The sequence below is a fragment of the Mesocricetus auratus genome, unplaced genomic scaffold, assembly GCF_017639785.1.
Source record: "Mesocricetus auratus isolate SY011 unplaced genomic scaffold, BCM_Maur_2.0 Super-Scaffold_6730, whole genome shotgun sequence".
Taxonomy (NCBI): Eukaryota; Metazoa; Chordata; class Mammalia; order Rodentia; family Cricetidae; genus Mesocricetus; species Mesocricetus auratus.
The window spans coordinates 52,878,704-53,022,882 of NW_024429184.1; the positions used below are offsets into that span (position 1 = coordinate 52,878,704).

At 41.1% G+C, this 144,179-nt stretch overlaps 2 protein-coding genes and 1 long non-coding RNA gene across 3 annotated transcripts; 1 reads left to right on the forward strand and 2 right to left on the reverse strand.

Annotated features, from left to right (window-relative positions):
• Positions 1-25,001: 25,001 nt before the first annotated feature.
• Positions 25,002-54,511, reverse strand: LOC121138745. The gene is made up of 3 exons (XR_005875605.1): positions 54,269-54,511; positions 46,721-46,901; positions 25,002-27,145 (listed from the first exon to the last, which is right to left on the reverse strand). It is a non-coding gene; the product is annotated as an uncharacterized LOC121138745 (long non-coding RNA).
• A 9-nt stretch (positions 54,512-54,520) lies between these two features.
• On the forward strand, positions 54,521-75,529 carry Snx16 (sorting nexin 16). The gene is made up of 9 exons (XM_005066796.4): positions 54,521-54,655; positions 55,547-55,663; positions 56,232-56,704; positions 59,360-59,446; positions 60,361-60,509; positions 66,599-66,668; positions 72,615-72,751; positions 73,216-73,335; positions 74,397-75,529. Exons 3-9 carry the CDS (start codon positions 56,330-56,332, stop codon positions 74,491-74,493), a joined length of 1,035 nt encoding a protein of 344 aa, XP_005066853.1. The 5' UTR covers positions 54,521-54,655; positions 55,547-55,663; positions 56,232-56,329; the 3' UTR covers positions 74,494-75,529.
• Positions 75,530-99,326: 23,797 nt separating this feature from the next.
• Positions 99,327-126,695, reverse strand: Chmp4c (charged multivesicular body protein 4C). The gene is made up of 5 exons (XM_005066795.4): positions 126,377-126,695; positions 106,425-106,602; positions 104,356-104,470; positions 101,758-101,911; positions 99,327-101,569 (listed from the first exon to the last, which is right to left on the reverse strand). Exons 1-5 carry the CDS (start codon positions 126,564-126,566, stop codon positions 101,508-101,510), a joined length of 699 nt encoding a protein of 232 aa, XP_005066852.1. The 5' UTR covers positions 126,567-126,695; the 3' UTR covers positions 99,327-101,507.
• Between the last annotated feature and the right edge of the window lie 17,484 nt (positions 126,696-144,179).

Below are 144,179 nucleotides of genomic sequence, written 5' to 3' on the forward strand. Positions count from 1 at the left end.
GTTGTGATGTAAGAGACACTTGTGTGTGATCATGCAATTTAAGTAGTTTAGAAAATTATAGGTCTTGGGACAAAAGCCAAAAAGTAAGCCTTTTATGATATTAAATTTTAAATTATAGGGATAGGGAGATGGTTTAGTTGATAAAGAATGGGAATCAGATATTGATAATTTACAAAATTTTGACAATGAAATCTCAGAATTTTTGCCCAAACTCTGATGTGCCAACATAAATTGCCTGTACTTATTAATGTTCACAATCAATAGGAACAGAGACAAATGAAAAAATAAAGTGTAATTAGAGTGCTATAGCAGATTTACAGTGTAGTATTTTAAGAGTAAATATTAGAATGATGAATTCTTCCTGGGAAAGTTCTGGAAGCTCTTTTAGAGAATATAATTTTGAGTCAGACTTGAGAGGAAGTAAAAAAAAATATAGAGGAAGTAAAAAAAGAGATAAGTCGAAGTCTGATGGGAAATAACCATAATCTATATGAGAAATTAAGCAGTTAGTGTGGTGCTCATACCCGGACCCAGTGAGCCTAGGACACAGGACATGAGTAAAGAGAGTTTATCAGTATGAGTCCTAAAGAGGTTAGGTTCACATTATAAAGGTCTTTTTGAATCATGATAGTGTTAACTCATTTTACAGATAGGTAATGGAAAGCAGTTTCTGAGAAAGGGTATAATATAACTTGATTTATAAATCATAAAATGGTTCAACTGAAATGATGAAGAGAAAGAATGAAGAAAAGCCTTGAGGCTGAGATGTCTGAAATAGGTCAAATCAGATGACAAGAGCAGCATCATAAGGGATGCGATGAAGGTCAGAGATCCTAGACATCTCTGTGGAGAGAGCCTTCTTTTAGATCAAATAACTGACTATGGGCCTTGAAGGAAAGGAATAAATAAGACTTGGTAAGCTCAGTGACTGCATGGATTCTGACAATTTTAATAAAGCAGTGTAAATGTACTAAAAGCAATTGGGAGGCCATAGCATTTCTAAGACAACAGCAATCATTTGAAATTTAAAAACTTCAAAAATTCATTTCATTTTATTCTATTGGCTAAATCAATAAGATGTGTTCTCTGAGGACTAAACATGTAGAGTCTACATCAATGCCTGCTCAACATTCAATTACTGGCAATTTCATGAATATATATATATATAATTTTTTATTTTAGCCATTCTTTTTTAAGTAAAAAAAAATTACTTTTAAATGTAAATTAGAGCCGGGCACTGGTGGCGCACGCCTTTAATTCCAGCACTTCGGAGGCAGAGACAGGTGGATTTCGGAGTTCGAGGTGAGCCTGGTCTACAAAACCTAATTCCAGGACAGCCTCCAAAGCCACAGAGAAACCTTGTCTCGAAACACCAAAAAAAAAAATTTAAATTAGAAACAAGGTTGCTTCACACATCAATCCCAGCTCCCTCTCCCTCCCCTACTCCCATGCCCTGCCACCAGCACCCCCACCCCCTCCTCCAATTCCCACTCCTTTCCCCAGGGAGGGTGAGACCCTCCATGGGGGTATCCATAGTCTGTCATTTCATCCAGGGCAGGGCCTAGGCCCTCCCTCAAGAGTCTAGGATGAGAGTGCATCTCTCATTGTGTGATGGGCACCCAAAGTCCATTTGTATGTCAGGGATAAATACTGATCAACTACCCAAGGCCTCAAAGATTTCCTAGGCCTCCTTACTGACACCCACATTCAGGAGGTCTTGATCAGTCCCATGCTAGATTCCCAGCCATCAGTCTGGGGTTCAAGCGCTCCCCTTTGTTCAGGTCAGCTGTTTCTATGAGTTGAACAAGCCTAGTCTTGATCCCTATGCTCAGTCTTTCCTCTCCGTAGCTGGGTTCCTTGAGTTCAGCTCAGTGTTTATCTGTGGCTGTCTGCCTCTGCTTCCATCAGTCATTGGTTGAAGGTTCTGTTTCCCAGACTCTCTGGCAGTAGGATTATAGGCTGGCACTCCCCTGATCCATATCTAAAGTCCATATATGAGTGAGTACATACCATGTTTCTCTTTTTGTGACTGGGTTACCCCAATCAGGATGGTTTCTTCCAGTGCCATCCATTTTCCTGAAAATTTCAAGATTCCATTGGTTTTTTCCTGCTTAATAGTAGTCATTTGTGTAAATGTACCACATTTTCTCTATCCACTCTTCAATTGAGGGGCATCTAGGTGGCTATCAAGTTCTAGCTATTACAAACAATGCTGCTATGAATACAGTAGAACAGATGTCCTTGTTGCATGAAAAAGCATCTTTTGGGTATATGCCTAAGAGTGGAATTGATGGATCTTGTGGTAGGTTGATTCCCATTTTCCTGAGGTTGATTCCCATTTTCCTGAGGAATCTCCATACTGATGTCTCCAGACATTGTTTTGTTGAATAGTTGCTTTGGCTATCCTGGGTCTTTTGTTTTTCCATATAAAGATGATTATTGTTCTTTCAAGGTCTGTGAAGAATTGTGCAGGGATTTTAATGGGGATTGCATTGAATCTGTAGATTGCTTTTGGCAGGATTGCCATTTTTACTACATTGATCCTACCTATCCAAGAGCATGGGAGATCTTTCCATTTTCTGGTGTCTTCTTTCATTTCTCTTTTTAAAGACACAAAGTTCTTGCAATACAGATCTTTCACTTGATTGGTTAACGTTACCCCAAGGTATTTTATTTTGGTTGGGGCAATTTTAAAGGGCGATGTTTCTCTAATTTCTTTCTCAGCCCTTTTATCGTCTGCATATAGTAGGCCTACTGATTTTCGAGTTGATCTTGCATTCTGCCATTTTGCTGAAGGTATTTATCAACTGTAGGAGTTCCCTGATAGAGTTTTTTGGCTCACTTATGTAAACTATCATATCATCTGCAAATAGTGAAAGTTTGATCTCTTCCTTTCCTATTTGTATCCCCCTTGATATTCTTTTGTTGTCTTATTGCTCTAGCTAGAACTTCAAGTACAATATTGAAGAGGTATGGAGAGAGTGGACAGCCTTGTCTTATTCCTGATTTTAGAGGAATACTATTGAGTTTCTGTCCATTTAATTTGATGTTGGCTGTTGGTTTGCTGTATGTCTTTTATTATGTTTAGGTATGTTCCTGATATCCCGGATTTCTCCAAGACCTTTACCATGAAGGGGTGCTGGATTTTGTCAAAGGGTTTTTCAGCATCTAGTGAGATGATCATGTGATTTTTGTTTCTCAGCTTGTTTATATGGTGTATTACATTGATGGATTTTCATATGTTGAAACATCCCTGCAGTCCTTGGATGAAACCTACTTGATCATGGTTGATGATTGTTTTGATGTGTTCTTGGATCTGATTTGCCAATATTTTATTGAGTATTTTTGCATCAATGTTCATGAGTGATATTCATCTGGAGTTCTGTTTCTTAGTTGTGCCTTTGTGTGGCTTGGGTATCAAAGTTATTGAAACCTCATAAAAACAGTTTGGCAAAAACCCTGATGCTTCTATTGTGTGGAATACTTTGCGAAGAATTGGTACAAACTGTTCTTGAATTTCTGTTAGAATTCTGCACTGAGACTATCTGGACCTGGGCATTTTTTGGTTGTGAGACTTTTGATGACTGCTTCTATTTCCATAGGGGTTATAGATCTATTTAAATTGCTTAGCCGTTCTTGATTTAATTTTAGCTAGTGATATCTATCCAGAAAATTGTCTATTTCCTTTAAATTTTGATTTTTGTGGAGTACAGGTTTTCAAAGTATGACTTGATGATTCTGTGGATTCCTCAGTGTCTGTCATTATGTCCCCCTTTTCTTTTCTGATTTTGTTAATTTGTATGTACACCCACTGCCTTTTGGTAAGTTTAGATAAATGTATATCTGTCTTGTTGATTTTCTTGAAGAACCAACTCTTTGTTACTTTTATTCTTTGTATTGTTTTCTTTGTTTCTACTTTATTGATATCTGCTCTCAATTTGATTATTTCCTGGCGTCTACTCCTCTTGGGTGAGTTTGCTTCTTTGTGTTCTAGAGCTTTCAGCTGTGCGGTTAATTCTCTAGTGTAACTATTGTCCACTTTCTAAATGTGGACACTTAGTGCTATGAACTTCCCTCTTAGCACTGCTTTCAGAGTGTCCCATAGGTTTGGGTATATTGTGTCTTCATTCTCATTAAATTCTAGGAAGTCTTTAGTTTCTTTTTTTTTTTATTTCTTCTTTGACCCAGGAATGGCACAACTGTGCATTATTCAATTTCCATGAGTTTGTAGGGTTTCTGCAATTTGTGTTGTTGTTGAATTCTAATTTTAACACATGGTGGTCTGATAAGGTGCATGGAGTTATTCCAAATTTGTACCTGTTGAGGTTTGATAAATTGCCAATTATGTGGTCGATTTTTAAGAAGGTTCCATGTGGTACTGAGAAGAAGGTATATTCTTGTGATTGGATGGAATGTTCTATAGATGTCTGTCAATCACAATAACTTCTATTATTTCCTTTGCTTCTTTGTTTAGTTTCTGTCTGGTAGTCCTGTCTACTGGTGAGAGTGGGGTGTTGAAGTCCCCCCCCCCACTATCTATTGTCAATGTTTTTCTGGTTGTAGTTAACTTCCTTGGGTTGGAGTTTTCCTTCCAGAACTTTCTGTAGGGCTGAGTTAGTGGATATATATTGTTTGAATCTGGTTTGTCATGGAATATCTTGTTTTCTCCATCTATAGTGATTGAAAGCTTTGCTGGGTATAGTAGACTGGGCTGACATCCATGGTCTCTTAGTGTTTGTAGACTATCTATCCAGGACCTCCTGGTTTTCAGAGTTTCCAGGGAGAAGTCATGTATAATTCTAATATTACTTGGTAATATTACTTGACCATTTTCCTTAGCTGCTTTTAATATTATTTCTTTATTCTGTATGTTTGGAGTCTTGATTAGTATGTATCGAGGGGATTTTTTTTTTGTGGTTCACTCTATTTGGTGTTCTGTAAGCTCCTTGTACCTTCATTGGCATGTCTTTCTTTAGGTTGGGAAAGTTTTCTTCTGTGATTTTGTTGAATATGTTTTCTGCCCTTTGAGGTGGTTTTCTTCACTTTCTTCTATACCTATTATTCTTAGGTTTGGTCTTTTCATGGTGTCCCAAAATTCCTGGATATTTTGTGTTAGGGATTTATTGTATTTAAGATTTTCTTTGGTCGATGAATCTATTTCTCCTAGTGTATCTTCAACACCTGAGATTCTCTCTTCTATCTCTAGTATTCTGTTGGTTATGCTTGCATCGGTAGTACCTGACCGTTTGCCCAGCTTTTCTATTTCCAGCCTTCCTTCAGACTATATTTTTTTATTGACTCTATGTCAGTTTTCAACCCTTGCACTGTTTGAATTGTTTCTTGCAATTTTTGCTGTATCTTTTTGTCCATTTGTTGTATTTTTTGGATTTTTTTGGTTTGTTTTTTCTTCCATTTCTTTAAGGGATTTTCCCATATCCTCTTTCAGGACCTCTGTCATTTTCATGAAGTTGTTTTTAAGGTCATTCTCTTCTGCTTCATTTGCATTGGTATGTTCCAGTCTTGCTGGTCTAGAATCTGGTGCTGCCATATTTGTTTTTCTGTTGCTGAGTGTGTTTTTGTATTGTCTCCTTCCCATCCCTTCTTCTAGTGTGTGCCTTTTCCTGGCCTGATTAGAGGACGAGAGTTCCCTTTTGGTGGATGCAAGCAAGTCTAATACTCTGGTAGTTCTCCTTTTCCTGGTCCTAGTACTCATCTTGTGGGTGGAGATGGAGACTAGGGTGCTGGGGTATATAGGCTCCTGCTGGGTGGGGAGGCTCAGTCTCAGTCCTCAGAAACTGGAATGCAGGCCCGGATACAGGCCCCAGTTTGCCAGGTCCTGTGAGTGGAGAAAAGGACCAGGTATCTGGGGTGGGTAGGCTCATGCCGGGAAGGGAGACTCAGTGGCAGTCTCCAGGCACTGGAACACTGGTCCAGAAACAGGCCCCGAATTGCCTGTTCCCATGGGTGGAGAAGTCCAAGAAGGTGGCATGCTTAGGCTCCTGCTGGGAGGGGAGGTTCAGTGATGGTCAGAAGATATATATTTTTATGTAGCTGTATTTAAAGTAAACTAAAGGTCACATTTTACTGTTATTAAGTTAACTGGATTTAAGCCCATCTAGAAATTAAGGTGCAACTCTTGGTGTGTGTGTAAGGTATTTCAGAGGAGACCAAATGAGAAGGGAACATCCTAACATCCTAGTATAATCTCATGAGATTTAGGTTCAGAAATAACAAAAGCAGAGAGAGCTTACCAGGCTCAGGCCTTCCCTTCTTTCTGAATGAACAGAGCTGCTCCATCAAGATCTCCTTGACATGATGCTGAACCGTTGGAAGCTGTGTGACAAATTAACCCCCTCTTAAGTTGTTCTGCAAAGATTTGTCACAGTGGTGACAAGCTATCTCATACAAATAACCCAACTTCTTCTAATGAAATCATAGCATGTAAGAATTCCATCCCAATTTTGATGTTAACCTCGGAGGAACTTTTATTACTTCACACACTCACTTATGTTCCCCTTACTTGGTCCTAGGAGAGAGGGATGGACTCTAACAACCTGGTAAGTCTAGAGTAACTGCTAGCTGGAGCTCCGAGAGAAGGAGGTAAAGATGAAGTTGGACCTGAACGATGTGTCCGGGAAGACACAAACGAAAGGGAGACAAAACCTTCAGAGTGAACCCAAGCATCTGAGAACTGGGTAAGAAGATTGTCCTTCTACAAAGTCATTCCAAAGAGGTTTTGCGAGGTCATTGAAAAACCATAGCCAAAGTCATTGATGCATAGTTATTACCCAAACATGAAAAATTGTGAAGATGGACACAGAGCATACTGCAGAAGACATAAGGACAATGCGTTTATGGAGGCACAAACTATACATGTGCTATCCAGTTTCTTTCGGGAACCAAAGATTTGCTTTGGACTGTTTGAGGTTAGGATGTAAGATGTAGCTTATTAAAAACATAGAAACACATGATTATTTTGTTTTGATGTTTTAGTTTAGTTTTTGGCTTTTGTTTTCACTGAGAGATATGTTTTTTATCTACTTTTTTTTAATATTTTTTATTTTCCATTTTAAATTTAGATAAGAAACAAGGTTGCTTCACAAGTCAGTACGAGGTCCCTCTACCTTTCCCTCCCCTCCTCCCGTGCCCTCCCCCCCATCCCCCCCCTGTTATCCCCTCATTCCCCCAGGGAGGGTGAGGCCCTCCATGGGGGTGTCCATAGTCTGTCATTTCATATAGGGCAGGGCCTAGACCCTTCCCCAAGAGTTCAGGGTGAGAGTGCACCTCACATTGTTCTATGGGAGTCCAGAGACCGTGTGTATACTTGGGATGGGTACTGATCTGCTGTCCAAGGCTCAATAGATTACCTAGGCCTCCTCACTGACACCCAGATTCAGGGGGTCTTGATCAGTCCCATGCTGGATTCCCAGGCTGATGCCTGGGATTCAAGAGTTAACCTTTGTCTGGTCAGCTGTTTCTGGGGGTTCAACCAGCCCAGTCTTAATCCCTTTGATCATCAGTCCTCCCTCTCTGATACTGGCTTTCTTGAGTTCAGCTCAGTACTTAACCAGCCAGTAAATGAAGTTTCTGTTTCCCAGACTCTCTGGCAATAGGATTGTAGGCTGGCACTCCCCAGATCTATGTCTAAAATCCATATATGAGAGAGTACATGCCATGTTTCTCTTTTTGTGACTGGGTTACCTCACTCAGGATGGTTTCTTCTAGTGTCATCCATTTGCCTGCGAATCTCATGATTCCATTATTTTTTTCTGCTGAATAGTACTCCATTGTGTAGATGTACCACATTTTCTCTATCCATTCTTCGGGGGAGGGACATCTAGGTTGCTTCCAAGTTCTGGCTATTACAAATAAAGCTGCTATGAACATAGTGGAACAGACATCTTTGTTATATGAATGGGCATCTTTTGGATATATGCCTAAGAGTGCAGTTGCTGGGTCTTGTGGTAGGTTTATTCCCATTTTTCTGAGGAATCTCCATACTGCTTTCCAAAGTGGCTGAACCAGTTGGCACTCCCACCAGCAATGGAGGAGTGTCCCCCTTTCACCACATCCTCTCCAGCATAAATTGTCATTGGTGTTTTTGATTTTAGCCATTCTGACAGGAGTGAGATGGTATCTCAGAGTTGCTTTGATTTGCATTTCCCGGATGGCTAAGGATGTTGAGCACTTTCTCAAGTGCCTCTCAGCCATTTTAGACTCCTCTATTGAAAACTCTCTATTAGTTCTGCAGCCTACTTCTTAATTGGGTCCTTTGCTGTTTTGGAGACTCCATTGTGTAGTACTCCATTGTGTAAATGTACCACATTTTCTCTATCCACTCTTCAGTTGAGGGATATCTAGGTTGCTTCCAGGTTCTAGCTATTACAAATAATGCTTCTATGAACATAGTGGAACAAACATCCTTGTTGTATGAACGGGCATCTTTTGGATATATGCCCAAGAGTGGAATTGCTGAGTCTTGTGGTAGACTGATTCCCATTTTCCTGAGGAATCTCCATACTGATTTGCAAAGTGACTGTACAAGTCGGCACTCCCACCAACAGTGTAGGAGTGTTCCCCTTTCTCCCCATCCTCTCCAGCATAAACTGTCATTGGTGTTTTTTATTTTAGCCATTCTGACAGGAGTGAGATGGTATCTCAGAGTTGTTTTGATTTGCATTTCCCAGATGGCTAGGGATGTTGAGCACTTTCTTAAGTGTCTCTCAGCCATTTTAGTCTCTTCTACTGAGAATTCGCATTCAGTTCTGTACCTCATTTTTTTATTGGATCCTTTGGTGTTTTGGAGACTTGCTTCTTGAGTTCTTTGTCAATTTCGGAGATCAGCCCTCTGTCAGATGTGGGGTTAGTTAATATCTTTTCCCAATCTGTGGGTTGCTTTTTTTGTCTTGCTGATTGTGTCCTTTGCCTTACAGAAGCTTCTCAGTTTCAGGAGGTCCCATTTATTAATTTTTAATCTTAGTGTCTGTGCTATTGGAGTTATGTTCAGGAAGTAGTCTCCTGTACCAATTCTTTCAAAGGTGGCTCCTATCTTCTCTTCTAACAGGTTAAGTGTGTCTGGATTTATGTTGAGGTCTTTGATCTATTTGGATTTCATTTTTGTGCATGTGATAGACATGGATCTAGCTGCAGACTTCTACATGTAAATATCCAGTTATGCCAGCACCATTTGTTGAAGATGCTGTCTTTTTTCCATTGTATAATTTTAGTTTCTTTGTCAAAGATCAAGTGTTCATATGTGTATGGGCTAATGTCAGGGCGTTCAATTCAATTCTATTGGTCTATCTGTCTATTTTTGTGCCAATACCAAGCTGTTTTCAGAACTATAACTCAATAATAAAGCTTGAAGTCAGGAATGGTGATGCCTCCAGATGTTGCCTTGTTGAACAGCGTTGTTTGGCTATCCTGGGTCTTTTGTTTTTCCATATAAAGTTGATTGTTGTTCTTTCAAGGTCTGTGAAGAATTGTGCTGGGATTTTAATGGGGATTGAGTTAAATCTGTATATTGCTTTCGGTAAGATTGCCATTCTTACTATGTTGATCGTACCTATCCAAGAGCATGAGAGATCTTTCCATCTTCTGGTGTCTTCTTTAATTTCTTTCTTTAAAGACTTAAAGTTCTTCATGACACCCACATTCCTAAGAGGTGGGGTAGATGGCTTTGGCCATTGAATGCAATGGGTTATAGATATTTGTCATGTTTAGGGTGTCAGTTACAAATTGTTAATGGTCATAATCACAGAAAAACACTTAAACAAAGGAGATTGGATTCTGGTATCTCTGAAAGGGAAAAGGTGGATATAGTATAAAAATGATGAGATAAAAAGGTGGATTGTTGAGTCTACTTTGAACAGCCACTAGTCTCAAATATTTTATATTGGTATGGATTTTAGTTTACTGATACAAATTTAAGGTTATTATTTTTATATTGTATGTATGTTTCAATTCTTGCTAAAGGTATTATACTTCTACAGCTCATTTTAAATGGTTATGTACAGTTTTAGTCTTTGAAAGCTAGTTAGGATAATAAATAAATGTTAATAGTCATCTATAACTATAAAAAAAGACTTAAAGTTCTTGTGATACAAGTCTTTCACTTGTTTGGTTAGCGTTACAAGATATTTTATGTTGTTTGTGGCTATTGTAAAGGGTGATGTTTCTCTGATTTCTTTCTCAGCCTTTTTATAATCCACATATAGTAAGGCTAATGATTTTCTTGAGTTGATCTTGTATCCTGCCACTTTCCTGAAAGTATTTGTCAGCTGCAGGAGTTCCCTGGTACAGTTTTTTTGGGGGGTCACGTATGTAAACTATAATATCATCTGCAAATAGGGAAATTTTGACCTCTTCCTTTCCAATTTGTATCCCCTTGATCTCCTTTTGTTGTCTTATTGCTCTAGCTTGTAATATTCAAGTACAATATTAAAGAGGTATGGAGAGAGAAGACAGCCCCTTGTCTTGTTCCTGATCTTAGAGGAATCACGTTGAGTTTCTGTTCGTTTAGTTTGATGTTGACTGTTGGTATGCTGTTTATTGCTTTTATTATGTTGAGGTAAGTTCCTGTTATCCCAAATCTCTCCAAGACCTTTATCATGAAGGGGTGTTGGATTTTTGTCAACATCCATTGTGAGATGATCATGTGATTTTTGTTTCTCAGCTTGTTTATATGGTGTATTACATTGATGGATTTTCGTATGTTGAACCAACCCTGCATCCCTGGAATGAAGCTTACTTGATCATGGTGGATGAGTTTTCTGATGTGTTCTTGGATCCTATTTGCCAGTATTTTATTGAGTATTTTTGCATCAATGTTCATGAGGGATATTGGTCTGAAGTTCTCTGTCTTAGTTGTGTCTTTTTGTGGCTTGTGTATCAAGGTTATTGAAGCCTCATAGAAAGTGGTTGGCAAAGACCCTGATGCTTCTATTGTGTGGAATATTTTGAGAAAAAAATGGTATAAGCTGCTATTCTTGTAGATTCCTGGGACTATCCCATGCATTAGGTTTCTACCTGACCCCAAATGCCCCCTTTCCAGTCATTTCTTTCACTAGTCTCATTCTCCACACTCCCAACCCAATTCCTCAATTTCCCATCCCCACCCACCTCCAGTCCACTAAGGATGTCTCTTCTATTCCCCCTTCCCAGGGACATCCAGAACTCCCCCAGTCATTGGGCCCTCCTTGTTATCTAACCTCTCTGCATCTGTGAATTGTAGAATAGCTATCCTTTATTTTACAGTTAATACCCACCTATCAGTGAGTATATACCATTGGTTTTTCTGGGCCTTGGTTACCAAGCTCAGGATAATTTTTTCTGGTTCCATCCATTTGCCTTCAAATTTCCTGGAGTCCTTGTTTTTAACAGCTGAGTAATACTTCATTTTGTAAATGTACCATATTTTCTTTATCCATTTTTCCATTGTGGGGCACCTAGGTAATTTCTAGGTTCTGGCTATAACAAAGTGCTATGAACATAGTGATATGACTGAGCATCCTTTATAATTTTGTCTTCTTTGTCAAAAATCGGGTGTCCATAGGTAATGTCTGTCTTTAATTTTGGGTATGTTTCTTATATGCAGTAGAATGATGTATCCTGTTTTTGTATACATGCAGTTAACCTGCGGGGTTTTTTGGGGGGCAGGGTAGGAGACAGGGTTTCTATATATAGCCTTGGCTGTCCTGGAACTCACTCTAAAGATCAGACTGGCTTTCAGGCTGGCCTTGAACTCACCTGCTCTGCCTCATAAGTGTTAGGAGTAAAGCACCACCACCACCCAGCTGCTGTGTCTTTTTATTGGAAAATTGACTGCATTAATATTGAGGGATATTAATATCAGTGATTATTAATTCATATCTTTTTATGGTGGTGTGGTGGTATTGGTAATGATGGTGGTGATGGTGGTGGTGGTGGTGTGTGTGTGTGTATGTGTTTTCCTTCTTTGGGTTTTACTGGTGTCTGAAAATCTACTGCCTGTGTTTTTGTGGGAGTAACTAACTTCCTTGGGTTGGAGTTTTCCTTCTGGTACCTTCTGTAAATCTGGATTTGTGGGTAGATACTGACTAAATTTGACATTGTCATGAATTATCTTGTTTTCTCCATCTATGGTGATTGAAATTTTTTTCTGGGTATTGTAATCTGGCCTAGCATCCATGTTCTCTCAGAATCTGCAAGAGGCCCATCCAGGCTCTTCTGGCTTTTAGAGTTTCCATTGAGAAGCTGGTGTAATTCTGATAGGTCTGCCTTTCTATGTTACTTCACCTTTTCCCTTCACAGCTTTTAATATACTTTCTTTATTCTGTATTCTGTATTCTTGATTATTATGTGGCATGGGATTGCTTTTTGTTTGTTTGTTTTCCATTCCAGTATATTTGGTGTTTTTTCAGCTTCTTCTTTATGTGTGGAAACTTCTTCTATGACGTTGTTGAGTATATTATATAGGCATTTGAGCAGGGATTCTTCTCGTTGTATTCCTATTATTCTTAAGTTTGTTCTTTTCATAGTGCCCAGATTTTCTAGATGTTTTGTGTTATGAATTTTTTAGATTTAATGTTTCCCTTGACTGATGAATCTATTTCCTCTAACCTGTCTTCAACACCTGAGATTCTCTCTTCCATCCCTTGTATTCTGTTAGTGATACTTGTGTCTGTACTTCTTGTTCACTTACCAAAGTTTTTCATTTCCAGATTTCCCTCAGTTTGTGTTTTCTTTATTGCTTCTTTTTCCATTTTCCAGTCTTGAACAGTTGTATTCATTTTCTTCACCTGTTCGTTTTTTCTTTGTTTTCTTGACATTCTCTAAGAGATTTATTGATTTCCTCTGAATTTTTGGTTGTCTTTTCACTATTTTTTGAAGAGATTTTTCATTTCCTCTACAAGGACCTCTATCATCTTCATAAAGTTATTTTAAGGTCATTTTCTTGTGCTTCAGATGCTTTGGAATGTCCTAGTCTTACTGACATTGGATAGCTGGATTCTGGTGGTGACATAATGCCCTTTGTTATTGATTGTATTCTTACACTGGCATTTAGACATCTGAATTTGGAATGATTCTAGGTCTAGGTGTTGGTCCTGTGTTTGTCTTTGTTGCATGGGTGTTTGGTGTCTTGGTTTTTGTTTCCTCTCTGGTCTTCTGGCATAAGTGGACAAGGGTTCTGGTGACTGGTGAGTCTTCAGGTCCAGTAGGGTATCTTCATTGGGGTTTGGGGTACCTTGGGTCCCTTGATCATGTCTGGCTTCCTATAAAACCTGAGTCTTCTTCTAGAACCACCCTGATCTCCAGTAGAGCTGATGGGGCTTTAATTATACATGGGCCTATAACGTGTTCTTCCCACTGATAGGGACTATGACTGGGACTATGGAGTCTGCTGGAGTTCTGAGGAAGGGTTGGCTACAGGGAGGATGATGAGATGGAAAGGGTTGAGCAGCTGTATGGGTCTTGGAGGAGTAGAATCTAGGGGTTGGGCAGCAGTCCAGCTGGCCTCTGGGTCACTCACCTATGAGTCAACTATAAAGGCTATGGCAGAGCAGTGGTATTCCTCTGGAGTTGGGGCCAGGGTCCAACAGTGGTTCTGGCACTGAGCTGGGAGGGGATTGGGACATATCACAGGAGGGTAACTCAGTGGTTGTGGCTGGTGTGGACTTTACCTCAGTGGTGGAAGTTCACTGGGGTTGGGGCAGGGTCTAGCAGCAGCAGAACCAGGAGCCAGCTGGGTTGGCACTGGCCTGGGGAAGGGATGAGGGAGCAGGATCTAGGGAGGGGTGCAAATCCACTAGCAGGTAGGTCACTCACCCTTTCTGACTGTTGTGGTCTGTGCCTCAGTGGGAGTGGTGGCCCAGCGACAGCAGGGTCAGGGGCAAGCTGGGATAGAGTCATTATTATTTTTATAAGAGGAAATATGGGGGCATATCTGATAATGTACATAGCATGAGGGACCTTTCAGCAGAGACTAGAAGTACTCGTTAGGACACTCTTTAGGAAGAGAAGGTCTACAAGTCCAGAGGGCTAAGTAACAGTCACTGTCAGAGTTCCTGATCATGCCTAGCCAATGAGGGGCAACCATGCAATGTTAACAGATCAGCCTGCAGCCTGGTGGTAGGAGATATATAAGGCTCTCTCCATTGCTGAATAAATGAGTCTGATGTTTACCTTTTGCCTGATTCCTAGTGTCTGTACCTTTGACACCTTGTCACCCCCCCCACCTCCAGGGAGCGTTAGGACCCAGATAGAGACATACATATGTCCTGGACATATATAATACATAGTTTCAGTTTTTTACTTTATCCATGAGTAGAAATTTGCATCCTGCTCTCCAGAAATTTGCAATGGTGTTATTTTTGTTTTGTTCCTCTGATCTACTTTGAAAGGCTTTAAGCCTCAAACTACATGGTATTTTTTTTTATTGGTTGTGACCACAGATTACAGTGACTTTCACTGTGGACAGTATCATGTGCATACACTGGGACTACACTGTGCCAGCCGTAAGAAATGTGAGGTGAGGTTAATATGAGGTTGTGGTCTAAAGCTTACTGGGGCAGGCTGGGGTACAAGACTTTCTGAACTTGAGTTCGCCCAAGCACAGTTCCCTAAGCAGATGTGGCCGAGATAAAGGTCCATGGGTAGTTAGCAATGCTTTAGCACAGAGACCTTCAGGCATGAAGAGACAGAACATGTGCTGTTACTGTGTTAGGGATGTGGCAGCCACTTCTGTGTATACAACACTGCTCTTTCAAGACTACGGTTTTACATGACTAGAATCAGGCATTAACAAAGGAGAAAAGCAATAGCAAGAGGCTTTGAACAAGGGATGTCAAAGGGCCTTCTTTTTCATTTAAATTAGAAACAATCATATTTTACATATCAATTCCAGTTCCCTTGGCCTTCTTAAATGATGTCTGCTTTCTGAAGCTCCCACCAAGCACTAACAGCTTCTAAACTTGCCAGCAGTGTTTCAAATGCCACAATACAGAAGAGAAGCCAGCTCATAGGTAACTTCTCCCTCACATACCTGTTGTGAAAATCATCCTTTTACTGTGTGCACCCACTGAGTTGATGAGTTCAGAACAACTGGCATAAACCTACTAGCATTTTAAAAGCTAAGCCAAGACTACACGCTCAGTCTGAGCACCCTGTTTTAGACACCACTGAGTTTGCACTGTGTTTGAGCAACAGTGGATTAGACTTGATCATGGTTCTGGCTTCTGGATTGCTTGCCTTCTAGAACTGTTCCAGAGAAAGACTGATTTCAAAATGAGTTAGACCAAGAGCTACAGTGAGCTGCTGTGCCATGTTTGTCATTTGGATGCTTTAAAATTTAGCTCACAAATCATTTGGCATTAGGTGAGGCCCTGAAGAATCTACATCCAGGAAGAGATCAGCCATGCTGTGACTTCCAATCCAAATTCTACCAACTACTAGGAACCCCTCTAGCTGCCCCTGAGAAGAATATTAAGTTTTTTAAAAATGGAGTTTCTTTAGCATTTTTCACCACAAGAGCAAGAGAATTTGACCGTGGACTTTGCTTCCTTCCCACTTCTCATTAAACCTGAGTATTGTGAACTAGTTCCTTCCTTCTTCTTCCTCCGGATCACCTCTCCACCTGTCTGCTGACCCAGGTACTGCATGATGCCTTCCTCCTGGTCCCATTAACACAATAAAAATAGAAGGGAATGTCAGCCAAGCTATCTTTTCTTTGAACGCATCAATGACATTTCTCTATTGAGAGTATCCCTGTCCTTTGGGAACATGGGGCCTGGTAGGTCAGTCATGCCCCAGCAGATAACCACACACCCATACATGTATGGGTAGTACTAGTTGAATTAATGAACTAATGAAAAACTTCCCAGCCAAGTGAAGGTCATGATTGCAAAAGGGCCATAGGAATGATAAAAAGTCACAAATGGATCCTCGAAAGACATGCAGAATATTTGAACAAATTATTTGTGATACTTTTGAGGTATGGTTTTAGTGTTATTATACTGTTTTTATAAAATGTAGACTATTGTCTCAAAAATATTTAGGTGTTATGTTACAACATATTACTTTTGTCCTCAGTGAGTACCAATATGAAAACTGGCTCAAGCTTCCTAAAATGTATAAAAAATACTTAATGTATATGCTGGAGTTTTACATGTTTGCTTGTCTACTGTACAAAAGTGATGAAGTACTATGCACAATGATACATCAAAAGTTATGCATAAACATGTTCACAGCACATATACCATGATAATCTCTATGCTTTAGCAAAAATAGAGTTCCATTCCACAGCTGTTACAAGAACAAGACGACTGGGTTACACAAGTGTAGAGTATGTATCAGTAAAGAGTTAATTGGGTTCACTGACTTTGGAAGATCTGACTGACCATCCTCTTGGATGTCTAGACTTTGGGGATACATACAGTTAGCACTGTATCTTGGGTCCAGAAGTCCTCAATTTTAATGTGATCAGTAAATACTGATGTACCTATTTGGGACAGCATTTTTAATAAACAAAACTTGTTTGCAAAAGTCCTTATTTACCATGCCATTTCCATGGAGAAAGCTGCTGAGAATTCCTGAGAGTTGCCTGGAAACCAATGAGAAATATGCAGAGGTTGTAAAGAAGTATTTTTCCCCCTAATTGACTGGTGTGCTTTGGTGGGCAGAAAGCCACCATCCGCACCTACCATTAGAGTATGAGAAGATGTTAGTAACAACGATGGATTTACCTCAGCAGCACCTATTCTAACTCCACCTTGAGAACAAAACATACTTTCAGAAAGGAAGATGTATATTGAGACAGGGTCTCACTATGGAGCCCTCGCAGGCCTTAAACTCACAGAGATCTTCCTGTCTTTGCTTGAATGCTGGGATTAAGGGCATGAGACACCACATGTGGCCAATAACATTTTTATAAGAGAACATGAATTAGGGAAGGAGGAGGAGTGGGGTACACAAAGGAAGTTATAAAGAGGTAATAATGAGGGTAGATATGGTAATGTGCATTGTATGAACTTTGAAAGAATAACTTTTTTGTTTTTCTGTGTAGCCCTAGCTGTCCCGGAACTCACTCTGTAGACCAGGCTGGCCTCAAGCTCAGAGACCTACCTGCCTTGTGCTCCTGGGTGCTGGGATTAAAGGTGTGCACCACAACAGCCAAGCCAAAAAAAATTAGTTTCCAAAGCACCCCTCGGTGTTTTTTTATTTGATTCTGAAATGTGTCCCACAGGCTCATGCTTTGAACTAAATGCTTGCTCTCCAGCTGGGGACACTAATGGGGAGGCTGCAGGATCCTAAGGATGTGGGGTGCAACTAGCAGGAATAAGTCATTAAGGTGAGTCTGTTTCCTGGTTCCCTCCCTTGACCTCTTCATTATGTCCATTATGGTATAGGAAGCCCCTGTCACAGCTCCCTGCCACAATGAACTCATTCCTTCCCCCACTAAGATAGACTGAAACCCTTTGAAATGATAGTCTTTCTCCCTTACTTCTGCTATTTTGGTCAAGGCAATATAAAAACTATCAACACTGCCCATGTAACTACAAGAATTAGACTTTTGTTGCCTCTCCATCCCAAGTCTCTTCAGGCCCCATGTCATGACAGCCTCTCTGTTGATAACCCCAAAATATTGTGTTTCCTTGTTGATTTCCCTAACCCCTATCCACACAGGCGTAAATAGTCCATTTCACCGTGACATCTGTTTCCTGCTAGATTAAGAGGACACCATGAAAGCATGAAAGGGGAATTTGATGACAGGAAAAGATTATACCATATGACTAGTCATTTGACTCTTGAAGAGGCTACTTTTAAGATATGGCTGCACTGACTTAGAGAAGTAAAGTAACATTTAAGCGAGTTTCAGCCGTGGATACAAAATGGCCTGGAGAAGTTGGTTTGCAGTGCTTTGACCTGTGTAGAACAATCTGAATGCCAAATCTGTGTGGCTCACAAGTGGAAGCAATGGGTAATGACTAGTATTTGCAGAACACCGTCAAAGAAGTAGAGGAATGGTCATCTTGTGGGTCCTTTCCCTGAAGTAAAGGCAACATCAATGTTTAAATAAAGATTTAGGAGTTTAAGGTCAATAGACTAACAGAGAAAAAAATCTGAGAAATTTTGTTTGTAAAGGTATATTTTGTTTCCACTGGTGCAGAGAGAACCCCACTTGAACAGTGTGTCTTCAGCCTCCTTCTATTTTGTCTTTCCTAATTTCCTAAAGCAGATGACTCTGGAAAGAAAAACTGCAAAGCCATGTTGTCTGTCCTCTCCATTCCATAACACCCTAAGTATAATAAGTGGGAAGTCCTCTCAGCTCGTGTTCTAGGCTGTGTGTTATGGGAGAGGGAGCTAAGGCATTCTAGACAGCTACAACATGGTAAAAAAAATTGTCTATTCTATAATTCCGTAGTAAGAAGCACCTTTGTCTCCAGATTTAAGCCACACTTTAAAACAGTAGGTCTATGTATTTAGATTTCCACCTGTTTCATTCCTTAAGGAAAGATGGAAACATGTACCTGCTTTCTTTAATGGTCCATGACAAATACTAACATAGGAGTCTTTCAAATCAAAATGCCTATTTCTCTAATATATTTTCTTGATATATAATATTTTCAATAAAGATTAAGTTATATCAATTCATTATTTCCTTCCCAAAACAGAAACTGTGATACTCAAAAAACACAAATAATTGAAATGATATAGCAACAAGTAAAATGATAAAAAATATATCTTATATTGTTTGGAACATTTCAAAAATATTTAGCAAAGGGTTTTAGACATTTACAAAAACTACTAGTTACAAAAAGTGATAGAATTTTTCATTATGGTCCTCCTTCCCAACTCTTCCATCACTACTATTTCCTCTCCTTTGTGTAAAAGGTCAAAGGCTGACAATATCTGCTTGTAGGATAACCATAAGTGTGTGGACAATGGTGTCTAGTAAAATAACTGCTGACACCATGTCATCATGAATGATAGAAAGGAACACTGGGACTCATAATAGAGTAAGGCCCTCCAGAGTTTGTGTCATATTTGATTTCTGACAAGGCATACTACAAAATTGTTCATTGGTAAAGATTTATCATTCCACAGAAACTGCTGGAGTTAAAGGGGGAAAGTTCAGAGAAAGCTGTCTATATTAAAGTGAAGAGTAGCCAGGCGGTTCACAGAAGCTATACAGGGAGGTATGCTCAGAGAAAGAAAATGTTAGTAAGCACAGCATCATCCATGGTACTTTGTGGTGATTAAATCTTGTGGTTTTATTCATGCAACAAACCTTTCTTTCCATCAGATATGATCTTGAGGCCAAAGCCAAGGCCTCAAGATCAAGTTCCTGCAGAAGAGAAGAGGTTGCATTATATATAAACAGCATGAGGGAAAGGGATATTAAGTAGACCAGTGAGCAGCGTGGCTCAGTCAATAAAATCCAGATTTGTGAAAAATGAACTTCTATATTAAAATGAGAAAACAGTACTTGAAGAGGGATGGTTACTTTATTGACCAAGTATTCTGGGTGATATCTGCTCTGGTCAGGGTTACTACTACTGTGATGAAACACCATGACCAAAAGCAACTTGGAGGTGGGCAGTGATGGTGCACACCTTTAATACAAGCACTTGCGAAGCAGAAATCAGGTGGATCTCCTAGTTAAAGGTCAGTGTGCTCTACTGAGTGAGCTCCAAGATAGCCAGGACTGCATAGAGAAACCTGTCTGGAAAAACAAAACAAACAAACAATACAATACAACTTGGAAGGAAAGGGTTTATTTGGCTTACATCTTCACATCACTGTTTTTCATCAAAGAAAGTCAGGAAAGGAACTCAAGCAGGGCAGAAACCTGATGCAGAGGCAATGGAGGGATGCTGCTTACTGGCTTGATCCCCATGGTATACTCAGCCTGCTTTCTTATAGAACACAGGACAACACATGCAAGAGTGTCTGTAGTACAAATAATATAAACACAGAGACAGACATTGGGATTCAAGCTGAAGATCAGGAAAGCAAAGCAGCCAGCCACTAGAGAGCTCTCACCTCTACCAATGATGAGACCAAAGGGGAGATTCACCAAATCTCAGATTGCATCTCCAGATTGCACTGCTCCTCACCAAATCTCAGATCACTGCCTGAGACTGCACTGAGCTCTGTATCCTCTCTAGTGCTGGGATTAAAGGTGTGAGGTCTGTTTCTCCTTTAGACTGATTCACTGTCATGTAACCCAGGGTGGCCTTGAATTTAGATATCCATCTGCCTCTGTCTTACTTCTGTCAGAATAACTAAGATAAATAATGCAAGTGACAACTCATGCTGGTGAGGATATGGGGCAAGGGGAACATTCCTCCATTGCTGGTGGGAGTGCAGACTTGTACAGCCACTATGGAAATCATAATGATGGTTCCTCAGAAAATTGGAAATCAATCTACCTCAAGACTCAGTTATCCCCCTCTTGGGCATATACCCAAAGAGCATTCCATCCTATGATAAGGATACATGTGCAACTATGTTCATTGCAGGTTTATTCATAATAGTCAGGAACTGGAAACAACCTAGATGTCCCTCAATGGAAGATTGGATGAAGAAAACATGATAGATTAGCATAATAGAATATTAATCAGCAATTTTAAAATGGCATCATGAAATTTGCAGGCAAATGGATTAAACTAGAAAAAAATCATCCTGAGTGAGGTAACCCAGACCCAGGAAGAAAAATATAGTATGCATTCACTTATAAATGAATATTAGATGTAAAGTAAATGATAATCAAGCTACAATCCACAGACCTAGAGAGGTTAGGTAAAGAAAAGGGGCCTGGGGGTGGGCAGCATAGGGGAAGCATGGATCTCCCTGGGAAGGAGAAATGGAGTAGATTCTGGGGATGGACTGGGAGGTGGATGAGGACAGGGTTGGAGTACGGTATCAGTCCATTGTCTGAGTTTAGTTCCTGCTATGATAAAACCCTACAACAATTCATGGAAAAAATGGCTTACAGGGCGTAGTCAATCACTGAAGGAAGCCAAGAAATCAACTCTAAGAAGGAAAATGGAGGCAGGAACTGAAGCAGAGGCTGTGGAAGAACAATGGTCACTGACTTGCTTCCCACTGGCTTGCTCCTATCTTATACATCCCAGCCCCATCTACCTGCTCATGGGCATTGCTACTCACCATGGGCTGAACCCACACACACATTAACTAACAACCAAGAGAATGTCCTACACATACCAGACCATTGAAGGCAATTCCTTGACTGAGAATCCTTCTTCCCAGGTGACTGTAATCCTATCAAGCTGACAAAACCTAACCAGAACTCCTACCAAGGACATAGAGACATACCACTTCCTCGTAAAAACAGAAGCATTTCTCCAGGCAGGAACCATTTCCTATTGCCAATCATCCTGAGAAAGGTTAGCCAGGAAGATGCTGTGGAGCTTAAGTGCAGAGGACTCATGTGCCTCTCTGAGGGAAGAACATTCTGGGTTGTAGCTATCTGGGAATTGTGAGGTTCTCAAATAGAGTTTGGACAATCTCTAGTTAAAGACAGGTAGAAAGCAAGATAAAGAGTAAACCAGTAAGTGCACAAATGTCAACATAGTTTGGGAATACAGTTTTTAGAAATCCTCTGATATAATCCCATCTTTTTCCGTGGTGTCTGGTCTTAGATGCTCTGATGATAATTTTAAAGGGCCTGGTGTGTGCCTTTAGGAAGGAACAGTATATTTCTCTTCCTAGAACCCAGAGAAAGAGTGTGAGTACGCAAGTGGGTAGGGGAGAAATAGTCAGGAGAGTTGTACAATACACCACCTGGTAGAGCTGCTCCTTCCTAAGGACCAGTGATCTGAAAGGCAACCCCAGAATCAAATAAAGGGCAAAGAGAAGAAACTCAGAGGTTTGTGTCTACAGAACGAGCACTCACAGGCCAGCTAGAAATGACTGACATTTTCCCAGTGATCCTCATTTCCTGACAAAGAAACGAAAAAGCACCCTGACTAATAATTTTGACTCAGATAGTGTTTGCTTGACTTACTGATAGATTTGGACAACTTCACAATCCATTATGCACAGGTAATCACCTGTTTTTGCCCAAGTCAGTCCCAGTTTATGCCTGTTGTCCCTGTATAATGACCAACAATGCTTGCGCTCTTTACTAAGTGCTCAATCTTTAATTATGAAAGATGTAGTCACCTTTTACAACTATTGTTTCCATTGAAAAGACACTGGAAAAGAAACACACGGGTTTAGAAGGGAAGATATCAGTGATGCATGAAGGAAGGGCTTTATGAAAAAAAACATTGCTAGTGAGATGGTTCGTTGGGTAAAGGTGTTTGCTGACAAGCCTTATAAGTCCTGAGTTCAGTTCCTGGAACCTATATGAGAGAGACCCAACTCAAGCAACTTGTTCTCTGACCTCCACACATGGGAATAGCATGCACACACACACACACACACACACACACACACACACACACGATGTAATTTTTAAAATTCCAAAGAGAAAAAATGTTAATGATTTTTTGGAAAAGAGAACTGTTCGTTAAAATAAATGCAACAAAAAATACCTGCTGTGTGGTATACAGTCTGTGCTGTGCAGTGTGTGCTGTGAGGGGTGAGTTTCATGAGGTGTAGCATGTGGATTGTGGTTTACAGTGTGTGGTGTGCGGTGTGTAGTGAATTGTGTGTGGAGTGTGAGGAGTGATGTGTAGGATGTGGTATTCAGAGCAGGGTGTGCAGTGTGTGTGTGTTGTGCAGTGCACAGTGTGTGCAGTGTCCAGTGAGTGAACACAGTGTGTGGTGTGCCCTGTGCAGTATGTGCTGTGCAGTGTGCAGTGTGATATATGCAGTTGCTGTGTGAGATGTGCATTGTGCATTTTGTGGTGTGTGGTGTATAGTGTGTAATGTGAGATAAAAGGTGTGTCACACACAGTGTTAAGTATGCAATGTGCAGTATATGGTGTGTGAAGTGTGCGGTGAGTGTTTCAGGGTGCATGGAGTGTGGTATGAGTATAGTATGTGGTGTGCTGTGTACAGTGCATACAGTGGGCAGAGTGTAGTGTGTGTAGTTAGCTATGTATTGTGAGGTGTGTGCAGTGTGTACTGTTTGTGTGTGTACACATTTATACTTTATTTGTGAGTACATATGTAAATGTATGTGATCACATATGTATATTTATGTATGCATACATGTGTATATATATTTTCATTGTATGTTTATGTGTGTATGTGTATATATTTATGTTTGTGTGTGTACATGTGTACATTTATGTGTGCCATGTGTTTGTTTCTGTGTGTATGTGTGTTTCTGTGTATGCCTATATGTATTTATGTTTGTGCACATGTGTATATTTATGGTTTTTGGGTTTTTTTTTTTTTGGTTTTTCGAGACAGGGTTTCTCTGTGGCTTTGGAGGCTGTCCTGGAACTCACTTTGTAGACCAGGCTGGCCTCGAACTCACAGAGATCCACCTGCCTCTGCCTCCCGAGTGCTGGGATTAAAGGCGTGCGCCACCAACGCCCAGCATATTTATGTTTTTATGTGTATATATATGTTTATGTGTGCATTAGTGTGCGTGTTTATGTGTGTATATGTATGTATTTTGTTTGTATGTATATATGTGTATAGTTATGATTGTGTGTACATGTGTATATTCATGTATATGTAGATGTGTGTACATCTATATAAGTCATGACTGTGCATATATATATATGTGTGTGTGTGTGTGTATTTAGGTTTGTGTGTACATATGTATGTTTATGGGTGGATCCATGTGTATACAAGTGTATATTTATGTGTATGTACATGTGTATGTTTATTTGTGTGTGTGTACATTAAATGATTATGTATATGCTTATGTGTGTTTACCTGTGTATATTTATCTATTTATATCATATGCATATATTTCCATGTATACAGGAGTATGTTTACGTTTGTGCATTTATACATATATATGTGTGTACATGGATATATTTATGCTTCTACATGTGTATATTTATGTATGTATATCTGTGCATTTTTATGTGTATGCACACACATGCATATTTATGTTTGTGTGTACATATATATTTATGTGTATACATGTGTATATCTAAGTTTATGTGTACAAGAATATGTGTATGTAGGTATATGTATATTTATGTATGTCCATGTGCATATTTATATCTGTGTTTATATTTATGCATGTGAATGCTTATGTTGTGTAATTATGTATCTTTATTTATACTAATGTATTTTTATGTGTGGCATATGTGCATATTTGTGTTTTGTGTGTAAATTTATATATTAATATTTATGCGTGTGCATGTGCATTTTTGTGTGATTACATGTATATTGTATTCTGTGTGCAGTGAATATAGTGTGCATGGTTTTTTGCAGTGGGCAGTGAGCAGTGTGTGTAGTATATAATGTGGGATTTGCAGTGAACACAAGGAGATACATGTGTGTGCACACCACACACTCTACAAGAACACTGCACATTGCACAACACACACTGAACACTACACACTCCACACAGAAATCAACACACACTCCACACTCACAGTAAACCCTATACCACATACAGCACAAACTTCAGACCACTGACATCACATTGGACATCACACCACACACCATGTATCACACAAACCTAACTATACACACCAACATTAACATATACATGTACACACAGAAACATAAGTATGCACATATATATAAATATGCACATGGACACACACATAAACATACACATTTACATACCCATAAACATACACATGTACATGCACAAACGTGCATATACACATGTACATGCAACACAAATATATACATGTGCACATATATACACATACACTTGTAAACAAACAAACATTAACTACACATGTACACACACATGCAGATATGTACATACAAACATAAACGTACACATGTATGCACAAATAAATTTATACATGTACTCACATAAATATATACACTTAAACACAAATTTTTACATGTACATACAAACATATAATCACACACCTGTACACACACATAAATGTACACACATATACTTAATTTTTGATCACTTGTCATACACAACTCTCTACAATTTTACATGGAGTAATACTTTTACTTCCTCAAATATTTTGAAGAAGACTATTACTACTAGTTGTTTTTCAGTAGCAACAATTGGTCAGATTGGGTAAATTAATTAACTTACCCAAGGAACACATCAAGGGGTGAGAGAGCAAAAGTAAAACAGGCAGTCTGGCCCTCGTCCCATGCCCTTGGCTGTCAGCGAATAATGAACAAGCTTATTTGGATAATGTGTTGGGTAAGAGAGGAGCTAGAGATAAAATGGACAAGATGGATTAAAGGGTCTCTGTTGTCCTGGCACAACATTTGTCCTTCACTCTTTAGTATGGAGCTGATGAAAGATTTTGAGGAATTGGCTAGAGCGAGGCTTTTCTTCATGAGAATACAGAAGGAATCTGAGTTAGACTGATGAGGTTGATTTACTAGCACTGGTTTATTACCTCGAGTTTATTTTATAGCCCCTGCATGAGCGCATGCACGTAAATGACAGCTCTAGAAATTGTAACGAAGAGCTTTGGGGAAAAGATGAGCAGCAAGGATGCAGAGCAGGGAGCAGGCAAGAAGCTGGGTAGCTAGGTACCCTGCTGCTCACAAAGACTTTTTATTTAGAGAGAAAGCAAAGCCCTGCATCAGGTGTGAAAAGACTGCTAAGACGAAAGGAGGGGACTGGAGGGAGCACGAGATGAGATCAGCATTACTGGAAAGGACTGGAAAGGCAAGTCCGCTATGTACTAGAAGATTGAACCCCGGTGGTAGACCAAAGCTTTGACCAAAACAGCACCCGTCAAAGGCTGCTTGATTTTGAGGACTTAATCCTAAATTTCAATCTACTGAGGTTTTGTTTTTCTGGGAAAGAAGCATAGTTGATAACATACATATACAGAAAGCAATAGCATGTTGGGGTTTGACTGCAGGGGGTACTAAGGAAGTGTAGTCCCCAGCTGGAGGAGCTATCTTGGGAGTGTGTGGTAACCTACCTGGAGGAATGTGTCACCCAGGGCATGTCCTTAGAGAATACATCATGTCCTGGCCTCTTTTGTCTTTCCCCTTTGCTTCTCGGTTGCCAAGAGAGGAGAACAGCATCCCTCCCCTGTGACATCCCTTCACATCCTGAATGTCCACCTGCCTGAAAGCAATGGATGCAGGTGGCCATGGACAGAAACCCTTGGAAACACGAGCCAAAGAAAACCCTTCCTTCTTTAAGTTGTTCTCGCGGGTATTTGGTCATAGCAATAAAAAGTTTAGTAAAAAGAAGTACTGTGCGTAGATTGGTGAGAAATGGGTGAGTAGATGGGCAAAACAGATTAATGAGTTGATGTAACTGGGTATATGAATACATAGACAGAAGGTGTTACTGCATGTTTAGTGAATTTTCCCGCTCTAAACTGTGGACGTTGCCACTGTGATAAGATTCCAAGAGCTAAAAGCTACATTTGCAGTGTGATTTACATGGTCCATGTAGCAGTAAATGGGAAAAGGAAAATGACTGAAGGCCTTGGTAATTGTTTCTAACATATGAGTTTGGACAATTGATAGTGGTTCTTGAGGTTTAAACTGTGTGGTATTTTACATTATTAAGAAGTCTGGTGAGAACTGGAGTTTGGGACACAGCATTTTCCCTAAATGGTGAAAGCAAATACTCAGACATGCTGCTGGGAATCATACTAATCTGAGTAGCCAGCACTGCTACCTGAGGTCATGGTGATGTCCTAGTTACAAGCCACCTCTGTGGGCCATGTCCGTGTCCGTGGTCCTACTGCTGCCAGCATCAGTGTTGATGCCAATGGTCCGAATTACCACCAAAGGTTATGCAGATGCCCATGGTCTGTGCTGCTGCCTGAAGGCATGTCAGTATCCTTGGGCTCTGCTGCTGCTACTGCTGAGTGGGGGGCATATTGATGTCTACAGCCACATCAATGTCCATAGGTTATGCTGTTGCCAGAGGCCATATTGATGTGGGTAGTCTATGCTGCCACCTGAGGCCATGTTGCTGTCTTGTCATCCAGGCAGTCTCTGAGGGCCTTGTCTGGGTCTGCGATCCTTCTGCAGCAGGAATTCGTACGAGTGGTCTGTGCTGTCCAGGAACCATGTGGAGGCTGGTGATCCGTGTTCCCACTGACTGAAAAGAGCAAATGAGACTATGTTTGTCATAATATGGTTGACTGCAGACACACAGGTAAGGAGAGAAAGGGGAGGTCCCCGAAACAACCGCTATCCTTATTCCCAATGCCCCCCCAAAAAGATAACAGCCTACAAAGGAAGCCACCAAAGAAAATCCTTAAAAAGTATGACAACAGAATGGGAAAAGACATTCACTAACCCCACATCTGACAATGGGCTGATCTCCAAAATTTACAAAGAACTCAAGAAGCAAATCTCCAAAACACCAAGGGATCCAATTAAAAAGTTGGGGGTCTGAACTAAATAGAGAATTCTCAATAGAGGAGTCTAAAATGGCTGGGAGACACTTGAGAAAGAGTTCAACATCATTAGCCATTAGGGAAATGCAAATCAAAGCAACTCTGAGATACCATCTCACTCCTGTCAGAATGGCTAAAATCACACTTTGGAAATCAGTATGGAGATTCCTCTGGAAAATAGGAATCAGTCTACCACAAGACCCAGCAATTCCAATTTCAGCAAGTATAGAGACAACACAAAGTATGCTTTGTTTTTCTTTTACTTCTTTTGGTGCAGAGATCACAAGACGAGGCCGGACATGAAGGGACTGGGAAGGGATTGGGATCAGGGTGCATGATGTCAAACTCCCAGAGAATCAATAAAAATGTTATGTGTAGGTGGTGGAAAAAGAAAGAAAGAAGAAAGCAGGCTGAGCAAGCCATGGGGAGCAAGCCAATAAGCGGCACTCCCTCAGGGCCTCTGCATCAGCTCCTGCCTCCAGGTTCCTGCCCTGCTTGAGTTCCTGTCCTGAATTCCTTTGATGATGAACGGTGTCATGGAAGTGTAAGTCAAATAAACCCTTTCTCCCCAAAACTGCTTTGGTTATGGTGTTTCATAGCAGAAATAATAACCCTAACTAAGAAATGTGGTGTAAAATTGGCATTATAGTTCTTTTAAAAAAATCTTCACTAAATTTTTAAAATTTTTATTAAAATTCCCATGAAAATAAATAAAAATATAGGCATTTATTTATTGTATGCTATGAAAATAACCTCACATCTCTTTTCTAGATAATCTATATTTTGCTATAGCATGAATGGAAATCTCAATAAGGAATTTTTTCGACTGCTTGTACAGTATTTTGAGACAAAAGTTAATTTTGCAGATGTGCTCTAAAAATATTTTGGTTTTTAAATTATTTGTTGCTGCATAAAGACAATGAAAGAGTTTTTAAACTGGTATTTTTAGACTATATAATGAGATCATTATTTCCAGAGAATAATTCCCCTTTCCAATTGCATGAAAGCGCTACCATAATAATTTGATTTAGATTGGGGGGAGAAAAAAACCAATCATGTTCTCTTTTCAATTAAAAGACATATTTTATTTCCCAACACCTTCGTTCTTTTCATTGTTTTCTCAAACTCATTACAAACTGAACAATATCAGTCAGCACAAGCAACTTTTATAAAAAGAAAAAAGCAATCAAAAGTTACCCTATCTTTGTGATGTGGCAATGTTTTCTAAGTCTGGAGAAATGTTTCTATGAGTAGATACATATTCAGCTCTCCTAAATATTTTCCTAATACAGTACATCAGCTGTGAAAAAAACCTGGAGCACATCTTCGTGAATCACATGATACAGCACTTCCAAAATACTTTTGTGAGACCCAAATATGCCAATAAATGCAATGGTTGGTGTTATATGGCAGGTGTCTTAGTCAGTATTCTATTGCTGTGAAGAGACACCATGACCACAGCTAGTCCTATAAAGGAAAACATTTAATCAGGTCTGGCTTACAATTCAGAGGTTTAGTCCATTATTGTCATGTCAGCAAACATGGCAGCATGCAGGCAGACATGGTGCTGCAGCAGCTGAGATTTCTACATCTTGATCCTCATTTAGCAGAAGGAAACTGCGTCCACACCGGGCATAGCTCAAGCTTAGGAGATACACTTCCTCCCCCAAGGCCACAACTACTTCAACAAGGCTTCAAACAGTGCAAAGCATTCAAACACATAACTCTATAAGAGCCATTCCTATTCAAGCCACCACAGCTGAATAGAGAAAACAGAGTGAAAATAAAATAACTACATGCCAACAAATAGCTTGTAAATGCTGCAAAATCAAAGCACATTCTTCCAGGTATAATTTTCAATTGAAAGTATAATTTCAGAAGAAAATTGAAATTTTTTCTTTTGAAATTTAGTAGTGAAGCAGAATTTTGTAGCAAGGTTTAGATTCTAAAGTAATTTGTTTCAATACAGATTTAATGAAAAAAAGCAAAAGCTAATTCAGCAATAATTTTCAATTCTAACTGTATATATACAGTTACTTCTTTTATTCTTCAACTTTCCAACAATCTAGAAAAGTCACTATTGTCTGTGTTCTATAGATAAAGGCTCAGAGGTAGAAAAGGTCACGTATTTACCCAAGATCACATCACTGGTCATGGGAAGCCCAATAATGTTAAACCAGATGCCCATGAACAAGCTTTCTTGCCCTGAAATGGAAATTCTTTACCTTCTGTACTAAAGTTGCCTATCCTCAATCACAATAGTGTCAACTTTGGCAAGTATGTAGGAAAAATTAAAAGGAATATAGCCTTAAATGTTTTAGAGAGCATGTTATCAAAACCTATCATAGCTAAAACTGATCACATCCTTTTTCCTAGCAATTTACTTTTAGGAATCCATGCTATAAAAATATTGTTTCATTTTGTTGTTGTTGTTGTTTTTTTAGGTTACCATACAAGGTAATTGTAGCCTGAGTTCTAATAGGTCTTAATAAAAACCCAGAGTCAGACATCAGAGTAAATACTAAAAGGTGAGAGACATAAAGGAACCAGCCATAACCTCTACTGAATCCTCAGACCGAAGGGTGATCCTGTCTCTGCAAAACCTCAAACTGAATGCAATGAGCTCCTGTCCCCTCCCACCTTATATTCTGCCCTGCCATAACATTCCTGTCTCCACCTTCCTTCCTGGTTCTGGGTTTAAAGGTGTGAGTCACTACTGCCTGGCCTCTGTGCCTAACTAGTGTGACTGCTGGGTTTAAAGGTGTGAGTCACTACTGCCTGGCATCTAAAGCTAACTAGTGTGGCTAGCTTCACACTCTGATCTTACATCACAAACAAAATATCACCACAGGTAATGGGTTTCATCATTATATCTTCATACATGTATCATTACACTTATTCTTCCTTTTCCCCTCTGCCACAGTCCTTTCTTCAACCCCCTCTTAACTCCAGCTCCTTTTCTTTCCTCCTACAATCAGCCCTATTTCTGCTCTCTCATTACCCAATTTTCATTTCCCTATTTTCTACTCTCTTGAGAGAGAGAGAGAGAGAGAGAAAGAGAAAGAGAGAAATTACATACTTTTAAATCAAGATTCTGTATATGAGAGAAATGCATGGTCTTTCTGAGTCTGGCTTACTGAACATAATTTCCAGCTACACCCATTTTCCTGAAAATGTCATAATTTCATTTTTCTTTGTGCCTGCATAAAATCTCATTGTATAAGTACCCCTTGTTCTCTATCCATGACAGACATCTACACTAGTTTCTGTTCCTGTTGTGACTAGCACAGCAATAAACAGAGATGTACAAATACCTCCATGACCTTTGCATGTAGCAAGATTGCTATGAATGAGTCATTTCAGTCACTTAGGTTCAGCTTTTTGAGGGACCTCCATACTTGTTTCTGTTATAGCTGGACTATTTTCATCCCTGTCAGCACTGAATAAGGGTTTCTCTTCTACTACATCCTTGTCAGCATTCATTGTCATTTGTTTTCTTCTTTTATTGCTTTTAGAATTTCATGCATGCATATAGTGTGTGTTGTTCAAATGCCCCCATTCCCTCCTATTCAGTTTCTCTCCTGTCTCTGCCACCACAACACTATCCTCTTTCAATTGTATGTGTCCTTTTTTAAAAACTACTTAGTATGTACATGGGTAGCCTTTCAGTGTTCCTGAAGAAAACTGACTCTCCCTCTTCCGATAGTCATCAATTCACAATAGCTCTCAGCTAGGGATGGGACTCTGTGACTTCCTCCCCATTGGATCCTGGGGGGCATTTTATCTGGCTTGACCTCGTGTAAATCTTATGCATTAAGTCTCAGCCATTGTGAGTTTATATGTGCAACTGCCATGTTGTGCTTGAACTGGAAAAATAATGATACTTGGACTTCTTCCTTTCCAATTTGTATCTGCTCGATCTTTTGTTATCTTATTGTTCTAGCTAGAACTTCTAGTTCTACATTGAATAGATATGAAAAAAGGAGTGGCTGGTCGTTGGTGGCACATGCCTTTAATCCCAGCACTCTGGAGGCAGAGGCAGGCGGATCTCTGTGAGTTCGAGGCCAGCCTGGTCTACAAAGCGAGTTCAAGGACAGTCTCCAAAACAATACAGAGAAACCCTGTCTTGAAAAACCAAAAAAAAGAATAATGAATAGGTATGTTTGAATAGTAAAAACCCAAGGTAAAAATTAATCAAGTGATTTGTAAATCCTGAACTCAGAGAGTCTTCAATAATAAATTCTGAACTCAGTTATGTGTTTAATTGCTCTTACTTATTTTTCAATAATTCTTTTGAAATCTTACTGGTTCTAACACATTGCTGCTTGCAGTGTGATCAAGAAATTAGAACATGAAATTAGAGCAGTCTGTATCTGCTTGCTGGCCAGGGCTAGACATATACATGCTGAGTCATCTAGTAATCACAGACCCTTTCTTCAAGACTTCCAGCCAAGGCTACCAATACTAAGAAGTAGATACAGGTCCCTGCCCAAATTACCCATACAATCTATAAGCACCACAAATGACAACTGTAAAGAAGACTCAGTAACACCAAAATGAGGACAGTGTAGGGAGACTTGTTCTAAGGATTAACTGAGACAGTACAAGGTGTCGGGTACAATTCAAAAGCATACTTCGAATTCTAAATAAACAGGTGGCATTTCTATGTTAGTCCATCACAGAGACTGTCCGCTTTGCTACATCCAGCATCGTTTTGCCGCCTCCCCTTTGCATCTCAATGCAATAGATACAGCGTCATATGTTTGTGATCCCAGCACATACACGAGTGAATTAGAAAGACAAAGACTACAAAGCTGCCTGGGCTACTGCATAAGAACCTGTCTAAGGCAAGAAATAAAGACCAACCCATTTTGAAACTGCATCCCTTGAAGAGTAAGAGAATTAAAGCTTACAGAGTCAAATACACTCTTTAAATACGCCTTAACCCTGAATGTAGGATGAACAGGGATGATGAGATGGCAACAAAGGAACAAAAAGGGCAATTTTCTAATGAGCCTGCTTTCTGTTTCCTATGGTCATTTAAGCACACACACACACACACACACACACACACACACACGTTGCCATTTGAAAGGTTCTTGGATATGATCACAAATCATGCTGACTGGTATTTGGAATAGGCTCTGGAACCTTTCCTCTCTGTGATGCCTCTATTCCTCCCTCTTTCCATCCTCTCTATATACACATATTTCCCCATCTACTCACTCTATCCCTCCATCCCTCTACACCCCCATCCTTTTCTTCTTTCACATTGACTTTGTCCACACAAGGTGCTATAAATACTAATCATCCATTGGCACATTCTATATGGACAATGGCCTTGAAGGCAGAGGAACACATTTATGTGGATTTTTAAAAAATATTAAGTAAGTAAATATCTAACCAGTGCCTTGTGTAAGCAGAAATACACACTTTGCTCCACTTTAGTCATTAACTTTGCAACAGGTCAAATATTTTTGTTTTTATTATTAGTTTTTCATGATCTCTCACTATGTTACTCAAGTTAGCCCAGAAAACTTATGTTCAGGGATTCCTCTTGCCTCTGTGTGTTGAGTAGCTAGAACTTCAGCTGTGTCCCACCATTCCTGGCTAACAACATCCTTTTTAAAAAGATTTATTTCTTTGTGTGTGAATGTTTTGCTTGCATGTATGTGTACACCATGTGCATGCTCCTTCCCTCACCAGCAGAGGACATCTTATCCCCCTGAAACTGGAGCTACAGAGCCTTGTGAGCTATCATGTGAGTTCTGGGAACCAAACCCAGGTCCTCTTCAAGAACGGTAAGCACTCCTAACTGATGAGTCAACCCTCCAGCTCAACACCATCCTTCAATTGATAAATGAAACTATTTCAACTGATCTCTTAGCTTCTACTGTTTCAATTCTTTTGTTTCTAAATCTATTCTCCAGATAGAGACAAAAGGAAATTTGTTTTCAGTAAATTTGAAAAATCAAAAGTGAGACTTCTGCATCCAGGAAGAAGAGGTAAATGTGTCTTTTTCCTATTTCTTCTGTTAAATAAATGAAATTCCCTGGGTACCATGAACAAATACAGGAATAATCGGTGGTGGAAATGAGAACACTGAGATACAAGAAATAAGTCAGAAGTAATTGTCCCTACTTTTCTGTATGCCTTACATATTTTGCTTACTTAAATAAGCAAGGGCCTGAGGCTATCCATCCCAAACTTCAACTGAACTTAGGAGTTTAACAAATAGTTAAGTGGCCAATCAAAGGCAGCAGCAGATCATATACAATGAACAAATAAGGCCGAGCGGACCAACTGTGACCAGTCTGACCAATCTGTGACGTGCTACTTTGCTTCTGTTTGGCCTGTGAGACCTGTTGCACACACTTCTGGGAAGTGCTCTATGTACTTCTCTTTGGCTCTGAGTGTGGTCTGATTCTCTCTCTCTCTCTCTCTCTCTCTCTCTCTCTCTCTCTCTCTCTCTCTCTCTCTTAGTTTAAATCAGTTTAGCTGCTCTTAATTTTTCTAAAAGCCCTCATTTAGCAATCCAAGATTTGGAATTGATGGACCAGACAACCCAGGAATGCTACCAACCATGAGTGAAAATTGAGGAGCCCGGATGAGGAAATCAGAAGCACAAAGGAAAGGACAGACACAGCGCCCTCAGTGAGCGCTTCCGGCTAACTTCAGATGCCAGTCAGAAGGAAGCCAGAGTCATCCAAACACGTGGCCACTTCTACCTCAGCCCCAGTGCGTGCTCAGTAAGTTGCAAATTCACCATTATATTCAAATAATGAGACTTTTTGAAAGACATGGCAATTATAGATTGAAAGACTATGAAAATTGCAGATTGAAACAACAATAACAATACCATAATACTTTGTATATACACAAATATAATCATACAGTGCAGATATCATACTATGTGTTTTACAACATTAATATATTTTACTTTATTGCCCAATTGCTTTCCTTTAAGATATCTTATATTTTTTATTTTTAAAAGAACATGCTAAAATTTGCCACTAGGTGGCTCTTCTTATATATAGTCTATCAAGTGAACAGCTCAAACAAATTTTTGCTATAGAGAATATAGATTCCTTTAAAGTTCTTTTAAAATAAATACACTATTATTTATTTGGAATAAATGAATAGATACTTCCACTACTTATGAAGTCAGTTTAAGAAACTGTAAAGTGTGTGTATAAGAGAGAAGGAGGCTGTTATAATTCACCTCTTGGAAGATGGTCTTGCTCCCATGAAAGCAGGGTTATTATAAAAGGGGAAGGGATCAACAGAGGAAATGGGAGAGAGGACTGGGAGGGGAAGATAAATAAGAACAAAGTGTGGAGATACCATCAGAAAGTCAATTACTTTATGCAATAATTTAAGAAGACTGGTCAAGGAGGGAGAGGGAGCTGGGATTGACATGCAAAGCAAGCTTGCTTCTAATTTAAATTTAAAAAAAAAAAAACAAGGAAAAAAAGAAGACTGATCAAAAGGAAAGAAATCTCCCAAGTAACTAACGCAGAATACAGGACTAAAGCAACTCCTCAGCAGAAGCCATCTAGAACAGGGTCTCTCACCTCTTACTTAAAAAACAGGATTTCATCTCCAGTTTCACAATAGCATACCCTCCATTCAATGTCTGGAGCAGGATGGCATTTGAAATTATTCATTCAAGAAACAGCTTTTCGAGACTGCACCCCTTTCCCCTGGTTCCAGACTCGGGTTAACAGCCAAGGCAGTCTTAAGAGAGGCAAGGCTGGGCCTAGGAACCCCAGGGAAGACATCACTCACTGCCAACAAAACCCCATTAAGCCTGCTCAACAATCTCAGATTGCACCCCACCTCCATAACCTTTTCTTCAATTTCAGAAGACTTCTACTTTACCAGAGGACAAGACAAAGTTGTCCACTCTCTCCATACCTATTCAATATAGCACTTGAAGTTCTAGCTAATGTGATAAGAGAACTAAAGGAAATCAAGGGGATACAAAATGGAAAGGAAGGAGAAGAATGCAAATGTCTACCTATCACCTTGCACAAAACTCAATTTCAAGTGGATCAAAGGCCTCAACATAAATCCAGACACACTGAACCTGATAGAAGAAGAGGGAAATAATCTTGAACACATTGGCATGGGAGACAATTTCCTGAACAGAACACCAACAGCACAGGTATGAAGACTGACAATTACTAAATGGGACCTCATGAAATTGAAAAGTGTTTTTAAGACAAAGGACATCATCTCTAGGACAAAACAGCATCCTACAGAATAGGAAAAGATACTCACCAAACCCACATCTGACAGAAGGTGATTTCCAAAACGTATAAAGATTCCAAGAAAATAGATATCAACAAATCAAATAATCCAATTAAAAAGTTGGGTATAGATTTAAGCAGAATTCTCAAAAGAAGAATTTCAAATAACAGAGAAATATTTTTTAAAATATTCAACATCCTTAGCCATCAGGGAAATGAAATTCAAAACGACTCTGAGATTCCATCTTACACCTGTCAGAATGTATAAGATCAAAACACAAGCAACAGTTCCTGCTGGAGAGGATGTGGAATAAAGGGAACAGTCCTCCATTGCTGGTGGGAGTACATACTTGTACAGTCACTGTGGAAGTCAGTGTGTCAGTTTCTCAGAAAACTAGGAATCAATCTACCTCAAGAACCAGCAGTACCACTATTTGGCATATACCCAAAAGATGCACAATCCTACCACAAGAACACTTGCTCAACTATGTTCATAGCAGCTTTATTTGTAATAGCCGGAACCTATAGACAACCTAGATACCCCTCAACTGAAGAATGGATACAGAAAATGTGGTACATTTGCAAAATGGAATATTACTCAGCTGTTAAAACAAGGACATCAGTAAATTTGAAGGCAAATGGATGGCACTAGAAAAAACATCCTGAGTGAGGTAACTAAGACACAGAGGACAAACATGGTATGTATTCACTCATAAGTGGATATTAGCTGTAAAATAATGTTACAATCCACAGACCCAGGCAGACTAGGAAACAGAGATTTCATGAGTGTACTGAGGAAGGGTGGGGAATGGAAACATGAGTAATCAGGTTGGGGGTGTGAGGATGGAGGGGGGGAGAATACTGAAGGAAACTACTGGAAGTTGGGGGCATTTTGAGGTCAGGTAAAAACCTATCTCAAGGGAACCTCCCAGGAATCTACAAGGATGACCCCCGCTAAGGCTCCTAGTAATAGTGAATAGGTAGCCTAAACTGGCCATCTCCTGTGACCAGATTACTGCCTAGCTCAAATGTCATCAGAGATGTTTCATCCAGCAACTGATGGAAACACATACAGACAAGACCCACAGGCAAACATTAGGTGTAGTTCCGGGGATCCTGCAGAAGAGTGGAAGAGAGGATTGTAGGAGCCAGAGGCGTCAAAGACATCACAAGAAAACTCACAGAATCCACTATCCTGGACTCACAAGACCTCACAGATACTGAACCAACAACTAAGGAGCCTGCATGGGACTGACCCAGGCACTCAGCATTATATGTATAGTGTGGTCTTTGTGCGGGACTCCCAACAGTGGCAACAGGAGCTATTTCTGACTCTTTTAATGGGTCACCTTTAATGGGGAACTGTTTGGTCTTACGGATACTTGATATGTCATGTTTTGTTGACATCCATGGGAGGTCTGACCTTTTCTGAATGGAAATGGAGGATGGTGGAGCAGGGGAGAGGTGGTGAGAGGAATGGTAGGAAACATGGGAGGGGGAAATGTGGCTGGGATGTAAATTTAATTAATTATTTTTTTTAAAAAAGAAGGAAACAGCTTTGCTAGCATTTGAGAGAAACCGAGAAAACACAACAGCCATTTATTCCAGCAGGGTTTCATACCACAGTAGACAGTAGAGCATAGACGATAATCATTTATACCTAGCATCCACTGGGTGTGGTGGCACACACCTTTAATCCTGGCACTCAGGATGCAGAGGCAGACTGTGAGTTCAAGGACAACCAGGGCTGTGTGGAGAGATACCATATTAAAAGTAGTAATGAAGGCTAGCTATGGTTATTTCTGTAATCTGCATGAATTTGCCTAGATTTCCTCAAATGTGAAGTGAATATAATAATATAAGGTAACTGTGAAGAAAAAAGTAGTCAATATAAGTAAAGATCATAGAGAAGCTTGCTGTTTAAGTATTTTATAACTGTTGTTGTTATTATTATTAATTCCTTGGTGCAGAATTTAATCTCATTGATGAATTCTTTAACATTTGTCTCATCAAGAGGCTAATTCTCAAGATGGAAATGGTGTTCAAGACCAGCCTGCTCTATATAGTGAGTTCTAGGCCCACCAGGGCTACAGAGTAAGACCTTGTCTCAAAAAATATGTAAATAAGTAAGAATAAAAACTAAAGTCTAATTCTCTTTTCTTCAGATGTGCTCTGGTCTTAGTGAGGCATGCCTGATGAATAGCACCGAGTGCCATCAAGGGTAGATAGAAAAAAAGACAAAATTTCAAAGCCATCCTCCCTGTCTCTTACACATAGAACCCATTATTGCTTTTATGAGGACACAAGGAAAAGTCATGTGGTTGCTCTGCCGAGAAGACTCAGCTAAGGCCCATGAGCATCAATTTTTACACATGTATATGAAGTCCCCAGTCTCCAAGTCACCCCAGTCGTGCTACAGAAAACAGAACAGAGTTGAGCCAGCAAGGCAAGCTATAAGAACAAAATGGTTTTTATTGTCAGCTTTATCTGTGGTTAGTCACACAAAAATGAATTACCAGAATAAACACCACAACCCCAGAAAAAAAAAGAACTACTTAAAGAGCTGTCTGGCCTACTACAAAGTGGAGTATTATCTACTGAGGAAAGAGTGACCTTTGAATCTGGAGATCAAGGCGCTAATCCTCCGTGTTTGCTTTCAAGCATACCTATTTTCATTCTACATTCGGAATTTCTGGGTATTGTTTTCAAAGACACGCCGCTGAAACCCAAATCTGAAGATGCTGATGTCCCTAATATAAAATGACACAGTAAAACTAGGGCTGGGCTCAGTGGCAGTGCTATACCCCAGGTTAAATATCTAGCATCATACAAAACATAATAATAAAGAACATGTTAACTGCATATATTGTATGCAGTCATTGTGTGAACTTCAAATTGACTCTGGATTACGTATGCCTAATAAACAATTGCAGCACTAAAATGCTTAGGAAATAAAAAACAAGGGAGAAAGCCAGCTCAGAATGCCTTCAAGGATTTTTTAGTTTTTAGTATATTTATCTAATGTTGGTTGCATGGATTCAAATACATGTAGACACTGAGGAGCGGCTGTAATATCTGCTGTCTAATGATGGCAGCCTCTCCTCGCAAGCCTCCTCTCCGCCTCCAGTCTCACCTCCTTTTGGTTAGATTTGGACACAGCCTATCACAATGCTAGTCTCACTCTGTTGCCTTCCCTTGTTTTCCTTTTCTTGGTGGTGTTCTGGGGTTTCTGCTTCTTCAGGGTCTCATGACACTGTGATTACACTCGCCCCCAGAGGACTTAATAATAATAATCAAACACTGGACACTGAGCTACAACTCCAGCCTCCTCTCCCTGTCTTTTTACCTCCCATACGTAGTTCCTTTCTAAGCTCATCTAAGTCCATTTCTAAGCCCTTGCCCCTTGCTTTCAGACCCTTCATCACCTAGTCTTTCTTTGCTTTGTATTCCATCGTGAGCCTCCATCTCCAGTAGATAAGCCATAGGGTTGGCTCTGTCAACCTTTTCTATTTTATTTTACATTTTCTTCTAAAAATTCAAGTAACTGCCCAGACCCCAAAATCCAGTATCTGTGGGTAGCCAAGCCTCGCAGTTCATTAGTTTATCTCTGAATGTTTGAATGGATAGAGTAGGTCTGAAATGCAGGATTTTTGAGGATAGCACTGGAGTGGTACAGCGTTCCTGTGGAAGCTTCCTGAGCATCTCCATCTAATTCTCCTTTTCCCAAAAGTCCTAAGCAGACAATGAAAGATCTGGGTTTTGCTCTCTGCCCATGGAGGCAGTCTCCCTCCATGCAAAGTCCTTGGATAGCAGGCTCCCGATCAGACCTGAAGGTCAAGTTCATCTAATCGAGAGTGGTCTAGAAGAGACAGACAAGCAGCAGATTCAGGTCCAGACTTGCACATGTTAGCAAAAGGAAGGGACACAGAGAATTTCCTAGGAAAGATGGTATCCACTCAATGTCTGTTGCTGAGAAGGAAAAAAAAAAAGGGGGGGGGAGGGAGGGAGCGAAGGAGAGGGGGAGAGCGAAAGACAGAGAGAAAAATTCCACTTAAGACTAGATTATGCAAAACTCCTACTCAACTGAAAGAATCTTTGACTTTAACCACAGCCTGGATTGGCACCGCTCCTCTGTGTGAGTTGCCTGTAGTTTATCAGTCATGGTTGGTGCCTGCTTAGTCTGTCTCCTCCCAACCCTACCATGGCTAGCATAAAGGTAGCAATTAAGTCTATTTAGGTCACCTATATTTCAGTTACAGTACAACAGCCATTTGTGTTTAGTAAGTACTGTTGATGGTGATAAAATGAACAAGATAACATACACAAAGTGACGAGCACTGAACCTGACATGATCATCAATTCTGTGTAAACTGTTTCTTTCTTCTTTCTGCTGATCATGTGCTTTATGGAAATATCCTAATATCCAGAATGCTTTCGCATTTATTAATTTAATATCCATCTCTACCTAACTGCTGACTGAAGCCACCAAGCACAAAGTATTCATTGTTATGTAGCCAGAGCCCTCTGCACACATGCAAAATGTTCAAGAAGTGTAGGCTGATGGAATGAATGGGGGGACAAGCAATGAAACAATTCCAATACAGTATAATAAAGGCCAAAACCACACAAAGGACAGACAGAAGCATGAAGAAGAAATGCCAGATAAGCTACAAAACATCATTTAAGAGAGAGAGATTTAAAATGTGAGCATTAGGTTGACAAGATGGCTCAATGTGCAAAGCCCTTGCAATCCAAATCTGGAAGCTGGGTTGTTCAAAACTCACATAAAGGTGGAAGTAGATAATCAATTTCACAAAATTGTTCAACGACCTCCACACGAACATGTGTATGTATGTACGTACACACACACACACACACACACACACACACACACACCACTAATAATTAGAATTTCCAAACCTTAAAAATACAAATAAATAAAACATGAGCACCATGAATGGATTTTTTTAAAGGAAAGGGAAATTGCAAGGACCAGATAAAGAGTGATACTCCATGTATAGTAAATGATTCCTCTGGGTCCTGGAGTAAGGAGAGAGTGAAAAAAAATAGGCATAATAAGGCTAGAAAGGGAAGCAGGTCCACATAGTCAAGTTGATGGGTGTAACGTCTTTCCATCTCACCTTGTAATATAAATAATAATGACTTTTGATGAGATGAATTATAACTGAGTAGATGCTCACTCTAGTAACAAAAGTACAATGGGACATGTAGTGTCAAGAAATGAGTGTGTCACCGGGCGTTGGTGGTGCACGCCTTTAATCCCAGCACTTGGGAGGCAGAGGCAGGCGGACCTCTGTGAGTTCGAGGCCAGCCTGGTCTACAAGAGCTAGTTCCAGGACAGCCTCCAAAGCCACAGAGAAACCCTGTCTCGAAAAACAAAACAAAAAAAAAAAAAAAAAAAAAGAAATGAGTGTGTCTGGACATGGTGACACACACCTTTAATTCCAGCACTAAGGAGGCAGAGGCAGGAGGATCTTCATGATCAAAGAAGAAGAAGAAGGAGAAGAGGAGGAGGAGGAGGAGAGTGTGCAGCTAAGGACAGCACTTACATTGAAATAGGAGAGAAGACATCATACAAGACATTTAGCAAACAACTGACGGAGATTGCCTCTGAGGAGAAGCAAGGAATAAAAGATAGAAAGTTGATGTAACCCCAATTTTTGATTTTGGGTGACCTGGTAGGTAGCAACATTATAGCTGACAAAAGAAGGAAGGGAGGGAGGGAGGGAGGGAGGGAGGGAGGGAGGGAGGGAGGGAGGGAGCGAGGCAGCGAGGGAGGAAGGAAGGGAGGGGGGAGGGAGGGACGGAGGGAGGGAGGGAGGAAGGAAGGAAGGAAGGAAGGAAGGAAGGAAGGAAGGAAGGAAGGAAGGAAGGAAGGAAGGAGAAAAGAAGGAGATGTACACCTATGGAGAGAGGAAAGTGACAGTGAAGAATTGGTGGCTTTAAAACATGGATGGTCCTGCAAGGTAAACCTTCAGCCAGCCTTTGGACATAAGCTTGGCCATGCCTTTTCCTTCTTCTCCATAGAGCACAACTTTCTCTGAGAAAGGGAAGGCAGGAGTGCTTCATCACTAAGAGCATGATGCTGTCAGCACGTCTACCAGTAGATGCAGGAGGGACACGCCTGTCCTCAGTGGGCTATAGACTCTGCCTCCCTTGGCTTCCTTCATACAAATGAGCACATTTTCAATGAAAATGCAAGAGAGTTTTTATTGAGGATGAATCTTCAAAGTCATCCCAAGCTCTAGACATTGAATATCTTTACCTGTTTCTAGAGTACTGTCCAGTCTTCTAGCCCTTATCTAGGATCCAAATGGTTCCCCCATGATTAATCACCCGAATGAAGTCACTTTCTGTCCTTGTATAGGACATTAATGACTGTGTCTCATCATCTGTGGTCTGTGCCCACTCCTAACGCCTTTCATATTTTAGTTCAGACATTCATCTACATACCCATGAATGATGTGGTTTGAAAGAAAATGGCATGTCTTTCTTTAGGTTGGGAAATGGCTGAGATACACTTGAGAAAGTGCTCAACATCCTTAGCCATTAGGGAAATGCAAATCAAAACAACCTTGAGATATCATCTTACTCCTGTCAGAATGTCTAAAATCAAAAACACCAATGACAGCTTATGCTGGAGAGGATGTGGAGAAAGGGGAACACTCGTCCATTGCTGGTGGGAGTGCAAACTTGTACAGGCACTTTGGAAATCAGTATGGAGATTCCTCAGGAAAATGGGAATCAATCTACCACACAACCCAGCAATTCCACTCTTAGGCATATACCCAAAAGATGCCCATTCATACAAGGATGTCTGTTCCACTATGTTCATAGTAGCATTATTTGTAATAGCTAGATCCTGGAAGCAACTTAGATGAGCCACAACAGAAGAGTGGATAGAGAAAATGTGGTACATTTACACAATGGAGTACTACTCAGTGGAAAAACACAACGGAATCTTGAAATTTGCAGGCAAATGGATGGCACTAGAAGAAACCATCCTGAGTAAGGTAACCTAGTCACAAAAAGACAAACATGGTATGTGCTCACTCATATATGGATTTTAGACATGGATCAGGGGAGTGTCAGCCTACAATCCCAGGTCCAGTGAGTCTGGGAAACAGGGAGGTTCCCAAGAGATATGCATTATACCCCAGAGAAGTGGAAAGAGGAAAGAGCTCCTGAGCAGATTGGGAACATGGTGGGAGAAGAGAGGGAACCAGGAAAAAGATAGGGGGATAAGAGGAGGGTAGAAGAAGACATGGGGGAGCAGGAAGGCTGAGTCGGGGTAAGAATAGAGGAGACCAGGATGAGAGATACCATAATAGTTGGAGTCATTATAGCTTTGAGGAGAGAGCTGACACTAGTGAGATTCCCAGAGATCTACAAGGATAACACCAACTGGAAAACTAAGTAATAACGGAGAGACTACATTAATAGCTCCTAACTGACGATAAGGTTTGTGACTACCTTATGTGACATCCTAGAACCTTCATCCTGTGACTGATGGAAGCAGAGACAGATACTCACAACTAACACTGAACTGACCCCCTGGAACCCAGTAACAGAGTTGGAGGAGTGATGAGCAAGGCGGTCAAGACCATGCTGGTGAAACCCACAAAAACAGCTGACTGGACAAGGGGGAGCTCTTGAACCCCAGACTGATGACTAAGAGGCCAACAGGGGACTGATCCAGACTCCATGATTGTAATGTCAGTGAGGAGGCCTCAGAAATCTCTGGGGCCTTGGGTAGTAGAATAGTGTTCACTACGGTGTACAAATGAACTTTGGGAGCCCATGCCACATGGAGGGATGCTCTCTCAGCCTGGACACATGGGGAAGGGCCTAGATCCTGCCCTGGATGAAATGACAGACTCTGGAGATCCCCCCAAGGAGGCCCTTACCCTCCCTGGGGAATGATGTGGGTACTGGGCTGGGGATGGGGAGTGAGGGGCTAGTGGAAGGAGAAGGGGGGAGCCGGGATAGACATTTGAAGCATGCATGTTTCTAATTTAAATAAAAAACATTAAAAAAAAAAGAAAATGGCCTCCTAAGGGAGCAGCACTATTGGGAGGTGTGGTCTTGTTGGAATTGGTATAGTCTTGTTAGAGGAAGTGTCACTGTGCAATTAGGGCGGTCCTCTAAATTAGCACCCACCAAATAAGGATTTTAGGAGACACTGGAGGCCAGAGAGATGGCCAACAGGTAAAGATCTTGCTGCCAGCCTGATGATCTGAGTTTCATTTCCCAGAGCCTCATGGTGGAAAGAAAAAAGTCAACTCCCACAAGTTGTACTTTGACCTCCACATGCTCCTCAGAGAACACCAGCACTTGAGCACACATGTACATTAAATAAATGTATCCACCGGGCAGTGGTGGTGCACATCTTTAATCCCAGCACTCAGGAGGCAGAGGCAGGAAGATCTCTGTGAGTTTGAGGCCTGGGCTAAAATGTGAGTTCCAGAACAGTCAGGACTGTTACACAGAGAAACTGTCTCAAAAAAAAAAAAAGTAAGAATGAATAAATAAATATTTTTAAAATACATGTTAAAAATGATTTCAAGGAACACTGGCTTGAACTGCTTACACACCATACCCAAAAGACATACATATGGTGGGTAGTGTGAACTGTCAACATGACAAAATCCAGAGCACAGAATCACCTTTGGGCATGACAATGGGAATGCTATCTTGACTGATTAACTAAGCAAGACTTGCCCAGTGTGGGTGGCTCCTTGTCTCTGGCTGGGACCCTGGACTGTACGCAGGAAAAGGAAACTGAGAAGAGGAATTTGTCCCTCTCTGCTCCATGAATGTGTGATGGGGGATGTCTTGTGTGCTGGGAATATATGTTTCTCTTATTGGTTGATGAATAAAACACTGGCTGGCCAGTAGCCAGGCAGAAAGAATAGAAGTGTAGGTGGGGCTACCAGATGAGACTTTTGGGGAGAGAAGGCAGAGAGGTCACCAGAGAGACACCATGAAGCTACCAGACAGATAGAACAGGCATTCTCAGGTAAATTCAGGTCATGTAGAGATACACAGATTAATAGTAATGGGTAAATAACTAAGAGAGAGCTAGACAACAAGTATCCTAAGCCATCGGTCAAACAGCTCATAATTAATATACGCCTCTGTGTGTTTATTTGAGGCTGAATGGCTGTGGGACCAGGTGGGACAGGAGAAATGTGATCAGATACGTCAGGCCCCTGCTGCTCTGGCATCCCCACCATGAGGGACTGGACTCTGGAACTGTGGGCTAGAGTAAACATTTCCTTCTTTAAGTTACTTTTGAGGGACAAAAAATTAAAACTAATAAAAGTTTAAAAACCTGGGCCCTAAATCTATACGGAGAAAGGGAACTTCTAATGGAAAAGCAAACTCTTTAAATCAGGAGTGCCACGGCTGGTGCACTCCCTGCTCTCCGAGACGGGGAGGCAACTGTCCACCACTCCTGCTAACATTCCTTGCTAATTGCTGGCCATAAAGATCCCCTGCCAGCTGTAAAGATCCCCAGGCCCAGGGGATCCCTGACAGAACCCTGTGACCCCGGTAACCCTGCAAGCCCATGCCCTGTCTTATCTTACTCAAATGTATATTGCTTAAAATATATAGTTACTGCTTTACTCTATACTTTGTATGACCTTAAGTAACCATGGAAACTGAAATTTGTGGCCTTCAACCTCATGGTCTGCCCCTTTAAAAACTTCTCCTTTTGGCTAGTGGGCAGCTCATTTCCTCCACCATGGAAAGAGATCTGGCTGGCCAACTGAACAATAAATGGAACCTTTTGCTTTTGCATCAGAGTGTGGACTCCTTGGGTTAGTCTCTGGGGTTCCGCAAACCTGGTACAACAACTTTTTAAAAATATGATTTGTATTTACAGTGTGTGTGTGTGTGTGTGTGTGTGTGTGTGTGTGTGTGTGATGTGAGTACTACAGTGTGCGTTTAGAAGATCTTTACTTCTACCGAATCCATCCTAGGGATGGAATCCAGGTTGACAGACTTGTCAGCAAGTGCTTTCTTTAAGCCATCGAGGCATCTTCCTGACCCTAGTTGCACATCTTTATGCCTGGATCTATGCCTGTAACCATTCATATAGCCAGAGTTATACCTTTATCTATATGTATCTCAATATATATGTCTTTATACCAATCTAGCTATCTCTGTCTGCATATGAAGTATGCACATGCAGATGCATAGATAATACTTTTATGAGGTTTACTGCAATGATAGAGTCATTAATACGTTGGTGTTCAATAAAAAATTTGTTGAATGACTTTAAAGAAAGTTCTGGGAAAGGCTGGGTGTTATGTTTGTATTTATTGTTGTAAAACTAGTATCAACAGAAAATCCAGCATTGAATTTGCTTTCACTAGGAAATGCATTAACTCAGGTAATTTCAAGCAGCAAAGTAGACATGAGGCTCAATGGTATCCTCCAAAGGCTTTGTCCTGCTTCCCTCTGACATCCTGGTCCTGGCTTCACTTCAAAGTGGCTCTCAAAGGCAGGCAAAGGAATTTGTGTTTCCTTGTTTATGTGCCCTGGGTGGGGGAGTCTCTTTTCTTGTCTTCTCCTGGCCTGTTTTTTCACATCACAAGGAGGCAAGCTCTGTCTGATATTGTTATACAGATACTAACTAGTTCATATAAATTCTAGAAAGCTTGGGACAATGTATCCAGGGACAACCCTTAAGGCAAACCTCAAGACTCCTGATCACTAGTCCCTGTATCTCAGATACCTAAGAAGCCAGCATCCCCAGTGGCTCACCTAATCAAAGGTGCTCATGCGGCCTGAGAAGGCATGGACCTTTGGGATGTTCAGCCGTGGGCTCAGACCTCTTGTGAGTCATAGGGCAGCAATGCTTTAGACATAAAGAGACACAGAGAGCGGGCATCCAGTTCGGCCCACTACATGGCTGTTAGAAGCCCTTTTTCCCATGTGCCTCCCACGTGGCATGCAGCTGCCCGGGAAACAAAACTGAAAGGGTTGACTCACCGCTCTGCAATGCTTTAGGACTCCAGCTGAAGAGAAACAAGCTGCTTCAGTGTAATTATCAGCTGCCCTCCCTCATCAGGGGGGTCGTACGACAGCACCGCTGGTGGAGCTCCAGCTTGTGGCCGCATAGGGTTGAAGTCAAGAGACACTGCACATCTAATTTCTGTTAGGGCAAAGGCCACTGTAGAGCTGTCAAGGCAAACACAGAGACAGCGTCTCATCCTACAACGGTGGCAGGGAGCAATAACCAGAACAGGCTCCCCGGAGCATTGAATTACACCCCCCAGTGATGCCGAAAATACTCTAGGAAAAGAAAATTTGTAAGCGGTGAGGATTCCTTAACAAGCAAGTGAAGATTTAGAAGAGTCTCAGGGGGCATGCAGACCACATTTGTGATTAGAGAAATACCTTCCCTGGAATGGAAACGACACTTAGGAGGAAAATGAAAATGGAGGCTTTACTAATTAACTTGTTTCCTTTCTTCTCTCAGGGAACATGTGAGGCTGCTTTCCTGAAGATGTGACCTCCAGATTTTTGTAAGATTGTTTTCTTATCTCAGCAATTTGGGGCGTTTTTTTTTTTCTTCAGGAAAGTTGGCACTACAACAGAGAACCATTTCACTTCCTCTGCCTCTGCCACTTTTTACCATATTACTCTGCTTTTTTATCTTCAAAGAATATAAGTCTAGCTAAATTCTTAAAACTTACATCACATGTCTACTGACTACCCCTGAACACATATTCACAAGAATGTGATTTCCATGAGCACAAGGCCTTCACGTATCTTCTTAGTGGATTCCTCAAGGCTTAGAGCAATAAGTGTTGCATATAGCAGGAGCTCAACCAATACATTTAGATGAATATTAAGATGTGGCTCCTCACAGAGACTGAACCATTTTATATGCTCAGACGAAAGGTCAGACATGGTGACAAATGCCTATAATCCCAGGACATGGGTGATTAAGACAGGAGGATATGGACTATGAGGCCAGCCTGGGCTACATAGAGACCTCATCACACACACACACACACACACACACACACACACACACACACACACACACACGGGGGTAGGGGGAAAGGAGGGAAGGATAGAGGTCTGCAAAATGCCATATACAGTAACAATGGTGTCTAAGAAATTATTGTGAGAATTATGGAAATTAATCCAATATGTTCACTACCTTTATTGAGGCAAGCAGTTCCTAATACATACAAATTATCACATTGTATACTTTAAACTTGTACAGCTTGTCAGTCTTATCTCAATAAAGCAAAATGACAGAGAGGTAACTAGAAGTCAACAAAGGAAGAACAGAGAAAACACAAAAACAATGAATATACATGAAATTTCTTTGTAGAGAGGCCCAATATCCATACACTCAACATACATCTAAGTACATTATTATTTCCACTGTTCGCATATTTTGAAAGTAACTCCTCGAAGCTCTGGAAATAGCAGTAGGAGCTGCTTTCCTTCCATCGGTACCAAGCCCTTCGAAAGCTTGATGGTTCCAACTCTCACAACAACCCTGTGGAGAACTAGTGCAGAACCACAGGTACATGAGGAAGTGCAGAAGACCCTAATAAAAGACTCCCTGGAAGGTGTCAAACTCCTCTAGGAGATAAACAACAATGACAGTGCTGACAGACACAGGAGTCAGGCTGCCCTTCCATGTCTTAGCTTTTTACCAGAAAGGATTTTTTATTCCCCCCTTTTGGAAAATTGTTTTACAAACTGGGATGTTGAAAATGCTGACACTGTGAGGAACTTAGAGATTTCAATTTAGTCATATGCCGCGAGCATTTCTCAAACCAACTTAAGACAAAGCTGTAAAAGTGCAATGCAATCTGATTCATTGGTCTGCTTAAGTTCAGAAGTTTGGCTTCCTGGTTTTAAATTAACTTTCACTCTCCTAAGTTTTTCCAGAGACCTTAGTGCTGCTAAGTAGACTATGGTCTAGTAACATAAACTCCAAGTGTCAGATCTGAAGGAGACCTTATAAGTCCCCTGGCCATTCTAGTGGCTTACAATTAATTACCCTCGGCAAGAATAGTGCTCATTCTCTTTCATCACAGTTGCTCTGATTTTGTTCTTTTTTTTTTTTTTTTTTGGTTTTTCGAGACTGGGTTTCTCTGTGGCTTTGGAGGCTGTCCTGGAACTCGATCGGTAGACCAGGCTGGTCTTGAACTCACAGTGATCTGCCTGCCTTTGCCTCCCGAGTGCTGGGATTAAAGGCATGCACCACCAATGCCCGGCCCTGATTTTGTTCTTAAGCTTCCATATGTTTCTTCGAAACAAAATTCCACTGAAAAGGTGTGGGTGTTAGAATCCCTAACCAGAAGAAAAGACAAGAAAAGTATGAAAATTTCATTCACTTTTTTACATTCATTTATTTATTCAACTTAGCCCTACAGAACTTAGTGGGAGGTTCTGCCAACCAATAGAGGAAAAAAACCATCTTTCTTGCCCTCAAGGAGTTTACAGTCTGGTCCAAGAGGCTAACACAGAAATGATCCCATTTGCTGGAGGTGAGGGCAAAGCCACACAGGGGTTTGTCAAGAGGAATGTGGGCACTGGGGTAAAGTGACTGGCTTAAGGCTCAGCCCCTTAACTGGGGTGCAGGACACAGGAAAGTCAGAGGCAAAAGCATCAGAAAAATCATATAAAGAGAAAGACTTGAGCACTCAGAGTGTCAAATAATGGGTATAGCTGGCCTTTGAGGTGCATTCCCTATGGCAGGTTTCCAGCAAGTACCTGATTAATTGATTAGCTGACTGATTGTTCTGGGGATAATATAAACTTCAGGATGGAGCTCATAGGACTCTGATAAGTATTTAGATTTTGCTTTGCAAATTAGAACTAGATACATTATCAAAGCTAAAGGAAAAAAAACTAGAAGTACAAATATCTAAAATGATCTCGTGAAAATGTAAATGTGGAAAAAGGACCAGGTATTTAAAAGATGTAATTATGGGGAGTATGCTTTATTTGGTGTTAAGACTCTGTGGACAGATAGGTATCTAATACATAGTCCAGGCCCCGAGGCTGAACCAGTATACACCTATGATATAATATGATGTCAGCCTCCATTCATGAACCAAGAACAATAGGGTAATAGAGGGTGGCTTTCCGAATTCCATCTAGGATTAACAGGAAGGAATGATAAGGTCACATCTGAGATAGTCTAAAGGGCAACCAGAAGCTCATGTCTATGTCCAGTGACACCCTACAAACACCTTTCAGTTCCATCAGACTGTCCCTAGCCCCTAACCATCCCTCAACACCCCACACTTGATGCTGTGTCCTCTCTCAAGCCTTTCACTATATGTAAAAAGACTACCCTCTCTCCTCTAACAATTCCTGCTAACCCCTAAAGGCTCAGTGCAGAGACAGTCCTCATACATAAAGTATATGGAAATCTCCCAAGGGTCAGGTACTATTTGAAAATGTAGCAGAAGCTAACCATTGGAAAGTCAAAGACACCTAAAAAGGATAGAGTGTAGCTGCATGGTGAGAAGAAAAAATTATGAATTGGCTATCTGAGCTCAAGAAAATGGCCAGGATCCTTCTCAGGAAAACAAAGGCTTTTCCTCATTCGTGTTCTCAGATCTAAGAATATGAATCTGATTTTGAGGGAAAATCTGTGTCACTTTGATATGTTCCCTGTAGGATTTCCACACAGCATGAAAAGTAAGAAGCTGGAGAGGTCACAGACTCGTGGGGATAGAGTCCTGTGTCGCGTCACCACACTGCTGCTCTGCTGACCTCCCAGAGCTCCAGAAAGAGATCACCTGTGGTTCTTTCTCTAGACTCACAATGTCACGACAGTGACATAGAGAGCAAGTACAGTACCGATCCTAAATAGCAAGATTATGCGAATGCCACCTAGGGAGAACAAGCACAAATCAGAGAATTCATTTTTTTAGAACTTAGTGGGGATTATTTCGTGGTTTTTCTTTTTTAGTTATAAATTACTGAGGAATTGTTTTCCTACATTATAAGCATCAGCTTGTTGTACAGAGGCATCGAAGGGATGGACTAATAGTGTTCCATTATGATGTATGTCACTTTATTTTGAAATTATGCATTTAAATTATTATCTGTATATGTTTTGTGTGGTGTGCATGTTTGCATATGTGTTCACACATGTGTGGGCACGTGAAGATGCTTATACACATGTAAGCAAATCAGACATGTGTGGGGACAACAGACCTTAGCCGGAGACCCACTTCCCCATCAGCCTGGGGGCAGGAAGATGTAAGACAATGTTTACTAAAAACATGTTTACTGAAAACAGTCCTGTGTTCATAAGAAATGTTTACCGGAGCAATAAATTCCTGAAAGGGGCTCGCCCACGGGAACGCCCACGGGAATGCCCTGACCTTGAACTTTCCAAAGACTAACTGCCTCTTTCTGACCCACCCACCACAGTCTCTGGTGTCAGGGCAGAACCAGCCAGGGGTAAGAGAGGGAGTGGAAGCTTTTCTTGATGGAAGCCTTTCTTGGGAAGTTTTCTTGAGCCTTCTTGGGGCCTGCTTAAAGTTTTCTTTACATCTCCGGCTGGTCTCTGTGTCATCAATCCCAACACCCTCCGCACATTCTTGGATACAGGCTGCACAGCGGGCGCGGCAGACATGTATCATCCTTCATCCTTGATTGATCTTTCCTTTTACTGCGACAAGATCTGACATCGAACCTGAAACTAATTCAGCTAGCATAGGTAGCCTAGATCCAGAGATTCCCCCATGTCCACCTCCTAAGAACTGGGATGAAACACACGCACAAACGCACGCACACACTACTGGTTGTCTTATGTGGGTACCGGGGATCCGATCTCTGGTCCTCGCACCTTTCCAGCAAGGACTTTATCCACTGAGCCTTCTCTTCAGCCCAATTTAAATGTTTATAGGACTTTTATTAGCATCTACTATGCATTTTCAGTTTGCCTGTGTTACTTGCACTTTGGGTTATACACTTAAAGAGTAACTTTTACCAGATTTAGGCAAATAGCTAGTATGTTGTAAAAAACCCATGGGTTATTTCACAGAGCTCAAGGAAAAGTCAAGAAGGGGAAGGAACTGACCAATTTTAGAGGAATTAGCAGTGAGACTTTCAGGGACTTCTCACTGCAGATAGTCCTTTCATCTCAGTTTCTGTGACATCAACCTTTGGGTTTTCCTCAACCCCGCCTCCATTTTAGCTGTTTGGAATAAGTTCCTGTTGGATACAAGTTAGATCAAATATTCTGCTTGAAAACAAAAGATAATAAAGATGTGTATTAACAGGGATATAAATTTAGCCACCAGAGAAATCAAATGCACAGAAAATGGAGCAATTTCTTAGAGGGGGGAAATCTGGTTAACTAATAAGCCACTTCAAAAGATACCTTCCCTTTTCAAATACCTCTTTTCTGCTGCAGTTTTTGCCTCTTCTTCCTTCACACACCACTATCACCTCAGGCTGATAAGAGCTAAACATCTTGTTTAATAATATACTGGGTGTGTGTGAAATATATATATATATATATACATATATATATAATAACAAAAAGTCAAAACAATAACCTTATTCTGTAAGCTCTGAGAACAATTGAGTTCAATTGTGGACTGTATAGAAGAAAAATCCCAGGTGTAAACTACGTTCTGTAAGTAGGAACTGGCCAGTATATATAGCCTATGACAATGTAGCCTTTATCTTGACTACACACAGAATGTTCCTCTTTAGTTACTAAAGCCATTTAGTTACTAAAGCTAATTCTTGGAAGTAAAATCTAGATATTTACCAGTACCATAAAATGTGTGATAGGGAGTGAGTGAGTGTGTGTGTGTGTGTGTGTGTGTGTGTGTGTGTGTGTGTGTTCTGTTATTCTCCATTCAATAATCTGTTTTAAAAATTACTCTTGGACAAGTCCAACAACCTTTTCAAGATCTTCAACTTTCTTCACATTATGGTCCCTCTACACTCTTATTTCTCGAAAGAAGATTGATTCCCCTGGCCCCTGTAACCCTGTACATATTGACTGAAATACTCTGTGGCTCATTTTTTTTCTTTGCTTTTTTCTTCCCCTTATTCAATGATATTACTCAATGACAAAACCTCCAATTTCATCCTGAAAACTACCTTCCTGTTTTCAAAGAATTCTACTTCACTCATACCTAAAGGATAGTATTTCTCCAATAAGAACTACAATTATGTCGGAAATCATACAATCATTTTGGAATTACCACTATCAGTTTATCCCTTCATGGTGCTATATTTCAACCCTGGGACAAATGGCTGAAGTGCCTGTTGTGATGGCTGTTGCTGGCTGTCAACTTGACTAAATATGGAATGAACCACAGTCCAGGAATGGAGGGCACACCTGTGATCTGGAATTGAGACAGAAAGACAACATGCCTTTGATCCGGATCTTGAAGCTGGATGACTTGGGCCTTGAATACAGACCTGGAGGCTGGAGGTGCACCTTTAATCTGGACCACACCTTCTGTTGGAAGCTTCCGTAAGGACAAGGGAAGAAGGAGGGATTTGTGATTTGTGCTTTGTTTGCTTCCCTCACCTCCATCAGCATATCCATGCCTTCTTCAGGGTTCCAGCAGACCAGCTGAGACACCCAGCCTCATGGGACTGAGCAGCTACTAATGGACTTTCCATTGGTAACTAGCCATTGTTAGACTTCAGCATGTACATCATTCCAATAAATTCCCAGAGAGAGAGAGAGAACCCTAACGAATACACCTGTTTAACACATCAAAGCAGACCTGGCTGCCAGGTTCTCCCAGCATCCTTCAGTCCCTACCTGTTACAGGTCCTCCTGGCTGACATACCTGGCCCCCTATCCTGAACTCACCAGCCAAGGGGGTTGAGCTTCTCTTCCCTATGTAATCCAGACATTTTGGTTGCCTGCTCCTTCTTATACTTTTGGCTTCCTGGCTGCTATACCTGGATCTCTTCTCTCCCCTCTCCCTTCCCCTCCCTCGCCTGCCCCAGAGCACAGCTCAGTCTAGTCATGACCAGCGTGGCCTCCCTGGACGACCATGTGTCTGCCTCTACCTGTGCTCTCCCACATATACACAATAAACCTACACCATACCTAGGGGCATCCATGTTTCCTTTTCCTTTTTATTTCTCTTTTTTCATTCACTTGATATTGCCCCGAAGCCCTAGAAACCATGAAATGATCTTTAAATCAGATTGCACAATTCTATTGATAAATGGTCCTGTAAACTTTGATATATAACCACCAAATAGTAGTGTTACTGAAACATCACAGGTTTTAAAATAAGCAGACCTAAGCAGCCCAATATTGTTATCATTTAGGATAAATTACTAAGAAATTCAGGAAGTTTTTGTCAGAAAAAAAGTCCTGAATTACATGGGACGAATACACAATGAATTCTTGTTCTACTTGCCTATTTTTCAAATCAGTTTGCATTCATCAAAAAGCTGCTAATTATGGAAAATAACTAATAACCTTTTAGAGCGCCCCTCCCCAAGCCAGTGAGAACTACAAATCCCAAGATGCAAAGCTCGAGCCTGAACCAAGGATACCCACAGTGCCTCCTGGGAATTGAAGTCTTTGTGTCGCCTAGTTGGCAAACTGGATCTCGCAGCTCCATTTCTCAGAAAGTCACTTTTAATAATAATAAAGTCTGTGAAAAACCATCGATTCCCCGCGAGGAAATTAGATTTGTTCTGGCTACTGCAGAGACAGACATAGACCAACAACTGTCGTGCGAGCCTCCGGGGGCGGCGCCGTGGTGTGGCGTCACTTCCGGGAGCGGCTCCCCTCCCTCCGATTCGCGGGAACCGGGCTGGGTGGCGGAGCTGAGGCACAGAGCGGCTGCTTTCGGGCGGAAGGTCACGTGCGGCGTCCCGGTGCCGGGAAAGGAGACGACCCGCCGCAGTCGAAGAGGCGCAGCCTTCCTGCAAGCCGAGGTAGGACGAGGGGACACCTGCCGCCTCGACGGCTGGCGGGAGGGTGCGGGGAGGGTGCGGGGACGCTGCAGGGCCCCCCGCCGCGCCCCTTGCGTCCCTGACCTTCGGTCGCCCGGGAGGACTGGAGGCGACCGAGCCGGGCCCGAGGGTCGCAGCCCGCGCCGACCGCACCGCCCTGCCGGCACCCCTGGGCCTGCGTCCCACCACCCACCTCACCTGGACAAGTGAGCCAGGTAGCGTTGGAGCATCCTCATGGAGGACAAACGTCGGGCGCCCCCAGAGAACGCGACACGCCCTCCGCACGCTCGCAGCCCCGCGGGTGGAATCCCCCGGTGCACGCTTAGGCCGCCTGTGGCAGCCCGGGGCCTCAGGTGGCAGGTGTCACAGCTGGCGCCGAGAACTCGAGAAGTCATGCTCAGTTATTCTTTTATTGAGGGGGGGGAGCATCCAGAAGAATGCAAGAGGTGAATCAGCAGCTCAGGTTTCTCGAATATCCATTCGTCTGTAAGGAAGGTTCGCTGGCCACATGAGGTTAAAAATCCCGTTTCAGCGTCTTGCCAAGGGCAAATGAAGTTGGGCTGGTAGATCCCCTGTTGTTGAGTCTAGACCTGTCATTTCTAGTGGTTGGTACTTAAAATTTTAGAGTTTATTACTTAACGATGTAATCACAAACCATGACTTCTTTATAATACAAAATTATTCTAACACAAAATACAGCCATCTTTTGGACTCTAGGTTAATCGAGAATCATCTAGAAACTAAAACAAAATTTTAATCACTTAATTTTGTTGACTGTAAATCTTGATCAGTTCCTGATCACAATTCATTAACTTGATTAAATTTTCTTTTGAAATATATCTGATGCTAAGTTTTATAAAATGTTACTTTCAGAACGGTTGTTGCTGGCTTGGTGGTACAGGTGTGTATCCCTGCGACTCTGGAGGCCACAGCAAGATCAAAAGTTCAAGCCTATCTGGGCTACTTAGCAAGGTCACAGGCAGCACGTTGGTAAGTTATTGAGGCTTCATCCAAAACTTAAAAACATTTTTTAAGGAGAGAGAGAGAGGTAGAATACCTGCCTAGTATTTGCAAATCTTCCAAAATAAAAGAACACTTAATACATACAACCTAAGTTTCTGATTGACTGATTAGCATATTTAAGTACTTGGTGTATAAAAAGGGCAGTGTGGATGGCTTTTCCTTTCTTTTGCCAGACTGTTCCTATAGTACTATCAGGATGACAAAACTTCCCTTATTTTTCCTCCGTTGAGGGGAACATGTTTGTGTGTATGTTAGGTTAAGTCCATTTGAAATGAATGTTGCAAAAATAAAGGAATTAAAGTAGGCAAAAAAAAAAAAAGGCTGCCATGTATTATGAGTGTTAAGAAAAGAGATGAGTAAGTTTGCTCTCTTTACCTTGCAAATGAGTTCATGGAGATAATTCAGATTAAAGGAAGGTGTTAGTATGTCTTCACAAAATAATTGAGTGTCACAAATTAAAAAGAACATTTTGTTTTCTTTTGGATTATGTTCTAGGGAGAAGACTAACCAGTCAATATCTCCTTTTCATTTTTAGATAGTGAATTCCTAAGAAGAAAATATGAGCTGCGTATTGGTTGTTCTTTAAGTGTTTGGAGTCAAAGGTATACAGATTTGTTGCCAAGGCCGAAGAAGATGGCAACCCCTTACGTCCCAGTTCCTATGCCAATAGGAAACTCTGCTTCCAGTTTTACAACCAACAGAAATCAAAGGAGTTCTTCCTTTGGTAGTGTCTCCACTAGCTCAAACTCGTCCAAAGGCCAGTTAGAAGACTCGAATGTGGGTAATTTTAAGCAGACGAATGTTCAGGATCGGATGGACAGTACATCGTCGGTCTGTGGCAGTCCTCTCATTAGGACTAAATTCACTGGTGCAGATTCATCCATTGAATATTCTGCTAGACCAAGGGACACTGAAGATCAGCATCCTGACGCAGTGAATTGGGAAGAGAGGCCTTCTACGCCTACAATTCTGGGTTATGAAGTTATGGAAGAGCGAGCCAAATTTACTGTAAGTATTGGCTTCTGCTGCACACCAGTGAGAAGTCGAAGATTGGTCACCCCTGTGCCTAAGTTCTTGCTTATTAAGGCAAGTCTATACTTCAAATTCATGACCATAAAATTCTGTGTCTTTTACCCAGTGAGTTCTGCCATGCTATTACAAACTCTTATCTTACCACCAGACATACCTCTGTAACTAGCACACAGATAAAGAAAAAGAGCATTGTTAGTACACTTAGAATACCCCATGCTCCCTAACAGTCAGTACGTACTTATCTGGTATTTTTCTGGTAGCCTCAAATAATTTTGCCCCTCTTTGTAGTAGACATAAATGTGGTGGTTGAGCATATACTCTTTGGGATCCGGTTTTGTTTCAGCATTGTGCTTATAAGGGCCACCCTTCATCTTGCATACATTTAGGTAGCTCATTTTTATTGCTGGTAATACTTGTTTTTTGTTTTTTTGTTTTTTTGTTTTTTTTTAGGTTCTTTCAGACACAACTGCAGCGATTGTTTAGTACTGATCACTTGGGAATCACATGTCCACATTTCCATTTGCAATCTACTTAGGAGTAAAGTTGCTAGTTCAGAAGCCCAGCTTTGAAAGATACTGCTGAGCTATACCTGTAAGGGTCATTGCACTCAGTGTGGGATTTTTCACTCATTCCACACCTTCCTAGTGTGTCACCTTTTTCCTTCTTTCTTATGTATTCTAATTTATATTAAATGTGAGTTTTCATAATGACTAATTGTATTAAAACGTTCAAAACCTAGCTGGAAAGTGGTGGCTTTAATCCCAGCACTTGGGAGAAAGAGGCAGGTGGATCTCTTAAGCTGGAGGACAGCCAGGGCTGCACTGAGAAACCCTGTCTCAAACAGCAAATAAAAAAATCCAAACCTTTTTGACTATTTGGATAGTCTCTTACACATTCACTTATATATAACCATTTTGTAGTTTTCTGCATTCTAGACACAAGTCCTTTTTCAAGATGTGTGTTCTAATTGTTCTTACCTTTCCTTTGTGCAGGTGCTAGACATAGCTTTAACATCCCAGTTTATTGTTCTTGTCTTACTAATGCTCTTTTCTCTTTTTCCATCGTTTCTTCTTTTAAGATGGTGTCTCACTGTGTAACATAGGCTGTTCTCAGACATGCCATTCTGCTGCCTCTGCTTCTCAAATGCTAGGATTAGGGCATGTCTACTACACCTGGCTCTGCCTGGCACTTTTTTATAATCTTTGCCTCCTCTAATGTTGTAAGAAGACCATCCAGGAGTGATTCTTATGTCTATGTTATGCAAAAGGCCAAGCCATTTATATTTTTCTGTGGAATCTCTTACTCGGGCTTTTATGTAAAAGCTGTCTTCATTTCCAGATTTACCTTTATGAAAGGTAAAATTTTCTGTCTTTTACCAGTTCTACAACAGTGCTTAAACTCAGCACCCAAACTCTGTTGTTTCTCAGGATGGCCTTTGCTATCATCTGCCCTGTGCACTGGATTTGTTAGATACAGATCAGCTAGAAAGAACATTCATCTTCACATATCTGATGAACCCATTGACTTCAGTCTTTAATTCTTCCTAATAATGTTTTGTAGTTGCTGGTGCAGGTCTTATGGTCAGATTTGTCTGGTATGGCTGTTTGATACTTAGATGAGATCTATATTTGTTTTCTATTTTTAAAACTAATTTTTTAAAAATCTGTCCAGCTTTAATATTTCTTAGGGTTTTTTTTGTCTGTTTGTTTGTTTGTTTGTTTCCTTTTTGGTATTTTGAGACAGGGTTTCTCTGTATAGTCCTGGCTGTCCCTGGAACTCACTGTGTAGACCAGGCTGACCTTGCAACCGTACAAATCTGCCTCTGTCTCTCAGGTGTTGAAATTATAGGCCTGAGTCGCCACACCCAGCCAAGTTTATATACTATAATACTGTGTGTTTATACATGTTGACCTGTATGTGTTTATTATTAACTCTGCTAAAGTTACATTAGATCAAAGGGTTTGTTTTTGGGTTTTCTTGCAGTAAAGTTTTTATGTTTATTCTGATGGTTCATGCTGTTAGCTTAAGCCTGAAAGAGAGAACTGTTGATGTTATTTTTGAAGAAACAGTCTAGTATAGGGTGAGGTTATCATACACTGGGATAAGGTGTGAATCTGCGTGAAACCATTCATTTCACCAGTTATAACCTAATGACTGTCTATATTGACCTGCACATCTTATGAAAGAATGTATACTCACTAAGATTCTGCTAGGGTGTGAGTGTTTTTGTCCACGTTGATTCATATGTTGAAGCCTAACCTCCATGATGATGCTACTAAGAGCCAAACTGTGCAAAGGCTCGGTAAGTAAAAGTGCTTGCCACCAAATCTGATGGCCTTAGTTCATTCCTGGGACCTACAAGGTAGAAAAGAAGAAAAAAAGTCCTGGATGTTGCTCTCTGATGTCTACACATGTGCTGTGGCGTTTTGTCTTGGTCATACTTTTAAAAATTGTCTCCATCTCCATATATTTGGTTATCTGAATGACTTCATATTTGTTGCATAAAAATTGCTTGGTGTACCAAGTAAAGTTTTCTAGAAATGTTTGACCTCTTTCTTTGTTTTCCCTCTTTTTCTCCCGTTCCTCTCTAAATATCACTTTCACTGTATCTCTCCCTTACTCCCTTTCTAGGTATATAAAATACTAGTAAAGAAAACCCCAGAAGAAAGCTGGGTAGTTTTCAGAAGATACACTGACTTCTCTAGGCTTAATGACAAAGTAAGTAGTCAATAAATCCCAAGCTGCCTCTCAGTTGTGAGTTATGAATCTGTTCCCTTAGTCTTTGTGGGTTTGTAAGAAAATCATAGACTTCATTTCTTTAGTGTTGTCTGCACAGTTAGCTGCATGTTCATGAAAAAAATTGTTATAATATAAATATGAAATGCATAATATTTCTTATATGATTATATAACTTCAAAAGTTTGAGGAAAATCTAATTAATATCACTTTAAAGGAAAGTAAACAAAAATATGTAATATTAGTATTAGTTTTATTGCTGTCTACACCATTAAAAACTTCTTAATAGTGGCTTGGGACAAGGTTTGCATGCTTTTTAGGACCAGTCAGTCTGTTGGCCAGGCTGAACTCTTTTGTCTCTGGGGAAGAATCAGCTTCAAAGCTCATTCAGGTTTTGATCAGTTTAGTTTTTTGACATTGTAGGAACAAGGCATTTGTTTGATTTCTGCCTGTCAGCTGGAGAACATTCCTAGGATGTAGATACATCCTTGTGTGTGATTCCTCCATCTTCAAAGCTCCAGCCAACTTTATATGGGTTGATCAGTGGCTGGTCCAAAGTTAGATAGATAATGCACCAGAGAAAAGATGCAAATAGCCAGTTATATAGTATGTATGAAATCAGAAATGCAAATTTCAGCAGCAGTGAATCCCACTCCTTACACCAGGATGACTAACAAGAGAAAGTGGAAAATACCATGTGCAGGCACTGGTGTGGAGCAATTAGAATGCCTGTATGCTCAGCTCTGGGAAGCATCAAGAAGCAAATGCAGAAAAAGGCTTAGCTGCTTCAACTAGCTTAAGCTTGTTTGGTGAATAATTTCACAAAGTCAGTGGTATAGAACAGTACTCAATTCATGTAACTGAGTTCAACGTTTTCTCTCTCCTCTTTTTTTCAGTTGAAAGAGATGTTTCCAGGCTTTCGATTAGCACTTCCTCCAAAACGCTGGTTTAAAGATAATTACAATGCTGATTTTCTAGAAGATAGACAATTAGGATTACAAGCATTTCTTCAAAACTTAGTAGCTCACAAGGACATTGCTAACTGGTATGTAACAATTTAAACAAGAGTTTCTGAAGTCATTTTAAAAACCAGTTTAAACTAAAGAATAAATTTAGGACCAACTTCATATCAGAACATAATGGAGAGTGGGAATATAATTACTTCTCTCAAATAAATCTCAGCAAGGAATTTCTTTGCTTTCTTTCAGTTGAGGATTTTATTTAGCATTTCATTTGTATTAAAGCTTTAAACATGAAGGGGGAATTTCAGTGTACAGTGTCCTCACACTACCCAGCTATGAACTTGATTTTAGTATCCAGCATATTAGCAATCATTTAGACAAAATAGCTAACATTCAACGTATGCTAATATTTTTATGTCTCTCCAAAGTAATATAAAAATTAGGAAGTTAGAATAATTCATTAGTAAAATTTCTAGAAATATTGAACAATGTATGAAAAGGATCAAGAATTTTTTTTTGCTTCTGAATATAAGAAAATCCTTTAATGAATTAGCTTGTTTGAAGGATTTACATTATTAGAAAAATTAGAACTGTTTTGAAAACCTACAGAGAGCACTTAAAGTGAATAGTAACATATGGTACATGTCTTAACTGTTTGCAGTTTTTCACATAATGATGGAAAGTAACCAAGAACCCATCTGTCTCTCTTAACCATTTTTTCCATTCCATCTTTGCCTGTCACCTTCAACCCTGCATGAGACCTGCATACTCTACATAAGCATCTACTCTTTAGTGTGTGCTGCCTCGGCTTGAAGAATAGTCTTCAGATAGTTTTCCCCCAATTTCCAGGATCATTGTTACCCAGACCTGCAAGTCATCTTTCATACATCCTTCACTAGTTTAATCTCTTCCCTTAAGTTTTAGGATCCACTCAAACTTCTCTGCTTTTTCTCTGTTGCTGCCATCTCCATCCTAGTGCAACAGGTCTTTGCATTAATTACTGTAGTCTTTCCTGCTTGTCTTCCTCTCCTCACTCTGCCTTCTGTAGTTCACTAAAGCCTCTGATATTTTTGTGATGCAATTTGATGAGATCATTCTGGTCCCAGGCGACTTGAATGTCTTTCCAGCCCTGGATTTGTTATTTCTCCATTCATCCATTCTCTGTACATCTGCCATATCCATCTTGTATCTAACATTATCATGCTTCTTGGTCTCAAGTATATTGCTCCCTAGAAAGGCAATATTTCAAATTACTACTCCACTGTAACTTGGTTATACATCCCCAAAATTTCAACACAGACTTTATTAAGTAACTGGCTTTCTTGACTAGCTCCTTGCCTCTCCACCATGAAAAACAAGGTGTCTCCTTCCTCGTAGTATATGTAGGAACCCTTTACTGGTTTGAAAGTTGTCTTCTTAAAACTGGCATAGTAGCTTCCTGCTTTATGATTGCGTTGTCTCTCTACCTTTCGAGGCTGTTTCTTCTATAAACATAAATGCCTACTTCTCAGTCTGTCTGAGGCTGAATTACTTTCAGCATTCTGCTGTCAGTGGTGCTGTTCCTGTTGTACTCCATGTACTGGATTTCCATGATCTCTTCTGCTTCAAGTCACATAGTAGAGGAAAGAAGAATTCACTGTTCAAGGACTTCATTGTATTTAAAAGTGAAGGAAAGAAGAGTCTTTCACTTTTTTAATGCTGAAAAGAGAACAGAGTCAATACTCCTAAGGGAGAAAAGAAGGGACAAAATTTCTACATTTCTTTGTGAAACTGCACTTACAGATCACTACAAAGAAATGGATGGTGGTATATCATGGGCTCCAGCACACAGGGCTGAGGCAGGAGGATCTCAGCTTCCAGACCAGCCTGGCCTCCACATGAGACCCTGTTTGTTTGTCTGTTTTGGGGGTACTGGAGTGTTGGCTCAGGGGTTAACAGCACTGACTGCTTTTCCAAAGGACTCGGTTTCAAATTCCAGCACCCTCATGGCAGCTAACAACTCCAGCTCCAAGAGGATCTGACACCCTTTTCTCTTCATCAAGAGCACTGTGTGCATATAGGGCAGACAGACACAGACAAACTCCCATACTCAGCAAAATATCAAAAAGTTAAAATTAAGTATATCTTCATAAATAAATAATTGTTCATGTGTTAAGTTAGTCTTTATTTTCCCTTCTGATAGACTATGTGCACTTTCTGATAACCAGTGTCTTACCACACAGCTGTTGTCATTGTGCAGCTGGCAGCCCTGTTAGAATTGCTCCAACTGTGACAAGGTGAAAGTGGAGGAAAGATGAAGGGAAGTTGATAAATCTTAGTTTAAAGTAGTGACAATATTGTTTTCAGGTCTATTTATAAAACACAAAGGAAAAACAGATTGAAAAGAAGCACTATTTCCATGAGAACAATATTTACTAGAAATTTGACCCATTCAACAAATTTTTATTTATAGCTTATTACGTGAAGACATGGCTGTACAAAGATGAAGTAGGTGTTGGTCCTGTATTATGAGAAAATGTGCCCTCAGAAGCAATAATGGCAAGAAATATATCTTTTAACCAAGAAAATGTCAGAACTTATGACTGGATGACATTTGAGCTGGTCTCTAAAGAATTAGTGATATTTGAGCTGTGTTTGAGGGAGTGAAGAAGGATTTACCAGATGGAAGAGAATTTTCTAATCAACCTGCAGATGGAAGAGAATTTTCTAATCAACCTGCAGAAGTAAAGCCTACAGGTCATATGCTGGAAACAGCATGGTATTTGGTTTATCAAAGTGACGTCCAGTTGTTTGCACAGTCTCATAGCTAAAACAGCTGTTTTATGCTGTCTCCTACACTGACATTTCACCATTACACACCATAACAGTATTTTACTGTTGTTTTCACAAGTATTTCACATCTTATTTCCAATATTTTCTCCTTTTAAATTCATTAATCTGCTTATCATAAGAAGTCCTGTCAAAAGGAGCTTTCAGACACTAACCCTGGGCCTTGTGGAGAAGAGGGGAGGTAGGTAATGAGAAGCTTTTGTGGGTAATAATAGATAAGCTGCATCAGGAACACAACAGTCAGGTTGAGGTGGGATGGCTGATCAGGGTAATAGGCAGCGTGAGTAGAGGTTGGTCAGCATCAGACACAACTCTAGACACAAGGACGCAGGTTGCTAGGGTATCATGCAAGAAAACCAGTGTTCATGCCAGCTCTGAGAAGGAAGCTCTGCTCCCTCTTGCTGGAGGAGCTGTGAATAGGCAATATTCTGACTCAGAAAGAACCAAAAGGATTAGTAGGGGCTCTAATGGGCTAAAGGTACCCAGGGGAAGGTGACCATCCTTGACAAGTCTCACAGCCACACCCACTGCTCTCATACACTGTGGTTGCCTCTCCAGCCTGGATTCCTCAGTCTTCATCCTTAAGGCTAGGTTTCATGTCTTTGTGTCTGTCTTTTTATCTGGAATCCCTCTTAATAGTTTTATGTAGTGGCTTCTGTATCAAATTTGGTATTGCTATTTTTAGTATACTTTTATTGATTTTTAAGAGGCAAGGCCCCGCTATGTAGGCAAGACTGGCCTGTAATTTATAATCCTCCTGCCACAGTCTCCCAAACACAGGATGTGCCGCTGCCCTGGACTCTTTATCGTTATTTATTTGACCTTTCAATGAGTTTAAGCCTCAGTTTGTTTTGTGGTTGTTGTTGTTGTTTTTTTTTTCTCTTAAAATGCAAAGTGAAATATAAAGCCCATTTAGCTACTAAACTGCTAGTCTTTTCAAAAACTAGTCAAGTCTAAAGAAATGTATTATCTATGGAAAGAAAGTGACAAGGTGAAAGTTTAATAATGGGTTAGTTTATTAGGAACAAAGTTTAAAAGGCCATTTGGATTCAAGCTACAGTACAGATTTTTCCTGGAAGTAAAGACAGTGCTGACATGTACAGACAGTAAATTTATTTCTCTTGAGAGGGAATGAATAGCAGATTTAAACTGATTTTCCCACACATACTAACAGTATGCCATGGGACAGGGGTAACATCTTTTCCCCCTTGCTTTTCAATTCCTGATTTTTAGATTTGCTGCCCAAGAACAGTGTCTTTCCTATGCTCACTTATATCTAACTGTAGGTACTTCATAGAAAGAGTGGGTGGGTAGAGTTAGAATTCCCACACCAGAAGACTGGTAGCCCTGTTCTACTTTGTGCCGTTGAAGCAGCTGCAGTATTCTAAGGGCCAAAATTGTATAGTAATACATGCAGATTGAGTGTGTTCAGAGAGGAGTCTTACAAAGAAGGATTTGACTTAACCAAGACATAAGACAAAATAATTTTCACATAGACAGGAACACAGATGTATACTCTGAAGACAGATAGAAGATATCTCTACCACTTGTACTATGTGGCACTGTAAAGGTCATTTTCTCTGTCTAGACTTCGATATCCTTTCTGAGATAGAGAAATAAGTATGTTGCCTTTCAGAGCTGCTGTGAGTATGAAAGTGCTGTGATGCAGTGTGAAAGTGTCACACGCTGGTGTTGCTTCTAGGAGGTGACGCAATAGAGGAAGTGGAGTAAGGTCCTTAATGCTTGGTGTTGTCAAGTAAAAGACTTGGGATTACCCCATGGTCAAGAGCCTAGTGAAGACTGATAAACCATGGGGAGACAAATTACCACTTAGTAAAGGAAATAACTGATTCACGGGGTAGTTTCTGGAAGAAAAAAAAAGTAGAACACCACCTATTGATGCCTGAAGCTTAAAGAGGACAAAAGCATAGCAGATGGTTCTATATCACACTGAAAATCTTCCATGATCATGGACGTTTGTCTTTTCTCAGCCTCCCTGAACATATGTCCTTTTCCCTATATTATAAAGCTTTTAACAGTCTAGAATTTGCTTGCTTGCCATCTGCTTCTTTGCTCTTTCTTTGGACTCCGTGTTCTTTTCTTAATAATATTTTTTATATTCTTATTTTTCTTTTTGAGGAGTTCTCATTTAATATACAGCTTACCTCTTCATGATTACACAGCCTTGTTGTTATAGACCTCTTGGGACCAATATGACACCAAAACCCCATTGTTTTCAATGTAGGGCAGTATCTCCTTTATGTAGTATGCCAATTAGTCATATTCCTGTCGTTTAGAAATAAAAAAAAAAAAGGAAGTTGCACATACCTCTCAGTCCCAGAATTGCTGTTAGAAAGAGGAGAGCATTTCATTGTGAGGAAGTTGATGATCCACCTCCTTAATCCATTGCTGATAGAAATGATATCCTTGGGAATAATACTTCATTATGTAAAACATTTAGTAATTAAGACATGTTCAGAATTTTTTCTCTTAACATCTGGGGAAAATATGTATATAAATCAGTAAGCACTGGGCATTGGTGTTGTACACCTTTAATCCCAGCACTCAGGAGGCAGAGGCAGGTGGATCTTTGTGAGTTCGAGGCCAGCCTGGTCTACAGAGCAAGTTCCAGGACAGCCTCCAAAACAATACAGAGAAACCTTGTCTCGAAAAAACAAAGAAAATAAAATCAGTAAGCATAGCAAGGTCATTCTTTAAGGTATTTCAGAGTAAAGGCTTTTCAGACTTTGGAAATACTCCACGGAGAAAAGTATAAGTAAGAATTGCTTTCCGCCAGGTGTCGGTGGCGCACACCTTTAACCCCAGCACTCAGGAGGCAGAGACAGGCGGATCTTTGTGAGTTCGAGGCCAGCCTGGTCTACAGAGTGAGTTCCAGGACAGCCTCCAAAACAATACAGAGAAACCCTGTCTCAAAAAAAAAAAAAAAAAAAAAGAATTGCTTTCCTTTATAGCAAGGTGACAACTGTTCACCTGTTGGTACTGATGCTTGTCTGAAAGTCAGAGTGAGGGTCACTACACAGGTTGCTCCCCTCTGTCATTATTCTGAATTGTGTTTATTGTGTCTTATGGTTTGTGTATAGCAGTAAACTTGTGATTTTTATTTACATTTGTAAGATACTATTAATAGCATAATACCTTTGCATCTTTTGTAGTTTGATATTTGCATGTGGCTACTTACGTGAAGGCACATACATAAATTGCTTTTTTTTATAGTCTACAAATTGCTTGCCTTACGCACTGTATAGCTTCAATGTGCCTTTTGCTTTCTGCTGTCTTTCATAAACTTATTTGTACACCAGCTAATTTTTTTACCTTTGAAAAGCCTTGCAGTGAGAGAATTTCTTTGTCTGGATGATCCACCAGGTCCATTTGATAGCCTAGAAGAAAGCAGGGTAAGTGCTGTATTATATGTCACATGAAAGAGGAATAAATAATACAGTACAATGACTATATTGTTTCTTGGACGGATTAGCAAACAGCAAAATATTATCAGTTCAAACTACAGTGGTTTTCATACAGACAGCTTTTAATGTTTGAATCAAAGGTTTCTTTCATTGAAATACATGGTCTAAGTTTAGTGAAAAGATAAAAATTCACACATGGCATGTAATGAATAAAAAATCTAAAATCTTTCCTGTTTTATTTTTCCTGCTTCAAAAAAATCAGTAAAATCCTACAGGAATTTACTTCATTTGGTAGTATGATTTTTTTTTTTAATGATCATTCCTTTTCTGAGGTACCCAGTGAGGATCCTACTCTACTGTTGGATTCAAATTGATCTTTAGAGGTAGACAGGACTGTCTTGTTAGCAATTCAGCTCATGTTTCATGGTACTCAAATTACAATAATTGACACATTAAAGTGTTCCATTTCTCAAAGCAATAGGCTAGATTCACAAAACAGATTTAGTAATAAGAGATTAGCTGGAATTTTATGCAAGTTTGCCCCCAAATGTTTAATGGCATTTAAATGAAGCAGATTTAATTGGTGGGTTTGTAGTTTTGTACAGCTAAACTGTAGCTCTTTTTTGTGTTGGAGTAAATGCTATTGCTTTTTAAAAAACAGTTTTATTGAAGTAAAACCCTCAAAAGCTTTATTCATTTGTTATTTTGTCATTTCACTGTTAAATATATAGCTTAGTAGTTTTTAGTATTTATCCAGCTGTGGTAGCACCACCATAAACCAAATTTAGAGTATTCACATTACCAAAAACATTTTAGTCTGCACTCTAGCCCAAGACAATCTGTATTCTGCTGCCATTCCCTATAGGTTTGCCTTTTCTGTTTGTTTTGTATTTATGTATGTTCATGCATTTATACCTATAATCCACATACAGTATGCATAATCTTTCATGTATATGATATGCATGATAGAATTACACATTTTAATCTTTTCTACCTTCCTTCAGTTAGCATGTGTACAGGACATTCCATTTTATAGCTTCTCTCATCAGTTTTTATGCTTCTGTCATTGTTTAATGCATGCACCGACTTGCCTTTCCTCCATCACCAGCTGAATAATACTTACAGTGTTTGCAATTTTGTATCATCCTGAGTCACACATGGACAACTTCTTCCAAACCCTACTACAGTACATGTGTGCTTTCCTTTTTCCAAAGTTGTTTATTGAGAAAGCAATTGTTTCCTTGTAAAGCATCCTAATGTCTAATTTTAAAGAAACCTTTCTAAACTAATGAACTATTTTACTTGAGTTATCCAATGGTAGTTTGGGAGAATTTCTGTTTCTCCACTCCCTTATAAACATTTAACATTATATACATCCTTTTCCCCCCAGATTGTTTTTCCTCCAGCCCCTTGAATGGGTCATTTCTGCCTTCTCTGTCAATCTAAATGAAAAGTCAGCCTTTAATTTTATTGTCATTCCCATTGTCTTTGACTTTTAGTAATCTGATTGGGATGCATCCCTCAACACTGCCTCTTTTTATCACACACTTCACGGAGCTTCCTGGGCCTGGAGGCTGCTGCTTTACCTCAGGTGTGGAGGTTTCCTTAGAAGACCATTATCTCCTCAAGTAGTTTTCAGCTACCTACTCCCTTCTCCCTGTATCTCCTTGTAATTTTACTCAATTATTTTTTCTTTGTTTGCAAGATTGGATTATTTCTATTGGTTTGTCTTTGAATTCAGGGATTCCCAGTTCTGTCTTGTTATATCTGCTATTGAGTATCTCTTACTTTTTTTTTTTAATTTTAGGCCTTGTATTTTTTAATTCCAGAATTTTCATTTATTCTATTTTATCATTCTTTCTCATATTTATATTCACTATTTCTTGAGAAATAAATACACTTTTTGGTTTTAATACATTTTTTCTCAATATATGTTTTTATTTAAATTAGAAACATGCATGCTTCACATGTCAATCCCAGATCCCTCTCCCACCCCTCCTCCCTTGTCCCTCCACCAGCCCCCCACCCAGTCCCCACATCATTCCCCAGGGAGGGTGAGGTCCTCCTTGGGGGGGATCTCCAGAGTCTGTCATCTCATCCAGGACAGGACCTAGGCCCTTCCCCATGTGTCCAGGCTTAGAGAGCACCCCTCCATGTGGCATGGGCCCCCAAAGTTCATTTGTACATCATGGTAAACACTGATCTACTACCCAAGGCCCCAGAGATTTCTGAGGCAGTTTTAGTACATTTAATATACAAGCTGCTTCAAAAATCACTTATTCTGTGTACCATTATTTGAGTTCATTTAGAGATAGCTTCTAATAGCTGTTGTTTTCCCCGATTGTGCGTGGGTGTTTTTGTTTGTTTGTTTAATTTTTGTCTGTTTGTTTTGTTGAGTACTAGACACTTCAGGAGATAAATTTAGCAACCTTGATCTGGTTTCTGCTCTATAGACTGTTGGCATTGGTCTCCTCATTTGATAACTGTGATATTTTGTCTCTGCAGCATATGTAGTCACTGGATTTAGGCTTGTTTGGTTATTTTGGCCTAGAATGTATTTGGAAAGTTAAAGTTCCATTTTAGGTGGATATATTGTACTACAAAACAGTTGACATTGCTGCTTTTCCAGTTCATAAAGCTCATGATTTCTATTCCTTTCAGATAGAGTGTTCTGCCTTCCTGCACGAAGTTCTTAAAAGTTTTTTTAATTTTTACATAAAAAACTTTTAAATACTTTTAATTCAAAATATGCATTGGCTGAGTCAGAAAAGAGTGGAGTTGGTTTAAAATGAAATTTCTGAAACTCCACACTTGTATTAGGGACTGGGTAATTCTTTGGCAAGGGGAGCTCACCAGTTCATTGCAAAATTGGTTGGAAAAACAAGTTAAATAAGTCAACAAAGCTATATTAAGCCTATACATTCAATAAGGCAATGGGAACCCTAAATTTTTTTCTGTAAAATGAATGTAATTTCTTAAAACTGTATTTGAAAATAAGTATTTGTTTAGGTAAGAAACTTGAAAAAGTTCCCCCTGGCTCTTCTATTTCAAAACAAAAGACACTACATCAGCTTGTAGACTTCCTTCAGCAGCCTCTTAGTTAAGAAAATGTGGAAAATGACAACAAGAAACTTCTTTCCCTTTTAAGCAAAAATTATTCAAAAGATGAGACTCAATTAAGCCTTGTTTCTTCTGTTTTTTTCAACCCGTACCCTATTATTTATTTATTTGGTTGGTTGGTTGGGTTTTTTTTTTTTTTGGTTTTGTTTGTTTTGTTTCGTTTCTGTGGGTTTTTGTTATATAGGGTTTCTCTGTGTAACAGCGCTGGCAGTCCTAGAACTCACTTTGTAGACCAGGCTGCCCTGAACTCACAGAGATCGTCCTGCCCAAGTGCTGGGATTAAAGGCATGAGCTACCACACCCAGTTTACCTGCACCCTATTAAAAAGAGACATTTCTATGCCTTCAAGTGCCTGTATTAAAGAAGAAATTAAGATTGGCAGAGCTATACTCTGTGGAAATGACATCATTGGAAAAATTGAGGTTGGGGTATAGTAACAATAAATAGATTATGATTGGAAGTGAGCCGTGAGAAGTGGGCGCAGTGGCATATACCAGTCATCCCTGCACTAGGGGGTGCCTCAGTGGCGGGTCTGACGCATGAAGACCCACTCTCAGTAATCAAGAAATGTATTGTGTATTCCCAATGTTAAAGGAAACATTATGACTACAGATAGTTAAAACCTAAACCCTTAGACTTTCTACCCCTCACTCGGGTATTCTGCAGCTTAGGAACTTTATTTTTCTTGTTTCCAAGTTGAGAAATTCAGAAAGGCAAGTGAAGAGGGCCCCTGAGTTATGGGACATGTTTTCCAGAAGCCGCTGCTAGTCACAGAAGATTGCATACATCATGTTCATCATCATTAATGTTACAAGTCATTCAGAGCAGTTTTGGTTTGGTTGTTTTCTAAGAACAGAGGTCTCTTAAATAGGTAAATAGTTCCATCAGCATATTTGTCTAATGATTATTCTGAATGTATAGTCTCTAGGGACATCTTTCCTAAGATAATGCTCTCTCATGGAGACAGTTTTTCATCCTGGAAGATACTCAAGGGTTTATAGGAAGCTTATTTGTAGACGTGGAATTACCTGATACTGAGTGTTTTACTCTTAGCTTCCCAACATTTGTTCAGTCAGTTGACACATCAGCAGTGTTTTTCCATTACTTCCTGTCATCACTCATCTGTAGTATTATTTGCCTTTTGATTCTAGGCTGGCTTTCTTGGTTACCAGAAGGTTTTCTAATTAATGGTTACGTGGGGCTCTTATACTTCATCATATTTCCTGTGATTTTTATTTTACTCCAGGTCACAAATGTAATCTTTAAGTTATGTTCTGATAGTAAAACTTGCTTTTCACAGCAGGCTTTAATTGACATAGCTTTTCTGTATATGTGACCACTCATCCCAATACCACTTATTAAAGTGCTCACCTTCCTTGACTAGTTAAAAGATTTTCCTGTCTCATGAATCATTCTTGCCTGTTTGCAGCCAGTTAGTTCAGCTTCAGTTATCTCCTCCTGCCAGCTCTCTACAGTTAATTACAGTAGCTTCAGGAGCTTAGAGTCCAGAGCAAAGGTCTCCCCCATGTTTGTTTGTTGGTTTTCAATGTGAATTTTATAATCAACTCGTGAATTCCTTGAAAATCCTGTTTCACTTGTCAATATCCTTCAATAAAGGTTTCATTTCTTTTTCTCCTTTAACTTCCAAGACATCATTAGCTTCCAATCACTCTGTTATTAATTGCTGTTTTATAATATACATTTTCATGATTGACTTGTTGGATTTCATGTGCTTATTTCACATCCCTACTGTATCTTTGGAGAGCCTTTTGAATTGTCTGTACAGCTAATTGTATCCTTATAATACTAATGTTCACAGTTTCTCCCTACTGGCCCTTAATATTGTACATGGCATTTTCCTGTATTATTGTGCTTGGTAATATATCCTGGGAGAGAAATCAAGACCATCACAGTGGGCATACTTTACCCTTCTTCCTAACCTTAAAGAAACTCTGTGTCATGAAGAGACATTTTCTGTAAGCTGTTAGTAGTTGTGGTTTGCTCACTTGTTACTGTCTTTTTGTAGGTTAGGAAGTTATTCTTATTCCTGGTATGCTAAGCTGTAGAATGAAGTATGTATCTGTGTCCTATTGATGGTTTTATTTGCGTATGTAAGGATAACTTTGTCAGGGGTCTTTTCTTTAATCAACAGGAATTATATTTATAGAATTTCAAATGATAGAATTATTTGAGAGAAATTTTCCTTTTAATTGCTGAATTTAGATGATAATGATTTTGTAACAAATTTCCTTTCTATCTCTTGTTGAGTCTAGTGTCAGGATTATTCCAATTTTCTAAGCTCAGGAATTGTTTCTTTTTCTGTTCTCCAGAGCTACTTGAATACTGTTAATGGCTTTTGTTACTTCCATCTTCTTAGAACTTGCCTGTAAGACGAATTTGACTGATAATCCCTTTAGTTTATCAGAGTATAATAACTGACTATTGTTTTTAATAAATGACCTTAGTTTATTCAAATTATCTATTCTGGGGAAAGGCAGTTTTGTATTTTTTATAGAAATGGACAGCTTTTATAATTTTAAAAATAAAATCATGTAATACTATTCTTTATTTTCAGACATAATATTCTATCACTTTATCTATAATTATATATCCACCTTCAGTGTTTGCTACTGTAGTTATTCTCAAGAAAGAGAATTTACAAGTACCCCTGTGCATGGGAACTGAGTGCCAAAATAGCAGTAATGTAAAAAGATAAGCATGAATAACATTGTTTTGGTTTTTACACATATTTCTCTGATGAGAAAGATGCTGCTTGTGCATAATTTTGTCTTTGCCTGCATGTTCTTTGTAAAGGCATTCTGTGAGACTCTAGAAGAGACTAACTACCATTTACAGAGAGAGCTGCTGGAAAAGCAAAAGGAGATAGAATCCCTGAAGAAACTAATCGGGGAAAAGCAGCTTCGCATAGACGCATTAGAGAACAGAATGAGGTGGGTAATGACTCTTCTACCTGTAGTCTGCCAAATCTGACTCCTCACATTCTAGGCTCAGTGTCCTTTAGATTTAAATGTGGCGTAGGAGACTCGTGACTCTCAAAGTCCTGGGCTCTTGACCTACTTCCTTGTAAACTGATTTGGATATGGGAGGCTGAACATTTAAGGATGAGAAACCTCAGGAAGATAAAGCTCTAGCTGATGAAAAGGTTAAGTGTTTTCATGTTACCAGCATAACCAGAGTTTGCCTCCCTATTTGTATATACTGAATGCATGCATGTGGGAGAGATTGGCAATTACTTGCAGCTGGTGATGTCACTGTCGGTCCTCATTTAGCAGTTTAATAACCACTTGTCTGACAGACTTAGCAGCTGGAGACTAAGAACACTGCATGTTCTCATGACAGTGAGGGCACACCTCTTATTCAGAAGAAATAACCTTGTGTTGTACCGTTCTTTTAGAACATTGTCCTTAGAACCTGAAGCGACACTCTATCTGTCAGGAGCAGAAGGTGGACAGATCCTAAGGGTGGAGTCCTCTGTACTTCAAGTCAATCGGGATGTCTTGGATGAAGACTCTAGGTATATAATTGTCTTAGTTAGGGTTGCTGTGGCTGTGGTGAAACACCATCACCAAAAAGCAAGTTGGGGAGGAAAGGGTTTATTCTGCTTGCACTTCAGCATTGCTGCTCATCACTGAAGGAAGTCAGCTCAGGAACTCAAACAGGGCAGGGAGCTGGAGGCAGGAGCTGGTGCAGAGGCTGTGGAGGGGGCCTGCTTACTGGCTTACTCCTCTGACTTGCTCATCCTGCTTCCTTACAGAATCAGGACCACCAGCCCAGAGGTGACACTACCCACAGTGTATGATCACTAATTAAGAAAATGTCCTACGGGCTTGCTTACAGCTTGATCTTATGGAGGCATTTTCTTAATTGAGGTGCCTCCTCTCAGATGACTTTAGTTTGTGCAAGTTGACATAAAACTATGCAGCACAATAATGTTCAGTTTACTACAGTGTGCTCATTTAAATCCAAAGAGTATTCTTTATGAGCTTTGTATTACTGTATCGTGAATCAGCTCATCAAGAAAAAAAAAGAAAGAAAGTACCATAGTTTCTCCTAAGAAGTGAATTTTCTGGCCAGCCAGCTTTTCCTAATTGTCAAACTCCAGGCCAGTGTGAGACTTTGTCTTGTGAGACTTTGTCTTGAGAAATTAGGTGGAGGCCAGTGTGGTGGCTCACTGAGTAAAGGTATTTGCTGTCAAGCAAGGAACTGGCATCCACTTCCTTGGTCCCACCTCAGCAGAAGGAGAAAACATATTGCCTTAAGTTTTTCTCTGACTTCACACACATGCTGGGACACACACACACACACACAATTAATTAACTAATTAACTAATTAATTAATTAATGTAGCTCTTAAAGTGGATAGCATCTAGTGAATGACACCAAAAGTTCATCTGTGATCACCATAAACATGCATATACATAGGCATGCACACACAAACACAAATAATTTCTGTTTGAATATGTAACTACTTCACATTAAATGTATAAGTAGCCTTTCTGTGAGAAAATAACAAGAAACTGAGAGCATGAATCTGCCCCTTTGTCTACTTTACTAACACGATCCTCTTTCTTTACAGAGCTAATAGTACGCCACACTTCAACTCTAGAGAAGCTAGAAGTGTCATAGCAGACATAGAAGTTGCACAGTTGGCATATAATGTTGAAGATGACTAACACACTGGTGACAGTTCCTTCCATTTCAGCATTTCAGCAGATTTGCAGCGGAGTGGCAAATACCACTTAAAAGACTGACACAGAAGAGATCAACAGTGCACGTGTATAAAGTTTACATAAAGTGTTTCTTAAGTTATTCGAATAAGAACTATATTCACTGCTACTTTTAACTGTCTTTTATCCAGCATTTTATTTACTATACTGGAAAAAAAAAAACTAGTTAGAATTGTTATCAGGGCCCATATTCTTAAATACTTTACATAAATTATTACAGTGTCTTGCCTGTATATTGCTCCAAACTACTCTGTGTGTGTGTGTGTGTGTGTGTGTGTGTGTGTGTGTGTGTGTGTGTGTGTGTGTGTGTGTGTGTGTGTGTGTGTAATCACCAGTTATATTGGGTGAAAACTAATTGCATGCTAGAATTTGGGTAATGTTTCTATCTCAAACATAATATAGGTTTAAATCAGTGAACACCATAGGGAAGATAAAGATGAATCCAGTTTAAAATGTTGCCATGTCTATCATCTCTAAATAAAAATTGCTTATTTGAAAGGTTAGTACTACTTAAAAGAAAATGACTTTGTACAGCCAAAGATAATGTGTTGTGAAGAGCTGTAATTAGATAGGCAAAATGATAAAATAGCCTTGATTTAAATGATGATTAATGTCAAGATACTTATTGTAAATGTCCTGATTTATTAATATCTTATACTTGGATATTTTCTGCATAATCTTCAACTCAATTCTCTACCCATAGATTCAGTGGGGTTTGCCTCATTCAGAACACTACCTCTTTTGCTAATCAAGGCATATTCTTTTCAAAATATATTACAGTTTTGAGGCAAGTGAGTTACAGAAAAAGAAAACAAAATAAACATATATACTGCAAAGTTCCCAAGTAGCTTGGCTTCTGGTGTTCCATTTGTATTTCTGTGTATGTGAAGATGTTATGCTGTATTATGGCTGATTTTGTTTATAATGTATTTAACCAACGGATGCACTTTATGATAATTAAACTCTTTTGTGCCAAGTTCAACTGGTGAGTTTCTTTAGTAAGTGGAGTTAACTGAAAGAATGATATAGTACCTTAATTGTTATTACAGAAGTATTCTAGGATCTGTGAGCCAGCCTTGTGAAATGTTGGCATTGAACTGTATAAGTGTTCTAAAATCTGAGAGAACCTCCTGGAAAAACAGAATATTTTCATTTATAATCTAAAATTGAGATGCAGTTGTTTAAAATTCTGCTAACACAAGTGATTACATGCACTGATTCTTGTTAACCTTTGATATTATGAGGAAAATACTTTTTATCAGAATACTAAAATTAAGTCTTTGTCAGAATACTTAGACATGCTCTGACTCAGGAAATTTTCCACCAAGAGTATTTAAAATGTGCTTGCTTACCCTTAAAGATAGAAAAGAAAATAATAAATTAGTCTTCTTATTCGTGTTAAGTTACTGTAGGCTTTGCAAAAAGAACAGTCTCCTTACTCAACACCATTTGACCACAATGATCTTTGCAAATACATTATGTTAAAGTACTACATGCCTGCTTTAAGGGAACTACATAACTTCTCAGATTATAGTTAAAGTCCTAAATAGCTGACTGCTTTTTGGGTAATACATTATTTATGTTTAGAGGCTGCACTTTTTTACTTTTATAGTACATTTTCCTCCTGAGTATTATCCCATTTAATAAATGAATTTTCCATTACAAGAGTAACTGCTGCTCAGATGTTGGCTTCCATTGCTTCCCTTCTCTTTCTCTATTCTCCGTGTCCCCTGCAGCTTTCAGAAGTTGTGTCTCACATGAATGGAATGAGCTTCTGATTCTTTTTAAGTTTATACTTGATATCCCTGGTATTCTGGAAAGTCTTTGTGAATAGGTGCCATGCCCTTTGAAGTAACTAGTATTCACTTAAAAATTGGAATGTAGCTGAAACAAAAAGTACTTGAGAATAATCTTACAACTTCAACTTAAGAACTATGCCACTGATTGCAAAAAGCTACATTGCTCTCCCTTAAAAACATAGTGGAGAGGGTGCCTGAACTGGCCTTCCCCCATAATCAGATTGGTGATTGCCCTAGTTGTCATCATAGAACCTTCATCCAGTACCTGATGGAAGCAGATGCAGAGATCCACAGCCAAACACTTGGCCGAGCTCCCAGGAGTCAGTTGAAGGGAGGGTGGAGGGATTGTATGAGCAAGGGGAGGTCAAGGTAGTGATGGGGAAACCTGCAGAGACAACTGACCTGAGCCTGTGGGAGCTCACGGACTCTGCACAGACAGCCAGGGAGCTAGCATGGGACTTACCTAGGCCCTCTGCATCTGGGTGACAATCGCGTAGCTTGGTCTTTTGTGGGCCCCCTAGCAGTGGACCACGATCTGTTCCTGTGTGTGAGCTGACACCTTGGAACCTAACCCCTTTGGTAGGATGCCTTGTTCAGCCTTGATGCAGTGGGGAGGAACTTACTCCTGCCTCAACTTGATGTGCCATGCTTTGTTGATTCCCATGGGAGGCCTTACACCATCTAAGTGGAGATGGGGGAGGAGTGGATGGGGGAAATGGAGTAGGGGAGAGATGGGGGGGAGGAACAGGAGGCTAGAAAAGAGGGGAAACTAATGATAAAAAGGCAAAGCAAGAATAAAAATAAAAACTTTTTTAAAGACAAAAAGAAACATACTTTGAAGTTAGGTCAGTGAGTTTGGGTTGCACATTTTAAACGCTGGTAATTAGAAGGCTATTAAAGGGCCCTTGGCCAGTGACAATATAAAGTCAGGACTGTGGGTTGACCACAATATCAAATGAGACTTATTACCTGCCACTAGTTTTTGTCATTTACAAATCTGTATCATCTCTACACAAAGCAAAAAGCAAAACAGGGTATGCACGAGAAGTGAAATGGGATGCTTTGTAACAGACCCTAGTGCAGATAAGTTGAGTCTTAGCACGATGTTTGTAGTTATTGTAACCAAAGAGGTAGTACCTCAGACACACCTGAAGTCCTTTGAAAACGGGCAGTGAAAGTCCCTCCATAATCTTCTTAGCTGCTGTTCCCATCCAACTGCTTTAGACAGCAGCCACTGTCCATGAGATAAGTCAAAATGAAGCGCATTTATTTGCACCCCCTAAAGCGTGGCAGAGGTAGGAATTGGGAAAACTTAATTGCTGTGTTTCTCCGCTCCCAAGAGGTAGATCATCAAGCCTATGCCCTGATTGTGGCTGATGAGACAAGAGGGAAGCAACTAGTTGACTTTGGGAATGTGCTCCCGTAAGAAGCACACTGGCTCTCGGATGTCACAGCCAGCCATCCTCTAGGGCTGAATATGGGAATCGGGTCAAGTGGGCACCAAGTGAAGGTGGGTAAAGGATTACCAGGTATTTATTTCTTAGGGGAGCACTCACACAATGATGGTAAATAAACTCCATGTTCTTCCCGCTCCTGAAGATGCAATCTCTGCCCTTCAGGATGCTCTGACCATGAGCCAGCTTCTCCTCTTCCTTATAAAGAGTCACATTCGAACACCTGAAGTTGTGCCCTAAGGTGCGGCCACCACCCCAAGTCCACTGGTGGAACAAGATGCCACTACATTGAATAAGAATGGCCCCCATGGGCTCATACATTTGAATGCTTAGTCACTAGGGAGTGGCACTATTTGAGGATTAGGAGGTGTGGCCTTGTTGGAAGAAGTGTGTCACTGGCGGTAGGGTTTGAGATTTCAAAGGATCATGCCAAGTCCAGTCTCTCTCCCTCTCTCTCTATATATATAATATGTATGTGTGTATACACACACACACACACACAGATCAGGATGTAACTCTCAACTAATCCATGCCTGTCTACATGCTGCCATGATCCCTGCCATGAACTGAACTAAACCTCTGAAACTGTAAGGAACTCCCCAGTTTAATTTGCCTTGGTCTTGGTGTCTCTTTACTATACAGCAGTGACTAAGACAGAAGTTGGTACCAGAGATTGGGATATTAATGTGATGGTCCTAATCACGCTTTTTGTTGAAGGAATATGGATGATTTGGGGACTAAATCATATGGATGATTTTGGACTAGAAAAGCAGATTGGCACTTAAATAGGTTATCCTAGTCGGAGTGTAGAGAACAGTGCTAAGGGGGATTTCATCTGAGAACACTAATAAGTGACCTAGAGACTGATCATTCTTGTAGTAGTAGAGATCTCAAAGCAATCTAGTACTGACTCTGTTCTGTGGTTATTAGTAATAACTCTTAAGTAGATCTATAATGAAAAGGAACAAGATGACAAAGAGAAATAAAAATGTATGGTTTAAGGGGTAAAGCAGCACCAGAAAGTAGAATGGAGCTAAGTCTAGTGCTCAAGAAGATAAACTAAAACATTTAAAGAAAAGCTTGATGCTAAATGGAATAAAGGTTGTGGTGGCCTCAGAGCAAGACCCCCACCCAGCTAAGCTTCCAGCTTGTGAAAAGGAATTAAAGAAAAACTTAAGCTGTGGGAGAACCATCAACAACAGAAAGATGATGTAAATGTAAATGAAAGAGGGGGTCATGTTCCAGTCCCAGCAAGCAGCACAACTTGGCAGCTTAGCTTCAGCCATGTGGTTTGGGCTTTACAGTAAAGAGCATGAGAGGAGCAGAGAAATCTTCCTCTAAGGCTGCTGAAGCCAGGTATGTGTCAGGAATATGTCTGCATGCGTGGTCCAGAGAGGCCATTGCACGAATCTTAAGGGTAAAGCCAAACTGTGTTGAAGACCCCAAGATGTTGGAGATGCTAGAGTTGTAGGATACTTGCCAACGAAAGCTGCAGACTGGACATGGAACCAGGCCAAGAGAAAGAAGTGGGGTGCAGTCAGCAAAGCTGAAAGGCATTGGACGCCTCCTTCGTTGATGATGAAGAGTGCTTTGACATCAGGCATGGAGATGCAGAATTTGGAGTTTGCCCTGCTGGTTTTCTCACTTGTTTGGTCCGGTAGTTCCTCACTATGCCGCCTTTCCTCCCTTTGGAATGGTAATGTATGTTCTGTGTCATTGCATGTTGGAAGTGTTTGTAATGCCTATTCTGTGCTATTGTACATTGAAAGTGTGTGGTTTGCTTTGTTATTTTGATTTTACAGGGGTTACAGGTAGGAGATTGTCTTGAATCTCAGAAGAGACTTTGAACTTTGAACTCTTAAACAGTGTTGAGACTGTTATAGACTTCGAAGTTCTGAAGTTGAATTGAGTGCAATTTGCATTATTTTATGACTACAAGTCTAGGAAGGCCAGGGACTAGAATGTAGTGGCTTGAATAAGAATTGCTTCCAGCCAGGCCTTAGTGGCACACGCCTTTAATCCCAGCACTTGGGAGGCAGAGGCAGGCGGATCTCTGTGAGTTCGAGGCCAGCCTGGTCTAGTGAGTTCCAGGACAGCCTCCAAAACAATACAGAGAAATCCTGTCTTGAAAAATCAAAAAAAAAAAAAAAAAAAAAAAAAGAATTGCTTCCATAGGCTCCTATATCTGAGTGCTTCTTCACCAGGAAAGGGAGCCCTTTGATAGCACTAGAAGGATTAGAGATTGTGGCCTTGTTGGGGGAAGTGTGTCAGTGGGGTGGGCTTTGAGGTTTTAAAAGCTTCTGCCAGGCCTAATCTTTTTCTCTCCTCTCTGCTTTTGGATCACATGTACTGTTAGCTACTTTCCAACACCATGCTTGCCATTGTGTTCCCTGCCGTGATGATAATAGACTGACCCTTTGAACCCTAAGCAAGTTCTCAATTAAATGCTCTCCTTTTATAAGAGTTGCCTTGGTCATGGTGTCTCTTCACAGCAATAGAAACCCTAAGCAAGACACTCTTTTTTCCAGATGAGATATGTATGAAATTTTTTACAGGTTGCTATAGTAAAAGCCACAAACTGGGTGACTTAAATTTATTTTCTCATCGGTATGGAGGCAAGATGTTCAAGATTTAGGAACTGACAAGGTAGGATTCATGTATGTCCAAGTGAATACTTGCTTTGCTGAAGCATTGAGCATGCATCCTGATGCCTTTGTTTGTTTATTTATTTATTTATTATGCGTACAGTGTTCTGCCTGCCTGTATGACTGCAGGCCAGAAGAAGGCACCAGATCTCATTGCAGATAGTTGTAAACCACCATTGCTGGGAAGTGAACTCAGGACCTCTAGAAGAGCAGCCAGTGCTCTTAACCTCCGAGCCATCTCTCCAGCCCTTTTTTATTGTTTCTTGACAAGTTCATATGTGATACAGTATTATATTTATCTCCCTTTACCCTCCTTTATCCTCCCGTTGATAGTCCCCTTCTTCCCAGCTTGTCAGGTAGTATCCAGTCTAACATCTACTCCATGTCTTTTTTCTGTCTCTTGATCAAGTTTCTTGTGGTCATGGTCTTTATCGCCGAGGTAGAAACCCAAAGGACACCTACCAAACTGCTCACTTGCTGCCTCCCTGCTCTCTAGCCTGTCAGACCCCAATGCCTCTCAACCTTGCTACATCCCTGGACCATACTAAATGTGCCTCCTTCTTGAATCTAATCTAATGGTCCTCTTAAAGTACCCTCAAGCATCCTCACAGTCTCCCAAATTCCAAGTTTACTGTCTGCTTTTTCACTGTCTACTTGCCTTCCCTCCTCCGAGGCTGCTATGGGAAGCAGAATTTCTTCTGTTTCCCTCTGTTCTTTGTCCCTGTACCTTGTACTTAGAGAAAGATCTATCACATACTCAGTTGTTGTGGAATGACTGACGTCAGAAAACCCAAAACTGGATTATTGGAGGGATTAAAAGTCAAAAGCAAGAGATATTTGAAAAGAAGATTTCAGTCTTGAGGGCTGATACTCTGTGGTCTCACGCTGTGTTGACTTTGAGGGTGGTAGCAGCTCAGACTCACAATCCTGGTTTACTGGACCATGTTAGATGTCATTACTTGGGGGGTCCAGGTAAAGCTCTCTAGTAGACAGATATAGTTGTCCCAAATAAAGGGGAAAGGCCTGATTTGATAAAACTGAGGTCAGAGTAATTGAGAGACACTCAGAGATACTCGACCTCCCGTCTGTGTCTCTTGCCCACTGGTCTAGAAAGTATTAGAGACCCATGTGTTAGCAGAACTGAAATAAAGATCAGAAAGACAAGACTCCACATATGCCATGGTGACAAGTATCCTGGAAATATGCCTACAGGGCCCAGGTGTCTCATCCAGTTAATTTGTTTTTCTCTCCTCAAGTAATTGGTTATCACAGAAGATCATGTTTTCCTTCCAGAGAAATACAATAATAGCACAGTGCCACACAGTTTCGTCTTTGCTTATTTTAATAACACTTAGTATGTAAAACAACGTGTAAGAAAAAGACATTTAAATACATTACGTTTGATCTCATAAGTAGTCAGAAGTGCCCAACAGCCATGGCCACAGGCAGGGTAGGGTGGTGGTCAGGGGTTCTGTGAAGGAATTTCCACTTCAGTGTGTGGGCATGAACCCTGCATGGCTGGTGGAGCTAATTTGACAACATCCAACTACCAAAGATGTTTATAACAGCCATTCCACTAGAAAGCTAAAAGCATATGCTGATGTGTGAGGTTTGTCTCAGGATGAACAGAACACTGCTCACAAATACTTCAGCACATGGTTTCTGTATGGACAGGCCTGTCAGGGTACTGCTGACCCACAAGCCTCCTGCACTGACCCTTTTGGAGAAGTGACCCTGCCAAAGAGGAGGAACAGTGCTCATGGTATAGAAAGAAGCAGGTTTCAAGCAGCCGGATCTCACCGGTGGAGGTTGAAAACCGATGTCTCTCTGCATCACTGCACAGGAAATACAAATAGTGAAATGATGGCTGCAGTTTTGTCCATGAATTATGAAGGAATCTTTTTCTTCTTTTCACATGCCTATCATTTTTCATTTTCCTAAAGTAAGCATATATTAATTGGTAACTTAAGAAGACTTATATGTATGGATGTGGTTTGCCTGCACGTATGTCTATGTATGTGTGCATGCCCGGTGCCTCTAGAGGTCAGATCCTCTGGAACTGGAGTTACTGACAGTTGTAAGCCATCATGTGTGTGCTGAGAACTGAACCTGTGTGTGTGTGTGTGTGTGTGTGTGTGTGTGTATGCGTATATGTATATATACATGTATGTGTATATATATGTGTATATATATATGTCCCTATCTTCTCTTTCATTTTTAGAAAATTCAACTTGTCTCCTATAAAAGTGTCTTGCCATCCAGATTACATTATTAACTAGTCTAAATGAATGATGAGTAAGCCCCCCCTCCACGCCTCAGCTACAACATGGCAGCTTCTTTTGCATAGGTAGAATGTAATGTCCATTCTCCTGTACTAAACAGCACCCTCACTGGCCACTCAGAAATGTCTCTATGAACATAAAACACAATAGAACTTCATTAAACCAGGCCTAGTGACCAGACCTAATGTTACTCATTAGCCATGTTACTCCAATCATTTACCCTGCATTTTAATTCCAGGGTTTAAAAAGGACTATCCAGTTTACAAGTAGTTTCTGTTCTAACTGGTTTCCAAACTACACATTCAATAAGTGGTAGTTACCAAATTAAAATGATTTTTAAATCTATAAAATATTGAATGTTTGTGCATTGTTTGAAATGGAATAAAAACAACATTGAACCAGTAATTTACAAGAATAATACAGACATATTTTTATTTGGAAACTTGAAGGAAATAGTTTAGTTGTAGCTAAAACGTAAGTGAATGCTTGGCAAGACTCCGATGAATTTCAGAGTGACTCAGCCCACACATATAGCATTGATATGGGCTGCTATGACTGAACAGCTGACCGACTGAACTAAGTGCACCAAAAAAAACACGGCAAAAGACTGATTCCTGAGGTCACAAGTCAGTGAGGACAGAGCTGTCTGAATCTTTAGTGGCTCTGCATCCCGGTCCTCTCAGCGTTGGCAGCCTGCGGCGTCTGCTGTGCAGCCTGTGTCCAAGAACGTGTGGAGGGTGTCGGGGATTGACAACACAGAGACTTGTTCAACGATATAAAGAAAACTTTAAGCAGGCCCCAAAAAGGCTCAAGAAAATTTCCCAAGAAAGGCCTCCCTCCAGAAAAGCTTCTTCTCTCTCCTCTCCCCTCGCTGGTTCTGCTCTGACACCAAAAACTGATCTGGGTGTGTCAGAAGAGGCGGTTAGTCTTTGGACAAAGTCGAGGTCAGGGCAGTTCCCGTGGGCAAGCCCTTTCCTGGAACTTATTGCCCCGGGCATTGTATTGTTTTTAGTAAACATGTTTTTAGTAAACATTGTCTTACAGCTGCCTACTCCCAGGCTGATGGGGAAGTGGGTCTCTGCTCAAGGTCTGGTGTCCCCACAGCAGCCCTTGCCGTGCATGTTGGGTAATGGTATTCCAAAGTCACGGGAACAAAGAAACCCTGGCTCCTGCCTTCCTGTGCCATTAGACCAGGCAAGACTATCGCAGCCCTGAAGGGCCTGTCTGCTGCACATTTGGACACTGTTCAGTTATGTAGTCTATTCATCACTAGCTCTGATACTCGTTTGTTGTTTTTGAGGAAGAAATATTGATTAGGATCTTGGAAGGTTGTTTTTATAACATGTGAACAACTTTAGGGACAAAGCAAGACCTTTGTTGTCTACACTGAAAAATGGAAATCGAGTAAGACACTGAGAGCTGTCTTTCATTTTTCAGCTGGGTGACAACTACTCACCTGAGGGATAACCTTATCTACACGGACATATAAACCATGTAGCCTGGGTTATCCTAGAACTCTGTGTAGACCAGACTGTCCTAGAACCTGTGGTGAGCCTCCTGTCTCTGCCTCCTAAGTGCTAGCATTACAGGTGTGTGCCATCATACCCAGCTTAAAACAAAAAGGGGTTTCTGGGCATAGCTGACAAAGGAAGAAATATGAACTGAATTAACTGAAGAATGCACAGTCAGATAAAGGAAGAAAATGTCACAACACCACGTAGACTCAAGCATCTCCAATGGTGGGAAGATGGCCAGGGAACAAAGGCAGCTAGACCTAAACCAGGAGGACAGTGTAGAAGATTCGTGTTTTGCCACACTCGAGACCTCCATTCTTCAAATGTGTCTACACTGTGCTCCAAGAAGATAAATAGCTCATTTACTAGGACCTTGGAGGGTTGCTTTTATAACATGTGAACAACTTTAGGGACAAAGCAAGACCTTTGTTGTCTGCACTGAAAGACGTAAACCAAGTAAGACACTAAGAGCTGTCTTTCATTTTTCAGCTGGGTGACAACTACTCACCTGAGGGTTAACCTTAGTTACACGGACACATAAATAGAAGGTTTGTCCAAATGTGTGACTTTCCTTTCCCTGGTGCCTTGTGTCTGCCAGATGTTTCAGAGCTTGTCACAGGTCTTAGAGCCCTAGAAGCTCCTATGCTTAATCCTACCCCTTAATCTCTGCTAGTTAAGAAAGCACTTCAAAATTGCATAGACTTATGGTTGCATTTAGATCCTGCTTCTAATCAAAGAGGCACGTTCATTTGCTTTTCTCAGCATCGGTGATCATGTAAAGGAGGACTTAGACAGAGCATACAGCATGCCTAGCAGCTTTCTTACAATACTTACACTAGTCTCAGGATCAAGCATCACTTACCCCGGGAAGTGGGGACATCCTGTAAATACTGAGGCATGTGCTGGTTCCTGTGTCAGATAAAGATGGAATTATCCTCATCAGACACTGTGCTTCCCCAGAGCCTGCTACACTGTGCTCCAAGAAGATAACAGCTCCCTAAGAGTCAGGAGCTAAACAAAGGATGCCACTTACAGCGATGAGACAGCCATAGTCTACCTTTCTTGGGCCTGCTTAGAGATGCCAGAGCCTCGGACATTGTCACAAAATGTTTTTAAAGCACCCAACTAGACAATAAGTGAGAGCTTAATCTTTTCACCCTCATACTCGCCAGATTCACAGGCTTTAGTGGCCCATTCCTGTTTCTCGGGTGTTCTGAGCACTTCTCTTACCTCAAAGCCTTCAAGCAATATTCTCTCCACATTTCCTCTGTATAGGGAAATAATGTCTAGACACAGTCAAGGAAATCCCACATTCCCACCTTCATGTTTCATTATATGATGCTTCCGAATTGTTTTTATTTTTTATTTTTTTTTTGGTTTTTTTTTTTTGTTTTTCGAGACAGGGTTTCTCTGTGGCTTTGGAGGCTGTCCTGGAACTCGCTTGGTAGTCCAGGCTGGTCTCGAACTCACAGAGATCCGCCTGCCTCTGCCTCCCGAGTGCTGGGATTAAAGGCGTGCGCCACCAACGCCCGGCACCCGAATTGTTTTTATAAGCATTGAAAATTAAAATTAAACTATCCACATGAAAGTACCAGGTTTACAGAGGGCACAAAGAAATCGAAAATAAAAGTTGACCTATTCAGGATCAAGTTTCAGATTCAAGTTTTTCTTGGAAGCTTTCTTTTCCTCTTGGCTCTTTCAGCTATGTCAAGGCAATAATAGTGATTTTGTTTGCTGTCAAGACAAAGATGTCACACACAGACGGTACTTCTAAATTTTCAAGGTACAAAATGGTCACCAGGATAAAACAGTGCTCACTGAAGGCTGATTGCTCACATAATTACATAGGTTTTAATTTAAGATGGTTAAGAATGAACATTGTTTGAACCCCTTTTCCACACCATTCTTCACAAGCTTTCTCCTAAACTTTAGAAAGTTAACTTGGATTATGAATTGTTGTGCCCAAATTCTGAACCCCAAAATCACCGACAGACCCGTTCTAATGTAAAAGCAAAACGCCTTTTATTATTTAACGAGTTAACTGTATTAACTCAGTTCCTCCATCCATCCAATACACTGGGTGGAGCAAGAAGGACCCGGAGTGGTGGTGAGGCAGGGAATTTATTGGGGGTAGAGCAAGGGGAGTGTCTAGGGGTTTACAACAGTCTCAGGATTGGTGCACTTCCAGGCTTGGGTGACCTGGCCTGTGTTGATTGGTCAACTGGTTGCTATAGTCTATAGGCCCTCACAGCATGTGACTGATACCATCAAGCACATCCAGAGCCTGTAAAGAGCATCCAGAGGCTGCCAGCTAACTTCTGTTCTGTGCCACATGGAGGGTATCTGAATTCCTAGTGACTGGGGTAGATCTTGCAAGGTCAGAAGGCTGGAAACTCAGCAACATGTGCTTATAAATCTTGCTGGGCTTTTTCTGCAGCCTGTCATGGTTGCTAAAGCAGGGTGCTGGGTGAAGGTCTGGCCCCTTCAGAGTAAGAATCCTCTCCCATGCACCTCTCTGTTCTGAGATCCCCGCCTTTTTCCATGGAGTTCTGGAACAGAGGACAGCAGAAACACTGTGTTCACTGGAACATATTCAATTCCCATGTATGCATACAGGTGTGTGTGTATGTGTGTGTGTGTGTGTGTGTGTGTGTGTGTGTGTGTGTGTGTGTGTCACACTCCACTTGTGGAGATCAGAAGACAACCTCACCTGTCTTACCTGACCTTCCACTTTGTTTGAGACAGAGGTTCTTTGTTACACAACCTGCATTCGCCAGGCCAACCAGCCAACAAGCTTCCAAGGATTCTGCTGTTTCTGTCTCCTGTCTCACCGTAGGAGAGCTGGGATTGCAGGTGCACACGACCACAGCCTGCTTGGAGTGTGTTCTAGGTTTGTTAACGCAGGTTCTCACACATGTACAGCAAGTATTTTATTCACTGAGCCATCTCCCTGCTCTGTGGCCCAATACAGTTTAATCTGTAATTCACAAAGATTTCTGACTGTCTGCACGGCAGGATACGTCTCTGAAATGTGCTACAGTGAACAAAGACCTTCATGACACTAATACTTCTCCAGTCTCCTCTGCATATCAATGATTGCCACCAGCACTACACTAACCCTGCTTTGTCCCACCTGTCACATGCTGTTCCTCCCAGAATGCCCAGGAAGCTAGCACTACAGTACTGTGTTCTACTTGCCACCTTTAGTTGCATTCATTCATCTAAGTCTACTGACAATAGTGGACTCTTCACTACCTGTCCTAGAAACAGGCCAAGACATACTCTGCAGGGGTTCAATGCATACTTGTTGTATATCAACAATCCTAAAATTTAAAAAAAAGGCACTTAGAAATGGACTATTTAGGGGCTGTAGGGGCTGGAGAGATGGCTCAGTGGTTAAGAGCACTGGCTGTTCTCCCAGAGGACCTAGGTTCAATTCCCAGTACCCACATGGCAGCTCACAACTGTCTGCAAATCCAGGTCCAGAGGACCTGGCATCCTCATACAGATATACATGTGGGCAAAACACCAATGCACATGAAATAAAAAATAAAAAAATACAGAAATAGACTATTTGGAGCCAAAGGTAAGGTACACGCCTGTAAGTTAGATTCGGGAGTCTGAGGCAGAAGGGTCACAAGTTCATGGCCAGCCTAGGCTACATACTGGGTCTCTGACCCAAAAGAAAATAAATAATAAATAAGCAGTATTCATAACCCTTTGGCTCCAGCCACTCAATACTTTACAATCCACTCACAAGTAATAGAACCTAGAAGCGTAATAGCCAAAAGTACTTCAGAAAGCAGTTGGATCGATTGACTGAAGCTCACAGATTGTTCATAAAAGTGACCACTTCCATGGATGCCAGGAATTCAGGAAGCTCCTACATTCACAGTAGGGTAGCAGTTTGCAGACCAACTCCACCTAGTTGTCTCCAACTGAAACCTTTATGCCAAAGGGAACCTTCCAAATCTACACCCAAACACCAATTTCCAAGCACAAACCAAATACAAAGAGATCCTTTTCGTTGTTGTTTTGACTTAATGTTTTCTATTCATTGTTTGGAAACTTCACACAAATGACCCAGGTGGGTCTATCTGCTACCCTTATGACCTCCCTCAAAACAAAAGAAGAAGAAGAAAAAACAATACCTGCTACCCTTATAACCTCCCTCAAAACAAAAGAAGAAGAAGAAAAAATAATACCAAGTCCAATTTGTACTGCCCATATACTCATTGGAGCAAGGCCAAACTCCCTGTGCTCAGCCCCTTAAATAAGATTGATTCCCCGCCGGGCGTTGGTAGCACTCGGGAGGCAGAGGCAGGCAGATCTCTGTGAGTTCGAGGCCAGCCTCCAAAACAATACAGAGAAACCCTGTCTCGAAAAACCAAAAAAAAAAAAAAAAAAATTGATTCCCCAACCCCCAACTACCAGAAGTCATCAAATAGATCCTTTGTTAAACAAAGATACAAGGTGGCTGAATCTGAATGGGCAGAAATAGGAGAAAATAGCTTTGCAAGTGTTAATTTTATGAGGGAAAAGAGGGAGGTCTGTGTTAGAATGAGCTAGGGTGTTTTTGGTAAGCTCTGATTGGGTATTTTAATTAATTTCCTCAAAGTAATGAATTTTATTTCTGGACCTTGATGTTTTTAGAGTGGGACCTTGATGATCAGTCTCATTGGTAAGCTCTGATTGGGTATTTTAATTAATTTGCTTAAAGTAATGAATTTTATTTCTGGACCTTGATGTTTTGAGAGTGGGACCTTGGTGATCAGTCTCAGGAATGAGTCAATGACCAATTAAGGGAATCGGCCTCGGTGACTAGCTTTAGGAATATAATTTAAAGGCTTATCAAGGGGGAGAAATGTGAAAGGGATAACCTGTCAGGGCCATGTTTGTCATGTTCCAACCTATATTTGCCTGCTAGAGCCCTTCAACATGATCTGTGAAACACACTTTCACCAGAGCTAGGGAATAGAGTCCTCCATCTTGTCCCTGATCCGTGGATTCATGTCTATTTCATGGGCTACATTGAAAGTGTTTTGAATCCCATTTTAATGCTGCTAACCAAGGCAACAACCTCTACATAAGGAAGCTGCAGACACCTGAGCCCTCTACCACCTTGTAGGCTTGAAATACTGCCCCATCCAACAAGCAAGATCCATGATGCCCCCGGGGTCCACAGCCACTGGAAGAAGTACCTGAGCCCCTGGAGCTTAAGTAAGGACTACACCATAGATGCTGGGCTTGACTTGAGAAAGGATGGGAGCCCAAGGGTCTATAAGCAAAGCAGGATGTCTACCCTGACAGGAGGTTGAGCAAGACAGGCTTACATTGTCCCTTGAAGAAATCAGAGTCCCCTTGTAAGCGTCTCTCCTGCACTGGCTAGTTTTATGTCAACTTGACACAGGCCAGAGCCATCTGAGAGGTCTACAGTCAATTGAAACATTGCCTCCATAAGATCTGATTGTAGGAAAGCCTGTAAGGTATTTTAACTAGTTATTGACAGGGGAACCCCCTCCCCCCTCCCGTTGTGGGTGGGAACATCCCTGGGATGGTAGTCCAGGGTTCTACAAGCAAACAGGCTGAGCAAGCCAATCCCAGCACTCTCTCATGACTTCTGCATCAGCTCCTGTCTCCAAGTTCCTGCCCTGACTTTCTTCTATGATGAACAGTGATGGGAAGTGTAAGCAAAACAAACCCTTTCCTCCCCAAGCTGCTTTTGGCTATGGCCTTTCATTGCAACAAAAGTAACCCAAACATCTCCTGGTCTCCACTTTCACCTTCGGAATCCGCTCCGTTCCTTCTGTGAAGGATGCTGGCCCTCGCCTCCTTAGCAGCTAAGAGTGAGGCTGATGCTCACCTTCATTGTGTTCTAGAATACGGTGAGGAACGAAAAGCCCCTGCAGACAGGAGCGAATCCACCAGGTACAGATTCCGGGAGCCATAGCCTCCTGAATCCTCAGGGCCTTAGCCCCTTGTCTTCACAACAGAAGCATAGCAGACAACAGTCATGGTTACCTGGCGTGGTGCTCTCTGCTCTAGACAGCGTTTTCTCTTTCTAGTCACAGAATCCATGGTGAAAAGAAAAAAGGCACACGGCGTGCACGGCCGCTTTAGAAACCACAGAAGACTGATTCTAAACTCTCCCTCCGCAGATCCTTCCCAGGTGCAGATTCTCCCACAGGGCAAGTGTGGTTACACTGAACCTGCTTCTACCCTCACTCTACTGCACGGAGCAAGAACTCGGCTTTTTTTACCACCGCCTGGCTGCCACCTCGTAGGATGCCTGGCACACACTAGGAGTTCATTAGTAATTCATGCTTAGAGACACTCGAGATGTTTCTGTATACATTGTTGCAAACTTTCATTAATGACAAGAAGTCCCCCACTCTCAAGCCAATTCAAAATACTGAACAGAATTATACATGAACCGACTCACAAAGCAAGTGTTGTGTGGACTTAACTCCCAAATGCGCCCGTGTTTTCTGAGTGACTTTGCAGATGGGATGAAATCAAAGGCCTTGGAATGAGAGTACCCTTGATTGTCTGGGTAGCTCTGTGAAGCAGAGCGCCATCTCCTGGCTATGATCATACACTGCTTTGAAGACAGGAAGGGGCAGGAATATCAGCAAACCTCCTAGGAGACTACAGCCCTCTCTCCATGCCTTCGTTGAAGCCCTCTGAGACCCTTGAGAGTTTGACTTCCAGCCTGTAAGATGTAAGGTGCCTCATCGCAAGCCCTTGTATCCTGTGACCATGGGTTAGGTTTATCAGCAACCGGAAACACACAGAGCCCCAATCCCCGGCTCTTCACAAGCCAGAGTGGAGCCCTCCGAACCTCCACTTCCACGATATCAGGACTAGACAAAGGATGCTCGCCTAGGTGGATTCCTGCGAAGACGAAAGGCAAGACTGTGGGACATAGTGCTATGTCTGGATCCTCCCTGTATGAAAGCCAGTGGTTCCCGAAGCCGAGGTATGCTCACGAGGTCCTGCACCTTATGCGAAGAGGAACCGGACTGAGCCCATGCATCTGAAACTGCTGATTAGAGTAACCTCTATTCTGGTCGAGGCTACTACGCTTCCATAAATTCCTTCCCTAAGCATAGCTATCCCAGTTACTATGGTCCCAGCCGTCTATAGTAGAAGGTGGGGACGCACTCCCACGTGCCATTGCCACCTGTAGCTTGACCCCAGCTGTCCTGATGAGAGAAGGCAAACAAACGCCTTCTCAAGCATTGTATGCCCTCTGCTAAACCATATGGTCTGCCTTACCGCCTCGTTTTGAAGCAACTATTTACATTTGCAAAGCCCAATTAATAAAATACAAACTGTTTTCAATTTTCTACAGCTGGAGACAGATTTTCGTCCGTGTACCTTCCTCGCATTTACGACAGGATTAGAGTGCCGCCTCGTGGTTACGATGAGTAACAGCACAAGATGACATTCTGCTAAGCAAACAACTCCCAAGGGAGAATCCTGCTGGTTTAGGAATGAAAATCCCAAGTCTCAGCTGACTGACCAGCTCATATTTCATGGACTCGCCTGACCTAAGGGAGATACATCTCAAGATTTATCTTAGATGACTGACCGACCACCCCAGTTCAGAAAGGAACAAGCCAAATCAGTGTGTTCGTTCATTCCATTTTTTTTTACCTCTCAAATTATTTCAACAGCGGATTTTATTTACTGAGACTCTTTTGGCAAATTATTCTCTTTACCAGCAGAAGAGAACGTAAAGTTGATCCTGTGTGTATCTGTGATCAAAATACCTGAAGGGAAATTTTAGAGCGGGGGGGGGGTACAAAAACAAAACAAAACAAAAAAAATCCCTATTTTGGCTTCTGGTGGCGGAGCTGTGAGACAGAAGTCCCTGGTCCTATTGTTTCTGAGCTAGTGATGAAGCAGAATAGCGAGAAAGCAAGGGCGTGTACATGAGGAGGCAACTCACCCCGTGGTGAAAGAAAGCAACCAGGCAGGACTGCACCTTCAAAGGGCTAGCCCTCCCCCACCTCCACCCCCCACCCCCCACCCAGTCATCTACTTCCTACAAGTAGGCCCTGCCTGACACTTCCAGAGCCTTCCTGGGAATTGAGTATGAACCCATAATATACATTTACAGATAATATTTAATATACACAATGCTGAGTTCTTACCTGTGGTTTTAACTTCAATAAATTTTCAGTTTACTCATTTCTATGATTTCACCTGTTGCGTTAGATGCGTTCGTTCTTCGTTGAAGTGTCAAATACCGGACAAAACTGACTCAGAAGAGGAAGACTGGATTCTGGCTGGGATCGAGGGGCCAGTCCAGAGTGGAGAGAAGTCACAGCAGTGGGGTCTGGTTAGCTGTTCACGTTGTGCCTGCAGTCAGGATGCAGGAAGGGAGGATGGATTCTGCTATTCCGTTTGCAGTTCACAATCGCACCCTGGACTGGTGTGTCCACATCCGGGGATGGGCCTTCCTACCTCCATTAACCCAGGCTAGACACTCCCTCGCAGCCATGCCCACTCTGTCAAAGTGAGGATCTGTGGTAAACATCACGCCTACATTTCATGGAATACCAGCCCAGGATTGGTGTGTGTCCATTTCTAACAAGTTTATTCTGCCTCAGAATTACTCCCATATTGACTATTTTCTGACATTCTTTGTGTGGCATTGTAAAACTTTACTCATTTCTTACTTTTTTTTAAGTTCAGCTAATGTTTTAAGAATGTTATATGTGATAACCATTTGTCACCTTATTCTGAAAAAGTGCAGTTTCTCCTAGTTACCCCTTATCTTCTTTTAGAAGTTGGGGTGAGGGGGGGTGCTGCTGTATTCAAAGATCTTAAAGCCAGAGAGCTGCTGTGTGACAATTGAGGGATGGGCCTTTTTTTTTTCTATATTGTCAGAAGCATGACAGCAACTGGAGACTAATCGGATTTTCTTTTTCCCCAGTCTTCCTCGGTGATCACTCATACAAATTGGTGCTGAGCAGATCTGCTTCCCTGCATCTTCGTCTCTGCAGCTACATGTTGATGTCTGCAAACCGCATCTTCCACAGAGTGCTCCTAGCACACTGGTCCTATCAACTGGCTTGAAGAGCCTCAACTTGGATTTGCAAAACCAAACTTCTCCCATCATGTACCCTCTCCTCCCCCAAATGTCTCTCATCATAACGGTGCCACCTGCTGAGCCATCTAAACTAGAAACTTCTCCCTCTTATCTGCTCGCACCCCACGAACACCCTCTCTGCTCCCTCTCATACCACTTTGTCATAATGGTCCTACATAAAGTTGACCTTTCTCGCACCTATTCTCGATCTACTGGTCATTTAGCAATATTTCATTTACTAGGGAAATATATATCATAAAAATGGAAATAAAAAACTCAATCGTAGCAACCATAATCATATCAGATAGAGCAGGCTTTAAATCAAGAACTGTTAAGGAAATTGAAGAACACTATTACATTGATTGAAGGGGCAACTCAACAAGATACAATGATGGGAAGCATGTGAGGCCCAACCCAAGACCTTGTCAACACATGGAACAACCATTAAATATAAAAGTGTCAAAAGACACCAATGTAATAGTAATGGAGAATTCCACTGTCATCAATGGACAGATCACCCAGACAAGGAAACTGAATGAGGAAACATGTGCATTGACCCATCTTTAGAACACAAGAACCTAAAAGACATGTATAGAACATTCTATGTATCAGTTACAGAATAAGCTTTCTTCTCACTAGCCCAAGGGAGAGATCCTACGCTAGATCTCACTATCCAAGGGAGAGTCCATGTGAGGCCTCAAGTCAAGTTAATAAATATTTAAAAACTGAAGTCATTCTATGTATGGACTCAGTGGTTTGACATGACAAATCAATAAATAATGAAAAATTAAGGCACACAAACACAGAGAAAAATAAGCAGCAAGTACTGAATGATAGATCAAACATGGAAGACATTAAAGGGAAAATTTAAAAACTGAAATGAATAAAAATAGTAACACACCACACCATGCTGTAGCAAACAGTAAAAGCTAGGCTGAGAGCAAAGCTTTCCAGCAAACAATACAAAGATCTCATGTCAATAACCATATGATTCAAATATCTGGAAAGTCAAAAAACAAACCAAATTCCAAGTGAGTAGACAGAATGAATCATAGGTTAAAACAGAAGTGGGCACCTGTTATACATGTGCTGTCCTCGTCTTAACAAACACACTTTTGCTTCAAGAAGAGCTGAGCTGAAAGTCTAAAAAACTACAGGCCACTGGAAAAAAAATAGAAAGAAAAAGCAAAACCGATAACTCTTTAGACTAACCTACAATAGAATGGGGAAACCCAAATAAACATGAGCACAGTTGACTGTGTCTATCTGTTCCTTGGGCCTTTTCTTGGGCTCTTTACCTGTTTCTTTTGTCCTATTTTTATTTGTTTGTTTTGTTTTATCTTATTATATTATATTTTAGTTTATCGTTATCCCTTAGAAGTCTGTATGTTTTCTAATGAGAGAAAGAAAGGGGATAGATCCAGATAGGAGGGGAGTTAGAGATGAACTGGGAGTAGAGGGAGGGAAAACAGTAATCAGAATACATTACGTGAAAAAAATCTATTTTCAATAAAAGAAACAGAGCAGAGTTGAAAAGGAGACATTACAACCAACACTACAGATACTCCAGTGGCGCAATCAGTTAGTGCGCTGTGCTTATACAACCAGCACTGCAGAAATAATAAAGAAGATAAAAGGGAACTACCATAAACTAAGAAACAATACTATTTTTTTAAAAAAACTGGAAAATCTAGAACAAATGGAGAAATTCTTAAATGGCTACAACCTAGCAATATTAACTAAAAGAAATAGAAAAACTACAATGGTCAACTATGTGTAATGGAGTTGAAGTAATTAAAAATCTCTCATCTAGCCAGCGGAGGTGGTGCACACCTTTGAGCCCAGCACTCGGGTGGAGGCAGAGACAGGCGGATCTCTATGAGTTTGAGGCCACCCTGTCTACAGAGCAAGTTCTAGGACAGCCAAGGCTATACAGAGAAAAAAACAGCAAACAAAAACCAAAATAAATAAATAAATAAATATATATATATATAAATAAAATAACCTTTTTGTGGGCAAAAAATGGAGATGGCAGAGCAGGGGCAGTAGGGACATGGAGAATCTCCTAATGTTTCAGTGACTTGTCACTGCTATAAGGCCTGACAAAGCCAAATTGCTTTTGGCTAATAGTCTGCCCATCATGGTGGGGAAGTTTTTGAGCCAGGAGCTTGGGACAGTTGGATGCTGACGTCCCGGGAGGCAGGAAGACCACTGCCCAGTTGGCTTCGTTAGTCCCAGCCTCCATTAAGCAGTGCTGCCCACAATTGCAGTGGGTTTTCCGCCTCAGGTTACCTAACCTAGAAACGCCCACACAGACTCCGCCTAGAGGTTTGTTTCCATGGCGGTCCTCAAGCCCATCTATCAAGGTTAGTCACCACAGCTCCTGCCCCCAGGAATCTAAAGAAAACACTTGACCTGCTGCTGTCCAGGAAAGAGGGTGTGAGTCTGAAAGCAATGCAGGGCGTTCGGAAAGAGCCCTCTGAAAGAGACAGCACACAGAAATAGGATCCCACTGAACACAGCCACAGGGAAGGGAAGAATCGTTCATCCCGGGGCGGGACTTGAACGCAAGCTGGAAAAAGGAAGGCTCCAGAGGTGAATACAGCAGAAACACAATTTTGAAAGCAGAGCCACAAACTTCATGAAGCAGATGGTGGGAACCACCGTTGTCTGCCGGTCTCCATCACTCGTCTTAAGAGTTGTATTGGAGCAAAGACGGAGCAGACCCTGTGACTGACTAAATAAAGCGGTTCTGCAGGAGGCGCAGCCAAGAGACCTGGAAAACCACAGAAACACGTGAACACCCCACTGGAGCCTAAAGATAGCTCAAGCTCTGGGGATATCAGCACACCCAGCCCGAAAAGTAAATACGAAGACCGGGCTAGCCTCATAGAGAACCTACACCCTGAAACTCATGTAGGCGAAGCTGACTGTCAGCATAGAAAGAAACTGATGCAATTCCCTTGGAGCAACACTCCAGTTGAGGACTAGACAACTGCTGGAGGAGGGCTGACATATCCCCATCGACTTCTGGGCAGAAATTCAATGGTACAGGAGAAGGTTTTTTTTTTTTTTGACCCCCTTTGAGACTGCACACACACACGAGGAATCTGATCTAACAGGTTCTCTCCCATTAGCGTTGGCTCTGGAACACCTCTCAAGGCAGAGACAGACCCAGTGCCCATCCCAGAAAGAACCTCCTTTATTTTGCTCTTGCAAAACCACATGTTTTAAAGCTTTTGTATTGCTTAAGTTTCAATTGTTCTGTTTCTGTGCCTATTCTATTGTGTCCTCTCTATTATTTCTTACCTAAAACCCATATAGTTTCCCTCTCATACCTACGTGGTATTCTCTTATGCATTAATCCCATGAATTCAAGGAGAAAGACCACCAACCCAAATCATGACCAAATTGATTACAGCAAGCTTTATTTATGTACACAGACTGTCTCCCGCTAAGGTGGGGTTCAAGAGATCAGCACTGATGTGGGGAAGATAAGGTTTTCACAGCTCAGGAGTGGGGGGCTTCAAATGAGGGGGTCTGGCAGGCAAATAAGCGAGGGGGGGTCACAGAAGCAGAACATAAGCATAACAAGTTGGTCATAACAACCTTCTGAAACAAAGGCGTGGTTGCAAGGTGATCCTAGCAAGAGCAGTGGAAGCTATAAGGGCGAGATAGCAATAATGAAAGCATGATGATCGCTTCTCGGCCTTTTGGCTAAGATCAAGTGTGAAAGCATGATGAATACAGTCACTTCTCATTGGTGAGTCAAGAAAGGGGAAAAAAGAGTTAGGGCTAAGAGAACACAAGGAAGTAAGCATTAAGGGTGAGGATGGGGTTTTCAAAGAATGTCCAGTTCACACATACATGTCATCTGTGTTTAACATAAACACACTACATATACACATATCTGCAGTGAATATGGCCCACGACCTTTAGAGGGTATCTGAAATCATGGGCAGACCAAACCCTGTACATGCATGTAAACATGTCCTTAAATGCACACACACACACACACACACACACACACACACACACACGTATGTATATATACACATCTTATGTATTAAACACAGTAAGGACTAAATTGAATCATTCCAACACTGTAATACAATAAAATGACATGTACCACTACTCTTAATCTTTCAGTACATTATTGAGTAAAATAAGGATCACTTGGTCACAAACTCTGTAATACTGTGACAGTCTGATAATCAAGAAGGCCACTAATTAGCTATTAGGCAGGAAGCACATACAGTGTGGACACACAGTATAAAACAAAAGTCACTTCCCAGGGTAGACGAACAAGGCAGCATACGATTTCCTCAACAGACTGAAAATAGCACACAACTTACAATTCTGCTTTCTGATTTTTTTTCCTTTGCTGTATTCAGGCTGTAGTTATCCATAGGTAGTGGAAACTATAGGAATCAACATTGAGGGTGAGGTAGTACTCCTGTAGTCAAAATAATAACTATGCACATGTCAGCATTCCACAGGGAAGCCTAAATGACATTCCCTGCTACCAAGAGGGACCAGTTACTCTCCTGTCTCGTAAAAGATGTATCTCCAGCCCTCAGTAGTGTCAGCACTGGAAGCAGCATCCATAATCAGAGGATCCCTGTGTACCTGGAGTTTGAGCGTGTGTCCTGTGAACACAGGTGCCTCCTGAGGAACACTCTGCTGCTTTGTCCTGGCTTCACATTCTTCATGCTTCCTGGCTTGTTTTCTTCTGAAAAATCACTCAAGTGTTCTATATAAAAACTTCTAGTAAGCCAAAAAACAAATGGTATAAAGGGAGTCTGAAGTTGGGGGAGGATTCCAGCTATTTTAAGACACACTTTCCCCAACAGAACCCTCAATGTCTGTCTTAAGTTAAGGAGATGGCAGAAGGGAAGTGGAGAGAGGAGACAGCAATTGACGACCACATCATCAGCTTATCTCCTGGGGCTGCAATGTAATGGTTATTAGTCTTAGCATCTTTGTTGTTTGCTTGCTTGCTTTACTCTTGCTAGGCTCGCTAGCTTTACCATATTATCTAATTTGTTTACTAAGACAGATGCCACCGTGAAGTTTAAACTGTTTGCTACTTCAGTTTCCACTAAATAAGCCAGTTCTCTAACTCCATTTTCCAAGGAAGAAAATACCACAATTAGGGCTAAACTGTTCTCCACTATGGATAACCTTGGTGGTAGGTGGCATGGTGAAGTTTTCGGTGGGCAGTAGAGTTCCGTCTTTGTCAGGTAAGGTCACCTGATTACAGTACTTCATCACACACACCCCCTCTTGCTATCTCATTTGGGGGGTTCAGATGGCTGACCCAGGGGTACTCACGGGAGCCAAGTTTGGCCAGTTGATGTCTCAACACTAGACTGTGACTCCTGGGGAGAACACCTGCCCAAATGATGACAGTGAGCTGGTCCATGCGGTTGGCCACTGTGACAAGTCTCTCTCATCTGTGACTGCCTGGACTCCAGAGCCTCTCTGTTTCCAGATGCCCCTTCCATTTGCATTCGAAGAATCTCCTTTGATTCTTATCACTAGCTTCTTTTTAAAATTATCTTGAGTGTATTTCTTACCAAACAAGAGCCTGAGGTCTACCACTGTGATCCCTGAGAAAGGGGGTGGCATTTTTTTTTTTTTTTAGCAAACGTTCCAGAATGTGTAACTCTAGAGAGTTGTGTTATGCTAAGAATGCTCTGCCACAGAAGCCTAACCCGACCTCTGCCCTCTGATTCGGGTAGCCTGCCTTTATCACTAATTTCACTTCATTTATTTCACTCCATGTTGTCAACGGGGGTGGAATTAGGATTCATTTCAAAGTCCTTTTGTTTCTTTACAGCGTAGTTTCTTTTTTTCCTTTAGCATTTTAGTGCCTCAACTCATACATTAGCTGTACATCCAGTGGCAGAAATGTAATGAGACCATAGCCATAGTTTTAAATTTCTCACAAACTACCTGCTTAAAAAAATTAAAAGGAAAATCTTCAACAATGTATTTTATTTAATGCAATGCATTTAAAATAATACTTCTACATACAATCAATATGCAATTAATAATGAAATATTTTACACTTTTACACGCTGCCTTTGAACTCTAATTGGTATTTTACACCTAGAGTGCATCTCAGATCAGCTGTAAATTTCTGTTCTGCCCAATGCTGGTCACAATGGTGAGAGCCCATAATTCCAGGACTTCAGAGACTAAACCAGAGGAGAGAAGTTCAAGGTCAGCCTGAGGTATAAAGTGAACTCATGTGCTACATAGTGAGGCTCTGACCCAAAACCTCTGCGAGAGGGGACAAGGGAGGGAGGGGAAAAGACACACATGGACAGAAAATACTGGCCCACGTATAGACTTCACAAATTTAACAGTTAAAAAGGCAGAGCTAAGGTGCGGAAATACGTCAATGCTTCTAATAAAAGCACTGAGAACAGTTTTTTAATTACATTAACTAAAATTAAGCATAATTAGAATTCACTCGCTTTACTAGCTCTTTCCCAGGTCTGGTGGAGACTTTGTGTGCCCCCCCCTCCCCGACCTTATCTCCCAGCTTGCAGCACTCACCAGGAACATGGGCTGTGCACGAGCCAGGACACTGGAAGTGCATACTGCATCAGCCTCCCTTCTCTTGGGCATCACTGACCGGTGCTGTCTTTACTTCAGTGTCTAACACTGTTGCCTTAGTCCTATACTTTGCTTCACAGGCTTGGTCCAATTTATCACTGTTTAAGGGACGCGGCAAATCCTGCCAGTCTGTCAGTTGCTGAGCATTGAATAAATACAGACAGACTTACCTACGGTACATGTGAGATTTTGAAGAGCCCTGGACATAGACTATTAAAAACATAGTCTCGTCCCTCACACTACCACAGCTCAGCAGGGTTAAGTGTTGACAGAAGTCATGAAAAACATCATAAGAGAAAGTAAGGCGCTATAAAAGCAAAAGTGGGAAGATCAAATTTAGTCTGGGAAATGAAAAAGACTTTCCCAAGACAGAATATTTCAGCCAGAATTTAAAGGAGGAGGAGAATTTGGTATGTGTGTTGTGTAGGGCAGGAAGAATGCCAGGACAAAGAGCCATTGCCAAGCACCTGCGGCAGAATGGGGCCACTGGGGACCGTCCAGCCCAGCACTTAAATTCCCAAAGCCCAAACAAGGGCTCAGAGACCACTATGGTGGTGCAGAGCTGGCACTGGAACCCATGACTCCTACCTCAAGCCTGGCACTCTTCCTGCTGCACAGCCTTGCTCAACAGTGCACAGAACACCAGAACATCTTGTAATGTGATATTTGTCATTTTACAGTCTACGATATGGCGCGCTAAATACCTACTTTTATAATTTATTTTCATTTCAAGATAATTATGGGCAAAATTTTACTCAAGATATATTTTTAATTGCCAGTATTTTAATATATTTACAAAATGCATGCTGTGAAGCATTTGGTTTTTTTGTTTTCTTTCGTTAGAATGCGAGAGAGCATAAAACAGAAAAGGATGAACATTGTAATGGCCTGCCAGTGTTCACTCAGCTTCCTAAGTGGCTGAATCACACCCGGGAGAGTCCTGCTCAGCAGGCTAAAATGCTTGTACTTCCAGACATTTGGGGAGATGCGTACATTGCCCCACTCAAAGCTCAACCGGCATAATAAATGTCAATTACAGCTCCCTGAAGATTTTTCAACTGTGAAACTCAATTGAAAGTATCTATACATAAACTCACTGATGACTTCTCTTCAAAGCCGTTCTAGAAGTGTATTTACATTTACCATGGGTGACCTGGATGCACACAGCAGCCGTGGATTTGCATAGACATTTCCCCAAGTCACCCTAGGTACATATCACTCAGGGATGACTTATATGCTGAAATATGTATTAAGTGTCAGTAGAATCTTTCAATACATATATACAAAGAATCAACTATGTACCAGAACTAGAAATACAATAGTGAATAAGGCAGATAGTCCCGACTCCATCAGTCTGGAAGGGTCTTCTATGATGCTATCAGCCCCTTTCCATTCCTGACTGAGTCTACACATGACTTAACTGTTACATAAAAGACAATAACTCATGAAAGAGGTCTCTGCTAACTTCTAAGCTTTGCAAAAACATTTACATCGTATGTGTAGTTCACTAATTTAGATGTCAAAAGTTTCCATTTCAGCTTAAGTAGCCCAAGCAGCCAGCTGCTTGAAGTCATCATCGTCCTCTGTCCTCCTAGATGACGCTGTAATATAAAAGTGAGAAAAGTCAGTCATCCGTGGCATTTATACTTCCAGCATGAAAAACAGGTAGGGATTACACATAAGATGGGTCTGTTTATCCAAATCATGTGTACATAGGTACCGAAAGCAACAGGCCTGGCTGCTGTTCTCAGAACCTATGTGGACGCAGGCCATGGGGTGGGGAACAGACCTGCCCGAGATCGATGTACGTTGGAGGGCATGGTGGGCTTCCTACTGGGCTGTGCAGGGAGGGAAGACGGCGGCACATTTGGAAGCTTCATGTCTGTCATCTTCTTATTTAATTCCTCCTGCTCCAGTTCTTCAAGTTCTGCCAGAAGCTCATCCTGAACACGGGAGAGAGAAAGAATTAAGGAGTTAATGTATCAGAAGGTAGATTTCCCTAAACAGAACAAAGAGAACATCTGCTACCCGATTGATATGTGGGAACCCAGTGAAACGGAATATTTATTTAAAAACTAAGCTTTTTTTTGTGCAACACTGAGCAATGATTAGAAATGAATATTTTGGGTTGTACAAATTTGTTGTAGTTAATCTTATAATACTTCAGTAAACAGCCATTCAAGTAATTTGTGCTGAATATATAATCTCCTCAGGTTCTGGAAATTTACACCTTGACTGTCATTTTTCTGTTATTTTTTTTCCCTCTCCCTCTCCTGTTGAGAATCTCTGCAATTTTAATTAGAGAAAATAAATATTTCTACTTGAGTTAATAATATTGAAAATAAAACAAGCATAGAAAAACCTATTGCAGAAAAAGTTTTAAAAAATACCATAGTTCCTCTACCAAATAATTAATGTCAACATCAATTGTGTGTGTAGGTGATTTTGTTCACAGTGTTGGGGATGGAACACAGCAGTACATTGCTCATCCTAGGCAAGTGCCCTACCACGGAATTATGTCCCCAGCCCATGTGTTTGTGTTAGTAAAATTCAAAATTAATATAATGCATTTTTCCTTTACAGTGGCCTCAGAAAGTCTGGCTTAATGAAACTATTTTCTACCCAACACCTGTAGAAGGCTCCCATCAGCTTGAGGCCTCAAGGGTGTTGGTCACCTCTTGCCTAATCCGAGATAACTCATATCTACCTAACTTGGGAATCGCTCCAGCATACATCAGCCCCTACAGAAGTGAGAGGTAGTCAAAGCAAAACTTTTTGTTATACTTCAGAGGCTGTCACAATGAGAAATTGTTAGATTATAGAAGGTGGAGATGCTTGATCTGACCTTAGGTGGGATCACATTTATTCACAGCACAGGGGCATCTTGTCACCCAGGTGTGTAAAATGCCTATAGAATGAGATGTGGCTCTCTACAGAGGCAGAAATGACTACCATTGTACATTACATTCCCTCCCGCCATCCACAAGGGAAGCTGAGAAGTATAGTCTTCCAGCAGGATACGATCAGAAAAGATCTATCCTAACTGTGTATCCATCCAACTAGATTCTTTATTTATTCAGCCATCATTCAGCAAATTTATTGAGATCTCATTAGTGGGCAGTGCAAAGGTAAATCAGTACTCCCTACATTCAGGCAGCCTATGCATGACTTTATGCACGTGCACATGTCTCTTGAGTTTGATTGCTTTGTTGATATTGTTTGTTTTGAGACAAGGCCTCTCTATGTATCTCAGGCTGGATTTGAAGTCAATATGTGGCCCAAGGTTGACCGTGAATTCAAAATCCTCAAGATCTTCTACACAGGGCCAGAGTAGTACCAAGGGCTTTGCAAGCCTGATACCTTCCTGTTGCAGCTCTTCCCTCTTATTTTCTACAGCTCAAGAGAGTGGAAGCCATCCTTGCCTTGACAGCTACACAAGAACAGGCCATGACTGATCTCACATACAGGCCAACCCATTATGAGAATGAGTAGTTTGCCTGCTGTCTGTATGCGTACCGCACATGTGGCTGGTGCTCACGGAGGTCAGAAGAGGGCGTCAGGTCCCAAAGAACTGAGAGCATGGATTATTGATCCACACTGTGAATGCTGGAAACAGAACCCAGGTTCTCTGCAAAGGCAACAAGTGCTCTTAACCTGAGCTGTCTCTCCAGTGCTGGTCGATATCATTTTTGAACACTGCTAGCAGCAAACTGTCATTTCCTAAGACTCTCTGGGTCACATCTTCACTTGTTACTCATTGTCATATGACACAGAAACAGGAAGCTGTGCTGTCCTGTCCCCTTGGGAATGTGCCTAGGAATGCCCTCATTCTGGACATGTGTAACTTGAATGGAACCACTGAAATTGTCATTGTGGGCACCACCAATGTGACTCTTTAGTCTTCCTGGACTATGGGACTGATTAATGTGAATGGAATGGGAGTGTAAATAATGACACTCCACAACTACTTGTTTTATAGACTGAGTAATAAGCAGAGGCAGCCTAACTCCTAATTTAGCAGCCACAGAGCACAATCCATCTGCTGCTTACAGGGTGACACCGTCTGCTCAATTTGGCCAGATGTAAGAGCACATGATTCCCTCCTAATGGGACTATTTATACTCTAACCATTAAAAGTCACTAACTTTACATAGCTATGTGTGCTTTCTTTTCCTTAATAGCTAAAATCCTAATTAAGAAGCTGTTTGCCAAACTACAGCCATCTTTCCTTAAAATCAGCTACAACCACCTCATCTCCCTTCTGGAAAGCTACACTTCCAATAAATATCATTTATTTGTTAAGCAGTAGACAAACTGTCTGCTATCTGTGATAGGAAGCTGCCCTGGATAGCAGCCCCAGCACCACATTCTTTAGCATTGCACTCACCTCATCAAAGCCGTCGGCGAACTGAACCCTTTGAGAAAACGCTTCTGAGATTTCTTGGGCGATGTCCTGCTGTTCTGTGATATCTTGCATCAAGTCATCGATTTTGTTCAAATCCCTGGGGAACATGTTGTTGGGGTTTTAGAGTTTCATCTTAAAATAATGAATCTAGACTTAACTCCATATGAAAATAAGTTTCTTTCAGATATACTCCTTAGCTACTTCAGCACCATAACAAAAATCCCTGGCCCAGTGTTCATCAATTAAAAAAATAATAATTGGCGTGTCAAAAAGTTTAGGAACCCTGTACAATCACGTGTCTTTTCACTGTTTGCTTCTTCCTTTGAGAACCACTTGAAGTAAACGAGCCGTGTGATTCACACTGTAGATCAGTTTGGAAGGCACACGTGGTAGGGCATGCGCTCTGTGTGTACTGTTCCTTATTCGCCAGGACCACCGTGACTGAGAGCAAAGCAGTTCTCAGGAACCAATCCTGAAGCGACCACAGAAACTAAACTTTGGGTCAGGAGACTCACTCTCCATAACATGGCAGTTCGGAAATGCTGACCCTTCAGGGGTTTTCCCTTGTAGATAATGGGGGTGGGCACCAAAGACAGCGGGATTTGACCCAGCATGCCCTCATGGAAGCTACCACCTCAGCAAAGACTGCAGACAGGTCCAGGCTCAGGCCAGCTGCTTCACGGTTAGTCTCTGAGGTCTTGTTTTCATAACACTGTTTCTGAACCATTCCTCCAGTTCAGAAACTAGGCCAAGCTGACCAGACGGAAGAGAAGGACGGTGTCCTTCATTAGTCCATCCACAATGAAAGCTGAGCTCTCATCCGTCTTATTCAGTTTCTCAGAGTCTACTACTACAAAACCTGAGAACTTCAATATATTTTCATATGCAATAAAAAGAATTATTTTACCAATTTCCTACTGCCCTTTATGTTCAATTATTATTAGAGTTGTAGTAAATGTATTTATTAAAAGTAGTGCATGACGTGTATGACCAAAGTTTGGGACTGAGACTAAACTTCTCTCCAAAGAGCACTATTGTCTCGTGCTACTAAGGGACCTGGAGACAAGTCTGGCGTTGCAATCCACATCAGCATTCTGCTTACCACAACTATAGGGAGCTGGGAGTTTGATCATGTGCATAATGATCTCTGAAGTGTCAGAATGGCAGAAGGGCAGAATGAGTTCCCAAGGCAAGAAGATGGTCTCGAGGAGATCTTCATAACCCCAACAACTACCTTTGCCTCTTCCCATCCTCTGGAACAGAGTCTATATCCCTCAGCACTTACTGCTTTTATGTGCCCATGGCCAGGAGTCTATTCTCACATCCCTATCAGCAAAGGACCAGGTCCCAGGTCTGCATTCCCCACAGAGAACATAGACCCAATCCGTTACCACATCTCAGAGTATTCACTGATGAGTGCTCACTTTGCAGCAGGAACTGTGCTAGGTATATCTAGCATCTCCCTGAATTTCACAACAAGGAGAGGAAATAAGCAAGAACTTGCAGGTGAGGAAACTGAGTCAGGGAGAGAAAGTCATTTCCCAGGGTATAGTCGACTTTGGGAATGGGATGACAGCCAGAAAATTATAAACCCTGGTCCCAGAGATTAATTCTTTGTGTCAGTGGTTTTCAGATATTATGCAGTCTCAGTTTCGGCCTGAGGAACTTGGGTAAAACAAAAGGTCTGATCTCTGGCTTAGTTCAAGAAGGCTGGGTATCTGCATGCTCTTGAATGGCTTTGTCTAGACAGTTCTCATACACACCAAAGTTTGGCAACCGCTATTCTACAGTTCTAACACCTTCACTTATGCTGCACTGTAGAATCATAGAATTATGGTCCTTACAGGTGCGATTTCATAAAGGAACTGAGAAATATTGAAAGAAACATTCTATACTCTTCTCTTTTGTTCCTACTTTTTTTGTGTGGCTATAAATTCAAAACTACCTCTGAGAGAGCATTCCATTCAAGACGTTGAACAGTCCTACCAAAATCATCACACAATTTCACAAGTTCTTTCCAACATTAAGGACAAGGAGTCTGGGCCACTCACATGTTTTCATGAACTGCTTTCATTGCCTTGGCTGCGAAGCCCATGTTCCGTAAGACCTCAGTGTTGGTGTGTGAATTCTCCAGCGCTTCTCGCTGGAACTCAATGGTGGAAAGGGTGCCGTCAATCTGAGTGAGCTGCTTCTCAAGCCTCTTCTTCCTTTTCAAAGCCTGCAAGGCAGCTAAATAAGGAAGAAAGTGGTGCTCGTATCAGAAGAAACACCTACACTTACTGAAGAGGCTCAGACTATGCCTGGACTCAACTGAAACCTTAACATGACATCACTCCATCTCTACACCAGCTTTTCTCTCGCAAACACCCTGTTACTCTTTCTGCCAAAATCTGGCAACTGTAAGAGGATGGAAAGTCAACTTTCATAGTCACAAAATATGCCACAGAAATATTGATGCTAATGCTGGATGGGGGTGGGGGTAAAATATATTATGAAAAGCTACACACACACACACACACACACACACACACACACACACATACACACATCAACCTTTACAAGAGAAAAGGACCTTAATGGCTGTCAAGTCTAGCTTCTTTTTCTTGAAGGCAAATTTACTAAGACTCAAAGAAATGCAGTGGCTAGCTAAAGACATCTAGTTTACCTAAAGTTCTGAGCTGAACACCTTGATTTGAAGTGGTCCTTAAGGTTGCCTCTAACATGAGTGTCCAACAATCAGTGCGGCTGGAGTCCTGCTCACAGCCAGAGGGCACTCTGCTGAGAGGGTAGGGCTCTGCTTCTGAGAAACAAGGTCTGAATAATCCTCCCCCTGACCTATTCCTGCTTCACTTGGAAGCCACAAAACCAAGAAAGTCCTTTTGACTGTGGCACCCTGTGAGATACCCTCCAAAAGGGCTCCAACCATCCAGTTTGGCACGTCATTTGGGGAACATCCAAGAAAAGCACAGTAGAAGTATCTGTGCTATGTACAATACGTGATACACAGATATATGATAACTAAACAGATTTGGCAAAAGAAGTCAAGTAGTTTGTGGATTCAGAAAGAAGTGGGAACAGAATCACAAAGAATCTCTGAGAAAAAAAAAACTAAGTCTGCGCTTCTGGGTCTATTTTTGTAGTTATTTATCCCAATAATTTTTCATTGCACAGACTCTCACAGAGCTATGACCTCTTGGTGGGTTTTACTAGTGATTGATGTAGCTTCTTTTCCTTCCTCTGGCTGCCTGAGTGGCAGCCACCATCATGAATGACACAGTAACTGCCTAAAGCCGGGACGGGAGAGAAAACAAATGCCTACTTACTGAAATCCTCCACCCTGAGAAAACAACAGAATCAAAGGCAGAAATCCAAGAAAATGATAGAGGATCCTGCACACCCCCACCCATGTCAACTTTGTATCTGAATTCAGAGGTTGAGGCAAGAGGATCACAAATTTGAGGAAAGCCTAGGGAACCATAGCCAGTTTCAAGATAGCCTGGTCTATACAATGAGATCCTGTTGTTCATTAACATATATTACTATTAATAACAATTAGCAGTATTTGTCAGTTAAAGATTATTAACCTTTCTATTCTTTCGATTTTAAAAGACTCTTGTTAATGCTTGTATTAAACTTCGCAGTTTCAGTCATTTACAATAAATTATACTGTTTACTGTCTCTTATTTTCTTATTATTTCTCTCTGTATCCCACATTGTTCTTATTCTTAGATTTAAAACTTTTCTGGAGTGAGTCTTCTTTTGTTCAGGAAAGTATTTTCACACACACACACAGCTAATATATGTAAACATATAAAGGTGGACACAAATAATTCTCTGAATACCTACATCTCTAAAATGTCTTCACTTTATTTACAAGTTAAATGCTAACTTAAAGTTTCACAGACTCTGTCATTAAAACCATTTCAAGAATTTGAATACACTATTCCACTATCTCTGGGCAGTAACATTTCAGAAGTTTGTTTTAGCATGTTTCTAGTATTCTTCTGAAAACAGTTAATTTTTTACTTTTACCTAGAAGTTATGAGAGTTCACCAGTATATAAGTAGGCATTTCCTTTCCTTTTTAAACTAACCGTAGGAATTACATGTTTTCAACAAGTTTCTTTGCAGGAGACTTTCTGGTAGGTTCAAGTGGGAAGGAAAGTTGTGTGAGCTTTTTGAGACAGGGTCATCAAGCTGGTCCTGCATTCTTGATTCTCCTGAGTCTACCTCCCAAGCAGTGATACTAGTACACAGCACCACACCTTCAATGGAGTTTTTAATTTCCAAGAACATTTCCTAGTTTCTCATTGGTAATAGCAGCCTATTATTGCCTAATAGACGCAATGACCTCCTCAACCTTCCTGAATGCTAACAAAAGCTTGATTTTCAACACTTTTTATTCCTGACATTTTCTCTCTCCTGGGCCTATTGCTTGCTTTACTTATGATATTTTTTTTTTTTTTTTTTGGTTTACACAGTTGCCTTCTCTTGAAATTCTTATCTTCTTCTACAGGCTCCTGATTGTAAACTAAAGACTAGAGAATAGCACACTGTGTGTGTGTTGTTCTATGAGGCAGCTTCCAGAGAAGGCCACGGTCCTGTGGACAAAGTCATGTTTCCTTCCAGGGCAGGCATAAGACACAGTTGCTGATTCCTGCCCTTGCTACTAAAGGCTTTCCTGTGGGTTTGGGACATTTTCAGTTTCTTTGCAAACACTTGTGTTCCTCCCTCCCCTCCATATTCCCCTGCCCACCTGCCCAGTTGGAGGTCAAGGTCTATTTAGGGTTTACCTTCTCTCTCCCTCTTCAGATACAACATCCGCTGTTGGAGTCCTTGATAAACAGCATCTACATTTTAATTACAGACTAGGTCTTATTTATGTAACCTATCCTTTAGGGAATATCTAAAACTATTTTTTACAGTTAACTTGTCTAAAGTCTTGTTATAATATCACACTTAAGCAAGACTGAACACATTAATGACCAGGCTGGGTGAGGGACTGTCAGTGCACAAGGAGAATGGCCAGATGACCCCCTCTTTGGTCACTCTGCCCATGGATTCAGAACCAGTGTTTCTCTATGACTCTGGACTGTGGTCATTTACAAAGTCTGTTCCACCCCATCCCACCTGTGCCTGATTACAAACCCTTTGAAAAAAGATAGAGCCCCTATGACCCTATTGCTTCAGCACCTGCTCCAATTGTTGGTAAGTCGTCAAGCAAATACTCAACAAAAACTAATAATTTTCAATATATCTCATTGTGATAGTTTGAATAAGACTGGCCCCATGGGCTCATATATCTGGATGCTTATTCACCACAAAGTAGAACTGTTTGAAAGGATCTCTCTCTCTCTCTCTCTCTCTCTCTCTCTCTCTCTCTCTCTCTCTCTCTCTCTCTCTCTCTGTCTGTCTGTCTCTCTGTCTCTCTCTCTCACTCTCTCTCTGCCTGTGGACCAGAATGTAAAACTCAGCTACTTCTCCAGCACCACGTCTGCCTGTGTGCTCCCCATCATGACAATAACAGACTAAGCCTCTGAAACTGTAAGCCAGCCCAATTAAATGCTTTGTTTCACAAGAGTTGCCGTGGTCATGGTGTCTCTTCACAGCAATAGAGAAGTAACTATAACAGCCAGACTGTGGTTAAGTAACTTACGAGAGTTGTGGCATTTAATCCTCAATGACTAGCAAGAAAAGGCAATATTACTAGTCATTTTACAGGAGGTGCAATGAATGAGTATTCATTGAAAAATGCCATAACTTTCTGAACCTGTATAATGACACAATACCATAGAAAACATATGATTCTCAAGTCTGGCGTGTGAGTCTTCTCTGACTTTACAAATACCTGCTTCTGGGAAAGTCATTCACTCATCTCAAAGACTAGGGATAAGAATCAGTGGTAAATTATGAAACCACCTTATATACTCCTTGTATTTTACTTAGTAACTAAATAACTTGCCATCTATATAACATTCTCAATTAATGAGTTTGTACATCTTATTTGTAGTTACCATTGACAAAATGCCTTTTCTTTCAGGATAACTTCCAGCATGAACACAGTAAGATAAAACATCTCCAATGTTGTTCAGCAATTATCCTGAGAAGCTAAACTCCAAGTGTACAACTCTATGCAGCATCTTGGAAGCAGAGCGCCAGTACATAGGCCCTGTCTTATCAGGATGGTTCAGGGTCTGCGCTTATTGAGAACTCAGAGGCATGTTTTGTCCCAGAAGTGATCTTCATGTTTTAAAGAATTTTTTAAGTTCTCCATTAATAAATATGATATGTATGCTACTTAAAAACATCCATATTATTATTGAAAATCAAGAAACACAATTTGGTATAAGAGAAGTTTTGTAGTCTGTGCTTATGATTTAGTCCTAATTCAAGCACTTAATAACCTGGGTGTGTATTGACCTAGATGTGTGACCTTCTCTAGTCTTGATAATGTTTCACTCCCAGATAATAAGAGCCACACCCAGAGGACAGCAAAACACTGTGTTCTGGAGCTTGTGCTTTCCGACCTTGGACTTTATATAAATTATGTAGTTGAATGAAAAAAGACATCCAGTTTTTAGGCATTAAGCTAAATAAGTATGGAAAATATCCATTGCAGTGTCTAAACATTAAGATTTAGAGTATGATGCTAGCTGGGCAGTGGTGGCACTTGCTTTTTAATCCCAGCACTTGGGAGGCAGAGGCAGGCGGATCTCTGTGAGTTTGAGGTCAGCCTGGTCTACAGAATTGAGTTCCAGGATAGGCTCCAAAGCTACAGAGAAACCCTGTTCATTTTCCTCACTGGTAAACAAAATCCCCAGATGGAGCTACAAGATACAATGCCCAACCAATACATGCATGTTATTTACCAGACACTCTTTTATGTGTATGCATGTCCACGTGCACACATGGGTGAATACACACTTGCCACTGCCTGCACGTGGGAGTCAGAGGGCAGCCTTCAACAGTCATTTCTCATCTCTCACCTTGTTGAGGCAAGGTCTCTCTTTATCCCTGCCACTATGCAGCAGAGTAGTGCAGGCTAGCTGACTCACCTGGTTCTCCTGTCTGTGTTTCACATTCCAACAGAGAAGCAGCCACAGTTGTAAATGCCTAAGCCAACATATTGCTTCTTGCGTTCAAAACACATGGAAGAAATGTGAAAAATTCATCTAGATTTGGCATCTCGACTCTACACTATAATTCCTGATTCTGCAAACCACAAATATAGCAGAGTCCCAAACTCAGAAGTCAACAGGAAAGGAAAATGGGTGAAGCAGAAAGAAATTCAGTGAAAAAGCCAGCTTTGTTTTCTCTCCTGTGAGACAGCAAAACTATTCTGTACGATGATAATAACAGTAATAATAACAGTAGTAGTGGTTCCAGGATGGCAAGATACGGCAGTGGGCATGGGCCTCCATCTCAGAGCACCAGGAGGAAGTGGTGGGCCCTGCAATGTGGGGGTAAGGTCCTGACTTAGCAGATATAGCCCTGCCGGCTTCATCCACTGAGGCACCTCGACCACGTATTCCAATGAAGCAAGGCATCTAGATGTGCGGTCAGAATTAAGAGTTGAATTGTTTATCTTAATCCTGTGGGAATGAAAGAAACAGCTTCTGTATTGTTGAATCTGATCCCAAGACACTTGAAAACCACTGTGGCTTTTTCCTGGCACATTAGAGCTCCTCTCGCAATCGTCAAGACAAGAGCTGTCAGTTCCTAAACGCCAAGAAGTACAAGTCAGTCTCTCCAAAGCTGCTGTTCCATGGAATCACGACGCCTTGACACAGCTGAAGTGTCCTTGACTTCAGTTCCCAGAGCACAATATGAGAGAGAAACAGCTGTCTTTTTTTCCCCCAGAGGCAAACAAGAGTGACAAAGCAAGCATTGCTCTGATTTGGCAAAGGACACTTTCAGAACCATGTAATTTAACTCACTTCGAAGGTATAATTCAGTCTTCCAATCTCCTGCATGTGCTGTTGAATAGCTGGGGAGACCTGGACAATATATTCTGTCTACAACAATGGCACCTATTGTATTCTCTTCTGGGTGAGAAACAGTCAGGGGTTTGTCTCCTCCCCTAACAATAATGTACCCTCAGCTCGAGAGCTGCAGAACCTGTGGGAACACTTCAGTCACTCACTGAGAACTAAAGCTGAAACGTAAGAATTATCCATGCAATCCAAAATTAAACCAGACCTGTATAATTCCAGTCTACCATGTCACCAAAGGAGGAAGGTTTTCAGAAATCAACATCACACAATTCAAGACAGCAGAAAGAGTTGTCACTTCATTGTTCATATGAGTAACAAATCCTTCTGGGCCTGGGCTGCTGCCGGGGCCCATGTCTGGGTTCCTGGCTCTGAGGCCACCACAGTCTCCGCTGATGTCTCTGACTCCTGCCACCACCAAAGGCAGAGAGGATAGACAGACAGACAGACAGACAGACAGACAGATGATAGATAGATAGATAGATAGATAGATAGATAGATAGATAGATAGATAGAGCGAGCTGTACAGAGTTGCTTCCCACCTCACTGGCTGCCAACACTAGAGAGAACTGCGCCTGCCCCTCACTGAAGCTGAAGCACTCATGGGGGAAGGTTCTACACCTCACCTGGGCAGCACAATAGACCTGACCCCGCTCACTGGGGCATGAGTGAGTTTGCCCTGGGGCATGAGAATGACAGAGCTGGTCACTCTCATATGCCATGTGGTGGCATGAATGAGGGAAAGAAGTCCTTCTCCCCCCCGACATTCACCACCTGCAGCAGGTGGGGGACCTGGCCCAACCCGTGACCCAACGGGGCTACAGCACTCGGGAGAACAAGCCCTGTGCTTCACCTGGGCAGCACAGTAGAGTTGACTGTGGAGACAGCTGTGTGGGTGAGCCAGCCCTGAGGGCATGAGAGGAGCATTGCTGGTACTGCCTCCCTCATCCGAGGTGAGGTGGTGGGAGCAAGGGAAAGATGCCCTCTCACCTCGCCCCTACTGCGTCCAGCTGAGGAGGGAGCTGACCCTCCCCCTTGCCAGCTGCAATACTCAGGAAAGTGGGCACTGCACCTCATCTGGGCAGCACATCAGGGCTGACCCTATTACGTGAGTGTTGGTGAACCAGTCTGAGAACTGGGAGCATAGGAGATCTGGCCCTGCCCCTCATCTGCCATATGGTGGTGTGGGCGAGGGAGACATGCCCCACCCACCCCCACCACCGGTGCTGGGTGGGAGAGCTGGCGCTGAGGTCAGAAGAGTGGGAAAGCTGTCCCTGATCCTCACCAGAGGCAGAACTTCCTGCACCTCGCCTGGGCAACACTGTGGAGTTGGCCCTGGTGGTTCGGGTGCAGGAGACCCAACCCTGAGGATGTGAAAGAGGGAGAACTGGCCACGCCCCTTGCTCTTTGTGCAATGGGTGAACTAGCCTATGTAGGAGAGGTCCCCCTCATGGTGAGGATGGGGGAGCTGGTGGGCTGACCAACCCTGAAACTATCCAGGCCCAGAATCAGGGATACAAGTAGGCCGAGCCCAACATCCACCCTATCTGTCGTCTATGGGAGCACATGAAGGGACGGGCCCTAGAGACCCAAAGCTTCAGGACCTCCACAACACGGGCAACAACATGACATCCAGAGGAGTCCCATTGAGGACCCGGTATCAATAGCGTAGCAGAAACCAGAGGCCTTGAACCAGACCAATGACTCTTTGCAATGAACACTATATGGACAAAAGTGTCTTCTGTGTAACTCACTGTATCACACTACAGCTTCCATGACAAAAGTTTTCTGTTTTCTTTTCTTTTTTTTCACTTAACTTTTATTTTATTGGGGAGCGGTTACAAGGGCAGAGGGTGGATACAAAGGGACAGAGAGATGAATGAATGCAATCAAGATGCATGATGTAAAAGACACAAAGAATAAATAAAAAGAAAGTTAAAAAAGCAACAATAAAGTAAATCTTCAAAAAATAAAAATAAAAAAGACATCTTGACTTTAAGGATTAGTCTGCTCCCCTCCACACAAGGCGTATAAATGGGGCCACTGTTAAGCCATAAGAACCTTTGAGAAGTTGGCAAATTCGAGAACACAGATGAACCTGTTTGTGAACTATACACCTGAATATGATTGCCTTTCTCTTGCCCTGGAGTAGATGATGGACTCTTCAGAAGACATAGTGAGGCCCCCAAAACTCAGCCAAGTTATGAGACTACTTAAGAGACAGATGTTATGTCATCTTCTGTTTTTTACTGGAAAATCTCATGGTCATGTTTTATTGGAAATTTTGGTATAAGCCCTGTTCTTATACGCAAATTATCCAATAGGAGATGCCTCCATTAGTGGCACATGGCTTTAGTTCCCACAGTACAATGTAAACAATATGGTTCAGAGTCATGGGTGAAATTCAAAACGGCCAAGGAAGCGATATAACATTTTAAGACTTTTGTCCAGGACCATCCCATTATGAATTTCCCTGAACTTTTATACTTTCAATAAATGTTCTTTATTCATTTATTTTAGTCTTTTAAATACATACCGAGTATCTACCATATGCCTGGCACTGTTAGGCTCTGGAGAACAAAGAAATAAGGTGACACTTTCAGTAACGCAAGACATGAAATGGGCACTTAATCACCTATTCCTCATTCCATAAGCCATACGCATTTGTATATGTGCTGCCGAAGCGAGCACAGCCATACGCATTTGTTATGGATGGGGTGGGGCTCAGTGAGAGAGGATTCGTGAAGCACTTTGGAGGCCCTATGATAAAACAGGGGAGGTGGCATTTATTACCACTGTGTAATGAGCACTGTGCATGCGGATACTAACACGCACAGATTACATTTGGTCCCCAGTGACAGAGAAGATGTACAGGAGGGAAACAGGAAAGATTACAAGTATAGTGTGTGATAGGGCATGTCCTTCTATATATATTTTTTCTAATGGTTGATGAATAACACACTGATTGGCCAGTAGCCAGGTAGGAAGTATAGGCGGGGCTACCAGACCAGAGGAAGGTTGGGGAGAGGAAGACAGAGAGAAGCTGTCAAGGGAGGCAATGCTGCCAAAGGAGTAACATGCCCAATTACGGGCAAGCCACAGCCTCGTGGCGATACATAGATTAACAGAAATTAAGATAGAGCTAGCCATTGGCCAACAGCTTATAAATTAATATAAGTCTTTGTGTGTTTATTTGGGGCTAATTGGCTGTGGGACCAAGTGGAACAGAAACCTCCATCTTCAAATGGGTTCACAGATATTCCAAAGCTCTCCACACATACACTCAACATACTGATCAATAAAACACATGACTTCTACCCAACTGCAAATCTCAGACCAATGTGAACTTCCTGGCTTGGATATGTGGGAACTATATACCTTGAAAACTAACGCACATCACACCACTTCGTTCCTATGTATAACCTAAATATTTTCAGAGGTCTCCCCAGGAGTAACTCTCATAAAGAGGGTAAATAGCAAGCTTTAGAAAAAAGCTAGACTGCAACAAGGATGTGTGGGTTTATGTAATGGGAAGATAGAAGCAGGGATGGCAAAAGAGAATAAAAACTGAAAAAATAAATCAATACAGTCTTTTTTAGAAAGAGGGGAGAGAGAGCATGCAAATGGGCCAAAAAAACTGAAACCATTGTCTGATTAAAAAAATGAAGCTTCTTTCCTCATTCTAGAGATGAGAATGGAGTATCATGGAAAAGAATATTGGGCGAGGTAAATTTAAGAGAGGAAAATTCACAATTCAAAAAAAAATGTTATTGTCCTCTAGTTGTCAATAATGTAAGCACAAAAGATGAATTTCAAATGCCCGGTAAAATTCTCATTCCTTCTAATTTTTTCAGAGACCAATTGCCAAGCAGATGAAGTATTCAGTTATTGGAGCAACATACAAACAAATTCATTACAATCTACTTGATATTCTTTGTAAAAAGCCAATTAAATGGTTTGACTCCAGGCAGAATACATAACTAACTAGAAGTGTTTATTTTTATTTGCTACTAATGTTATTCACAACCTCACAAATTAGTAAACTTTATGGATCACTTATGATTTAAAATGTAGGGGAAATGTACGGGTATGAAATTAGTGAATACTAACAGAAAATATCAGGAATAGCAACTGTGCTGAACTTCACAAGGGAGATGTGTTTATAGATCTAATTTATTTGGCATATATAACATGTTTATATAATTAATTTATACATATTTAATATAGTTCTATATTGTAATTGTAAAAAGTAACACGAGAAATTAGAGTTTTAAAGTCCAAAATATTTAACAAGTACTTGATTGAGTGATTTTATCAGTAGGGACTGGAGACATGGTTCAGTGGTTAAAAGCACTGAATGCTCTTCCAGAATGCCAAGTTCAAATCCCAGCACCCACAGTGACTCATGACTGTCTCTAACTCCAGATCCCGTGTTTCCAATTCCATCTTCTGGCCTCTTTAGACACAAGGCATGGGGTACACAGGCAAAAAACCATACATATAAAATAAAAATAAGTTAAAATAATCATAATAATTTTATTATCCTAAATTTCTATTCAAACCTAGTGTAAATATGTAAACTTAATTCATCTAAGATAAATGTCCAATTTTAATCTTTTTAGTCAAGAATATAACTTCTAATGTAAGATTCCCAACTCTAACAGAGAATGATTTCCTTTTCCTTGCCTTTTTAAAAATTACTATTCATGCTTGCTTGCTTGAATGTTTTCTTTCCTGGATAGTGATTAGCTGTGTTGATATTATGAGTCAGTAGCAGGCTAGGTTGAGGAAGCGATGAGGGAGGTTCCCCAGAGCTGCTGAAATAAGGACTTCTCCCATGCCAAAGCACTCCCAGCTACTCACTAGAAATGCCTCGAGGTCAGAAAGGCCTGGAAAGGTGTTTAGCAGTGACAGGCAGAGTCAGTGGTGCAGATGTCTCAGCTCCTGTCACATTAAATAATGACCTCATAGCTCTAGAATGGGTCCTAAATATTTCTTTGCACACCAGTTGTCTGAGGCAAACATCCAAAGTCTGTGGTGCAAGAGAACCGACCAGAAAATGGCTTATTATGTATTTTGCTTACATTCCTCCTTTCGCCTCCCTTTTCAAACTTTGAAACCAATTGTGTGTTTGCTAGAACATCCACCAAATAATAACCAGAAAAAGAGAAACTAAACTAACCAGCTTCTACTCCATGTGAAGGACCAGGAGAGGATCTCAGGAACATGATTTTCTTTAAATCCTCAATGTTATCTGTTATTTCAAGTATCTGTATAGTTTTATCCCTTATAAGCACATTCACATCTACTTAGGACAAGTAGAAAAAGAAGAAATAAAAATAAGGAAAAAGGAGAAGAGAGAGAGAAGGAAATGACTATTGTGATGGTTTGAATAAGAATGGCCCTCATAGGCTCATATATGTAGACGTTTGGTTTTCCAATGGTGGAACTGTTTAGGAAGGATTAGGAAGAGTGGCCTTGTTAAAGGAGGTGTCTTACCTAGAGTTGCTTTGAGGTTTCAAAAGTCCACACCAGACCCAGTCTCGCCCTCTCTGCACCCTGCCTGTGGATCAGGATGTAAGGTCTCACTACTGATCCAATGCCATGTTTGCCTGCCTGCCACCTTGCTCCTTACCATGATACCCTCTGAAACTGTAAGCGAGTTTTTCTATAAGTTGCCATGGCCATGGTGTCACCAGTGATAGAACCTAATTCGTACTTTCTTTGGCTAAATCAATAAAATGCAAAGCAATATGAATAAAAGAAAGTTGGAAAAATTCATGTCACACATTTGAAGAGGATTCAAAAGTCTATTAACTCTGGAAAAAGCTGGAAAAGAACATAGCAATTGCTAGAATCCAATATGCCTTCCCAAAGAGGAAAACTACTAAGCCAACCTCATGACTTCTTTCCTTGGTGGCATGCTGGTGCAAGGGAAAACTATAGGCTACCCACCAGCCTTCCATTCCAACCCACAACACGATCATCCAGAAACAACTGAGAACATCAATCCTGTCACTCATTCTCAGTCTCTTGGAACAGAGTCTTCTGGTGTGTCATTGTGAAAAAGATCTCCAGTGGAGCTGATGACACTAACACATTATCAGTCCATAAAACAGCATCAGTGAACCACAGATGTGTATTGATGCTAGGTTTGGAAACATAATTGACAAGATATATAGGGTGTGACCAAAGACTAGAAAATAACAGAAATAAGATGACAAGGAGTAGAAATATAGGCCAGCTGTTTCATATCTGGATGAATAAAAATCTCTTGTCAAGTGATGATCTGTCAAAAAGCTGTCACAAGGCGTGGTCAATCTTTAGATGAAAGATGCTACCACTTTGCAGCAGTCTTTTTGGAATGAAGTCTCTGGCAGCCTGCCATAGGGCCTTGTCCTTGCATCTGTCTTACCTATTTAAAAAATATTTATGTAACAATGAAAAGGTCTGATTATAGCTAGTTCAACTAAATGAAATAGTACACATCTAAGACAACTGGAGATGCCGTTTAATAAGAATAAATGTAAAATACCAGATATAGCCTAATATACTGGTTTGAACAAGGAAAGGGGATGTAAGTAAGTATGAGAATTGTGGTGGTTTAGACGAAAATGGCTCCTATGGGCTCATAGGGAGTGGCACTATTGAGAGATGTGGCTTTGTTGGAGGAAATATGTCATTGGGGGCGGGACTTGAGATTTCAGATGCTCAAGCCAGGCCCAGTGTCACTCTCTCTTTCTGCTGCCGGCCGATCCAGATGTAAAACGCTTGGCTCCCTACCTTTCCAGCATGACATTTGCCTGTGTGTTTCCATACTTCCTGCCATAATGATAATAGACTAAACCTCTGAACTGTAGGCCAGCCCCAATTAAATGTATTTCTTTACTAGAGTTGCTGTGGTCCATGGTGCCTCTTCACAGCCACAGAAACCTTAAGACGAGAATTTTAAATTGTATTTATCGTTTTCCTTCTGTCTCTCAGCCTCTCTCTGTGAATGTGTTTGTGATATGTAAGTGTGGGCACACACTTGCTATGATGCATATGTGGAAATGAGACAACAACTTTTACAAGTTAGTTCTCTACCTTACAGTCATGTGAAACCCTCTATTTATTCCAGAAAAATGAACAAACAAACAACAACAAACCATTTAAGGAACAGCCAAGAAAACAAAAAACCAGGTTCACTCCATGTTGGACTATACCTAAGCATGTGGCTAAGAATGTAAGTTTTATAGAAGTACATGGAGAGGGGAAAAAGTTAGGGGTTTTTTAATAACAGCTTATGTAAAGTGGGGTTCCCAGGGCTAGTATAGATTCTTGAGGTTAGACCATTGCAGAGACAATGTCCAAGTGGAGCTTCTGGAATAAGAAGGGGAGAGTTATTTTCCATCAATTTATTTGAAGAAGAGAAGGGGAAGTTGATTGGAAAGTAACACCTTGCAAGGATACTGACTAATGTTCTAATTAGTATCACTTTTCCCCAGAAGCTAGCATACTGTGAGTGGCACAAACCAATCAAATAACAAAAATCTGTGAAAACAGCTTGTGATAATGGCTGGTTGTAAGGAGTATGGGATAATCCGAGACCTTCCATATCTAAGGGAGTCCTATATCCATGAGAACCAGATGCTACTCATGAAAGCCAATTGTGGAACCAACCCAGATGCTTATCAACAGACCAACAGGCAGGGAAAATGTGGTGTGCATATTGTGCCACTCAGCATTCCACCACCGTGATGAAAATACCTGAGAAAACCAACCTAAAGCAGGAGAGGATTCTTTAGCTCAGAGTTTCAGACTATGGTCCACAGTCTCCATTACTTAGGGCCTGAGGCTAGGCTGGACATTATGGCAGAGGGCAGGTGACATAGAGTCTGATCACTTCATGACAACCAATAGGTGAGGGGAAAGGTACAGAGGAAATGATAGAACTCCCAAGAATGCACCCCAAAGAAACACACTCTTCAACGAAACCCCACCTACTGAGTTTCTATCCTCTTCCAACAGCCAAACAAATGATGCCGATCAGTGGATAAATCCACGAAGGTCAGAGAACTAATGACAAAAAAAAAAATCCCAAAGTCCACTTTGCATATTGCTAAACTAGACCCCAAGTCTTAACTATGTGGCCTTTGAGGAATATTCTAAATATAAACAACAACACCAGACATTGTTGCCATACAGAACAGTGAAATTCTCTCAAGTACAAGCAAACAGATTGAACTAAAATGTTTCATACTAAGCAAAATAGGCCACACACAGAACAAAGCATTGTTTTTCACTCACCTAAGGAAACAAATGAGTTAAAAGAAGAAAAGGGACCATCAGGGATAAGGAGAGAAAGTGGCGAAAGGAAAGGATAGAAAAAAGAGGACAGATTCCTCAAAACTGATTTCTGATTATAAATGTATATATGTATATTGAAATGAGACAGTAAAACCTATTAATTTGTATAATTAATATACATGATTATTATTAATAATAAAATCATTAGAACAGTATGAATTTCCTTAAGAAGCTAACTCAGGGTGCTAATGAGGTCCTGTGAGAAGCTCCTCAAGTGTTTCTTCTGGAGTAAACAGAAGGCATGGGAAGTAGACATTTCTCATCCAGGTTTCTGAATGACAGCAGAAGGAGAATCGTTATAGGAAGAAAACAATAGCAGTTTGTCCCTCTACTATAGTGGTTCACTGAACAACAAGCCATAGCTTCTTAAACTTAGTGGAGGTCACTGAGCTTGCTCCAAGTTCCAAGTATGGAATCTACCAAGCAGTTCCTAAATTAGAACCTCCAGGGGGTAACTGGGAGTGAGCATTTCAGTAAGTGTCCAGACAGAATGCAAATGCTACGGTCCAAGAGCCACATCCCTTCTCTTCAGAAAGGAGGTCATCAGGTAAGCCACCTCTCCCAGGAGACTTTCTCCACAGTCCTGCAGTTTACGGCTGTCTCACTTGACCTGAGCCGTGCCTGTGTTTGCCCTCACTAGACTGTCATTTAACCAGTTAACTCCTCAGTAGCTCTATTCCCACCACAGTCCCCAGTGCCTGGGGTGGGGGAATTCGGCAAAGACAACTGTACTAGAAATGAAACCAACAGTACAGAAGGCCCCTCCCACTGAGATAAGAGTGGCCAACGTACACAGTCTCACTCCATATGAATACAATCCCAGTGCACTCGTCTGAATCCAGATTCCGAAAGGAAATCCAGCCTTGTCCATTCACAGCCCAGGCCCCAAAGTGGAACAGCTTCTTGTTTCCAAAAGGACTCTGCCTTGCAGCCTCATTTCCCCTGGCAGCCCCATGAGGAGGAGAGCAAATGGTTCCAGCGCCATGTTTCACTGGAGTCATGTAACATGCCACTGAAGAAGGGTTTTGCACAAAACTGCTTATCCTGTCTTGACCATTTCTATCCACACGCTCAATACTGTGGCCTACAGATGACCCTCAACTGGATCCCCACCTCCTCACATAATTGCATACTTGGAGTTCCTGCCCCAAATGTGTGACTTGGGACCGTGGACAAGACCAGGAGTAGACAGGACCAGGAGTAGACAGGAGGAGAGTCACAAAGTCATTAAACCAGGGCAGCACTCACTCCTAGGGTCACAGTACCCTGTCCCAGGCATTTCACCAGCCTCTCTCTAGGCCCAGCATAGTAAGCCAGCCTTAGCCCAAGAATGGTCTTCAAGGGAATGAAAATAGGGAGACTTGGAGAAGTGACTACTGTCCTCAAATATATGAAATGAGATGGAGATTTATTCAATGCTATTCTGGAAGTCAAAATATAAGCCAATTTCAACTTCAAAAAGTTGTTACAGACTAGGGACTGATATTTATAAAATACTGAATGCTTTGTACAGTGATGTCATTCATCCACACAGCTGAGTGGGGGCGTTATCACTTCCATAGAAGTAACCAGACAGGCCAACTGGCTGAGGACATTAAGTTACAGGGCTGACTGCTCTAAAGCCCAAGCTCTGAACTCCAACACCAAATACTCTGTGTCAAATTATAACAATTAAATTGGAATATTTTATTTTTAGCCTATCCGGGATGTTATAAAACAGACCTTTAGAAAAATAAGAACAGACACCTCCAAGAGATATTGCCAAGCCAACATGTCAGCTGGGGTTTGAAGTATACTAAGAGAGCACCCACTTCAGCTTCAGGGACCACCAGCCTAGGGCACTGAGAGTTAGGTCGCTTGCCCTGTTTCAAGGAAGCGTATAAAAACTCATTGCCCCTGGGTCCTGTGATGAGAAAAGTTCATAAGGCTGGGGAGAAGGGGAGACCTGGTTTTCCCACTTCATTAGCATTAGAAAATTACAGTGAACTGAGATTTCCCACTCAGAAGTGAGCAGAATAGAATCAGTTGGAAGACCATTTTGGAAAACCTGATACCTGACTCCCATTCCAAGCACTTAGCTCTGAATCCCTGGGGGCAGGCTCTAGTGTTCAGGTGACTTCAACAGACAGGAAGGATAAAACACTGCTCTGGGTGACATGGCAAAGAAGTAGGGAAAGAATTAAGTGATATATAATAAGTCTGATTTTCCCCCAAAATAATCACTAGCTATAAAGCAAGAGTTCCAGTAATCTGAATAAACTGCATTTAAACATTCCTGGCCTCCTAAAGTTTTTAATTAAATTATAAATCTTGCTGTAACTGTTTACTCTTTGGGACCTTCTGTGATATCGAACACAGGAGCTGCAGAGGCCTTTTGCTTTTGTGTGCATATTCACAAGTTCTGGTACATGGCAATGATAACCTCTAAAGACTTGCGGTCAGAGTTAGCTACTTCTGCGTTATAATTCAACCAGTTCTCAGGAAAACCAGGTCTGTGTGTATGTTGTTAAACAAATATCCAGTAGTAAGTTAGCAAAGTAATTTGTTTATCTGATTTATGAGATCAATGCAGCTCTGATTCTGACCTTTTGGGTGCTTCAGTATGCCATGATTAAAATACTGAGGTAAGCAGTGATAATCCCAGGAATGTGCCGTATGGGAGGAACATTCCATCGGAATCTATCTCAATCAGTGACAAGACACTCTCCCTGATTGGAGATTAAACAGGTACCATGCTGGTATCTACTTATGTCCCATCACCTGTTCAAATTTAAACCAATGTAATCAACCCATATATCTTTTAACATGTATTATGCTTATTTAAAAACTAACCAAGAACGGTGATGCATGCCTTTAATACCAGAACTTGGAGGACAGGAGCAGGTTGATCTCTTTGAGTTCAAGGCTAGCCTAGAACTACACTGATGTCCACTAAATGTAAGCACTTAATGATTTGAAATTCAAAGAGCTGGTAAATTGAGGAAACTGTTTTCTTCCTGTTGTCATTCACAAACCTGAATGAGAAATATGTACTTCCCACACCCTCTGTTTACTCCAGAAGATACACTTGAGGAGCTTCTCAAGGGACCTCATTAGCATCCAGAGTTAGCTTCTTAAGGAAGTTCATACAGTTCTTATTGTATGGGTTATTAGGCATGTAGTTCAGGCCACGGGCTTCAGACCAGTCTGCCCTGGTTTAATTTATCGTTTTCACTGTTACATAGAGAATTCCAGGTCTAAATAAATAAACAAACAAAATATAATTTATTCATTTCACCAATAACGCCAAGCTCCTTTCAGGTATTCAAAGTGCTGTCAAAGCTTCTGATGTTATAGAGGCATTCATCATAGGAGAACCTATGGTTTGTGATGTCATGCTACTTGGTCATTCAGCTAGGAAGCCGACACATTAGGCAGCTATCTATAGAAGTAAAGCTTCCACTTAAAATGCACAGTATCTCTCTGATTATAGTGTAAATTACAGCTGATCTGGCAGCCATTGTGTAGCTCGGGGACCCCTTGAGCACTCAGTATTGTGGGGTCTTATTTTCCTATATGTCTGAAAATATTCTTCATGGCTAATGGAAGGGAATGGCTGTGCTTGTAGTAAGTTATTTGGTTTATTTGGGAGGCACAATACTATTGATGGTGCTTCTAACAATGTACAGGCCTATGACTGAATTCGTTCCATAGCTTATATTAAAGATGGTCTCATGGAATCCAGCTCCTGCTTATTCCCAGGGCCACTGGAGCTCAGACCTGGGATAACATCAGTGAACTCACAAATCTAAATGATGATGATGAATCAAGTTTTGCTCCAATTAATTACTTGCTCACAAGTGCATCTGTAACTTCCCCGACCTAAGGAAGTTGGACTGGTACTCAGCATTCCCTTCAAGTGTTCTTTCCTTGTCTATCATGTGAGCTTGTGATACACTTCAGGGCACTGCCAACCAGAGAACATTTCTGGAAACCAATATAATCCATATTATGTTACATTTCACTCTATGGAAGCAAATCCATACTTTTACAAATTCCTAGAGGCGGATGGTCAACCTCTCATATTATTAAATAGATATTCACTGAGTTACCACTGGAAACAAAGGTACACACAGTTTCAAATAAGCGACAAGATGCCTGCGTATTTGAGGGACACTAAGCACAACAAGCTGAAGAGGAAGGGTGGAGTCACAGCATGACCCCTGACTCTTTAGCCAGCCATAATGGCATGGTCTCTGTTTAGAACATTGCTGCCAAGCAAGTGCTACCCAAAATATCTTTCAACACGGAATAAAAGTAGAAACCAGTTCTTAGCTCTAAGCCATACTGTGTTGTGGCAAAAGTTACAGACAATAACAGACAAGAAAGAGACTTGGCCTTTCCATCGTGAGCAACAAGAGCATGCGTTTCCAAGAGGTGGAGTTTTCAAAGTCATCCCTGTGAGACATCCCGCTTCCCAGCACCGAACAAAAAAAGCACCATGAGGATGAGCTCATTCTTCCCGAGGCTTCCCTGTGACTAACCTGGACTGTGTGGTCCAAGGGTAGAGCACTTGCCAATCATGCATGAGGTACCAGGTTCTGTCCTTGGTATCCCCAAGACCACAGAAGATGACAAAGAAAGAGGAGAGAAGAGGAGGGGCATGAAGAGGAGGAGGGAGGCCCTTTCCTTCCCCCAAAACATTGATGTGGTGAAGAAGCTGACATAGGGTCGCAAATGTCCAGAGTGTGTCAGTGAGCAGCACTGTCACTTCTAGTGCAGGGTCCTCCACTGACCTGGTATTAAAGCTAATCACTTCCTTCTGGGTTTTGTGCACACAGCAGGTGCAGTTGAGGCCTATTCCTATACACAGAACACTATGCTGAACAAACCACTGAACTCTGACACAGAGCAAAAGGTTCAAGGTGTGCCAGGCTCACCAAGAGTTATTACTGACTCAAAGTCCTTCATGTGTACTAAAAGTCAGCGACAGGAACATAATATTTAATTCTTAGACTCTGCACAACAGGCAGCTGAAGTTTTCAATAGCAGAGGAGCAAGACAAACCAGAGCATGTTAGAACATACTTCACCAGAGACTTATTTACACGTAAAGCTGCATATGTGACTTGGACACAACCATTCAGGAGAAAATCCTTATGTATAGCAATAGAGTCAGCAGAGCTGGGCTAGAAAGTGGTGAGCCAAGGGTAAAACCCAAGGGGGATCCAAAAAACTCAGTTATAAGTTAAACTTCCTTGGGATGCAATATTCTTAAAACTCAAAAATAACCTCCACAATGACGAGCAAAATATCACATAAAAAGGAATTTTAATAAGGAAGTACCATTAAAACCCAAGACATGAGGCCAAGACAAGAGAAAATGATCAGTAATATTCATCCTGACTTGAAAGTTTTGATTTCAGGTTCAACACAGATTGATCTGAGACATTTAAATATTACATACAAATGTTGCTCATTGCGATTACTGGAATTTTTGGCGCTGAACACACTGCCTGCCTGGCAGGTGCCAGGCTCGACTCATCTCAAACTCCAGACCCTAGGGGTCAGGTCAGTTCCTAGAAAGGCAAACCAGATGGCCTAGGGGAACTCAGGCACCTACCTGGAGACTGTCCCCAGGGAAGGGCTGGGAGTGGGTGAGAGCGGCCTGGCCTGGGGCGCCTACCTCGTTTGTTCTGGGATCCGTGCTTCTTGGCCAGGGCGAGTTCTCTCTGGATTCGGTTCTCCAGGTACTCCTGCTTCTTGGCCAGCATCTCCTCGGTCTCCCGGAGGCGGGCCAGGGCCTCCTGGGGGCTGGGAGCGGCGCGGGCCCGGGAGGAGCGGGTCCCTTTGAAGAACTTGCCCAACTTGCTCATGGCTGGGCAGTGGGGGGCGAGCGGCCCGGCGCCCTGGGGACAGGTGAGCCACAGAGCGAGCCGACTGTACTCCTAGGAATCAACAAGTTGTTTCGGCAGGTGACACCCACTCCCGGGCATTTCCTGGCCCGGCTCGGCCCCGCCCTCGAATGGCCACCCGGGAGGAGGCAGGACAGCCGGCGCCACAGCCGTCTGGGAGTCAGGGAGCCGAGAAAAGTTGGCCAGAGAGAGGGACTGTTTTGTCCATGCTAGAGACAAATTCAGGAGCGACTGACAAGAAAAATAGCTGAGAGAAAAGCAAACCCATGTTCCAAGGGCCTCTGGCCTGGTCTGAGAAAGATTGGGCTTGAGTGCAGGTGGCACACCTGGATATGCAAAGCACTTTTTTGAGAGGGTGAGAGAGCTCACAGTACTCCTGCCTCCCACCGAGATCATGAAAGCGAGGTAAGTGAGCGGGTTCATCTCTTTTTCTGGCCAGGGACAGATTGGGGAAAAAAGAAAAGAAACCATGGGGAATAGTTCTGGGAAGCTTGAATTACAGTATCAAGTTAAAAAGTTACTTGAAGGACATGGGACTACAGTAAAGCCTAAAACCTTGGAAGGCTTTTTAAAATGGATTGAACGTGCCAGTCCATGGTTCATTACTGGGGGAGGCTTAAATGTCCCAGATTGGAAGGATGTTCGCTATGATCTTTAGAGTCGGGTGTTGGTGGCATATGCCTTTAATCCCAACACTCGAGAGACAGAGGTAGCTAGGATGGAGGCTATCCTTGTATGTAGAGCAAGTTCCAGGACAGCCTCCAAAAGGATAGAGAGAAACCCAGTCAAAAAAAAAAAAAAAAAAAAAAAAAAAAAGGGAGGGTAAAATAAGAAATCTCCAGTCTTTCACCTGATCCACTAAGGTCAGGAAAGTAAAGGAAAACTGAGAGATTTAAAAGACTGGCCAACAAGTAAGGCTATAAGTATGTATTAAAAAGGGGGTACCAAGCTAGGGGTACCAGATTAAATGTCTAGGTCCTTGCCTGACAAAGGTCAGGAAAGAAAGGGAACCTAAGAGATCACCCTCAGTTGAAGGGTGGATTGGATTAAATGTATAGGCCCTTGCCTGACAAAGGTCAGAAAAGAAAGGGAACCTAAGATGAAAAGTTGCCCTCAGTTGGAGGGTGGATTGGAGGATCATCCTCAATGGGAGGATAGATTAAAGATGGGTAAATTAAAAAAATTGGTAACAGTTAATAAATGAGGTATTAGTATTCAGTAAAAAAAAAGACAAAGGTATATAAAATAAAAATGTTTGGTTACATTTATATAGGGTAGGTTATTGAATTTTGTGAGTCATCTCTAAAAACTTTTGGCAAAAGCCTGGCCTTTCCACTTTGCATCTACAGAATTACAAGGAGTGGGTATGGCTGTAGCCCCTGAGTGTAGCTCAAAACTTCTCTAATGAAGAAATGATGAGGGACATACAGGACTTTTTCAACCTATTGTTTTAATTCAAAGATTGACTGGAGTTGTTCTGTTAAAGAAGTTTCAATTCAACAAACTAATCATAACCTAGGCAAAAGGAGAGATATGTATGCATGGTCTGTGTGTATGGACGTGGCCATGTCAGTATGTATGAAGTGTGAAATGTAAATGCGTGAATGTTGACAAAAGCAACTGTTCTAACTGCCTTGGATATGATTAAAGGGATACTTAAATCCCTATAAACAGTTAAAAACTACCTAAATCGATTTAGATATAGCCAAAAGAAACATCCAGTCAGTCGGTTAATATCTTAACAAAGGTGTCTGTGTAGATGCAAATTAGGCCTTGTCAGTTCAGATGCAAATGAGGCCTTGTCAGCTAGTGAGAGCTACAGGTTAAAAAAAAAAGGGACTATTTGAGACATAGTATAGTTTACAATCCTTAAATGATTCTCAAAGGTACCTAATGGTTATGTGGTTATGTCCCTTTTAAAGGACATCTACTAATAATTTAAATAGTGATCCCAATTCACCTAGATAGTTGACTAAGGAGGGTAGACAAATCCTTCTACTGTTATGGTCCAACTTCAACAGTTCAAACAAAATTTAAAAATAAAAGGGGGAGTAATGTCCCCAGTCCCCACATGATTCATTAAATAATCCACTCCTCATTTAAAAATTTTTAAAATGTAAATGCCAGCGAGGAATCTGCTTCAGACAGATTCTAACGTAATGGAAGTTAAACAACTATTGCTCAGGTCAAATGGAAACATCCATACACTAGACAGTAGAGAAGACCCTAATTTGGGGTCGAGGGCATGTTTGTGTTTTCTTACAGGAAAAGAATAAAGCTTCAGTAGCTGTCACAACATTTGGTGAGATGCATGGAGCAGAGAAAGCTGGACCTGAGACCGTGGGAGCCTGCTCAAGCCAGTTCGAGATCTCCTAAGTCGGTGTTCCTGACCCTTGATGTCATCAAATCTACAGCCCGAGAAAGAAATGAAACAGTCAGTTCGAGATTTCCAGTTTCTCATCAGGCTTGCTACATCAACCTCCTGGACCCGTGAGTTTTCATCCCAAAGCCAACAAAACTGGAAGATTAGCAGCTAGCCTTTGATACACCTTAAAACAACAGAATTCATTTTGCCAGCTTTTCCCTTTGGGGGAAAAAGGACCCATTTAAAACATTTGGACATTGGTATGGACTGTGATGAGTGGCAAAAGCCTCTTTTCAGTATTTGAACAGGACATGGTCACTTGAAATATCAGACTTGGTAGTTCCTGTTTCTGGAACCACACCTATGCCAGTGTGTTTTTCTGGAGAAATGTGGTTTGTCCTGGTGCGACAGAAAGACTTTGACTCGAGTTACATGTTCGGCTGATACTACTGACATTAAATCGACAGACTACATCACCACAGGAACAAATTGGTACTCTGTAAATAGTGCAACAAGCTTCTTGTTCATATTTTTTATAATGCTTCATGTGTAACATCAATGATTGTACCTAATGTATCTGTGCAAGTGCACTATCTAATGCTTTCCTAAGTAGATCTTAAAATGATTGTAAACTTTATCACTGTTTTAACTGTCAAATTGTAACTATAAATCACCCTTGTAGCAAAGAAAGGCTGGTGGTAGAATGCTAAGGCCCAGATCGGGGGATGGGCAGGTGACAGAGAGGCGCTATGTCAGTGGGGGTCCTAGGAATGGTAACAGTGACAGTAGGCATTCTGGCTTCATGCTGAGTTCAAAGTGCCTTAGCCCATGGCAATCCCGATAGCCATAAAGCCTTATTACAGACGATTCTAAGGTTGGGGTCTCTCCAAAGACGGGCAACCTGTGGGGAAGACCCACTCCCACCTAAGACAGGGGTTCAAGGTCCCCCAAAGACGGGCCAGGGAGGGTGACCCTACTTGACCTAAGCCAGGAGTGCCTCATTTAAAAATAAAAAGGGGTGAATTGTGGGGACACCAGACCTTGAACAGAAACCCACTTCCCCTTCGGCCTGGGAGCAGGCAGCTGTGTAATGTTTACTGAAAACAATTCAGTGCTATAACGCTCTTGATAGGGCTCAGATAAGGGCTCACTCACTGAGATACTATGACTTTCACACCCCCTACGGCTAGATGCTTCTTCCTGTCTCCCCTGCTGTGTCTCCCCCGATTCTGGGGCCGGAGATTAAACCACCAGCCAGGAGGGTGAGAAGTCTGGAAAGAATTGTATGTAGATGGATGGCAGAAGTCCTTAAAAAGGGGAAGCATTTTTTCTTGGAGAGACTTCTCTCTCCTAAGCTGACTTGGAGTCACCTCCTAATCTGACTTGGGAAGCATAAAGTTTTTCTTAAAGCAACCGACCGGTCTCTGTGTCTTCTATCCCGACCACCTTGTTACATTCTCGGATGCAGGCTGCACAGCATCTGTCCTACTAAGAATATTCTGTCATGTTCCTCTAAGTGTGTCTTCTGTCGAGGACACTGACCTGTCCCATCATGAAGGTGTGGGCACAGAAGAGGCTGGGCTTGCTCCGATGGCCTCTTGCATTTGTGCGGTCTAGGAGGCTGATGTGTGCTTGATTGCCCTTTGGGATTAGATGACCTCCAAAAGACTTCAAGTGGGTGGAAGATGGTGACCACCGCTTTTCTTAAGGGCAGGACTTTTCTACGTGTTTGGTGGTCACATTACCTCTGTAGTTAGGGATACCAAGCTTCCAGTGTGATTGTTGTGTTTCTGAACCTTAAATTGAGTTACTCTTGTGTTTGAATCTTTGTCAACCACCTTCCCATAAATATCCACATCACAAAAAGTAGAAAATACCTTGTAGCAAATAAAATCATCTTTTTTTTTCTCTATGGTTGTTTTGTCAGCCATGCCTCTTACAGAGGCAAACAAAGCCTTTAGTCAGAATATAACCGAAAACCTATTTGAAGTGCTCTGTCAAGCAATGGTCCGTGGCATTTAGTCTATGCTCTGGCTTTCAAGGACTCACACTGCTACTTTTGAACAACATCATCAGAATCTACATGTGATCATAAACAGACTAGTGCTAAAGACAGCATCGATCAGTGACAAATTCACTTTGACTCCTAAGAAAAGTAAGCCAATGTTGCATGCCATCATGGCAAATTAATCCATTTTTGCCCAACATTGGAACGTCTAGCAAAGTCTAGCAAAAATTTTGCAAAAAATTGAATATTGATATTTACTAGTATAACAGAGAGAGAGAGAGAGAGAGAGAGAGAGAGAGAGAGAGAGAGAGAGAGAGAGAGAGAGAAACTTACTATAATAGCCACAAGCTCCTATCATTTTCTACGGTCCATTTTAAGAATTATGGATTGAACATACATTTTTCTCTAATTTGGTATGTATTCAATTATGACCAGGATTTCTGTTAGTTATCTGAAAGCCCCTAGAACATATTTTCATACTTGCTTCCTTGATCACATTTTATCGTGCAGCTGTCCCCACTGCTGATCACTTGACTCCACCTCTCTTGGCTGTCTTCTATAGCTAAGATGCTGGGGAATGAAGCTGGTGAGGGACTCACCTTTTAAAGCCAGTGGTAACAGTTGTACTCTTTCAAGCACCCACTGTGTGTTCACACATAACCATATGCATTAGCAGTCATCCGTAGATAAACTTAACTGTAGCACGAATAATAAAAACCCGGAGACAGATATTGGGGTTAAAGCGGAAGATCAGAGAAGCAAATCAGCCAGCCACTAGAGAGCTCTCACCTCTGTCAATGCTCGGAACGAAAGGGTGATCCTGTCCTCAGACTGCATCTCCAGACTACATCTGTCTCCACTGAACCTCAGACTGCACTGCTCTCCATCAAACTTCAGACTGCCTTAGCTCCTGTCTCTTCCCACCTTATATTCCTCTCTAGTGCTGGAATTAAAGGTGTATAGTGCCGCTGCCTGGCCTCTATGGCTAGCTAGTGTGGTTAGCACCACACGCTGATCTTCAGACAAGCTTTATTTGTTAGATCATAAGCAAAATATCACCACACTTGTCAAAATAGTTATTTCTACACATTTATTGTGAAAAGCTTAAGAAGAGCTGCTAACTCATTTGTAATTATACGAAAGTACCTTTGTGAAGCTGCCTCAAGACCACACATTGAAGGATGAAAATAGTTTATTTTTTGCCAGCAGATGAAGTACCTTAGACTCAATTGTAGCTGGCCAAATTCACATAAGCAAAAATGGAAGCGATGGTTCAGGCTTAAGTCTTACCTCTTGGTTCTTCCCAGTGAAGTCTAGTGGTATACTCCTGTACATCCAAGCAAGCTAGCCTAGGCTACACAATAAGATGATGTTCTTTTCATTGTTTATACACCCTCAGCCAGTTTGTACAGAAGAGAAATTCACTAAATGTTTGTTTAATTATAATGTGAAATGAAGGGACGAGGTTGTTATGAGGCCTTGAAAGCCAAAGATCCTGTCAGGGGGCTCTACCCATGGGAAAAACTAATCCTTCTCTTAGCCGCTATTAATAGCCAGTAGTACTTCATCTGGGAGAGAGGGTTATCCAATCACAATTGCCCAGCTCTAAATACATATACATACAAGCAACACTAAATGGACTCAATTATATAAATGCAGAAAACACATACACACATATATGTATACAATGCCATATATATGACCATGTATATGTATGGTCATAAATGTATATATACATGGTCATATATGGTATTGAACTTGACAGGGAGTTGAGGGGACAAGGGAAGAGTTGGGGGCTAGAAATGATGAAAATATAGCACTGATATATGAAGCTCTCAAATTTTTTTAATTAAAAAAGTAATGGATACTATAAGCAATATTGAATACATGTATACTTAAATAGAAATGTATCCAATATACTAACACATGATCTGGTGGCTTACCAATTACACGTTCTTTTTGTTGGTTGTGGTGCTAAGAGAACATTGAACAGTCAGAGCATGACAACCAAAAGGGTAATGAAGTATGTAACCAGCTCCTGTTCAGTTTCATCTATCAGATGCACACAGACCATCTCTATATGTGGTAGAGATACTAGGGGATATGATTAAGAACAAATTTCAATGTTTTCTGTTTCACAGAGCTTACAGCTTAGGGGAGGACCCAGAAATTAAACAAATTATCTCACAAATGATGGACTTGGTAAAGGAAAGTTCCAACAATTTCTTAGGAGAAATCTGAGGATTATAAATAATAGCGAAAATAGATCTTGTAATGAAATCAAAGAAGAGATTGGGAGAAAAGGTGAATAGTAAGGTAAAAATTGAAAAATGAAGGCATCAACGTTTGCACAAGGAAATTACTGCCCTAGTAAAAACAATTCCTTTAGCCATTTAGTCATCATTTTTCTTTAGTGGGTTTTTTGAAGATTTATTTGCATTTTTTTAAATCTCTGAGTATGTATGCAGGAGTGCATGCTGGGGAGTCTCCTCAGAGGCCAGAAGAGAGTCAGAGCATTTGGAGCTGGAGTTACAGGTGTTTGTAAACCACACAATATGGACTCTGGAATCCTAACTCTGGTCCTTATGATAGAACTGTGTGTTGCCTAGTTTTATGTCAACTTGTGTTCGAGGCCAGCCTGGTCTACAGAGTAAGTTCCAGGACAGGCTGGCCTTGAACTCACAGAGATCCACCCGCCTCTGCCTCCCGAGTGCTGGGATTAAAGCTGTGAGCCACCAACGCCCGGCTAAACCAAATCTTTTCCTCTCCAAGTCATTTGTGGTCATTGTGGTGATTTGAATAAGAATGGCTCCCTCCCATAGGCTTATAGATTCGAATGCTTGGTCATTAGGGAGTGGTACTATTGACAGGGAATAGGAGGTGTGACCTTGGAGTAGATGTTGCCTTGTTGGAGAAAGTGTGTCACTGAGGATGGATTTTGAAGTTTCAAATGTTCAGCCAGACCCAGTGTCTCCCTCTCAATTCCTGCTGCCTGCAGATCCTGATGTGGAACTCTCAATTACCTCTCCAGTGCAATGTCTGCCCGTGTTTGCCATGCTTTCCTGCCATGCTGATAAGGAAGTAAACCTCTGAACTATAAACCACCCCAATTAGATGCTTTCTTTTCTAAGAATTACCGTGGCCATGGTGCTTCATCACAGCAATAGTAAAGCCAACTAAGGCAGTCATGGTCTTTCATCAGACAATAGTAACCCTAACTTAGAGAAGCAATAAGTACTCTTAATCACTGAACCAGCTCTACGAACCCTGGAGTGTATTTTTGCAGCCTACATTCTTGCTAAGGGACGACAAAGAATTAACAAAGTAGTATTATAATATGGAAGAATGTTAGAATTATAATACAATATACATTATATACAATATGTGCAAATATTGCCAACCTGTAGTATCAGAGTTTGAAGGAAGTCCATAGAAAAGGATTAGCGAGATCTTCGTCAAAGGAACAGAGTTCAGATCACATGGGGTCTATACATGCACTAAAGATCCCACATTTTATCCAAAGAGATAAAATCAGTCAGTAGTTAAAATAAAGAATCTAGTCAATGATTTATAATGCAACAGAAAACTATTCACCCTGCATAATGTGTATCACTTTTAGAACTGCATGTGGTATGCAAAGCAAGGCACATTTAAAATTAAAAATCATTCCCTTCCATTAATATAGAAGTTCAGCGGGAGAAAGATAATGCTTGCCAGCAAGTAAACCATCCACACATACATTAGTGTTTAATGCAGCAGTGCTATGTAGAAAAGAAATTTGTAAATCAATGATTTAGAAGCTGAAAATAACACATTAATCTTCATTCAATATTCATCCTACAAATGTGGTTTCATAAAGAGTTCTCAGTGTCTGGAGTATTTTTCATTTTCTAATCTCAATTGATCTCAGCTAATAAGAGGGCTGTTGTTCAAAAGAATGGTCTTGTTCAAGATGATTTACCATGGTTAGGATGGCAAAGGAAATTGGAAATTTATAGATCTGCTAAAGAGACCTAGATGTCAGGCTAATTGATACATTTTTGCTACCCTTTGAAATTGCATCCATTTTTAGAATGTCAAATGAACTCTCAAAGCAACAAAGAAGAATCACCCTTTAAACACACTGCAGAACAGCATCAAATAGTTATCCATTAAGCAGCTCAACGAGCATGTACACATTCTTTCCATCTGAAGTTCTTGTTTCTCAGAACCAAATACGCTTGGCATGTAATGCTCATGTATAATAATGAGCACAAAGGTAATCATAATGAAAAGTGGCAATTTTGAAAAACTGAAAGTTTGATTGCCCTAATTCAAAATGAAAGCATATAGTGCCTGTTACTAGTTTTTGTCTGAACAGCTCTTTATTTACCCCTGCTTAGAAAGATGTTAAAGAATCCAAAGGTTCTTAGATTTGACTGTAAACCTGACTACTTGTCCCCACCGAAATGGCTCATACCTCTTGCCAAAAGTGTATCAGTAGACTTACAACAGAACACCCTATAAACACTTGATTTTTCCATAGTCCTCCTTCACAGAGCCAGAGAAAGCCTGAATCAAAATCTACAGTAATTTCCTAACTTACTATAATGCCAAGGTCCTCAGCAAATGTCTTCAAATCCAGACAGTGATAACAAGCTCTGTTGTTCACTGTATTCCCTGTGCTACTGGGGTTCTTAGAGTCAGTGCCTGGGTCCTAATCTTGCCCTCCAATCCCCAGTAAGACAGTTAAACAGACAAGTAATAGGAAAAGCTGGAGGAGAGAGACTACTTAATGTGCTCACACTGGGAAAAGAGGCCCAAATTCATCTTGGTTCCTGCCTAGAAGTTCACGTTTAAGTGGAAATCAAGAAATGTGTATAACAGAGCAGTCATGGTCAAAGTGTGATCTTACCCATCAAGATCTCCGCTCATCTCCCCTGAAAGGTGGTCTGACAACTTGTCAGAACTGTATGGAATCTCTTTCTGGAAGGCAAGCTCCTCCTCTGGTTGGCATCGGCCTTTGGCCTTCTTCTTCCAGCATGGGATCCTTGCTGAAATTCCAATTTTCCAAGAACAATTGTTTCAGTAGTCTGATAAGCCAGAGAGGGGCACAAACATCTCTTTAGAATATCTTCATTCCTACAGGATAATTATACCTGTCCATGCACTCTATCACTCCCAGACTGCTCCACTTCAGCCCACATGTCCTCCTAGCTCTGGCCAAAACACAGAGTTCACTCTTGCTACTCCTCTGAAGAGGTCTGTCCCTACAAGTTCACCACATCTTATTCATTCTGTCCTTACCACCTCATCATATTTAAAATTGTTACCCTCTCTTCTCAAAAACCTAACACCCACTGTCTTCCATCCCTCCTCAGCACTGTTTCTCCACACCATTTACCACCACCTACTGTGTGCTAGTTTGGTTTACAGTCTGCTTGTTTTCCAGTCTCCTCCATCTCTAGAAGGCTTCCCAGGAAAGCAGAGTCTGATATTTATTTTATTCACCAGTGTCTCCAAAGTTTGGAAAGCAGAACCTAGCATACTGTAGACACCCTATCAATAGTTGTTGAAGAAATGAATGCATAGAGAGAGCATAATTGATATGATATTTAAATCATTTACAAGATCCAACAATCTGAAAAATAATTCTGAAAATGTAGGAGAAATATTCTTATCATGCACAGAAGTTCTGACAAAATTTTGGCACATCTTCTTTGGAGAAAGGAAACCTTGGGATGCACACTGCACATAGAACTATATAGAAGGAGGTAAACACTTGTCCTTGTTCAAAATATTCTTGCTAGGAAATAAATTATAGTTTAAAAGATTTCATTCCTTTTTTGATTGGTAGGAATTTTAAGGGGTGATGTTAATAGTAGCTGTTATTGCATCATCAAAAATCTCCATAGTTAATTAGACAAATTATACTTGAAGATTCAACCCATGCCAAAATGTAATTTAAGGTGTCATTTCAAAATAATTTTATGCATGCCTATCCCTACTACTAAAATTATGTCTCTTAAGAGTCATTAAGAAAATGTTACAAACCTAATGGATGGTGAGAAACTCTTGATTAAAAGATGTTCTTCAACACACACACACACACACACACACACACACACACACACACACGTACACACGAACATGGCCACATTGACAGAGACAGGCTGTGATGATAGGCCTTCCTCTGTATCAGTCCCATCTTTATCGCCACCCTTCAGCACCCTGACTTTTACATAATAATGTGAATTCCTTCACCACCACCCTGTCATCTTCTTTATTATGCTGCAGCTTTCCTCTTTCACACTTAAAATGTGAACCAAGTAAAATGTTGCAGTTATTTTGGGCCAGGCAAGCAAAGTGAAATGAATGACTTTGTTTATATTCACTGTTCTGGAGTTTATATTTTTATTATTCCTCATTACTATCATAACAGATCATCAGGCAGTTATGTGCCAGTGCTGACTTGTTTGTTCAAAAATAGTAAACTGGTTTTTTTTGTTTGTTTGTTTTTGTTTTTTTCCTTTTTTGGACACAGGGCCTCTTGCTCAGGGTGGTCCTCCTGCCTCAGTTTTCTGAGTGATGTGATTACAGTTAGAAGCTACCTGGCTTTGACAGATATTTTTTGATGCTTTACTCCAACCATCCTAGCAAGCGCAAATACATTGTGATGAGAGATGCTAGTAGCCCTCTCTCTGACTATCATACTATTAAAATAATGACCTCACAGAATTGGAATTTCCCTAGGGTTTTGTGCTGGGACAAAAGAAAGGCTGAACCCCTTGTTCCAGCCAGAGGAAGAACTTGTTTCCCAGGAAGAAATTTCACACAGTTCTGACATTGCAGGACAGACCAGAAACCAGGACAATGGTGGGTCAGTTATGGGTGAGAGCTCACCTTGCGTTGGACTGTTTACATGGGCATAAATAACTCTTGGCGTCTTTTTAAACTCCCCAAATGAACTTGGCAGACACTGGATTTCTTCATTTCTCCTCTTCTCGGTGGGGGCAGGTTGAATAAATCTCCTTTTTCTGCTTCTCATTATTACTTGTCTGCTTAATTGGTGAATTAAGAGTGGGGAGCTGAACATAGATTGTTAGGACTGCCAGAGCTGTCTTTAACCCTAATAACTCCTGTCACGTTAGCTACTTGTCACATAATCCCAATTAAAAAAAAGACTGTGTCACAACACCTGGCTATTATGATTTGGAATTAAATGTGAGTGTCAGCGAGAAGGCCTGGGCAACCTATGGGGCCCTGAGTTGTGGATCAGTGTCTATCCCTGGAATACAAACAGTCATCGTGTGCCTATAGAACAAAGAGGGATGCTCTCTCAGCCTGGACTCTTAGGGGAGTGCCTGGACCCTACCCAGAGTGAAGTGACAGACTCTAGATATCCCCTATGTGGAAGGATTTGGCAATAGGGTGGGAGGGTGGGGGGGAAGGGGAGTGCAGGAGGAGGGGAGGGAGAGGGAACTGGGATTGACATGTAAAACAAACTATTTAAAATTAAAAAATGAAGAAAAAAATAAAACACTAAAGAATTTTCATGCGTATGCAATAGTTCATGAATCTTCACAAAACTTAAAATTTAAATGTCATCAAACTAACATCAGTTTTGGTATTAAGTTAATATTATTTTGTAAGACTAATTACATGTGTGTGTTTGTGTTTGTGTGTGGATTATATGCACATGCTTAGGGGTGTCTGCGGAGGCCAGAAGGGGGAATTAGACACCCTGGAGTTGGAGTTGCAGGGATTTGTGAACCTCTTGATGTTTGTACCGGGTACTGAACTGGGGTCCTCTGGAAGAGTAGCAAACACACGTCATGCCTGTGCCATCACTTCATTCCCAAATACAAGTTCTTAATCACACTTTTCGTTTTGCTAGAAAGTTCAAGCCAGAGTTAATTCCTATTTCAACCATTAAAGCCTAAAACAGGATATCAATAATTAACACTCACACATGCTATGAGTTTTTAAAACTTTGTAGCATTAAGAGGAGCTATACGTAATGTACTGCCCAAACGTGTCAAATGTTTAATATGAGCATAATTATCTGTTCTTTAGCATATGGCCTTTATTTATTTTTTCATTCATTTCTCATTTAACACATCTGGACCACAGTTTCTCCTCCCTTCACTCCTCCCACCTCCCTTTTCTCTCAGGTCCTCTCCTCCATTTCCCTTCAGAAAAGAGCAGCCTCCCAGGGCTGTCAACCATGACGAGTTACAATAAGACTAGGCACAAATCCTCAAGAAGAAGAAAAAGAGTCCCAAAGGTAGCCAAAAGAGTCAGAGATACCCCAGTCCTACTGTTAGGAGTCCCACAAAACCACCAAGCTAACAACTATGGCATATTTACACAGGACCCAACGCAGACCCATGCAGGCTCTGTGTTTGTCACTTCAGTCTCTGTGACCCCCTAGGAGCCCTGCTTACTTAATTCTGTGGGCCATGTTCTCCTGGTGTCCTCAACCCTTCTGGCTCCTACAATTCTTCCTCTTCCTCTTCCCAGGGGAGGGACCCCATAGAGATATATAACCAGAGCTCTCTCTCTCTCCACCTAATGTTTGGCTGTGGTCTCTGCATCTGCTTCCATCAGCTGCTGGAGGAAGCCTCTCTGATGACTACTGGGCTAGGCATCAATCTATGAGTATAGCAAAATGTCATTAGAAATCTTGTTTCTGACTTTTTTGTATCATAGGTCTCTGGACTATCAAGTTCCTGGTCATCCAGGTAACTTTGAGCATGGACTCACTTTCTTGGTGTGAGCCTCAAATTAGACCAGTCATTGATTGACCAGTCCCAGAAGTTCTGTGTCTCTATTGCCCATGTACATCTTGGAACATATTATAGGTCAAAGGATTTGTGGCTGAATTGGTGTCTTAGTCTCATCACTGAAAGTTGCCTGGTTACAGGAGATGGCAGATTCAGGCTCCATACCCTGCTTTACCAGAAGTCCTTGATAGGGTCACCCTCCTAGACTCCTTCGAGTTTCTACTGAACTAGGTTTACACATTGCCCTTCAAATGCCCTCCGATTCCAGTCATTTCTCCACTTATAAGTGAGGACGCACTATGTCTTTCTGGGTCTGGGTTACCTCACTCAGGATGATGTTTTTCTTATATTTTTGGTTGTGAGCCTAGCCGTTAACAACTGAACCATCTCTCCAGCCCAGGGTGATGTTTTCCTAGTTCCATCCATTTACGGCAAAGTTCATGATGTGTTCTTTGGGTTTTGTTGTTTGTTTGTTTTTTAACAGCTTAGTAATATTCCATTGTGTAAATGGACCACATTACACATTTTCTTTTTTGGGGGGCGTGGAATGGGGTTTCTCTTCTATAGCCCTGGATGTCTTGGAACTCACTTTGTAGACCAGGCTGGCCTCAAACTTACAGAGATCTGCCTACCTCTGCCTCCCAAGTGTTAGGATTAAAGGTATGTGCCACCACCACCCTGCTGTACCACATTTTCTTTACCCATTCTTCAGTTGTAGGACATCTAGTTTATTTCCAGATTCTAGCCACTATGAATAAAGACACTATAAACATAGTTGAGCACGTATCTTTGTGGTAGGATGGGATGTCCTTTAGGTATATGCCCAAGAGTGGTATAGCTGGGTCTCCCAGTTTTCTGCAGAACTGCCTTATTGGTTTCTATAGTATTTGTACAAGTTTGCAGTCCCACGAGCAAGTATTCCCCTTGCTCCACATTCTAGTCAGAATGAGCTATCACTTGTGTAATTGATCTTAACCTTTCTGATAACTGTAAGATGGAATCTCAAAGTAGTTTTAATTTGCATTTCCATGATGTTGAACATTTCTTTAAGTGTTTCTTGGCCATTTGAGATTCCTCTATTGAGAATTCTCTTTTTAGATATGTACCCCATTTTTAGTTGGTTTGTTTGGTTTATTGATGCCTAGTTTCTCAGATGTGGATTTGGTGAAAATATTTTCCCATTCTGTAGGCTGCCATTTTGTAATATTGAAAGTGTCCTTTGACACAGTCAGCAAGACAAAAAGGCAGCCCACAGAATGGGAAAAAAATATTCACTAATCCCACATCTGACAGAGGGTTGATCTCCAAAATTTACAAAGAACTCAAGAAGCAAGTCTCCAAAACAGCAAAGGACCCAATTAAAAAGTGGGCTGCAGAACTAAATAGAGAGTTTTCAATAGAGGAGTCTAAAATGGCTGAGAGGCACTTGAGAAAGTGCTCAACATCCTTAGCCATCCGGGAAATGCAAATCAAAACAACTCTGAGATACCATCTCACTCCTGTCAGAATGGCTAAAATCAAAAACACCAATGACAATTTATGCTGGAGAGGATGTGGTGAAAGGGGGAACACTCCTCCATTGCTGGTGGGAGTGCCAACTGGTTCAGCCACTTTGGAAATCAGTATGGAGATTCCTCAGAAAAATGGGAATAAACCTACCACAAGACCCAGCAACTCCACTCTTAGGCATATATCCAAAAGATGCCCATTCATACAACAAAGATGTCTGTTCCACTATGTTCATAGCAGCTTTATTTGTAATAGCCAGAACTTGGAAGCAACCTAGATGTCCCTCACCCGAAGAGTGGATAGAGAAAATGTGGTACATCTACACAATGGAGTACTATTCAGCAGAAAAAAATAATGGAATCATGAGATTCACAGGCAAATGGATGACACTAGAAGAAACCATCCTGAGTGAGGTAACCCAGTCACAAAAAGAGAAACATGGCATGTACTCTCTCATATATGGATTTTAGACATAGATCTGGGGAGTGCCAGCCTACAATCCTATGGCCAGAGAGTCTGGGAAACAGAAACTTCATTTAGCGGCTGGTTAAGTACTGAGCTGAACTCAAGAAAGCCAGTACCTCAAAAAAGCCAGTAACAGAGAGGGAGGACTGATGATCAAAGGGATTAAGACTGGGCTGGTTTAACCCCCAGAAACAACTGACCAGACTAAGGTTAACTCTTGAATCCCAGGCATCAGCCTGGGAATCCAGCATGGGACTGATCAATACCCCCTGAATTTGGGTGTCAGTGAGGAGGCCTAGGGAACCTATTGAGCCTTGGGCAGCAGATCAGTACCCATCCCAAGTATACACACGGACTTTGGACTCCCATAGAACAATGTGAGGTGCACTCTCACCCTGAACTCTTAGGGAAGGGTCTAGGCCCTGCCCTATATGAAATGACAGACTATGGACACCCCAATGGAGGGCCTCACCCTCCCTGGGGGAATGAGGGGATAACGGGGGGGGGGTTGGGGGAGGGCACGGGAGGAGGGGAGGGAATGGGAGAGGGACCTGGAACTGACTTGTGAAGCAACCTCGTTTCTTATCTAAATTTAAACTGGAAAAAAAAGAAAGTTATTTGAATGCATGTTAAACATTAATGTAATTTTTGAAAGGTTATATCTGATTTTTTTTTACCAAAATAAATCTGGAAAAAAAAAGGAAACCTGGAAAGATTTTTTACATTACAAGGCAGCATTCCAAGTTTCCAACAGTTTGCCTCTCAAGTTAAAGATATATGTCAATGTAATTAAAAGCAGATTCCAATAACCAGGCTTTAAGAAAATTAAAAATGACTGTGGCAGATTACTTTAATTGGCTTAACTTAAACCATTATTTGTTACATTTACTGAATGTTTATTATTTAAAATAGGGTTATATCCAGTTTCTGAATAATCATATAGTAAGATATTTCAAAATGATTTTACAAAAATCTAATTGCCTTCACGTATAATCTTGGTATGTGTGATTTGTGTCAATCAATTGTCACAGACCACAAGATTGGCAAGTCAATAGCATGCAAGGATAAGTGATGTTAGAGTACAAACAAATAAATCATTGTTTGGTTTAAGTAGAATGAATAACAGGAACCAACCAATATTTATGCAATATTTTCCATAATTTTATTAGATCAAGAAGTATTCAAACTTGAAATCTAGAAAACCTTTTATGTTCTTTTCTATACTTTAGCTTACACATAAACCAGATCTCCTAAATTTCATCAATGTGGTCTACTTATCATCTCTAGAAATTCTGTTGTCATTGTTTCCCTCATGGCTCTTTTTATATAAATATTACAACAATAAAAAAAAGAAAGTGTCCTTTGCCTTACATAATCTTTTCAGTTTCATGAGGTTCCATTTTTTAAAAATTGATTATTTTGTTCTTACAGCATATAACCATTAAAGAAACATTTTAATTGCAAAACACAACAAACCTAAAGAAAACTATGCAAAGACTACAGAGACAGGTTAATAAAGGGTTATACAGAGAACATCAAAGAAACCAGAATAGGGCACCCAGAAGTCCCTACCACCTCATGTATGCTTTCAAACACCCTTCCTCGCCACCACATTAGCTTTGTGGTACCCACTTGATCTTTCCTCATAGGCATAACACTAGATACCAGTACTTAAACATGAGGTAATGCCTCTTTTAACTTTATGTAAGTGGAATAACATATTATACATTTTTTAGTTTTTATTTTTTCCATTCATTGTTACATTTTTGTTTCATGAAAATTCTTGAGTGCAGCTGTGGTTGACTGATTTTCACTGTGGTGATGATGACCATACCATGACTCATTCATATTTTCTGCTGGTGATGAATGTTTTGCTGTTATTTTGGCTTGGGTTTTTTCTTTGTTTGGTTGGCTTTCTGAATTTGAGCTGTTATTAACCGTCCTGCTTAGAGTATTTTTCTGTGCTTCTCCTCTGTTTACAGCCCCTACCGTACAGACTGACACTATTTTTCAGATGGTTAAGTTGTGATCATTTTTCCATTCTAACACCTAAGAACAATGACTCTACCCCCATTGGGAATAAAGAAAAATGTAAATTTCACAGATAAAGAAAAATGTACAATTAATACAACATCAGATTGTGAATGATGAAATAGTCATAAGAATAACAATAATAAACTTTGTAAATAACCAAACTTTTAAAAGAGATAATTCAATGGATTCATTTAAGAGAGTCTTCATAGCAGAAAAATGAAGGGAAGACTTGCAGGGATGATACTATTTGCACACACGATGATGAGTAAAATGATAATTTGTAAGGATGTGGAAGAAGACATTCAGAGCAGAGGGAATAACACAAGATTTCAAAGAAAAGAAAGAAAGGAAGAAAGGAAGAAAGGAAGGAAGGAAGGAAGGAAGGAAGGAAGGAAAAAAAGAGTAGGTACAGGAACCTGTGGTAAAGT

Coding starts and splice junctions, on each gene's coding strand:
- Snx16 (XM_005066796.4), top strand. CDS start 56,330: ATGGCAACCCCTTACGTCCCAGTTCCTATGCCAATAGGAAACTCTGCT. Junction 66,669..72,614: donor ATAGCCTAGAAGAAAGCAGG/GTAAGTGCTGTA, acceptor TTCTTTGTAAAG/GCATTCTGTGAGACTCTAGA. Junction 73,336..74,396: donor GTCTTGGATGAAGACTCTAG/GTATATAATTGT, acceptor CTTTCTTTACAG/AGCTAATAGTACGCCACACT.
- Chmp4c (XM_005066795.4), bottom strand. CDS start 126,566: ATGAGCAAGTTGGGCAAGTTCTTCAAAGGGACCCGCTCCTCCCGGGCC. Junction 106,603..126,376: donor CGGATCCCAGAACAAACGAG/GTAGGCGCCCCA, acceptor TTCCTTATTTAG/CTGCCTTGCAGGCTTTGAAA. Junction 101,570..101,757: donor CGTACATCGATCTCGGGCAG/GTCTGTTCCCCA, acceptor TTTATATTACAG/CGTCATCTAGGAGGACAGAG.